Below are 140,707 nucleotides of genomic sequence, written 5' to 3'. Positions count from 1 at the left end.
CAGGTACTATGTTGTAACTGAGGTGTGAAGCGACCGTCATATTCCTCTAGTACTTCTGGGCGAAGAAGCTCGATGCTCGCGCGGTCCATCTGGGCGACGTGAATCAGTCTCTCGGAAAATTGGCTTCCACGGAGACGAAGTCTATTCGACTTTTTTCTTCCCGTCCTCCCTACTCCTCCCGGAGCTTTTCCCTCAGGACTCCCGGAGATCTGTGTAGCGTAATTTCGAGGACCATACCTTTACCTAGGAAACCGTGAAGGGCCCCTTACTCGGTCGGTCACGATTTTGGATCCGATGGCGGACCATGTGCTTCGATTAGAAATGCAGGATCGGCAATCCCCGCCGAGTGATTCGATTTCCACGACGCAAGACGACCCAGCGGAGTTCATCCGCGCAGTCAGTGCCTCCGATGGATCGCTGATTGAGTGCAGCGTTCGTCTCACCAGCGGTGCACGGCTGAGTTTTACTCAGAACGACGAGTCGACAAGGGGATCCAGATGACGGAGTGGCTTGCCGGAGCTGTTTCAATCAGAGTTTCCCTGGAAAAAGTCCGAGAGAAAAAGCAACATTCAGGAGCGCTGACCCCATACGTTTAAGCCGTAGAGAATGGAGCATGGGAAGAGCTCTCCACAATACGAACTGGCCTTGGGAGAAGGCGTCACGCGAGCAGCCAGGCTTCTTCCTCGGCAATTCTTCCACACAAGCTAGCATTACAATAATAGGAAACGTCTGTCGTAAAAACGTCCGCTTCCCATCCGCGTTCTCTCGAGTGGAAAGAGGAAACTCCGTGTCCGTATGCGGTAGAATTGTCCGCTGTTGGCCCGGCACGTTTTACCCGGCACTTCCCTTGCATCGAACGACCGCAGAGGTATTGAGACCTTGTACACTGCGCCTCGAGCGTTGCGTGATGACTTTCCTCGGACACTTCGCGAAAGCGACCGTCTAGCCAGCCGGAACATCGATTTGGCTCCACTAGAATAGACAGCCCACAGGAAATTTATCCTCGGAGGAATCCATGGATGAAGAATAAATAAACCGCTGCTGTTTTCTCATTCCCACGGGCCCTCTTTTTTCCCAAGCCAGAAGGCGAAGAGCCAGTCTGCATCTCGATCGAGCGGCCAATCTAGATCCAGAAGAGAAACTAATGATGTTTTCCAGAACACGGTGCCGGACGCGCACCGAAAAACTGCAAGGAATCGGCACTGCGTGGAGGTGGTCTCACGATTCCACGTCGTGACGCTCGAGGAGTATTCCTCGGTGGGGTCTCGGATTCGAATATCAATTAGCACAGAGATTCGGGCGAGAGATGGGCGTTTCGGTTGAGGCTTCCGCTGCGGTTTCCTTTGGACTGGAATGCCATCTCTGAAAGGAGCGAAATCTGTCCGAGGTCTTTGCATCTGCTGTATCCATCCTTGGGAGCTACCCCATAGGTTTGGCACCCGGGACCTTGGAAGATTGCTCTTTAGGAAGTTGGGAAGGTCCCACCGGGAAATCATCGGGAGCTTTCGATCAAACGAGCATGCCAGGAGATTTTCCGAACCTCCGAGAGGTGCTCATTTACCGCACAGTGTTCGTCTCCACTCCTGGCTCCCTCTGAGGCTGCGCGTCAATCAGAAATTCCCCGATTATCGCGTGCGGCCGCACAATTCAACATCGAGCCCAGAATTTTTTTCATCTTCCGTGTACCCGCGGTCTATGTGGATCCTGCCTGTAGAATTGACCACACGCGGATCCTCTTCGTAGCGTCGGCGTCGCCGCGCCGATATGTAGACGTATCAGTTCTCAGACCCTTTCTTCCATCATTGTTGATGATTGCTGAGGTCTTTCGGTCAGATCAGTGACCATGGAGCTGGACATGCAATACGAATAGACATCGTTCCTCGCTCCGCGAGGACTTACCCGTCTATCGGGAACTGGACGTTCGCTAGGACATTCACGGCACAAAGAAGTACCGAGCGAAGAATCCTCATGCCAGCATGTTTTTCCTGAGACGGGTCCTCCTCAGTCCGTGATGGTCATTTTCAGAATGACGTCATTACCAGCTGATGCGCTGTCCGGAATGAGTTCATCACGTGCGCACCGTGACGAAACACACAGATCCTGCACCAGACTTCATTCCCGGCCGAGTCAGAACCCGTAGCGGAAGGGAACAAGACGGAAGTCTGATTCGACTCTCCATTTTCGTCTCGGAGGATTGTTTTTATGGAAGAGGGAGTGGACCGAATTCGAGAGTCTGCTCCTAGGTGGAAGACAGACGCTGAGTCACCGTGGGAGCTCGACTCGGCAAACCGTTTCTAATATTTGACTTGCAGCTGGAAATTCTCCGGAGCACTGCCGGAAGGAACAGCAAGGAGTCGACGTGTGACAGGGTCCGCGTGATTTCTATTGGAATTTCTTTGCTGCGGCCTGTCGATCATAGGTAAGTTTCGAAAAACAGAGTCTACACTCCTACACACGAGGGAAGTGGTCTCGCTCCCGGAATAGGGAATCGGGTGTCTCATCGAACGAATTTTCCCATCCAGACCGTGACGGGAAGAAGTCTCACGCATGCGATTACGCTGACGTACCTATTCCGAATAGACAAGATCGAACATTTATTCCAAGAGGAGACTCAGTCGTCAAGCTGCGAGCCGCGAGCACTGAGTACGCCGTCATCGCCACTGGCCCTCAAAAGTTCTCCGCTTCCGTCGGTCGTCTTCATCCGCTTCTGCGATCTGTCTTTACTACGTTCCGTCTGAGGGCAAAAGTAATCGGCTCTACTCAATAATTCACTCGGTTCCGACAATCAAGGGCTCGAAATAGATTCCGACGGAATACGACGGAACGGAAACCTCCGGAATCGGCTCAATTCAGGAGAAGATCCCCTTCGGGACTAAACATAGTAGATTATCAATCTGTTTGGACGGCAGGCTCAGCGAGTCACGAATTAGAGCTGTCTGCTACGCAATCTCCGGAGTCTGAAGAATCTCTCGCGACCTCGCTGTGGACAGCTTGAAACCTTGTCACGATGAGGAACAACAGCGTCCAGCGTTTTTGGGTCGACCGGTATACGGTGACGTTCCCAATCCCAGAGGAGCACACCCGTCTGTCAGACTCTAATTGGTGACGAGAATTAACCGACATGGGAGGTGAGACACTTCCCGCTGTGTCTATATCCACATGTTGCCGCGAGAAGGTCAACAGCCTAGGATGGAAATTGCTTTCGACGATCGACACGAGTCGACTCGGCTGCAGACGAACTATTAAGGCCATACCCCTCCCGGCAGGACCTTCCTCATACGGATTCTCGATTTCGGTGTAATTGCTGGCGACCCAGCGTCTACTAACTATGCGTTGTGAGCCCTACCCGCGACTCAGATGTCCACGAAGACATCTCTCGGCGGGAGAGATTCAATGGGCTTCGGCCATATGACATTCGCCGCGCTCGTCCTAAGCTGTCGCTTTGTCTCCCGCTCAAGTTCCTCTCGACCCTCTTCCTTCAGTCTCACTACACAACTTGAGGCCCTCCTACCGACCGAGAGTGTGTCAAGGTTCGTCCGAAGATCATAATTAGGAGCTCTTATGACGGCGGATTCAAGGACGATGAACTCGCGGGATAACCCACCCTGTAAATGGGAAAATTTCCTCGGCCAAATCGAGCGACGAAAAGAGGGAGGATATCCTTACAAAACGACCGGTCATAGATCTCCAGAACAGCAGGGGAATTAGCAGACGGCCCGAAGCGTGCGCTGCAGCTCTCTGCTTGAGCGACTCGGGAACAAAAGCAGCCGCGAGCGAGTAATTCAACCATATTGGCCGTGGCTCTAATCGTCAGCAATACCATGTGCGCTCTCCTGTCTCCACGCGGCCCTCAATGTCGAGAGCTTTCCAATGGCTTTCAAAGATGCTTGACATCTACCTAATTACAGCCGACTGCTAATGAACTCGAACAAAAGCTCTGTATTTGCGATCGTCACGTGAATATCGGCGAGTTTGGAGCAGAGGTAATGAAGTCGAGAGCATTATTTTCGGGGGGCCGGGCTCTCTTCGTCTGGGAACCCAGTCATCCCTCCGGCGAGAAATCCTCTCATCACAATGTAGACGTGAGCTTGACAGCCAATCGCCTCGCTAATCCCTTCCTCAGGAGCAGGCGCGCCATGTTCATCCGAAATCAGGCGGCATCCGTCATAGCCGTAGGGGTGCGCGGAAAGACCACAATCGACTTATACAGCTATCTCTGGAGCACGAGTGCTTTCGTCCTGCGGCTTTTCGTTCTGCGATACCCGCGGGACAATCTAGGAGATGAAGGCTGGAAAATGAAATGGTCGAACGGCCCTCCGAGGACCGGTCGGGAAGCCGTCGTCATCATCATCATCATCGGTTTGATAAAGTGTTGTGTTAATTCGATAAGCTCTTCGCTCGCGTCCCTCGCAGACTCTGTTCATTCGAAGCTAGTTACGAAACTCGTCTCGAGCCTACGCTCTCCATTGAGATTTGTCCGACTGAGTTGAGGACTTGTCTGAGCTGCCAACTGGAGACTTCCATGCGGATCTTCTGCTTATCAGCGTAGCTTTCGATCAGATCAGATGAGCCCAATCTGGGCCGACGTCTTCGGGCTGTTTTCTCGAGTGTTTTCTGGCCGGTAAGACCAGGCTTGCCGCTCGAGCACCCATGAACGTCTATTTTTCGCGATTCATCTCCCGCCGCCGATGCGAATAAGCGTCCAGGGGCTTTGGAGAGATCCCCGAGGGAGTGATCTAGCGACATCCTCTGTCTGGACTTGCGGACCTTGCGAGTGGAAGCAGGGAAAGCTCCCCATCGAATACTGCCATACAGAGGGTTCAAGGTTTGAGGAGAAGCTCTGGAGCAGGACTGGAGCTAGATTTAGGGTCCACCTGCTTGAGATTGTACCTCCGCTGACTCATCTCAGGATCCATGGTTCCAGGACAAGGAGGATTACGGATTTCAAGATTCTATTCGCAAGATCCCTGAGGCGCCCAGCTAGAAAAGGGGAATCGCTCCTCGGCCAAACGCCTACGCCCTTCCAGTGAACGGTGGACAGCCCGACTCTGAACGCAGTCGAATCACCTGCTCCGCCCCTCAACTTTCGTTACCAGCCGTGATTAAGTCTTTCGGGAGCTCCTGATACCGGTGATCGGAGCTGGACGGAAGAAACATCTTGTCCAAGGAAAGAATCATATGGACTCGGCTTGTCAGATAGGCACGGCCTCCACGTATGTACGGGACTGGTGTGGGTCCTGAACCAGCATCGAAACATGCCCAGATTTAGCTCAATTTCTATATACCGCGGTCGCTCCGATGCCGAATGAGATGAGCTCCAGCAGCCGTCGGGGAGGCGACCTCCCCCTCCTCGAGGGTCTGGCTTCGGCCGTCAGACTTATCCTTCGGGAAGGCTCTCTTCCATGTGAGCATTGCAATCTTTGCTTTGGTTCTCGATAAGATCACGGGCGCAGTCAAACGATGTGTTGTTCGGTCTTCGGTTAAATGATGCTGAAAATCTCAGACGCCACCGGCATTCTGCTCTCGACGTCACGCGTCGCTGGGAATCAGGGACAACGCATTTAGTCGTTCCCGATGCGAGCTCTCCTCCTCCAGTGCTACGATCTGGATTTCGAGAACCAAACATCGGATTCCTCCAAGTTCTCGATGACTCCGACCGGGGACCTCGCATTCCTCGAGCGGAACGATGATGCTCCGCAGGGAAACACGATATCTAGTCTAGCTTGTCTGAATGAGATCACTCCCTCTCTCCGTATCTGACTTCTTTCAAGGGAGCATTGTCATCACGCATGTATCCAAGTGATTGTGTCTGCCGGGCTCGGACTCCCGCCCGAGACTTTGGAACTCCGGACTAGAAGCAGTGGATGAGTTCTCTCCCTGCAGCTCACTGTCTCTCTCATCGCTCAGCTAGAAGCTACCCCATCGAGGACGGCAATAGGTAGACTCGTCTGTTCCGTGTCTAGGCGCTGATGACTGGGAGCTATCAGCGGCAAGATATCATCTTGAGGCAGAGCCAGAGAGCCGACATTCCAGCATGTATCGATCCCCTTCCACATGCCGCGCGGAGCTCGGAGCCATGAGCTAGACAAGTCTCGGAATTCTCCGAACTTGTCACGATTGTTGTTTTGGGACCCCATGGAAAGTCGCAAACGACCCATCGGAATTGTTTCACACATTCCCGTGAGCCCAGCCGCTTCGTCCGAGAGTTCAAACCTGCGATGTAATAACGAAAGCGACTCGATCCAACATTTCCATGAATTTTCCGATCGAACAGGTACGGTATTGCTCTCGGAGATGCAAGTCATGACTGGTGGCTGTCAACTCTCTTCTTGCTCAGCATACCTGCGGCAAAATCTCGATATGAGATCTGGGGACTGAGCGGCCGAAATTGTCTACGATGCGCATTCGGACTCAGGTTGCGAGACTGGCAGCATTTCCACGCATAGTGCAAACCAAAGCAAAGAGAAAATCTGAGAACAGCTCGCAGCTTGCATCAAAATTGGGAAAAGCTGTCAGTCCGGAATTTCCATTGAGTTTGATCGTCTCGTTGCAGGCGGCTCGTCGAAGTGCTCTCCGCCAGTCTAATTATATGAAGCGTCGACAGGCGGGGCGGAGTCGAGAGGATTCCGTTTCGTTCGCATACACCAGCTCCGCATTAAGGTTTTGTAAGAAGATCGCTTTCTACTTCGTTTTCAGCCTCAGAGACACTTGACGACGCCGACGTCTCGCACCCGATTTCGTCACCTCCACTCCGGGAGCTCGGCGGTGCTCAACCAGCTCATTCTGGGAGGGCCCGAGAGTCTCTCTTCCGCAACCTCCTACCCGGAATACTGTGTGACTCGCCCCAGGAAGCGTCGTCGTATTCCTAGCCCCACAATCCGAGCTACCCATTTCCATGGTGCTCGCTTCCCCGACCCTCTTCCTGTGATTCGCGCGAGGATGCGGGAATTTTTCCCGAGCAAGTCATCATGTTCCGACTGCCGCGAGAGAATTTTACGGACGCGAATCCTACTCATTCGGACTGTCTCGCCAGAGCGGCGATTCTATGCGGAGAATGCGTATTAGGACTTTCGGCGCGCGTCCCCGGAAGAAGGGGCCGATAACGAGATCCACGACGGCTCCACCGATCCATGATGCAGCTACAAATAAAGAACCTTAATATCGCAGGGCGAGGCTGCGCGTGATGCTCGCAACTTAAATGCCAAGCTCCACAGCTGACGCCGAAAGAGTCGCTTGTTTCCGATTGTAAACGTTTATATCCCGCGGCTCGGGGACGACGCTCGAGACTTCCTCGTCAAACCGTTCTGAATTATCGCGGTCGCTTTTGGCATCGCCGCATGCGCCGCACTGAAAAAGGTCCACGCTGGACCGGGTGTAGGGGGATCAAGACTGAGCGGACAGTCAGTCCATGAGCTCGTACAGCGAATGCCAAACAAATTAGTATTCTTGAAGAGCAAGCGTGCGGGCTTATCGCTCTGGCATCCGCGAGCAACCGACGATGGGGCACTGAGCGCTCTCTTTAAACACCCGGACCATTCGAGGGAGCGATTAGCCCGCCCTTAGAGTCAATCAGGCCGGACCCCAAACGTCTGAGAGCCTCGAAGCAGCCTTAAGTTCTCTAAGAAAGTTTCTGTAATTTATCAGCCATCTGTTTCTTAGATGGCTCCCCGGTTAGCCCTGGAACCAGACGCTCTCCGAGGCTTGCAGCGGACGAAGCGAATTCTCACGGAGACAGGAGGTTCTCGCCCCTGAAGCGTCCGTCTGGACTCTTACAGAGTCTAGACTCTGGAGTCTAGAGTTCCTCGAGTTTTCCGAGAGTCCCGAGCCACCAATAGAGATTATACATCGGATTTCCGCGCTCTGGAACGCCGCGGAAAAGGAGTGAGCGCGCAGCGGTGTTCCCGTACCAATACGGCGCAGGTCCCAGACTCTGTTGGGATTCGGGGATCAAGGGCGCCAGGGTGCTCTCGTTTCATGGAGATTCTCGGCACCGAGCATAGCCTCGTCTGCACATGATGGTGACTAGAGCACTATCGGAACTCCCCATCCGCCGACGCGGAGGGTCTGGACCCGGTGTAGGTCATTCGGGAGATGGCCTCAGAGCTGACAAAATAATCATATCCTGCCTCGACGGGGGCGGGTCATCATCACCGCACCTAAATCTCCTGTTTCGCTTCCTGTAAAAACTCATTGTGAATGTTGATGCCGAGCAGATTGGGGGCATGTTCCCTAGGCTCGATGAGCGTCTTTCCGTCGAAAAGTGCTGAATTTTCGGACCTGGAGCATGAATCACCACACAGTCCAACTAATTGAGTCTGCTCAATTACCTCGCGATACGACCCTTCGGTTGATCTGGCGACGAAAATTCGAAAGTCCTATGGTCAATTTTCAGAATGAACTCGTGTTCATCGAGGAACGACCGGAAACACTCAACAGCTTCAAGTAGCGCAAGAGTTTCTTTCTCCGAAGTATTATAGTTCCTCTCGGCCGACGTCAAAGTGAGCGAGCGGCAACCCACCACAGTATCGGATTACTCGTCATCTGGAATTTCAACGCCTCAAAAACGCCCCGATGAGAAGGCGTCAACTCATATGGAACACCTTGAGCTGTCGATTCAGTCAAATGCTTCAAAATTCTCGCATAATACTTTGATGAGCGCGCGGAAATCACCACATGAACCAAAAAATGTTCCGGAGCTGACGAATATCCTCCGGCCTGCTTATTCTTCGCGCTCTCTCGGTCGAGTCCTCCTAAGTGTTCTTCGTAGTCCCTCCTGAGCAAAATGTTTTCGACTTCTTCAATTTGAACTTAAGCGAGGCTTCCTCTAAGGACCGAAGAACTTTTTCCAAGAGGCTGTTGCCAGTAGTCTTTCAGAAGGTCTATTGTCGAGACTACAGTGCAGCCTCCCGTCTCAGCAATTATTCCTTCAATTCGCGGAGGTGGCCTAGTTAATCAATCTGTCTTCGGGTACACCAAAGGGTAGTCGGCGACGAAACGCCAAGGACCATCCGCCCTCGGTACTATTGTGCAGGGGCTTCCGAAACTCGACGTTTACTCTCGAACGAGGTCATGCTCAATCATTTCTCGCAGCTGTTTCTCCATGAACTCTTGCCTCGCCGGAGATGAGACGTGAGATTTTTGTAATAAATTGGCGACGTGTCGATCAGCTTGAACGAAATTTTTTTCACCGGCTCCGGATAAGGAGCTTGAGAAATCACTCCCGGGAATTGTGTTTCCATATCCTTCATAGTTCCGATTTTGAAGGAATCGAAACTCCGCTTGCCTTCATGGTGATTTTACTGTCGTAAGCGTCAGCGAAAGATATCTTGTCATCATAATGTAACTTACGCTTGAGATCTTTCATGGCTTTCTTGGAGAGTGGCATGTCATACCTAGCACCCTGAACCATAAGGAAACGGTAACTTCTTGCCTGTCTGTCCACACGGACTGAGATATCACACCCTTCACCATATGTGCGGGGATTCCCGCAATAATCTCCAACCACCATACGACGTTGTTACTGTCCACAATCGTCTCATTCACAATTCACAATGCAGACTGAACCACCCGAATCCATCACGGCACACAGCAGTCGATCTCGTTCGGCTGCTACCGTCAAGGGTGGTAACGATGTGCCGCACCGGAGAATCGTCTCATTCTCCGACTTCGGGGTCGGGACGATACCCCTTTTAAAAAGTCAAATATTCGAGTTCCTCTGAGTCGCTCCCGTAACCTTTATTGGACACACAATAATTAACCCGTGCCTTCCCCTTTCCGGCCCCGTCCTGGATCTTCTTCCTGGATTTCACAGATATGACATCCGCATTCTGCACGAGATCCTCGATGGAATTGGGTCGCAACATCTTGTACTGTTGCCTGAAGTCAAACGGTAGGTCCACGGAGATGGCTCGGATCATAGTGCAATCAGTCATCGAAGGATCCGCTAAGCAACAGTATTTGTTTTTCAAAGAGATATTCCGGAAAGTTAGCCTGATCCTCCTCGAAATGATATTGTGTAGCAAATTCTGCATCTCGGAGATGGTCGGGAGCGAACGCTGATTTGAAACTCCCCTCCCATTTCGACAAAGTGCTCTCCATTCCGAGAGCGGCCATCGCGGAGCCATACCATGAAAGCGCGACTCCCGCTTCGAACTCACGAAGAAGCATTATTTCTTCAAAATCTTCCCGAGCTCCAACGAAGTCATCGAACTGAGAGACCCAGGTTTCTGGAGTGATCTTGGACAGGGAGTCCTTGAAAAGCGCTGGCTTCGGTTGAACTTGGGTAGACGAGCCAGTCCGTTCTTTCGCCGATACAGTAAAAGCTCGTTATAACGACCCCCATTACAACGAATTTCTCGGTACAACGAACAAGGAATTTCTCCTCCTTTGGCCAGCTCGCCATAGGGATAGTGTTGAGCGGCATTCGTTACAGCGAAAACTCGGTACAACGAACCAGTTTCGTCGGTCCCTCCGTGTTCGTAGTAACGAGCTTTTACTGTAGTCGAAGCATCCTGACAACAGCGTCCGATTCTGACTCATCCGGAAGGTCATCTAAAGCGTCTCCTCCACCTTGTTGCTGCATGAACCTTGTGAATTCGGCTCCTTCGATAATCTTTCGGAGTTCTCCGGCTTCTACCAGCTGTGGAATATTTTTCTTTGCGGATCTCTTCTTAATGAAGTATTTGAAATCCGTTCCAGGAGGAGGGATTTCGACCCAATCACTACCATCTCCCTTTACGGCTTTCACCAAAAAATCAGTTGGATTCTCCTCGCTGTTGGGGAGGATTCTGGCACTCATCTGGACCATTTTTGTTTCAATATCGACTGCGCCCGTAAAAGGCAGGAAGCCTGGCGGTGCTGTCGTTGTCTTCTATTATTTTTGATTGAAATCATCCCGCCTCAAATAGCCTCCTCACTGAATAAAATTGAGCTCATTGATTGAGATCAGAGATCGCTGTCGACGACGTTACCCAGCTCGGTGCCATGGAACATGATTTTCTCTATCTGCTCCGGAGGAATATCTCCCAACGTAAAACGCGACGGCGGAATCTCCGCATCGCTGCAATTCTCGCTGTTCGTCGAGTAGTTCGCTACCTCCATCCGCATAGTAACCTTGACAAAAAAAGGAAGTCCTTGAGCTCAGAATAGAACAAAAATTATTTTCCGGAGGGGTTGCTTTCCAGATCGCCGCCTTTTATTTACGTTGAGAACCCGAATACGATCGGTATGAGTGCTGGAGGTATCTTTGTTCTTCTGAATTCCAGTTGTCCCTCATCCATGGACTCGCTGATTGAAATGCTAGCTCTATCCTTATCGCATCAACAGCATTGTTATAAGAGTTCATTGATCCTTCTCCATCTGCTTCGCTTCTTCGTCTTCTCAGTACCCGAACCCCCCTCGATTTGAACCTCCTTCGCTGAGTGTTTTCGCTCGAGATCACTCTGCTCTCCGTCTAAGTGTTTTGTCTGGTGGATCTCCTGGTCTCGATCCGCATCGCGTATGTCTCGTATTTCGTGTCTGTTTGCCCCGTCGAATTCAGAAAAGAAGACTTTCCCAGAATAAATCCGCAGATGATGAGCAGCAGCGAGTAGATAAGAAGTGTCTTGTGCGGAACTTGCGATAGTGGACCGGACGATGATGAAGGCGGGTGGTACACACGATTGTTTCTCCGGCGGTTGGGGCTCTGTGGCGCGATGACGCAGTCCGTCCTCCTGCAAAGAGAACACTTTCTCAGGGTTGCAGGAAATGCAGGCGGAATATCTTCCGACTCCTTCGCGGATTCCAATGAGTATGGACCTCCGTGATGGGTGACGGTCATTATGGAGTCACCGACTCGGCTCAATACGACAATTAAGCCAAATTAGGGAATATCAGAGACCCTCTCCCTCCCGATCCTGCACTGTAAGGGAAGGAGGCGATCGAGGAATAGAACCAAATTCCTCCTTCACAGGGTGAACCAGCGACTGAAGCCCGATGTGATTCTTAGACCGAAACATCCTACCCCTCATTCGGTACATCCTTTCGCGTCCCAACCTGCCAAGAACCGCATCGAGAGTTCGCAGCGGCGATTTAGGTGAATAATATCAAGGATGCATTCAACGGATAATATCGAGTCTGAGCGCGGGGAGGTTGAAGTCTCAAAAAATTGTTTATCTTCTCTGCATGCTAGTAGGAAGTCTCACGATAGGGAATCCGACGCATCGATCGTAATTAGTGACCCAAGTGCCGATCATTCACACCCCACTTGTAGCGCAGCGATTTCTCGCCCCCTGCAATGAGGCTGTAGAGAGCTGATCGTCACGAGCGTCACAGCTACGCCGGGCGACATAACGTGCTTGTCCATAACGCGAGAAATCTATCAAAAAAGCCGATATCCTGTTGAAAGAGGATCACCGACGGAGCCGAAGACGATTTCCCGAAGCGCCAGCTTCATGACATGCAATTCTAGATATGATCGATGAGAGTTCCTTAATGTTCATGCGGCATCTCCCCTCTGATGAGTCAATCACGGTCCCGAATGATGCTCCGCACTACCTGCCCCTTTTTATGCTTTTTGCTCTGGTGGATATCACGGTATCACCTCACAGAAGAAGTCGTTTTCGGAAAAAAATCTAACCACTTACCTTATTACGCTCCGTCCGGTGGAGTCGTTGACGGTCTTTTATCCCCCGAGCCGAAGGCGTGAACTGGGAAGAAACTGTTGATCTGAATCTAAGAAGCTGATCCCATGAGAAGATGTAAAGTCAATTGGTTATCCTACGCGCTCCGGAATTAGTCACCTGGGCATTCTACGGGCTCCGCGATAATTCACGTGGGTGTCCGACGCGACGCGCTCCGCAATAAGTCACCTCGCAATTCTCATCGTCCTTTGATGGAAGAGAAATCACGAACCCTCAATTAGGGGTCACGACCGAAAAGTGTCAAGCCCACCGTGTTCATCCTCATAGAGGCCACTCCTCCGTTAAAAGGAAAATCGTTGGAAGCAAACAGGCACTGCCTAATTTACGGGTTCCCCCTACTAGCGTCAAGTTAGAGACGGTTGGGCAGGAGGCCTGGCTACCGGTAGCCAACCATTGGAAATGAACAACGACCCTTGACGTCCATCCGTCATCGAACATGCATTCATTCTTCTCCCTGCTCGAACGACCTTCCGGTAGTATCGCCAAGTTTGATTGAGAAAACTCACCCGCTGTCGAACGTATGCATTCGCTCGGGGCCACGGCTGCCTCTATCTGTGATGACACGGAGTCTCCTCCACGGCGAGAGGTTCGAACACTGGGGATCGGACCACCACGTATTCCTCATTCCCCCAGTTGTTGCCGGGAGGGGAGAAGACATCTCTCTCGAGAGAAACTGTGAACTCGCCCTCGCTGTCGAATCCCTTCAAGTAAGTGACATCGGGGTAATGCTGTCGAATCGCGTCGATGTGCAGAGTCCTGTCGTCGGCACGGGTGGCGACCCAGACAGCGTCTCGCGACGAGCTTCACTTTCACCGCGGTTGCCGGAGTTCCGTCCTGTGACATCGTCCTCACTTGGCGGCATCGTGATCTTTCTAGGAAGCGCGAGCTTTTGCCGACGGCTGGTCAGGACAATGCCTGGACAGATGCCTTCAGGAATCCCTCACTGAGTCTGCGATTCGAATCGACTTCAGGAAAACACCGACTGACGGAGAGAAGTTTTTGGATTTGGTGATTTAGTGTTCAAGTAACGGAAAAGCGCTCTCGGTGTTTGTCAATAGCAAGCGCGCGCGGCTTCTGTTCCATCGTCGTAGCTTTTCGAGGACCCGCGACGATTCAACTCGTGTGTGGGCTTCTTCGCTTGAAGGCAAGAGACGGGGCGAGCGAGGCGCCTCAGAGGATAGTATCTGAGAGTTCAGGAAATACATGGGGATAGCTCTGTCTTCAACGCATGTCCATATCTGCTTCGGTTAGAATCATCAACTCCAGCGAGTATTTCAGCAGCACGATCGACACATTATCAGGCGGAGGCAGCTCAGCCGCGAACGAACAACATCGGGGAGAACACTTCAAAGATTCGTTTCTCAGGGTATATAGGGCCAGGGATCTGGTAGATAAATCTTGCATTTTCTGCGGCGATTCTCATCCGAGCTCCCGACGCAAAGTCCCCTTGACGTATAAGGAGAGCACTGAGAAAATCCTTTAACTTAAGGTTGGTAGAATATGCCTGAAGAGGAACCAATTCGCGAAAAGCTGTCGGACTGTCGGGAAGGTCCGAAAGAGACCGCAACAAAAAAAAAATAGTGAAGACAAGAGTCGTCGAAGACATAAGGCGCTCACAAGAGCCATGAACTGTCTCTGAACGATTGCCTTCAACACGGCGAGAATCTCCTTCCAAACGTGCTCAAGGTCTTCTGCGCTCTCAGAACAGGTCGTTACGCAATCATGGCCGATATTGAAGAAGCGTTCTTACAGTTTGAAATTGCGGGGAGCAACAAGACGTTCCTACGTTTATTTGTTCACAGGCTTATCTGTTCACCATGGTTACACATCGAGGGGGTTGAATTCCATCTTAAAAGATGCAAGGATCCCGGAAGATGCTCATTTCACTTAGGAGATATCGGAGAATTTATTCGTGGACGATCTGGCATTTGAAGCATCTCCCTTTCGGATGCGCATAGGGAAATTGGATTACTTATAAGATTTTCGGTCTTTGTGAATTCCCTTTGAGAAAATGGTCTACCAGTGAATTGAAGATAGCTGGGATGATTCGCAATTCACCGCCCCTGGAAAACACAGAGGTTACTGCAGATAAGGACGATGCAAAATTTTTGGGAGTGAGATCGATTCAACATAAAGACGAAATCGGGGTATTCCTGGAGTCAACGTCGAAGCGGAGTTTGTAGAAGGGGCTCGCATCGGTTTTCAAACCCGTGGGATTATTAGCCTCAATTCTCGTTCGTGCGAAGGTCATCTTTCAGCAACTCTGGCGCTTGGGTGTTGATTGGGATGGAGCTCTGGCTCGTATATCCTGGATTCACAGCAATCCAGACCGATGGAACGCGTCTGTGGCCAATCGAGCTCGTGAAATTCTCAAATTATCAGAGGCTTCCGATTGGCGGTACGTGAATCAGCAGGCAGTCCCGCGGACACAGTGTCGAGAGGATTGGATGTCACTTCATCGGTGCATCGGCAGCTCTGGTTTCACGGACCAGAGTGGCTGGAGAGCATGGAATGGGAAGCCGATACAATTGTTCATGAGATAGAACATACTTCTGAGGAGACGAGGAAATATACGCCCCAATGTTTGGTGACGACGACAGGGATTGGCGATTCCGTAGAATCTTCGCTCAGTCAGCTTCAATCGGTTTTCGTCATGGAACAAATTAGTGAGAGCCCAAGGAGTCTGTAACAGACTCAAGAGTTTCGCTTTTGCACTCAAGGAGAGGCTTGCCTCGTCGAAGAGAAAGAATTGCAGTCGACAAACACGCCTTACTGTGGATGCCAGCAAATTCAGCTCACAGCCGTCGGAATACGAAGTGGCCGAGATCGACTTTTTGAAGCGAATTGAAAAGATAGATTTCGCTTGGTCATGACTCATGACGGATGCCCAAGGTTTGGACATACCCAAGTCAGACACATTACATCAGTTCACTCCATTCATCGATTCTCAGAGATTGATTAGATGCAGGTATTGTCCGGAGAAATCTGAGGAGCTTTCGTATGACGAAAAGTTCCCGATCATCTTGCCAGTTGATTGAGGTTGGGCGGAACTTCTGATACGCTCAATCCTTATATTCGAATTCTGGCACTGGGGTGGAATCGCTCTCACATTACAGAAGGTCAGAGGAAGAAACCTGATCCTCAAAAATAGGAAATAGACGAGTGAGGTTCTGAAGGTTTGTCCAGCATGCAAACATTTCAACGCGAAACCAGCTGAGGAGATAGCACCACCCTTACCGTCATTCGGAGTCGAGCAGACGCCACCTTTACAGTTTTGCGGAGTGGATTCTGCGGGACCGATTTACTTGCTCAGAGCTCGGTCATGAAGAGAAATCTAACATCATGCTGTATACATGCGCGGTCTCCCGTGGGTGTCACCTTGAACTAACGAAATATTTGTCAACGTACGAGGTGCTCTGTGCGCTCCCGAAATTTCCCGCAAGAAGGCCAAGGGCGAGGAATTTCTCCTCTGACATCGGAGCGTCATTCAGACGGGCTGATGAGGAGATCAGACTGCTGTACAAAAAGATAAAAAGCGGCGATTTGGCGAACTGGTTGGCGAATTCGCGAGTTACCTGGACCTTTACCGGCGGCTCCCTGGGTTCGTTATCAGTTATCACGGAGGTTGAATAAATATCGAGGATGCCCGCGAGGAGAGATGATGATGGAGAATCTATAGCGAATCAGAAATAGGGCCATTCTCCCTATCATGAGCCATCCCCCCGATAATGAGCCAATCTAGAAAGCATGAAAACCGTTCGCGCAAGAATCGCTCGCGCTCAAATCTGGAACGGAGCATCTGAGTGAGGTGGTGCGGGGATAAACACTGCGGGAAACTCGAATTCACTGACGTATCTGAGGTGAAGCGTGGGAGAGAGCATTAACTTGCACTCCGCGAGGTCATTCCGCGTCCATCGAGTTCAGTCTGCGGTCAAATGGCCCACGCGAAACGCTCGGAAAACGGCGAACCGACGGACGGACATGGCGATTTTATATCATAACGGGGATAGGGAGATTCATTGAATCGCTCGCAATTCTCAATCTGGTTCTATCCGCATTCGATTCTGTCACTGACCCTATTCGTTCTTCGACTCCTCATTCTGGGTTCCTTCGCAAAATAGAAATGGTCATTAATCAAAGAGACCGAGCGAGGGCTCGTAGCGAACTTCAATTCCACGGAGGTTTGAGAAGCGATGCAGAGGTTCCGGGCTTGCTTGATCGGGATACATGCAGAACGATAACGATGATTCTTCCCGATCATTGAGGGTTGCTCGAGGACTGATCGAGAGCCATTGCACAAGTAGCGCTCGAAAAACTCCTCGGTGCGTTACTCCGACGTAAAACCAGAGTTAGTCGGGGTAGCATCGTCCGTTAGATGCGTGAGGAATGATTATTTCCGCCCGGCTGAATTCGATTCAGTACTACTCGCGCCACCTGGATCGCTCAGGGAGAACTACGAAATTTCTTGATAAACGTTGCGGCCGCAAATGCAGAAAGCGCGAAAGCCGTTCGCGATATATTCGAGTTCAACCGTATTATGAGCGGAAATCGTAATTCTTCGGCAAAATGGTTGGGTATGGAGATCGGTAGTGAGTTTTATGGACCCCGATGAGACTTCTATCTGAATACCGACGTTCACTCGCAGCCTGTACATAAATTGAGCAGCCAAGTACAAAAGACTTCGGAACCTGGAGGAAAAATCGAAGCCGCTCAGACGGAGAGGCTTCAATCATAGGCATAAATCTTGGCATCGGGTTTCGAGAGCGTCGCTTGGAGTGATTTTACGGACTCGCGAACGACCGGAAATCGGAGCGTATTCGGTCATAGTCATAACGAAACCTCAGTCGATCTAAGAGAGAGGACGGAGCATTTCTGGCCCTCTCCTGAGTGGTTGAGTGTTGAAAGCAAAATGCACCCCCTTCGTGATAGCGAGTGAGACGAATCGAGAAACTTGACAGAGACCTCGTCATGATCGGAAGCGGCAACCCTCAGGAGAGGATCTGCGGAATTCAGAATCGACAATTGCTTCTTCTCTCTCGGAAGGAACTTGAGGAGGCCGCGGCCAGCTAAATCAATCTTATGTCGGACCCGCTACCATCAATTATTATCCCCCTTCTGATGAAGCGCGACTGTCCGTGATCGCAAAAGTCTTCAGAAACTCTCGAAATTCTCTTCAGAGCGTCGGTAGACGACGTTGAGTCAAAGCAGCGTGCTCAGATGGAGCATCTCATCCCGCATTCGCCGAAAGAACCCACCCGCGGGGATTCAACTCGCCTCTCGCGCTGCCGTCCAGTTGTATCACTTCGCCTGTCGCGGAGGCCCGCCCGGCATCCCCAAACGTTCCCGCGGTCGACGAGGTAGATTCGGAAGAAGCTCTTGTTGCTGGGAGCGAAGCTTCCCATTCAGGGGCGAAGGCGGGAGAGCTGTCCCGAGGCCCTTGAGAAGTTCATTCTCCCAGTATGCGGCATCCCGCTTTTGATCCAGAGGAAATCGGGACGCGTATCGGTGGGCGACCTGGACTCTCGGCGTGGAAAAACTCCTTGGAGTGAGACTTACCGAAAAGGCGCGCTGTCAGCGTGGTCTCTGTACCGGATTCTCGGGACGTTGTCTCGCGATCGCATGAACATCTCGCGAAAAATTCCATCGCTTTGCGTGAGTTTCCTCTCATCGCTGGATCCGAAAGGGAACGCGATGTCTCCATGGGAACTGAGTGAGTCGGCTTGTGCTCCAATGAAACGGCTGGTTCTCCGCCCGGAAGGCAGTTGTCCACGCTCTGTCTCTCTTCATCTTGAAAAGCTCTCTGTCCTCTCGATGTCTGTCAGAAGAGACACAATAGACGTCTGAGTCCTCTATTAGCTCCCAGCTAAGTTATCAAAGGTTGTCCCAGACAGCGTTCCGAAGGTTTGCTTTAGATTTCGAGGAGAATGGAGTTCACCCCTGAAGGACAAGGCTCCTTTCAGCAGTGCTACATGAGAACAGCTAAGAGGTCTGTCTCGCTCTGGTTTCCACGGGAACTCGATGACTACTGCTATCGGAGAATATTTGGTTTTCGAAGACGAACCTCACAGTAAACTCGAATCTTCGGTTCTGCGTGCCCTCCTTCATCTTGTGATTTCTCCGACCCTCATCTCGGAATTCCATCGGACGAAAGTGTCGTCTGCGGGAACCCAACGGGGATCCCGAATATCCGGGCGGATATCCTCACGCATATTCTGAAGGCAGCAAGCCTATCGAAAACTGAGACGGATACGCACCACCAAATGGTACTGATCGAGCGAACTGTGAGTGATGCTTCGAGGCCGCAATCTTCTCTACCGAAGCTTTGCCGATTTCCGCGAGTCCCATGGGGAACCGCAGCGTCGAGCGCGGTCCCATGTGGTTTCCGTCTTTCCTTCGTCGGGATCCCATGTCAAGAAAAATACGCGAATAGGCACGCTCATAAGCAATCGCGAGTATTCAAAGCCCCTCCGCAGACGCTGGCTCACAGTCCCACCTCGACGGGACCGTTTGATGTCCTAGAGCGAGAGTGAGCCCGAGCTCAAGCTCATTGAGAGATTAGGAACACTCAGGAGGATATCTGATTATCGCTAATCACCTCGAGGTTCGGGATGTATCTAACCCAATGGTCAAGGATCGGAGTGATGATCCAACCCGAATCGCTGTCCTTACTCTATGAGAGAGAGGTATGATGGCCGACCTGTGATCTGTGTCGCGGGAACGTGCTCTTCCTCAGGACGAACCGGGAGGGAATGCCCAGATACAAGGCTGCCCAGTCACAGTACCCTCAGAAAGGCCTGATCTGATAAGAACGTTCCGAGCCCATTCGAACTACGGCATTCCCCTATCACCACTCAACGAGTTTAGCTGGATACCGCGAAGGAGAAAATCGAAGGCGGTGCCTTCCCGTGCCCCGGAGAGGCTTCCGAGAACCGTATCGGATCCACTGAGACTCGCCATCAGGACGGAACTTCACGGAATTTACTCCAGCTTCATTTTCCCTGAAGTTCATTCTTCAGACAGCGACCGTTCGACCTGAGGGCGGCTCCTGTAGAGAAATATTGCCTTGAGACATACAGAGGACAGTCCGCCGACTCATGATCACACCCAGTCCGATAAGCACTCGCCTCGCACATTTCAAGGATTTATCAACCCTGACAAGCCAGGGCTTGTCCGGATCCTCTACAGAAAAAGTTGAGCTCTTCTGTACACTGATCATTCCACAGAGTCGATGCTCTACGGCAGTGTACACGCTCTGCCTTCCACGATAAGACTTCCAACCACATCATGGTCGAGGGGGGATCCTCGAGATAATGACTCGGCGACCCGGCGATCATGTTCAGGGACGCATTCCACCGCTATACGCGTATCTGAGCCTTGGGTATCCTTCGCAGCAGAGCCATCCACATCATCAACGAGGTGCAAGAAGTATTATCGAGTCGCACCATGAGCGCTCGGCAATGTCTATCAAGGGACTCCGTGTCTCAACCTCTCTGTGGTCACCGGAATGATCCATTATGATTGTCTGTGGAAGATTTTTAGGGTCTCCTCTTGGCGGAATCAGTTTTTCGGCTCCATCATGCGGTCAAGCCATTATAATTCATTTTCGAGATATCAAGTTTTGCGCATGAATTCGGTTTAGCTCGATGCTCAATCCCGCTAGAATAAATCCGGTTGTTCGGAAGCTGGAGGCTTGGCGCATAGTGGTGTCGCTCGTCTAAATCGTGTCTCCATTGAAAGGCGCCTCGGGACTGGATTCTCGCTCTCAAGCGGTACTTCATTCGGGGCGACTCGGGAGAGACTGTTCGAACCGTTTAGGCATGTCATCCCAATGCGCATATGAGTGGTTTGATGGGATAATTCACGGAGCAAGTAGGCGCCGGCGTGACATCAGGACTCCTTCATGGTCATGGATCTATAATAATTTCTAAATCCCTCATCACCGATTTTCTTGAAAATACGTCTTCCCAAAGTTGAGTTCAAAGAGGAGGATCGATGTCCAGCACTCGAATTCGATACCTCCAAGGTATTCCGTGGCATGTACCCATCAGTATATCTCGCCTGAGTTATCAGATCACTGCCTTAGGCTGAGACGTCTCACCTACACTCTCCTTCTGGAAGTCATTCCTGGTGGAGGAGTACTCCTGAAGGACGACCGCGAAGAGATGAAGGAATGGGAGCTGTTGTACGACGCAAGCTCTGATGTGCAAGTCGGCGCCATCGTTGCGGTAAAAATCCGAGGTGAATATTAGGCAGAAAAACAACTACTGCTTCCATAGAGAATTCTGCCGGACAGTTGTTTTCTCCTCACCTACCAGGATTTTTGATTGGGAGAGCTTGTCCGCGAAGATGTAAGCCGCGCTGGGAATTCAGAGATATGAAAGAAGAATTCGGTCTTGGAGATGCATCGCGCCGCCAGATGCCGCCGCCGCACCTCCGGGGACCTACATCTGCCTCTCACTGGCTCGCGTCCCGTTTTCTATTTTCTCGATCCCATGTGGAACTAAGCCTCTTGGAATGGAGTGAATTCAATCGAGTTGAATCTAAGGCTCAGTGCGGAAGCTAAGCCTCACCGAAAGAAAGACTAGTACCTCACAACAAAATCTCGTGCAGATACAGATTGTTTCATTCTCTTGCCATTTTGCCGATCTCTCCCGACTCTGCCCCATTACGTCCTGAGTCACACTGTTCTGCCGTTCCGTGTACCAACCTCATAGGCTTCGTATATTCCCGATGCTCATATCATATGTCCTCATTCTCCACGGAATCCCTGATGCATCCGTTCTCAGAGTGATTCCATTCTGGATGAGCTTGAGAGAGCATCCGATGATCGAAGTTTCTCAGAGCATGGGCGACACATGCCCGGTGCTGGGGAGGAAACTGTGCATTCTGACCCTCGTGCTGCTCATTCTGACCGACTTATTGGAGAGGGACCGACTCCACGATACCGACCGGGGCTGAAGGACGCTCGAGAGACATCTCGCCTCCATAACGGAGTATGCTGCTTGGAGACATACGTCGACTTTCGGGTCGAAATGCACGTTGTCTCCTCTCCTGGGCAAGGCTGAGGGGGCTCACGGTCCGAACTCGGAGCGTTGTCGAGTAGACTGGAGAATAACTCTTGCTTGCGGGAGTAGCTTCCCGAGCGACAACTTGAGCTGACACATGGCGGCTGCCTCATCAGAACTCGATCCGAGCCACTTGATCGGTATCTCAACGACGATCGTTGTGACGCGTGCTCCTACAGAAATTCCACAGGACTTTTTCAAAACTCACAATCAATGGAGGAACGTTCTCCCCTCTTGGAAATGGAGCCGAATCGATGCTCGAGACCGCCGACTGTTGAAGATCTCGATGTCGATGAATTCCTTCATTCAGGTCATCGACTCGATGATGAAACTTCTGCTTCTATTGACCACCATGGATTGCCCATTGCAAGAGTCCCATTGAGGCGGATACCCACGGAGCAACCTGATTGAAGGAAAGGGACACTCCCACAAAAGTTGTCAGGCCATGCTGTGATTTTTTCCGACGACAACGGCAATGAGAGCGACTACCAGAAGATGGAGAAGCTAATCTCCTCCAGTCTTCCGGCTTTCCGCATTCGAGTCGGAACGGATGTTTGAGAGACGATGGATTGGCCGAACGCGAAAACTTCCCCTTTGAATGAGACGCCGGCGGTGGTTTTATCGTCGTCAGGAGAGCTCCCGAGAACGCCTGTGACTCGGGATTGTGAACAGTCACTGTGACCTTGACTTTGTTTTTCTACGCGTTCCTGGAAACGAGAAATTCGGTGATCCACTCGTTCGGGATATCGCAGTTGTCTCGGTGGTGCTCATGATGTCAATTACATCGAGAATCAAGTTGTTCGTGGATGCATCCGATATTCGCGAACTTTATTCGATCTTTCTCAGCTGAGCGATTCACCCCACATGATCGCCAGAACAATTATTCCATCGCTTGCGAGCGGGTATGGTTCCAAAATTAAATCCCCATGTATCACTCGCTGCATGGCATCTCATTGCAGTTCACAGGAACCAGAAAACGAATGATTGGAGCAGACCACGTGAAGCCCGCCTCCGGTGGTATTGTCCTAAATACAGAATATCATGCGATTTTTCCCCTGATCCCGGAACTATGCTCCCGGATGCAAAAGGTGCAAGCAAAGGGAACGAAGTTACGCCGAGACTCGAGCTCGAATCCCTTCAAAGTCGAAACCACAGGGGTCGATGACTGACAGTTTTATTCTACAGTATGATAACAACCAGAGGACTCCAGTGCACTGGAGGGAGACCTCTATAGCGGCAGTAGCGGCGGCAGTAGCGGCGGCAGCAGCAATCGTGGCAGCGGCAGCTCAACCCGCAAGCAAGCGACCCAGCGCTACACACACACACACACACCAAGACACACACACACCGACTCGCACACACACAACTTCTAAGCCCGGCATAGTTCATCCGCGGCGGCCGCGATCTGCGGATATCCGCAACGACATGGCGCGGATGAATTGTCGCGCGCCGCTGCGGATCACCCGCGCGCGGCAGGGCCAGCCGAGCAGCCATCCAGCTAACCAGCCAGGCAGCCGGTCGGCCAAGTCGCTCGCTCGTTCGTCCGTCCGTCCAACCGCCAGCCAGCCATTCGAGCAAGCGCCTATGTACACTTATGGTACACCGTTGCCGCAGCCGCCGCTACCGCTGCCAGCAATGGGGAGAGATCGTGGTCTCCTCATTCGCCTGCCGATGGCGCTGCCTGCCGCCTGTCTGCCTGCCGGTCTGTCTGTCGGTCGGTCCCTCGTTCTGTTCGGTCGACCGTCGGCCCGTACGTCCTTCTCTGCCTGGTTGCTGGGCTGCCGATCATCATCATCACTCCCGATGGATGGAGGGCATCGGAGAGATTTTCCGCCGCCGCGGCCGCTGCCATACGTCGTCGAAAAAGTATCACATGCTACCACTGGTACCATCATCTTACTAACTAACCAATGAGCGTCGTCGTCGTCGACGACGACAAAAAGCAAGACTCGCGCCGGACACACAGACCGACACACAGATGGGCTCGCGGATGGACGGACCGACCGACCGGCAGTCGAACAGACAGACGGACCGAGCGAATGAACGAGCAAGAGAAGCCGGCCGGACGGTCGGGTCGGGGAGACCGATATGAACTGGCGTCAATGGATGGCATCAACCGAGACGGACCTACCGCGCATTCCCTTCGTTCTCGGAGTCATTCCAGCGACCATCAGCCGCAACGAGGATCACACTCACGCTCGCTCGCTCAGTAATTCATGATTGTCGACCGGCATTCGCTCGGGGATCCCCTAGCGATGCCCCGTGCAAAGTCGGCTCATCGATACGATCGAAGACCGACGTAGCCTTTCGAGAAATATAGCGGACGTGGTGCAAGCAAACAGAATCTGGACAGTATTCTAGCCATGAAGACGCTCGGATCGGGAGCCCCGATATCGTGCACCCGGGGACATGGAGTGCTGTTTGCGTTCTTCCCAAGCATCATGTAGATCGATCTTCCGCTCGTCGGCAACTCGAAATCCATTGAGATGATGCGTGTAAGTTTTCTCTAATCGTATGATGCCGTCGCTCCCACAGTCCGTTCCTCCAGCATCCGCTGACTGTGTGAGTTGGTATACCTTCCTCAAGGATTTGATATGATAGCACATTGCCGAAGCGCTGAGAGCTGAACGAATATGCAAGCAACGCCTCCCCTCACAGTCTCGGCTGCCATAAGCTGTCCCGTGTCGCTTGAAGACTCTCAGGGATCGATCCGCTCCCCTCGAAACACCGACCGCTCCGCTTGGGAACCTATAGAACCTCCTGTAGAGCTGAGATGACTTCACAGTCGACGGAGTCCGTTGCTCCGGATTCGATCGCGATATCTTCAGCTCGGTTACAACTGGCGTTTTTCCAGCGATCGAGGTTACAGTGCGCCTCCGGCACTCTAAGCGTATTATCTAGATCATCACCATCAGCGGATTTGAGGCATCAGTATCAGCGATCCGAAGTCAAGGAATCCGCAAGGTCACGGAGGCGGATCATCAGACGAAAAAATCCTGCGCCAGAGGTTGAGGAAGAGCTGATGCCATGCTCGAGTGCTTTGCACACCAGTTCCTCTTACGACCCTAAGCCTCCGCTCCGAAGCTGATGATGCACGCGAACTAGCTAAACATATAAGCAACGAATTCATCGTGACCAAAAAACAACGATAATTAATTGTCAGCTCTGGGATCTGAGAGTGAGTGGAAGCTGAAAACGCGCAAGTGCCTTGCTTATTGTGCCGTCCGCGGCCGATTCCAATACCTCGAATAATTTTCCTAACAAGTCACACAGAGTCCCACAATGACTCTCTGCTCGTCTCGATTAAATCGAGTAGATCACCGCGAGTAGCGGATTCCACGGTGGGGCAGGAGACCGTCTCTACGAAAATCGAGCTTTCTGTTGTAAGTGTTCTCGAGAGCACCGGATCCTACGTCTGTCGTAAGGGGGATGAGCTGTGATTCAAAGTCCTGTGACAGGACTCCTGAATCGAGGAAAGGCTGCCTGAACGACCCGATGAGCGTCTGGCGCATCTCAAATCGGGGCTCCATGACAGCTCCAAACAAGATGGCGATTTTCGTGTGGAATTTCCTATTTCCGCCACCTCGGTATCGCTCCGGACTCGAGTCCGAGTCATCTCTTATTATTAGAGTTTCCATTTAGGCGGACATCTCGCCTCTGAATGCATGCATCTCGTTCGCTGAAGGGCGAAGAATGAGTACCCCGTTGTTGTCCAGGGTTACGGGAAGATTTTCGCGTCTCACGAACCGTTGTGAGGCATCAATGCGGACAGCGTGAAATGGGTCTCTGCCGTGCCACTAGGATCGAGATGTTCGGTGGAATAGAAACTGGCCATCATATGTATGTGTGCCTGCTTCTAGCTGATGGTCGTATTCGACATCGGCCCGGGCCGGAATGATCTCAGAGACGGACTGATGAAACTCTAAAAAACTCTTGCTCTGAAATATCAGAAACAATAGCATGGCAAGCGAGCGACTTTCGGTAACCTGTGCTCGAAGGGAAATCAAGCGATCTAATAATTCTCATGTTGCCCGTCCGAAATGGAGTACTGTGGTTCGTCACCAATCCAATCGCATGAGGCGATTTATATAGGCTTCTTTGCCCTTGTCTCCTTGCGAGAGAAGACAGTCTTAGAATCAATCACTAATTCTCGCTCACTCTGATCGAGCCATACAGTTGTAATCTAAACGAACCGATCCCGTCGAATCCTTGAATTACGAGTAAATGAACATGGAGTAAACCCTATCTACAGGTTTTGTCGGAGTTGCCTTGACCTTCTTACCAAAGACTTAAGTATTCACGATCACGTCATCGATCTCGCTTCTCGATAGGGATTTCGCAAACGCCTGGCGATACTCCCGATTGGATTCGCTTATCTTTACAATCTCGAAATGACTTCGTGACAGTTGAATGAGTCAGAGAATTTTGTCCTCTATCGGAAGCCTCCAGGACTCTAGGTGGAACAGTCTTCGCCAGAGGGGGTCTGCCTTCGCTGAGGGCCTGCCGACGTTTCTCTCGGCCTACACGACGGTGACCGGAACTATTTCAAGAGCGAAACTCACGATACTCGGACACGAGAGCTAGAGCTTGCAGAGGAGTACGCGGCCGAAAATGCGGCTTTTTCCTCGATCGTAAGCGATCGCCGGATACGGTTCCCAGCGCGCTCGAGAAAGGAGATCTGACGCTCTTTCCCCGATGGCGGTCCCGATGAGACCGTAGCTCGGGACGGAGCATAGATTGAACCGAGGACACGGTGCGATGTTTTGATCCCGATTTATTCCAATAGGCCGTGCTCAAATCTCTTTGGATATTGGAATCGAATCCTTCGCGCTCGGAAATTGGGGCCGCGGCCTCCTTGAAGCAAGCATTGAATGTGGTGAAATCCGAGTCCGGGAATGATTTCTCGAGTCATATCTCGTTTCAACTGTTTTCGTCGAGCGCGATTCTTCTCGCTCAAATATCTACGGTACATATTGGGATATCACGCGCTCGGATTTTCCCGTATCCTACCCTCACCGTCTCGAGATTATCCTATCGAGCTTCGATGCAGACTGAAATGTACTCACTGCCGCTCCCGCGTGAAGCTTGAAAGCACGTCACTCTAACCGAGAGTCTCCTGACAGACGGCACGACATGGAGCTGCTTTTAAATCGAGGGAATCGACGCGTCATTACGGGAAATAATCCGTAGAAACTAACTCGTATTCTAGAGCTACGAGCATCGTGTAGGTAGTGAACTCGACCCGGCTCTATGTCGGTCCAAGAGGAAGTCATTCGGGGAGGAACTTCCTTATTGAACTCGATGGGGTCGGAGCGTCTTTCCAATATGGGGACTTGAGGCTGCTTCTACCGAACGCTCGGAGACGAGAGCTCTCAGAAGCGACGGTGGAACCGGCTCGGCCTGCGGATTTTGAACGCGAGACGAGCCCGTCACTCCTGCGCGTCGCCTCCTTCGTCTTTCAGGTGTGGAAGCTAGGCAGCTCGAGCAGAACCCTGAAGGAGGAGTCATCCGACGTCTAGAGTACCAACGGGAGACGGCCCTTCATCAACGTGATCGAATGTTTCATTCCACCCATAGCTCGGACCGGTTCGTTGAATCCGATGGAGTCGGAGGAACAAACTGTACGAATATCTCATTGATGAGACCTTACATCGATAGGAATGAGTGAGGACGGGACGTCTCCCCGCAATAGCGGCAGAGAAGACTCCTTCGCCCTGGGTCACTAAGCGTGAGATACCGCTTATACCCTAATGCGGAAGAACGTAATGCGCCGTTCAATCGAACTTGATTGGTCTTCCGCAAACCCCATTGTGAGTTGAGCAGATCTCTAAAAAAGTAGCTCGATCGAGCGCTCTGAGCTCGAAAATACAGGTTCCGACTTTGATCCTCTTGGAATCGACGCTGCCTATGAGAAGGTCCGATCGGAGGATATGCGCGTTGAAGCCGATGATCCTGCGAGCCGGACCGCGCCAGAACGCCGCCCGGGGCGGTGATTACGGTTTCCGCTTCTTTCAGAGTGCCGTCGCCGGAGAAGCAGCCCCCCCCCCTCCCGACCGCCGCCGTATTCTGTCTGCGAGAATCCATTACTTCCCGATTCTTCGAACTCCCGACCCGGGTAGCTTCGGGAAAAGAGCCATCGCGGCCTACCTGCCGAGTTTCTCGAGTTCATTCGGTCTAAGTCTTCCTTCCAGAATTTGAGTACCTCCTGCCGTTTTTCCGAGGATAATACCGAGGGTGACACGGGGTAATTCGAAAGTATCAGAAAACAACAAGAATCTCGATTCTGGAGTCCCCATCGTCGAATCCTAGTGTTCGTGGGCCACACCAATATGGATCGATGCAGTTGAAGAAATTATCCGGCCTCAAGCTTGCAAGGGTATCCGCGGATACCTTCCCGGCTCTCGTATGTGGCCGAAGGAATAAAACCTGAACTCTTCAGAGTGGAAGAGTATGAATCGAAGATATCACGATAATTTCGCATGTTTTTTACGCCGCCTCGGTCATCCCCTCGAGAGGGGTGACTCGGAAATTTGCCGGACTCCAGAGAAGCGATTGAATGAAAATGAGATCCAGAAATCGAAGATGTCATTAGGCTGACGCAGTGAACTGCAAAGGAGGACGACGACGCCGGGGACTCTTTACACAGAGAGAAGAGTTCGTCAAAATTATCGATCGAGCGTGAATGGATGTCCTGGTCTCGAATTCATTCCGAGATCCGATCGTGCCATCCACTCCAACGGAAACCCGTGAAAATATTTTCCCTTCAGATGAATTATTATCGGTTGGAAGTCCAATGATAATGAGTCAAATGACGCAACGAATGAACAGCTATTTCTTGTCTACATCGGGTCCGAGTGCTGAACACAGCATTCTTGTGATTTGATCGAAAAATACCGTGAATATTCTTATTGAAGGGCATGCCCGTCTATTTTTCGACCCCTCCAAAACCTGCCCGTCTATTAGGGACTGCCCGTCTATCGGAGACTGCCCGTCAATTTCTTCTATCCTCCGACAAGAGAATAGGACCAGGTTGCTCATGTAGCCGTAACAATACTCAAACCGTCAAATAAATGCCTAGACCATGCTAGATCTTCATATTCGCAAGCTTCGAGAGATGTTTCACTTTTTCCGCGACTTGGGCACCTGAATTCCTGCCCCCCAAGGTGTCCGTTTATTGGAGACTGCCCGTGTATTAGAGACTGCCCGTGTATTGGGGACTGCCCTTCAATTAGAATATTCACGGTAAGTTCGGTATGACCCTTTCGCCATCTCCGCCGTTGCCTTTCAATCAGTCCATTCTGGCGCATTGATGAAACTCTCCTGTTATCTGTGTGTTATCTGGAATCTGAACCACCTCGTAAATTCATAGACATTCGGTTATGTATGTGGAGGTGATCCTGTTTGTATTCTGAGATGGCAGGTTCAACTTGAACCTGGCTTGTTGACGGCTCCCCGGGAGCATTGCCTGCTCCGTGAACCAAATAATGAAGCCCGAATCGGCTACCGTGATTGTGAGGTCGAGCCGAAGAGTTGAATCCTCCCGGCCTCGGAGACCTCTAATGATCGATCGCTCTGCGAGCGAAAAAAATCACGAAGTGCAAGCTGCATGGATGAGATTACATGGGAGCGCTCAAGACAAAGAAAAATGATCTGGCCCGAAAAGAGTCTGCAAGAGAAACAGACGCGGACCTTGCAAGCTCCCGATCGGAGCTCCGAACCGCCAGGGATATGTCTCTCCATGATTGCAAGGCTCGAGATGATAATTTCCCTTCTGCGGGCAGCGATTTCGAGGTGAGGGATAAGTTCTCTGCGGCAGATGGCACCGCATGCGAAGGTGGTTCGAGTCTCTTTCGCAAGGAGAATGATGTCGGATCATTTCCTGGGTGTCTGACCTTGTACCCTCACATGCACACGAATACATAACTCTCAGGAGGACGGAGGCGAGGCGGCTCCAAGGGCTCGAAGAGAGGAGCCTCTCATGTTCGATCTGGGAGGGACATTCTCCATCGTTCTCATGTTATAGGCATCCGACTCGTGGATATCAAGGCTTGAGAAACGGAACAAGGGCGAGTTACTGTCATTCCCGTGAGCGATCATGCCCGGACGAGTTCCTCCCACGCTTCTCATGGGTCGAAATTGGACGAAAATCCCTATCGACAGACCCTTCGACCCGAAGCCAGTGCTTGAGTTGTCGAAGTCGGGGGAGGATACTCGCATGTTTCGCCAGCGTCCGGATTCGGGATTCTTCCACGAAAGCTCCCCGCGGGGACCTCACGGAACCTCCTTTGCTCTGCTCAAATAACACGATCACGGATTCCCGCGATTGGAGCTGAGCTCAAGGCCGCCAGTGTGACTCGATGTCGGTGTTCGGTATTTGGTATCTTTCCTCAGAACGAAGAATCTGGAATCTACATGACGACTGCCTCTTCCGTGGGACGAAGTTCTCTAGCATAGCCCCCGGACTCACGACCGTTCCGCGATATTTCATCGGAGATGTCTTCGATTCGCGATTGATCTTATAGCCATGCGGCCCTCGTGAGAGTCTTGAATTCAGCGAAACATGAGAGGACGTCGATTAATCCCGGCATCGACTCTTTTGGGGTGACTAAGAAGACATGGATGGTGACAAAATGACGTCTCAACGGTGATCGTCACAGAGGAGTGAGGGAAGCTGGGAAACCTGATAGGTGGAGTCGCGCTTCCCTTTCTTTCGAGAACCAGACTCAAGAACGCATGGTCTGCTTGAGACGATGAATTCTCCTTTTCTATCTCTAGTTTCTATCAATGTCTCGGGATTCGTCCACGACAGAAGCAACGCCAATATTTATCCCGCTCTAGGAGAGCTCTACAATCTCGAAAATCGTTACGATGGAGTACCGCGTATAGCCCATCCCTAAGTCGTTTCTCCCCTTGAAGACTCGTCATCCGAATAATGAATATATTGAAAGTTGAAGACTCATAAGTGGGAGGGCGCATGCACACGTTGGTCTCTGAAGATGGCGAGTGAGTCATACTTCGATCAAATCACAAGAATACTGTGATCAGCACTCGTAACTATGAAGACAAGAAATAGCTGTTCATTCGTTGCGTCATTTGACTCATTATCATTGGACTGCCAACCGATAATTCATCTGGAGGGGAAATATTTTCACGGGTTTCCTTTGGAGTAGATGGCACGATCGGATCTCGAGATGGATTCGGGACCAGGATATCCATTCACGCTCGATCGACAATTTTGACGAACTCATCTCTCTGGGTGAAGAGTCCCCGGCGTCGTCGTCCCCCACCAGTTCTCTGCGCCAGCCTAATGACGACTTCGATTTCTGGATCTCATTTTCATTCAATCGCTTCTCTCGAGTCCGGCACATTTCCGAGTCACCCCTCTTGGATTTTGCTCTTCGCGGAAGATCTCAGGGTACAAGCCGGAATCCTCGAACGATCCGGGCGAGGGAATTCCTCCGGCATCGAGCAGGTGAAGCTCGGGAGCTGCGCGGAGAGTGATCGAGAGCACTCGAAAGCTACGTTTCTAGAAGCACGGAGCTTCTGCAGGGTTCGTGTTTTCGAGCAGTTTCTGTCCGTAGATATCTCGTTCTCGACTTTCCATCGCCCAGCATTTGTATGCTGTGATACAGTGATTCGGTGATGTAGTGACTGCAGATACGGGACCGAATCTCTCAAAAGGTCCACGTCTGGAAACTTTCGACGCGAAGAGCTCGAACTCTACGCGGTAAGTTGAGCAACTCTCCATCTTGAAACAGCAGAGGATCCAAGAATTGCAGGGGAGCGGAGGGATTCGGTCGGGGAAGAAGGAATCGACGATGCGTCCGGCGATTCCTGTCAGAGATCAGAATTCTAACCGGAGAAAGGAAGCGCTGGTCCTCTGTAGAGTGATGAGGAAGCTTCAGATGCGGGGAGACCTACCATAATCTCATCGACTTCACTCCGACATTCGAGAGCATTCTTCCGAGAAGGAACTATGCCGACGTCAGATACTATCAGATCTCCTCCGAGATTGCAAGAACCAGCACGTCGCGCAATCAGGGGTGCGGAACGGAATAGCGATGGCGGAGAACACTGGTTTCTCTCGGCAAAGGGATTTTCCTCCTAGGGGATCCCGTCAGAGGGTGTGCTCGGCAAGAATGCGCCTTCCCACCATGTCCGATGGCATGGAAGGAGCATCTTTCCAGTATCGAATGTATCAGCTTGGCCATGCGGGAAGCGGTTGTCAAGTTTGACCGCGGTCCAGCGTTCTTCGACCCATAGTTCCCCGAGCTTGTTGAGCTGAGCGGTTGCCGATGCTGCTGTGCTCCTCGCGATAGAGGAGCTGCTGTGTCGTCGGTGTGAATGTCTTCCGACTTGTGCAGCCGTGCCGCCGCTGCTGCTGCTCTTGTGGATGTTGATGATGATGACGGCATCTCCCAGACACACACACGCACGCAGACTGGTGCCCTAAATTACTAGTGAAGAATAATACATCTGTCGATCGCATGAAGCTCACTGCAAGCGACGGAATCGGTGAGTTACAGAAATACGAGAGGGCGATCGCGTGCGTATACGCGCGACTCCTTGTTAGAACTCCTACGGATAATTAGAGGAAGGGATCTATGTATTTATCATCTGTCGGAAAGCCTCGCAATTTCACAAGAGATCACAGCAGCCAGCGGCGGCCACGCCGGCCGCTCTCGGTCGCACTCGATATCCGCCGCCCGTACACCGCGATCTTTCGGACGGTCGGCGGATTTTTGAATTTTCTGAATAGGAAGGGGATAATTGGAGAATTCCGGGAAACTTTTGGGGAGGGATCCCGAACGGTTGGATGGACCGAGGTTTCGACTCTGGAATGTTTCCGAGTAATTCCAATATTTCGATTCTGGAAGTTTCGTGCATTCCTTCCGGGCTGAAATAGCAAAATTACTCATTCGCCTTCATCTATCAGCTTGCATCAGACATGAGCTCGATCGAGAGTTTCCGAACTCGTCAGGCATGCATTCCATGCGAAAGCTGATGACGGGGCGAATAATTCAAGACCCCACACCCCCGGTGAGTTCCAAAGATCTCCATCGCGGCTGATGATCGAGAGTCTGCTTGACTTGGTACCGGCAGCCCTCGAGCCGGCAGTCGCCGACAAGTACGCCTCGCGAACCTGCGACAGAGAAACGGACAGACAGACACACAGACGGACGGACAGACGGACCGACTGACTGAGAGTCCAACAGGCTAGTGAGCAAGAAACCAAGGCAACCAAGCCAAGCTCTCAGGAGGCGGCTGGTGGGCAGGCTTCTCGTTCAGGTCTCTGTGACGTCTTTCTGCTCAACCAACGAGCTAGCGAGAGACGGATATATAACGAGCGAGCGGGAGAGGGAGAGAGAGATAGAGAGCTTAACGAAGGGACCAACGAGCAGCAGCAGCGGCGGCACTAGCGGTGAACTCATGGTGGAAGCGACTGCAGCGCCTCTTGCACTAGCAGACGACTTCAGCCTTAGCGGCGGCGGCGGCGACTACTGGTCGACCGACGACTGTTTTTCTGTCGGTCTGTGCAACGGCCCGTCGGTACATCTTTCTATTCGCAAGTGTGCGTCGTCGTCGTTCGCTGGTTTCTCCGTCCAGTCAGTCCCTCGGTCGGTCGGACGGTCCTTTGACTGCCGACTAGTTACATTGAGTGGCCGCTTGCTCGCTCGGACGACTGCTTACTTCGAGAATCGGTTCACCGCTCGGCGGACTGGTTGTTGTTGTTGTCGTCGGCAGCGGCGACTAGTACTAGTAGTAGGGTGGTCGTTGTTGTTGGCCGGCTCTCGTTGTCGTCGTCGTCGTCGTCACCGTGCTCTTCCAGGCGTCCGTCATTCGGATCTCCAGCAAGAGACCTCGGATTCAGAGGACGAAGCCGGTGAATCGTGGGACGTCCTCTGTTGTCCCGGGAGCGATCGCGAGTCGAAACCCGATCGATAGATCGAGTCTGAAGTCGGAGTGGAGTTGTAGTAGTTCAGCAGCACCGCCAACAACATCTGCAGCGGCATCAGCCGCCGCGGCCGCCATTGCTTTCTAGCAGTCGCTAGTGCTGCGATGACACAACAAACGACGACGAACGATCGAGCATCAAACACTTAATGTGCGTGAGAGTGTGCGCAAGCAAATCAGCAGCTGAGTTATCTCGGGGTCGTCGCACAGGAATTCTCGCCGATCGGGACCGCAGCCGAACAGTATTTCTGGTGTCGTGTGCTTTAAAGGCCTTCCATTCACCATCTACCCATCAATCCATCCATCCATTCATCCTTAGAGTGATTGACTGACGGACAGACACACACACGGCCATACACACAAACGAACGTTCCGAGGAAGCGACGGCCGGACGTAGGACTGACTGGGTATCTGACTACACTTTACCGATCTCCACAGTGACCGGAGTCTCGAAACGACCGACCGCGATCGGGGGTCAAGTTGTGCGGATAATCATCGCCGCAAGTCTCTCGGTGTCTGACAGTGTGTGAGCGACTGACCGATTTGGTGGCAGGATCACCCCGACTCCTACCCGTGCCTCATTCGCCAGGTCGGACGGACGGTCGGTCGTCCGGTCGAGAGGACCGACGAACGAACGCACGCACGGACAGTCAGCCAGTCGGTCGTTCGGACGGTCGGAAGTCGGTCGGTTGCTCGGTCTGTCGGTCAGTCAGTCAGTCAGTCGGTCTCTCTATCTTGGACGGACAGTTAGACCGGTCTGTGGATTTGTGTAACGGATTGCATCGGTTATCTACAAATTCAGTGGATGTGCGTTATTCCATCATCAACATCATCATCAACATATTCGTCGTTGTCGTTCAGTGTAGTGGCGGTTCTCCGAAAGTGATCACACCACCGACCAAAGGCTTCCCGAGGCCGTCGCATGTGAAAACAAGGTAGGTTACCTGACTGCAATCTGGGCCGTGTCGCCAGAACCCAACGCACACAGATTCCCTCCTATGAAGATTGGGTCATCGAGTCATCGACAGCGTGTTCGAGCTCGAGTCGACCGCTGTTCGCATCGTTCATACGTGAACCTCTAGCTCCATGGAGTGTTCTGGATGGGGCGCGATTTTCACGGACTCGAGCCCGTGGATTTAAACCCCCCCACGTCCGTTTTCTTGAGCCCGTTCGTTCACTCGCTCGTTCGCTTGCTGACAGTCGTCGTGCGATAACCGAAGCATGGCGGTGCTCGCGGCATGGCTGCCGCTGGAGCACCGGCTCCACATGCAGTGAACTTTGGCTCCATGTTGGATTACTTGGCAAAAACTCGTCATCGCTCGATCCGCCTCCGCTCATGTGCAATAGCTTTCCTTGTACCGGTGTGCGTGATTGCCCGCTCGGGTCGACGTCGAGCACTTTGACTCGCCGCTGACATGCATTCGCCGTACTGGCGGAGGAATTCCAGCGCGAGTTCCGATCGGGGTGGCGAATCACTCGGTGGAGCGACGAAGTTCCCGAGTTCTGGTAGAGCTCTTCGAGAAGTAATAGTTATTGTATTTTTTTCGGGTCGTGCTGCCGCGGCCGCCGCTGCCTGTCTGCGGCTGCTGCCGCCGGCCGACCGACACAACAACCATCTCTCCGGCAGAGTGGCTGGCTCTGCAGTTGCGGATAGACAGCGAGCTCTGGTTGGTATCCGCAGCATAACGGCGGATCGATCCGCCCGATACCCGCGGATACCAACCCCTAGCTGGGCTCCTAGCGAGGGAAGATTGCTGCTGCCGCTGCTGCAGCCGCTGCCGCCGCGGCTGCTACTACTGCTGCCGCTACCGCCGCCGCGGCCACCGCCAACAACAACGCAGAGAAGCAACGCTTGAACCGAAGAAGGTTCTGAGTTCTCAGTGAACGACGACGAGGAGTGAACGAACAACTGCAACGTCGACTCTCGTCCAGAAACGCCGTCGATGAAAGTCGATGTCGTTTGTGCTACGGCGGCGTCGGCTATTCGTTGAGGGCTACTACTTCTGGACTACGAGCAGCGACGACGATTCGTAGCCCGTGGTGCCATCGTCGCCCTCGTCGTCATCGCCCTCGTTTTTGTTATTGTTGTTCCGGACCCTCAAGTTATGCTGCAGCTCTTGTTCCATCGCGTTGTTGGTGTTGCTTCAGCTGAAATGCTTGTTGTTGTGCTGTTGGCGGGCCGATAGGACAGTCGTGCCGGCTGCCGGTCGTGTTCGCGTTTGCGAAGGGAAACCCGGGGGAAGCCGAGGAAAATCACGGGAAAAACCTCAGGGGAATTACGGTGCTTGTGAGCGTGGTATTGAGCGGAGTCAGCGCCAGCAGGACTGGAATAGTGTCAGGCAAGCGATCAGGCAAGTACCTTCCTGAGTGAGCAGCCAAGCAGACCCTGCGTGTCTTGCTACGGCATCGGTGTTCGCTGCTGCTGCTGCTGCTGCATCACCGGCGGCCGCTGCACTAGGGCTGCGGCATCGGCATGGATGCCAAACTCTCGTGAACAGATCATCGGGGAACGCTCTCATGTGCTGCTTGATGTTAGGTTCAGGTCATTCGCGCTTGTATTTGCTCGCTCCTTATCCCGACCGTTCACTCGGATAAGGGTCAGTCCCGACGACCCAAACACTCAACTTCTCAATAGAGGGCCTTCAATTGCGTATCTTTCCCCTATGCGTCGTTTTTTTGAATGGATCTCGCTATCTCAGAACCAGATTGTCCGACTCTCTTCAGCTGTATACGTAATTATTTTCGGAATCATGTCGTGGCGCACGCGAGCTCGAGTGCCGGCATCTGCTGCTTGGGTCCCGAGCCGTTGGCTGCTGGATTTCCTTCGAGGTTCTGGCACAGGGAGTGCCGAACTCGATTAAGGTATCTTCTTCTCCATGTTATTTCTCTCTGGGAAATCTACCTACCACTAGGGCAGCGATCGTTCTCCGCAGTATTTCATCTACCACGGGACGATTTCAACGAGTCCCTTTCCGTATGAATAGGCGAAGTACCTTTCGGTTGCCCCGGTTTTTCAGACAGGACTTTTGGATTATTCATTTTCTTCGTGCTTGGCTCTCGCGAGCTTTGTCGTGATTTCTGGGGAAGAGTCGACCGGCTCGGTCCCTCGTTTCTACCGCGGGGGTCCGGTGCCGTTTGTCCTCGTGTTGCTTGGGAAGATGTTCTGCCTGTCGGAGCCTGGTGTCACTGTTTGTGGAGTCGACGCTTCTGCCGCTGCTGATTCTGCAGTCGGAGTGTCTCGTCGACACGAGAAAAAGGTCCAACCAGACGGGAGCTATTGTCGTTAAAGTTTTCCTATCGACGTGGACGTCGATTTTTTTTCTCTCGTATGCGACTCCATTGCGCAGTTGCCGATGTGGAATGAAGTTGCGGAAATGTTTCCGCTGGCTTGCTTCTGATGGAGGAACTCCAGGCTGGGCTTTCGGCCGGACAGCGAATCAGTTTAAGCGTGGCGGCAGTGGCGGCGGTGGTGGTGGTGGTGGCGGCGGCAACACCGGCAACGTTGTACGCCAACTTTTCGTTGCGGGTGAATGTCCTGTTGCGGATCCGAGGACCGCTGAGCCTTTAGGGTCCGCTCAGAACGTTTGCTGCTCGTCGGCTGCCATGGTAATAATACTACTAAGAGCAGGGACTCATGCTGCTGCTGCTGCTTTCGATGTTGCCGATCATAGCAAGCCGTTGCGTTACGACTCGACTCAAATTCACGACTTCTAGCGCTGCGAGTGTGGGCTCCCTAGAAGATTGCTCCCTCTCGGCTTTCTGGGGAGGGGGCGTGTCGGGGGAGTTCCTCGGTCAGAGATCAGAACATTCGAAGATCCGGTCCGACATGTCATCTTTCCGGTGATCGATACAGATAACATGGGAAGTGTTGCATCTTGCATCTTCACGATTCTTGCAGCTTAGAGAAGGGGAACTGGGGATCTCCTGCCAGAATTGGCTGTTCGAGACGAGACCAAGCTCTAGATCTTTAATTTCTTTCACGATGAAGTAAATCGACAAGGACCGGAAACTTCGTCGAATTCGGAGTCGATCGGAGTGCCTCGTCAAAACTACGACGTCTTCCTCCATATACTCATATCCTGCTCGGTCACTCGCAATCCCGACAAGACCTTGACCCCGGAGACGAAGCTATGCTGACGTTGGCGTATTTTCGAATTTGCAGGTTCATCCGGGTAATGATTCCTGCTTGAAACAATAGAGTACCACGCCGACACCTCATCCGTACCAGACGGGAAAGGAAAATAATAATCATGGTGTCCTCAGCAACTGCACTAGAGCAAGCTGCTCTCAAGAACGGCCTGTCCTTAAAGAAAATGCCTACCGGCGAGAGTGATATCTCGCTAAAAAATGGTGAGTGTGCTCAGCGACTAATCATAATTCCTGGGAGATCATCTTCCCAAATCAACCTATGACGGCATGTATAATGATTCATGGCGGTGGGATATTGTTCGATCGATCATGAATGTTGGCCATCGTCTACTGATCGGCCACGAGCAGGCGGTAGGGATTCAAGCAGACTTCGATGGTGGAATCGGAAAACAAGATGGCGGAACGAGGCTGGTCGTGCCAGCGGCATTTGGTTCTGTAATGGCCGGCAGCAGCTACAAATGTGTAGGCACACACACACTCACACACACACACTCACACACACACACACGGACACACTCACACGGACACACTCACACTCATACAACGCGCACACACACACACAGTGACTTGAGGAGAGTGAGCGATCGTCGTTCGGCACTCTTTAACAGACTACTATCCACCCATTCGACTTCAAGCGGAACTAAACTGAGACATTGTCTGTCATGTGGCTCTCTCAGAAACGCCGAAGTATTCATGACGTTTTTTTCCTCGCGCTTCTCGGCGGGTATCATTCCGGCCGGTGCGCGCGAATATTTTCCATCTCAGACGACTACAGCAAAGCCGATATCTTCGATTCGTGTACGCTCGGGAAGTCTCGCTCGATTTCTGCGCCCCAGCTCTCGGAACCTACGTGATGACAGACTCGACCCCCAGAGTCCGGCAATGCGCTCCGGAGCTCCGTCGATACTTTCGAGACGAGAGGAACGAAATTGAGATGAAAATATTTTTTCGTTCCAGGTACAATGACGGATGAGAGTTCGCAGAATTCGATCACTTCGGATAAAGCTCAAAACGGCACCAATGGTGATCATAAAAAACCTGAATCTGTCGTCATCGAGGACGACGACGAAGATCTCGAGGTTCAAGAGTTTTCGGAACCCGAGGAATTGATAATCGACGAAGACGAGCCGGACGAAGACGATACGGCTGACGAAGAAGTCAAGGAGGAACCTATGGAGATAGACGAAACTAAGGATCCGAAGGAGGAATCGAAGGTAACGTTTCGCGAACACCAGATCACTCCACCGGTCGTGATGATGATGAGCCCGGCGCATGAAGCGATCCCGGTCCGGTGCCCGTCCTCTTTGGGAACGGATGCACTCGAGCATTTAAAGACTGGAATGTTCCCTAATTTTTCCAGGAATCGATCAAGGTGGAATCGCCCGAATGTTCGGCTTCAACTTCGAAAGTCGAACCCGCTGGTGCTGCCGTGGGTGAGAAGGCAAACGAGAAAAGCCAGGAGAACGACGAGAACCTGCCGAACATACCATACGTAAAAGATGTCCGGAAACTTGATAAAGGCCTTCCTAAGTTCATGAAACGTCGAGTGAAGATCGGTCGATGGACGCCGTGCGAAATGCCGAAGGGCTCGGGCGAATTCAAAATGCGTGACACCGAGGCGCTCGTCGACGTTCCCTCAATGACGTTCCCATTACTGATCAAAGAGAAGGACACGTTTGCGAGACGAATGAAAGATGGAAAGATTCTTCCCGCTAAGCCGAGGAAGGCCCCCGTGCCCCCGCAGGGCCAGTTTAAAATCGGTCAGACTTCCGTCGTCGACTTTTTTGCAAGTTCTGCTGGTGAGTTCCTCATGGAGCTCGGTCTCGATCGCGTTCAAGAAGCTTACAACAAAGATCAGATCAAACAAAAAGAACGGGAAATGAGAAGACACGGTAAGTCTGCCGAATTACTGGAAACTGCCAAAAAGCACGCCGAGGCATTTCAGTCGTACAAAGCGAAGAACGCCGCCTTTCACCATAAAATGAAACGCTGTCAAACGTGCGATTTCAAAACGGAGTCTCAACTGGTTCTCGAGGGCCATCTGTTGACGCCACACTTCACTCAGCGACGTGAACTACAGTGTTCGTTCTGCCCGTTCATAACGCGGGACGCGAAGGCTATCATATTTCACATGGAGGCACATCACAACAAGGTTCCGGTCATGGAGCCCCCACCTCAATTCTACGAGTGCCCCTTCTGTCCATTCGAAACAAACGTCAAGAATAAGGCTAGCACACACGTCAATCGTTGTCAGAGATACTTCAATAATAGCGTGAATCAGAGTCCGGGCAACGATTTCCAAGCGCCGGGAATGACGTCGAAACCAATCACAAACGACGACATCAAAATGTACGAGAAGTTCTTCATCGCTCTGACCCAGGCGAAGAACCAGGTGAGTTCTCCGAAAACAACACAGACCAAGAGGAATTCGGCCCCAACTCGGTGTGATCCCCGGCCCCCGGTCGTCCCGCTCGCCCCTCTAAGTCCATCCTTTTCCTCTCTAGGCGGCTGCCCATGCGGTTCAGGCCGCGAATACAGCTCAACAGCGTCAGATGATGATGAACGCTGCAGCTAGCCGTGGCCAGTCGAATATTCGCGGACAGTCGAACGCTCTCTACCAACAACTGCAGACGCTTGCGGCAGCCACAGCTGCTAACCGAGCCGCTCAAGCAGCCGTCGGTCGAGGAACTAACAGGAACAATTCTCAAGCAAATCTTATCCAACAAGCGCAAGCCCTCGCAGGAGTAAGTTCCATATCCGCGCGTGTCGGTGCACTTCCTATCGTTCAATATCTCGAGAGACTATGTCCGGTGCCATTCGATGATGGCACCCAAATGTTGGGGCACGATCGTCCTCCGTCTTCCCGGCAGGCAACAGGTCATTTACGGAGCGATTTGTTTTCTTTCCCGCGCAGTATTCATCTCAGGCTGCAAGTCTACTCAACGGGAACAACGGTCTCTCGGTGACAGCGCTAAATGCTCAAAACCGGGCAACGGCCTCCGCAAGTCTTGCGCGAATTCCGCAACCGGGTATGTCCAGCTTTTTTTCTATTATTCGGTCAGAGATAGCGAATCACTCCCGATACCCAAACGTAGTGTCCGTCTTCCTCTGTCGAACCCTCTGTTTTCAAATCCCTGTCTACGCGACTGCCGGTGCTCTCGGTGCCGTTGTCCTCGTGAAATTGGTCAATGTTTTTTTCTCGATGCTCGCGGTTCTAGAATCGCTCGTGAGTTTCCTGCACGATTTTTCCGTCTGCTGCGTTATCGATAATTGCGGGCGGGGAATCACAGAAGCAGCGAATAACATTAACGAATATTCTGTGACTAAACCTGCTCAGGTTCGATCGATCGTTTATCGTCGCTCGGCAGGGCAGGTAGGCAGACAGACAGACGTACAGAGGAACCCGGGACTTTATTTGCGTAGATCTAACATTGCCTAACAGGCGGTCGTTGGTCATGAGGAGTGGACATTTTATTGAGTGGGACCTCTGAGGTACCTCGGAGGGATTTTTATTCAGTTTTTCTTTCACGTTCACATTCTCGTGTGGGAGAGAATCTGATCAAATATATTGAGCGTCGCTCACCGATGCGAGCTGACTGAGAAAATTTCAACCATGAACTACCATTCACTCATGCCACCCTTGTGACCTTTCTGATTCATTTCCTCGTCGCTCATACTTATTTCGGTTGCCTCTTTCTGCAGCTTCATTGACACACGAATACTTCAAACGCTAATACCTAATAACTTCTATCCCACAACGTTGACGCTACACCGAATCGATCAATGCACGTCGGACGTTTTTTGGGTGGCATTCTTCCCGACAAACTTTTTCCATATGGCGCCTCGTTGGAACAACTTTGCATTCGACCTTGCAGCCTAATTATCTACTTTGATTGAATCAACATAATCTTCAAGGTGTTTCTCATACGCTCACTAGACAGAGACTAGATCCTGGAAAAGTTCGAGCTCCCACATTACGTGGATCAATCAAAAGTGGAGATTGGTTTATTTCTCCCGTCCCACCTCAAGGAGGAGACGGACCCTTTGTCGCTCGGGGAAAACTCGATCGTCCGAAAGATATCAGAAAAAAAAGTCGATCTGAAGCTCTTTCAAACTCTTTGAGCTGAGACCCTTAGCGAGGGGAATACATCGGAACGATGGCCCCAGCTTGTTCGATTCATGTCTTGAAAGGCTTTCTGTCACATGGTCCTTCCCTTCGTCCGAGACGTCCTGGCTTTTCCTGTTACTAGTCCACTTCCGTTGATCGATTCTCGAGGTCACTCTATGTAGCTTGGGTCTAATGTGATTGAATTCAGAGTTCTATATTCTCGTTCTCGTCTCCAAACCTCACCAAAGCGATAACGATTCTCCCCTAACGAATTGTAAATCGAAGCATCCCCCTTTCCGTTACGATAAGCAGCTAGAGATACTTAACCCTGTTTAGGAAAGACTTTTTTATTCTGTTGTACTGAGGTAGTGTTTTGTTGTTGTGCAGATACGGGTTTGGCTACTAGCAGCAGTGGGGCTCCGGCGAACGGCAGCAGCAGCAGTTCGGCGGGTCTTTCCGAAGGTCGTGCGCCGAAAGATCTCTATGTCGATGAGCACGACTACAAATACAAGTTCAAACAATACTGTCCCGACGGTTCATCGCGCTGGTGTTGTACAAATCGAAAGTGCAGGGCAGCGTTCGTCATCCCACGAGGAGAGACGAAACCCCGTTTCCCCGTGGGTCCGGACGCCCATAACCACAAGGCCTACAAGGTGGCCGAGCCGATGGACCCGGGATCTCACGCCGCTGCGCAATTGGCAGCGCAAGGAGTCAACATTCAGGCGTTGGCGGCGCTTACCAACGGCGGAACGAATCCTCATTCTTTGCTGACCGCCTTGACGGCCACAGCGCGGGGCGGTGGTCCTCAGAGCCAACAGGCCCAGGCGGTCCTCGCCGCATTAGGAAATAAAGACGCCGCTGCGAAACTTGCCCAAGTCGCGGCCGCGGCCACCGCTGTCGCGAACAACCCCGCCGCCGCTGCTGCCGCCGCTGCTGCTGTCGTAGGAGCCGCCGGCCAGATCGCACCCCCTTCATCCTCGAAGCCAACCTCGGGCGCCGACTTAGCAGATGGTGTTTTACCGGATAAGGGCGAACTCATGCCAGGTATTTGCTTGCTTCACAACACGACCGAACAGACCGGGTTGCTTCAGCCTTGCTTTCAACTGAGCTCTTCCAGCAGCGTGTTCTAACTTCGTCGTTGTTGTCAGAGCCACTGTTCCGATGACGACGTCGATGATCATGATGACTACTTCTTTCTATCTTTCTGTACTGATCGATGCTCTTGACCGTGGTGTTCTTCACTAACTGAAACACTAACTCACTCACTCGCTCTAATCCACTTTATCGTTGGTTTGTTGATGACAATGACGACGACGACGACGTCGATAAACCGTACGTGTGATACTTTTTCGAATGCGCCGAGGCCATCCGTCGATGGCTGGTTCCTCATGCTCAGCGAGTCATCCGCATCCTCTTGATCTTCGGCTCTTCCGAGATCGAACTTGAATCGATGGCGAAGCAATCAGCCAGGGCACGCAGCTTGATCGAGCACATTTCCAATCGACCGCCTGTCGAACACCTAGTGCCACAATCACGAGAACAGGAACTTCTGCTGCTTCTGCTCTCACCATTCATATCACTATTCATGCAAGCTTCACCACTCGTTGCCGAAACTCGAGGCCTCTGCCTTCAGTCGCTCGGAGCGATTCCTTGTTCCCGTCACCGCGTATTGTGGAACTCATGTCTCGGCGCTCGTGGGCGTCGTTGTCGCAACTTCTTTTTCGTTCTCTCGGCTGACGGGTCTCCGACGCGGCGACTTGGGCCAAAAGCCTCGGCTCACGCTTCGTCCTCAATCGACTCGTGGGATATATGCCGCATACGTGTTTACCGACTGTCGGTGAACTTCGCTTGGGGAACTGGGGTACCCAGAGCGAGTTGATCTCTCGAAAGTCGATCAATTGACCGATCGATTTTCCTCTGAGCCTTAGCGCGAATGTCAATGAACCGGAATGCTGTCTATCGGGGTCTCCTATCTGCCTGCCTGCCGTCTGTCTGTTTATCTCTCTCAATGCTCCCCTTTCATCTCTATCTCTGGATGTGCGCTCTCCGAGTACCGTCTGCCAGGTGCTTGATTCACTCAACTAACAGGATCTTCTTCCGGTGCTGGCTGTGGGGAAACTTTCGATGTCGGTGGCTTCGTCACAGCATCACTACCTTACGCCTGCAACACCCGTGCATTTATGATTCATGACTGATGATGATGATTGCTATGATATGGGCGCTCTCGGAAGCGAGTTCCGAGTTCGTTCCGCTCCGGAGTCGTCCGAGGGACTCAATCCGACCTGTTTCAGGGGTTCCTACAAGACTTTCGGCGCCCGGAACAGGTCGCGCTCCATACATACTCGAAAGTTCAGGTCAGGGTGGGGCGAACTCCCAGGGAGGCGCGGGAGCGTTCGTCATCTGTGAGATTTGCGACGGATACATCAAGGATCTCGACGAACTTCGCAGTCATATGCACTGGATCCACAAAGTAAGTTTACCTTACCGACTCGAGTATTTCCCAAACGGAAGGGATTCGACACTCGACGCTCCGGTGCCATTTTTTCTGCGAAAGAAGTCTTTGAAATCATTCCGATGCTGATTTTGATTGTATCCCCGCCAGGTTAAGATACATCCAAAGATGCTGGCAAGCAGACCTCCGTTGAATTGCCAGAAATGCAAATGGCGCTTCTTCACGGACCAGGGTCTCGAACGACATCTTCTAGGAGCCCACGGACTCGTAACCTCGAACATGCAGGAGTTGGCTCAGAACGGTCAGGACGGAGGTCGGTGCACGGTTTGCGGACGCATATACGCGAGCAAACTCGTTGCTCACATGAGCCAAGTGCATAGAGTGGCGGTGAAACCTGCCAGTCTCTCTTACAAGTGCACGGTAAGATTCTTGATTATTGGTCATTTTCGTGACGCGAGACGTCCGCGACCTTTTTGCCGAGTCGCGACAAGCGCTCGATCGTTAGAGTAACCCAATTCCGGAATTTCCAGGTGTGCACCGCCGTTTTTAATCTGTACAAGCTTTTTGAATCGCACGTATATTCGGTACATTCGGGCGCGATGAAACGCGGATCTTCTTCGGACCAGAGCGCTGCAAAGCGCAAGAAAGAGGATCGCAAAGACGAAACAGCGACGGCCGCGAGCGGAGGAAGTTCGAAACCTCGAGAGGAGACGAACTATCCAAAAACGTGCGCCCTTTGCGATAACCTGAAAGTTGACGACTGGTGTCAACATCTGGCCGAGAGTCACATGCCGAAGAGCGTCAAGGTCGGAGTCTGTCGGATTGAGAAATGCAGTTCCTGTCTGAACAACTTTGATGGAATGGTTGTCATGAACTCAGATCTAGGAGAGAGCTCGTCCTCGGAGGATGATGAAGATTGAGTTTCGCCTCCCATCAAGCGCTTGATTGATTGAACAATTGATCGATCGATCGTTCGTTCGATCGACCAATTAACACGTACATCCATCCGACAATGAGTCATTAATAATTGATTCATCCATCCACGCATACGATTATCTACAACGATCATTGTCTCATCTCTCCATGACAAGGAGAAAGCATCCATCCACCATCCATCCATCAATCAATCAATCAGTCGGTCGGTCCATCCACACATCCATCCACCAATCCATCGATCGGTCTAAGAATCTACCCTATGTATCGATGTGTCTAATGTTCGAGGCACTCGAGGCGAGCACCGAGAACGGAGCTGTTGGAGCGGCTGCCGATTGCAGCGGCATCGACGAGCGCCGTGGGAGGCTTTCCGTGGACAAGATGAGCGTGAGAAAAGCGCGCTAGAGAAGGTGTTGGTAACCATTGGAGAAGGATGAACAACAACATGGAAATAATTGTATCCCACACCCAGAACACAAGCTGCGGAGTTTATCCCGATACCCGCCGAGAAGGTCTCTGGAAAACCTTGAGTGTTTGAGAATAATATGTTCGAATTGCCCACGTTGAGACCGTGTCGAAGCTCATTATCATCCGCATCATCATCATTTTAATAAAGCGTCAAGTCGATATGTTTTATTTCTGCTTGTGTCTTACCAGTGCTGCCGCCTGATGACACCCACTCGCGCTCGTGCCTTGAGGAGGAGCATGAAAACTAGATTCGACAATTGTTCCCGTTTGTCGCTCCCCGTCGCCGGCTCTTCGGGCAGAATTCCTGCACCCGCGCTAACTCTTGAGGTAATTCCAGTCTTTTCCGATTCTTACTCAACATCGTATATGGTAGATTCATATTCTGCAGCTACTCGGCAATTGATCATAATTTCGGAGGCATCATGGTTCTTTGCGTTTTCCAGGAAAATTCTGCTCGACCCTGCGACACCTCCAAGACCACGACGGGCCAGCATCTACAACAGAGCGGCGGGCCACCTGCCGCGACTTGTCGGAAACACTTGTAGCATGCGAGAGAAATGGTTGCGGTAAGACATACCTAGCGAGCATTCGAGATGGCTCCTAACTGCTGCGAGCGAGAGATCCAGCGACGCTGCGGATAAATGATGATATACACATGAAATGATGAGGGATATAGCTGAGAGGATTCGCTCCTCGAGGATGTTATTCGATAGGGATGCGCGCGGATAATGAAAGATTTGATTGATCGTCGTCGGTTGAACAGCAGAGATTCGTCGTATCACTGGAGAAGTGCCTAGTGCGTAGTTGAACTCTCCCGGTGATGGCGAAAACGAATGGGGTGATGACGATGGAGATTAGTTGCGGAATTTGATTGATACTGGTCTCGCTCACCCCGGTGTCTTTTAACTCTGAACTCCGATAATGATGATGATGATGTCCTCATCGATTGACGATGTGTAAAAACTAGCCTTAGAGATTGAAGTTGAATTCGATGGAGCACGAGTGAATAAATACTTAGATATATCTTCGATTGGTTGAATACGATCATGATAAAGAAACCACAACTAATAAGCAAACAACAAATGTGAAGTATTTTTAAGGTTTCGCGGTCGTGGTACACACGCATACAATGGATTGGACGCGATGAATTATTAGAGGAAATAATTAAATCTTCCTTGACAATGACGGTAACAATTATGTTGATAACTTATCGAATTGTTTAATAAAAACAAACTGTATCCAATGAATGCGGGGATTGTCCTTCGGCTAAATATCTCGACTAGCTACGGAGCATCCCTAACCGCCCGCCCTCGATAGACCCTTCGGCGCACCGTCAAGTCCATTCGTGTAAAGCAGGCTTTGATGTCGCCGCTGCCGCGCTGCTCGAATAGGGGAGAGCTAGGCGCCGGTCCTTTGCCCTGTTCGACTCCGAGTGCTGGTTGCGATCAGCTGGTTCCGGCTAGAATTCAATATCAGTACCCACCATTTGTTTCAAATATCCATCCATGAAGGCTCAGTACTCGACACGCTTCTGAAGCGGATGTGTGGATTGTCGGGCGAGGATTGGATCCGAGCCAAATTAGTCGGAAGCTTCCGATTCCGGATCTGAGAGGGAGTCTAAAGAAAACCCGGTCTCTCATCCCAGAACCTTCAGGAGACCCCCGCCCCGCCTCTTCAGCTCTGACTGAGAGGTAAATGACAAGATCAATCATTCCTGGATTCAAGAGAAACCTTGGATGCTCTCTCAAGGAGTATACAGCTGCTCTCGGGGATCTCGGTGATTTTTCTCAGCGTGATGATCCCTCGAAGAGCCTTTACTCGCGTCATTCCTTGAATTCTCGCCTCGATCGTCCGAGAGACTGACCTCCTCAAGTACTCGATTATTCTCAGCCACGGCTTATCAATTTATCAACAACTCCGGATAAGCTCTGACGAACGGATTGCTCTAGCTCCGACTTCGATTCGCAGCGCACATCTCCCTCCGAAGATATCAACCATCCAGTGAGCTTTTCTCATTTTCCGACAGCTACGGAGAATTGTGATTTCTCTGGGACTCTCTTTTCTCGATCACGAAGCTCATCCCGGATAAGCTCCTTTTAGATCGTGGGTCGCCGCATTCCCCCCAGGCCGCTTTCGGATGACAACTGTGCACGTGAGCTTGTGTGCTCGATTATCGACCGATGATATACCATTCCATAAAGGATCCCGTGTTTGCCTTGATCCTCTGGAAAGATCCGAACTTCTCTTCCGAGAGGCCGCCGGGGTTCTTCCGTGACTCAACTAACAGTTGGGATCCCATGGAAGAAGCCGCCGATGGCTCGGCGGAATCGTTGGATTTGACTTCCAGCATCGAGAGCCCCGAGGATGGGCAGTGGGGGGCTTTGGTGGATGGGCTTCGGACAGGCATGGTGGGCATGATTCATAGAAACGTGACGATTTCCGAGTCATTCACCAGATATATCCATCGCTTAGAGTAGCAGAAACTCGATTCGAATGCAGCCCGAAATCACCGATCAGACTGCAGGTTTCGTTTCGGACTCCAGGGATCTGATAGGGCCCCGGAGCCACTCGCGCCCATAGAGAAACGAACAGTGGTCGAGGATTTTTCAGCCCAAGTGATCACCGATCATCTCACTCTCCTGTCCGGCTACGTCAGCCGGTCAGAGCAAATCAAACGTTTTCGGATCTCTGATGACTTCGATTGTACGGTGAGTCCTTCACATAATCGACCATCTCCCCCCCATCACCGAAGGATGAGATCTTCAGATACAATACCGGAATTCTAGGAACTACATGTCTCAAGATCCCCCGGAGGTTTGATTGACACTACTGGGCTCCCTCGCTGTCATAATTAGTTTGAGCTGGGTTTTCGAGGCGCTGGCTAGGCTTCAAGCTCAGGCTCAGGCTAGGAGTTGTTCTAAAACTGTCAATGTATCTCGCGATGTTTTTCCGAGCGAAATTCGCGAAATTGTAGCAAACGATGGGGAAACTCTATCGCTCATAATCACAGTATGCCCGCGCCATCCTTCAGGGAGATGAGAATTTTTTCGATGATTTTCTAGCTTGCGCATGATTACCTTCAGGAGTCCCCTGGAGTTTTGAATGAGCTTTGAGGTTGGGGATGATCGATGATCTTGTGAGCGCTTCCACTGGACACATGATGATGATGATGATGGTCGAACCCGAACCCGATAGGATCAATTCCATGGCGGATCCGGCCTATCTGGATATTCCAGTCTACGTTGGGAGAGGACGCGCTTACGGGTCTCTGCTCAGAGTAAGCCTCTCGGCTTCTCTGGAGTCGGCCCGATCTGATACCTACTCACATCGAACCCCAAAGCCTTCGCTCCTTTTAACTGATGATATCCACACAGATGGACTACTCAATCAGCTCGAATGATGCCACGTATAATTCGCAAATTCAAGTTTGATGCTCATCGAGATGAGCGTCGTGTTCGTTCTCCTTCTTCCGGATAATTCCACGCCGGAGCTCCTAGCCTCTACCTCCCGTCGGCGTCGACTGACCCAACCAGGATTGAAAGTCCGTGACGCAGTCCTTAGGTAGGATTGAGTTCATTAGAGAGGTGAAGCTCGATTGAATGAAAGATTGCCCCCACGCGGCGTGGTGCGCCGTCACCATGTGACAGAGGAGCTCTAGAACTCTACGGAGGCAAGACCGCTGGAATGAGCAACATATTGCAACGCGAAAAAAAAACACGTGGCAAGCCGCGAATCCCAAAGTTTCTCGAAGGAGAGAAAGTATTGAGAAAAACGTGGCTGTGTCTTCTATTCAAAACAATGGGCAATCAAATTGGATCATGATTAGATCGATCCTTTCGAATTGGAATCATGTCAATCGCTCCTTCTGGACTGTCGCCCACCGAAAGCCTCAATCTGTTCTCTCCTCTGTGGAAGATACAATGTAGACTTCCGCTCCTAGTAGAGATGTACGTTCTGCGCGGTTCGCCGGATGCCGGAGTGATATCTCCGCCAGATAAAAAACAGCGGTAAAACCGGTCACCTGACCAGGTCAGCCCATCGAGTGATTCCATCCATCCCCAAGTCCTGACTTTTCGGAGATATTCGTCGACGAAGAATTCAATCGGAGTTCACATCTCGGTCTACCAGCCATCCGAGTGGAAGCAGCTCTTGTCGTGAGTCATGATGGTCAGGCCCGACGGAGCTGTTGCACCGCGAGCCGCAGGTCTATGAAAATTTGTCGGAGTTTCGACACCGGTGGGTATCTCACGCGATGAGCTGCGGTGAATTCCATCGGCGGCTTCTGAAAGTCGTGGCTCTCCCACATCTGGAGATTTTGGGCGCCGTATTGAGACCTGGCCGAAGCTCTGAACCCCCGAAACGCATCGAGGAGAAGCTCATCAACATTCCAGCCGATCGAAGCCACCCCTCAGTCTAACCGACACCGTGTCTCATTCGAAACCGATCGGGAACATTGAATACCTATTGGACCCTTCTTGAGCGGGTCAATGAATCGAGTAAATAATTGATGCGCTTGATGCCAATTTATGGCCTCCTCGACCCCTTGGGGACTTGAGACTGGACCTCGTCGCCCCCCGAGATGAGAGGATTGGACCCCGGTCCCAATTACTCGCGCAAGAATGGATCGCTACAAGTTCTCGCTGAGGACTCCCCCGGAGGCTGAAACCCCTGCTGACATATCTGCTTAGAAATGTGGAGTGCAGGCCGACGACCATGGATGTTTTGGAATTCCCGGCTCCGAACTTTGAGATTGACGCGGAGCACTCGCGAATCTGCAGACTCAACTTCTCCATGGATATCTTCTCGATGATCGATTGCAACACTCTAACAGGATCCTTCAATCAATCTGAAATCGTCCTCATTCATGAGAGTCGGGTAGCATGAAACTTCTCGCAATAGCACCGAAAGCAAGCTCCGCTGGCTCAATTGACCAGCTGCTCCGCCCCTGTTGCTTGAGACGACATGCGCTGATTCCCGCTCGGGTCCCGCATCACAGGGGAATCAATAAAGTATAAGGGACCACAATCGAACCAGGAGCCAACCGGCGACTGATGATTTTGTCCCGATTTCAATCAGTTCCGATTTGTTTCAGTGGAATATGGGTAATGCGAAGGGGCTCTGCCGATTTCCGGACTCCCTCTAATTTCAAAATGCGTCGCTCCACAAAAATATGAAAGGGAGAATCTTCCCTTCTGTTTTCAATCAATGAAAATCTGCCGCCAAGCCACGGTTGGAACTGGATTAGTTCCCTCTTTAATTCGAGCCATTGCTCCGTCTGTGTCGCCGATGGTGCTCGGGGACTGCTGGTCCGCATGTTGCTCTTCTCTGACCAGGCCGTGTGAGCGGGCGCGCATGATGCTACCTGAAGACACAATTCTCACAGTCCTCTCCACTTGACGATATCCCTTTCCGCCGGTTCCGCTGGTAGAAAGGTAGCCGAGCTCTTCAGGCTTCAGACTTCTGCCCACGGATACGAGAGGCACGTCGTTTCAAACGGGACTCCTACGCAAGTCGTGGGGCATCTGGTGAATACAAAACGAAAGGAATACGTTCATTGACTCGTCAGCTGGATACCGATGTGGCTTCTGGTTCAGAATTGAAGCAACTACCTTAATTGTGGAAGAAATCGAGCCCACACGATGCAACGAGAAGTTTAGACATCTAAGATCAGTGCACCGATCTTAACTCCGTGAGGTGAGTGAAACTGGCCGATCATCTCCCGTTTCGAATCTACTTCTGTTCGAACTCAAATTTTCTGTGTACCGCTATTCGCCGTCGATCGTTGTCTCGGAGGCAGGATTCCGTTTTCTGGACAATTCCGTTCTCAAACCGACGGAATCGAATCGCGGGGAGAATCGGCGGTTCTCCTTCGGAAAATATCCATATCTACCAGAGCGGCTCCCTGAATAACGGACGGACGCTACCGCGGGGATGGCGGCTTTGAGTTCCAAAAATAGGAGTGTGGTATATTCCTCGGGAATTTGTGTGAAAACTCGTTAAAAGTCCCGGTCATAAACTCCGAATCTTCGCTTGAAAAGCGGTAAATTTCACTGTGACCGATCGGAAATCCGGAGTCCGAGAAACACACAGCGACGTCGACGCGGCGTCGACAACGCTCGAGTTGTCAGATCGAAACGCTCACAAATTGGTGGGTATTAAACCCAAGGAGCTCAGCCTGTCGGAATCGAATGACTTAATCCTCGAATCCACACTGATGTCGTAACAATCGAATCGATGTATCAGGGGTTCCGTGGAAGGCTGCAATCCGATTAGTGTCGCTCAATCCACACCGATCAGCACCATGTCCGAAGTCGTTGAATACGATCAATCATCCAACGGCCTCATAGGCGCTCATCCAACGTATTCACATCCGGAATCCGAAGACCGTGTCGCACTTATTCTCAATCGTTAGCTACCAAGCCAATATCGCTCACCTCTCTCGGGTAGGACTGGCAGAATGGAAAGAATAAAGTTTCTGGCTTGAGCGACATTCCAATCTTTGAACTTGCTCAACTCGCCCGCTTCCCCGAGAACCATCACAAAGTCATTTGAAAGATATCACTCTTTTCCAGAGTGAGTTTCCTCCACGTTCTTCCTTCTCTTTTCGCTGCCGCCGTTTCAAGAACGCACAGAACATCTGAAGTCGTTCGGTGCCATTTTTCAGAACGAAACTTCAGGAATGTCTCCAAACTTTGAATAGCCCTTTCGAAAACGACTCAGTTCCTTTAAATGTCCCTCGTGCTGGAAAATCTGTCCCCCGTCAACGAGCTGACACTGGGGTCGCGAAGAGGCACTGAAAAGCACCTGAAAAATGACCGTGTTGAAAATACAATCAAAAACACAATTACTCAGTCCTCCCAAGCTTGGAGTAAACAGCGATTACACCGAGAGGGATCATGCGAGAAGAATCTCTCCTTCAAAAATCACTCATGCTTCACCGAAAACGCTCGACTCGACAAATCTCCCCGACGTCGTTCAACTTTCGGTATTTGGAAAAGGAACAACGAGATAGGATTCGCCGCATACCTCTGATTCCGCTCCGAAGGCACGACTCGTCATCTGGGCGAAGATGGAAGCTTCCGATTGCTCTCCGACTTCTCAGCATACCGACGGAGGCGCCTAAAGCGAAATCCGTTCGAGCCTCTGAAGGGGGACCTGCGCTTCCGCTGTGTGCTTTCGACTCGCGGCTCCGACCCGGCGAATGCAAGTGGAGCAGAGCCGGGAAACATAAACTGTCACATTTGGTCACAAGTGACAAAATATGGCGAAAACCGTTCGCCGATATTTTTATCGACAGCGTCAAGATACGATTCCGATAAGGCCTGATACGCGCGACCGAAGTGGGTGGAGGAGAGTGATTTTCCTGTGTGACGTTTTCATGGGCAAAGATGCCAACAGTTACATACAGCTTTCGAAGATGTTACTCAAGAGCAAGGTCATCGGGAATTTCTCAGAAAACCGTCTGGGAGAAGTCTCGCCGGTCCTTGTTGAGAGAGAAGCTGGGAACTTCCCCGAAGTTATGCGAGATGGACGTTCGACGGTGAATTTCCAGAGCCGGCAGATTAATTCCCGGTACATCGTTTTCTACTTTCTTGCCCCGGAGTTTCCGAGGGGAGAGTGGACTAGATTCCGGCGCACGGAAGTCCGTCAGAAATCGGGTTCAGAAAGAAAGCTCCAAGGAGAATCGCTAGTACTCCATCAAGTATTTGCCTCGAGTTTGGTCTTGCTTCGAACTGTAGATCGTGTTCCGTACTGCTCTCCCATCGGGGAGCGTATTCGGGCTCCGGAATTCATTGTTCTGATGAGGGATCGACGGCAACAAATTGCTCCGGACCGCAAGCGATTTAGGTGTTCCAACGAAAACGATCATGATGAGAGGGCAGCGTTTGCAGAACAATGGATCGATAGTTCCGTTTCCGAGGGGACAGAAACAAGAAGAAACGTTCCGGGCGAGTCTCACGGGTAGGCATCGGTGGCTGAGCGGGGACCGCCAGAGCTCCTGCCGCCAGAAGATCACTCTGACCTATCGATACAGAAGCCCAATTTCTCCGCGAGCTGAAGCATTCCCTCCGGTCGGATTCCCGATGCCTGTTCGCGGGGAAGAACTCGGAGTCACGGCATGAGGCAAACCTATACGAGAAAGTCTCGTGTCGAGAACGCGAACAGAGCCTCGACTTCGACAGCGAGATAAGCAGATCCCCGAATGACCAAACTACTGTTAGTACGGAACGCGTCGCCAAAAAGCCCGAAAACATTCGATGACATCACGCGGCGTATTGCGGAGACTGAAACGCGGACTCAGTTTGGAAGATGTTCCACGAAATGATTTTTTTTGGCAGAAGCCCCAACGCTTCCGTCATACGTGAGAACGTCGTCATTCGAGTCTCTTCGCGGTGGACGAGCGATGTGTCGCGTAGTCGTCGCCGGCGCCACCGCCCATCGAACCCTCATTACTCATGTCCGAAGCTGGGCTGACAAGAGATATTGTACTTAATGATGGGACATAGAGTTCCGAGATTTAAATTTAAATCAAATTACAAAATACCGTTGCAACATAGATCATTCGTAACGTTTGCGATTTCCTTTTGCTTCGTTGTGACTCTATCGCGAAGCGAAGTGGACGCTTGTCAAAGCGCTGTAACGCATTTGCCGATTGGCAACACCACCGCAGCGACTTCATACTGTCCGACGGCCGGCTTATCCGTCGACTGGAGAACACCGATTTTCAATTCGTTGCGAAAGCTGCCATGAAATCGACATGGACCTCGTTCTGGAAGTTCGGAACAGAAAGGGAAAATGACTTCTTTCTCGATTCGATCTCTTTCTTCCCCGGAGCGACCTCTTTTCTTCTCGAGCATTGAGTACCAAGAATCAAGGTACTTCAAGACTCGACGCAGCTCGGTTTGCATAGGCGAGAAGGAAAGGATGACGTCTTGTCGTACTCAAATCCGGTGAGACAAATAACAAGTTCACCAGAAGCAGTGTCTCTGGCCCGACAGAGTGTTTGGAATGATGTTTGTTCCCGTAGGACCTGACACTGTGCGCCGCATCTTCCACCCGATCGGCAAACAGCGGTGGACGTAGACTCGGTAGTTGGTGATCGACAGTAAAAGTAATTCCTTTCGTGCGAAAATCCAATTGATTCCATCGACCGGCCATCGGGCCACCGAGACCCGGGACGGGGACCATGGAAATTCATTTTGTCGGCGCTCGACAACAGTCTCCGAGCCCTTTGCATCCTTTTCTCCATTTCACGACGCCGACGTCGCGATGTAGGAGCAGAAGTGATAATCCACATGGATCAAACTCGCCAGGAGAATTGATGCCGACCTGGAACGCAGAACGAGATCAAGCATTCGTCGGTCCTCAATAACTTTTCCTTCATTTGATTCAAGTCTCGAGATCCCATCGGTGAAGCGCCATGCATTACAACAACTTGGTCGTCCATGCCGCTCGCAATTAGGAGCGTCAGGATATCGATGAATTCGCAGAATCGCAATCATCTTGATCGAGTGTTTAACTGCGACTCAGTGACGCACTACCTCCAAAACAACGTCGGAAACAGAGGGAGAAGAAACGAGAAATTCTGCCAGAAGCTGAATGGAACGAACACAAGTTCAACGACCGACTGGATGATAATTCCGCCAAGGGCAGCCACGTTCATTCTAAACACAGTTTTTATGCTGCGCGTGTGTGTGATCTTCTGAAAGAAACATGACCTGGAATTCAGCGGAGAGCCGTTATTCAAAAAACACGAAATAGTGACGAGGAAGGGGCTCGATTACGAGGGAGCGTTGGAGCCTACTCAGGCTCTGAAAGGGATCATTGTCGGCGCGGCTATCGCCCGGCAAGCTACGCGAGTCTCCTTGTAGTCTCGCGTCTGTTCGAGAATTGGAACCGATCATTCTCCCGGGCGTCTATTCCGCAGTAGACAGTCTCAGTGCTGTTGTTGTACTTCTTGAATCTGTTGACCAGACAGCTGTGAGGAAGTGTGAGAAAAAAATGTTCACGAAGGTTCTTGGGTGGCGCTCGACGACTTGTGCGCAGCAGACTAAATCCTGGTTATTGACTTCATTCGAGTCCGATTTAAGGCCAGAAGATTTCCGACTACGTTGTCTGGTTTCTTTTGATGTAGGCTCACGAACTTATCGCGACTTTCTCGACTCGTCGAGACGGCAGGTTTTTTGAAAGGGAACTGGTACGACGCTGCGAACAAAAAAGATGTTTGATCGCTCGGTGCGCGGGTTGACCGGGGCACACATATCTTCAGGAAGATCTGACTAGCCCAAGTGCTCCTCCTTGGTATCGCTTCCCACGATATATTTGCACTCGGTCACGTGCATTTCTTCGATGAATCCTCATCCCGAATGAATTTTGCCGTATGACGTCAGCAGCTAGAGCTTGCCTCGGAAGATCAGCGAGTTGTTCTGCGATAATCTAATTCCATTCGGGTTTATTGCGAGGAGGCGTCCCTCTCGGAGCGAATAAATAATCAGGACTCACCCTCCAAGTATGGTGTGACGGTATTCCCGAATTCCAAAGATTTGATAGGAGCTAGACATTGTTTGCCCGTTCCTTTGAGGGAAATAAGCTAGCTGTGTGAATTGGATGATTGAAAGGATCGAGCGGAACAATTCCACATCTGGTCCAATTATCTGTCGTGGATCGATCTGTAATCATCCGACACTTTCGCGAAATTTCGCGGGCCGTAGGTCCGCCAGAATTTCAATCGATTTTTTCTCGTCGAACGAAAAGTGGAATATCCTTATTATATGGTGCAGCGAAATTAGATCTGGATATTACCGGGACTGCGCGGATTGAAGTGCTAAGAATCCAGGACTAGCTCTGCATATTTTCTGCAGGATATATCTTAAGCCGAGGTCTGGAAAGTTTCTCCACGATCGAGAGCGTCGTTTTCGAGGTTCTGATGCATACTCGTCCATCTTCCCATTCCTCAGAGACTTTCTGGTGTGGCGGGGAATCGGTCTCGGTCAGAGAATCCGAGGATTATTTCAGAATTCGGTCGCTCCGCGGCATGCGGCATCCATCCTTGCAATTGATCAGTGTGTTTTTTTCATCGAGCATCGCGAGAAAAACAGAGGCTAACGAACTTATGCGATCAATCATCACAGCGAAGAAAGTGCGGGGAGCCAGAAGAGAGGCGAACATGATCGGAAATATTACATGAATTCGAATCGAGAGAACTGACTTTCCAGAATATCGAGATTGATGGGTCTGATGGGCGCGTCAAGCTCGGCCCGTCGACGATTCGGCAAGGCGGCGATCGACAGTTGAGACGAAAGATGAGCTAAAAGATGCATCAGCAGCAGGGGCATCGTTGCGTCGAGTCCTCCGTCGTTTCGTCAATGTCTTGATTTTTCGTCGAAACAAGATCAGGGATGATTTCTGGCATTGCCTCCGCATCCTGCACACATCAATTTCCCAACAAAACAACAAGTCCCATTTACGGGCTGCGAATCCAAGAAGCGTCATACCTACTTTCATTCGAATGGTCTCCTCCTGAATAATGTTCCCGTGAAGCGAATGAATAAGCGAGCAGTCTTGTGGCGTGACGACACGTGGAGCGCTATTCAAGTTGCCGCTGAGAGATCATTGTTACGCAAATGCCCACGTACGTTCATGATACTGACAATCACAATCGCGCGGATGTCGATCTCCATCATTCTTAGAAAAAAAGCAGTGCCATCCCAGATTCAGCAGTCTCTTTGCTTTCCAATGCGAATCTCAAACTCGATAGGGATCTCGAACATTATCTGAATATTTTTATTGCATCGCCCGCTGTTTGGCGAAGTTCTCGGGAATGGGAGAACGGCCCGCGTACGTGTCTTCCCTTTCGGTTCTTTGTGTTATTGTTGCTCTCCCCTCCGAAGAAAGAGTTCTGGTTCGATGCATCTCGCGTGGAACGTTCCGATCAGGCACGAATCTCCCACCGAGTTGTACCGAGCTACAGCCTGGCTCCGCTCGATGTTAATCTGCAATTTCGATGAAACTGGAGAGTCCTCTTGACACATATCTAGAGTTCTGCAAATATGTATTTCGAATCGAATACAGTTTTCAGAGCCGCCTCGATGCGTACTCAGATAATTGTTCGGCCACAATTCCCGAAACTCCCGACTATGTAGATCCCTCGGCTCACATATAGGCGCCGCATCAAGCGGACGTCCTGCCGGACGGAATCGAGGGGCAGCGCGGTGATGGCGGCGGCTTCTGGACACTTTCACTTTTCTCTTGTCGTCCACTCTCTGCACGCATTTCGTTATCAACGATTTGTTTGACTTGCCTCAAGCACAGTTCGTGCGTGAGTGCATTCTCGGAGAAGGAGGGGTCCCTCGTGGAGCGATCAAGCAGCCGGTCATAAACCCAGATACAGCGGATTTGATTGGCGAAATCTTTCTCGTATGCACGTCGGCGTAATGCTTTCTCGTATCTTCTATGCACGGTCCCAAATGCGCGCGAGAGAGCCTTCTAGCCATGCTCCAGACCGTTTTGACTCATCTATACTATTACGCGGCTGTCGTGCATTCTGTACACCGAATGTATTCGGATCCCACCTCTCAATAGCCGGTCGCCTCGATTAAATGCATCAGAGAGTGAAGTAGACGATCGAAGCGGAGCCCGACTTTCGCGGAATTAGGATTCTACTCCCGTCATCAGGAACGACGGATCACGTCGCGGATATTGCTTATGTACGATGCAATGCCATCTAGATACAGCGTCTTCGATCTTGGTCGGATTGACTGTGACTCGAACGAGCCCGAATAACGTTCGCGGTCCGTCGTACGTCCTACCGAGTTTGGTCGTTCCGATCGAAAGGCGATTGCATCGATATCTCATAGCTCTGAATTTCTTCTCGTCATTCGCCACTCTGACCTGCAGAGTTCAGCTGTCGAGAACGGAGAGTTACAAGTCAATCCGTAATTTTTTTCCTGGATATCTGGCTCGGAATCGAATGAGCGAATTTTATTTAACGAATCGAAATTCGGAGAATCGGTTCGAGTTCTCGCCAGAATTGGAGTGGGCTCAGTCCAGCGAATCCTATCGAAGGGGATCTCCCTGATTTCGGAATAATCTCGGAGAGAATACCATAGATCAGAATGGCATAGAAAGGCGAAGCTTGAAGCCGGAATGACGACGGACACGGCGACCTTGCGTGTCTTGCGAGGTAGTCAGGATAGGCAAACAGCGAAGAGTGGATTTCGGGTTGCCAGAAGGGAACGCAGACGATGTCAGCCGTCCTACGTCAGAAGAACAGCCACAAGTGTCACAGCAAACACCCGACTTGTAGCAGGCCAGAAGGCATGACGTTTGCCGCGACATTCAATGCGTCGACAACATTTTGCTGAAGTTGCTCGACAACCTACATATGCATTTGCAAGCAGGGGACTCTATTAGACATTCATTTTTGTATCGAGCACAAAAATAAGAGTCTCGGGAAAATTATGCGGATGTCCGTTCGATCGCTATCGCGACAGTCTCGCTTCGTTTCGGCGCGCCTGCGACATGCGACATATCTCGTCAGTGTCGCCTCTACTGTGGTTGTGGCCGCTGTCCATGCTTTTATCGAGATCATTGCGACTGTTGATGTTTCCATCAAAGGAGCAGCCACTGCACCGATGATTATGAAGTTTCATGTCACTATCGACACCCGATATCAATCTCGTTCCCACGTCTACGGACCTTATCAATTGTGTTGGCCAGGTTTTGCGACGATCGATGCTCGTCTAAACCTGGAGCGAATGATCTCCGGCGCGTCCGCTTTCGGGAGAAGAGCTCAGTTTTCTGGAGGAAAAATCAATCATGGAAATACGGCGTGTCTTTGAAAGCAAATGCAAAAATGCGACAAGGTGGTGGCGGCACCAGCAGCCGCCGTTCAAGGCAACATAAAACGGGTCTTGATTTTTTCCGATTTTTTTTGTTTTGGTTTAGAAGTCTTCTCTCGGGGACGGGAGGAGTTGGGCCTCCTGACTTTCTCGGAGCAGCCAGCGTCGCCACCGGTATAAATATTAGCTCAGCTCTGGCACAAGAGCTCAGAAATGCGATGCAATCGGCTCTGCGCGAGACAAATCTGATAACGACATCTGTAGTCGGTAGAAGAGCAACAAATTGAGGCGGAACGACTTGAAAAGTCGTCTTAAATCTCTAGAGACGCAGTTTGTCACCGGGCGAATGAAGAACCCTGCCAAAAGCGGTAGGATACTTCTAGCTAGCTTTCTCCTTTTGTCAATCATTCAAATCTACAGAATCTCGAATCGGCTGCTCAATCCTGGAAAGCACAGGTTTCGGGGAGCTCCCGTCAGAGGAAAACTAATTGGTCAGGGCCAGCCCTGTCGGAGCACCCGAAGTGGAGGAGAGACTCCGAAGAACCTGCATCAGCGAACCTACGGGCTTCGTGGTTCTCCCCGGAGATCTTAGGCTCTCTTCATTTGGTTCACGACAATCTGAAGCCGAAGCGAAGCCTCAGTGAAAATGTTCAATTGACTCAGTTTCGACGTTTTCTTTCTGATCTCAGTCGCATCGTGGATAAGCCCCGCGATGCTGAAAGCGTTGGATCCGCGCCAGACCTCCCCCGCAGAGCAAGTCTATTTCTTAAGTCATTGTGTGATCAAGAGTTCGCTTGCTCTTCGATTTATCGTACAGCTGAAGTCTGCGAAAAATCTCCGAAACATCCAAATGCGACGTGGTCTCCTGTGTAGCCCAGAGCGCCGATGTTAATAATCGTTGACGTAAAATTCTTCGGAAATCCGATTTCCAGTCCCTCGAGTTCACAACGCGACGTACGACGCTCAGCCAAACGAATCGTTGAACCGAAACGGATAGGCGAATCTGCATTCTCACGCTGCATAACGAAGCCTTATTCCACTAATACCCGCAAGTTCATGAAGCGCTTTCTTGTGCTTCAAATTCCAAGAATATTCCTGGTCAACAGAGCGCAATCTTGATGTTCGTATGATTCTTCAATGACGAAAGTCTTCCCCGATGCCCCTGGCACGCATCCTATTTTTTGTTTAATTTACGACTTGCTTTTTTGCGCGAAAAAGGGAGCCGAACGCTTTCATTTACATCGCTCATGAGCGCAATCACCGGCTCGGCCGTCATCACCGTTATCTGTCCGAATCCTAATTGAGTTTAAATTTGGAATAATCACACGGCATTCCTCGAGCGGATGCGAGAATTCAGACTCCAAGAAACCTTCCAATTGAATCTCAGGCTGATTCTGAAAATGATGGTGTTCGAAGATTAGGAGTCTACAAAAGGACTTCCCGCGACTTATATTTCGTTTCTCAATCTTCTGCTATGCTAGTCCACCATGAGCCGCTTCCTAACCCGGGTTCCAGCGGCGAAAGCACGGATCGTGAACGGGAGCTATCACGGTAATAGATTCGTCCGCATTCAAAAAAGGAATAGAGGGAGAAAAAGCCACAGATGACGGAGCGCCGTTGGAGCAATGCGCTGTTGATATCTTAAGAAAGTTAAAAATAGCTTTCACAATTGTTGTAGCTCCGATGGATCAAGATTGGTGAATGTGAGCGTCAGTTCGCTTGGTCGGATACTCCGAATCCTCCTTCTATACATAGAACCTCCCCCTTGACAGCCTGAAGTCCCGAAAACGACGGTACAGGAAAATTGCTTCACATAACCACAACCTGACGGAGACATCGCCGAGCGAAATCCGTTTCAGTATGGGGTTTGCAGTCGTCCGAAGCGAATAAGTTCTGCGAGAAGCTCGGAGAATACGACGAAAAGTACAGCGTCTAGCTCGGAATCGCAGAACGAAAGGAGCTCGATGAGAGTTCTGCTCGTGGGACACATTCGGAGCAACTCGCTCGGACGTAGGTCTGGCCATAGAAATATTGAAAGCGAACCGCCTCAACATAGCTGATGCCAACGATCGGCCGGTCCGTTGACGTCGAACCGAGCCACAATCCACGGATGATTCCCCTGAGGTGCGTTCGATGACCGATCACCAAGACATCGGAAGTCCTCCTGGGTGTTTCGTGATCCATGCCTGAAGCCCTCAGCTCCTCGGGAGGATGAAGCCTGCAGCCGGATAGCGCCTTGAGCCACTTCGATAAGGCGAGACTTGTGCTCGAGCGTGATTATTTGGGCTATCCCCTATCGTGAATCAGGCGATCGTGATAGCAGCGCGTGTTTTGCTTAGTTATTCGATTCAAAGAAGTTCCGGTAATTGCAAACATTCTCGCACGAGCCGTCTTGGGGATTGTCTATGGTCCACGGAGCTTGGAATCGGAGCTCCATGCAGGGCGACTCGGATGCTCGCGATATCTCTTTGAGCTCCTGTTCTCAGGGATCGTACTCCTGACAACTCCCGCGCTGTAGCTCTGAAATCGAATCGGTCTTCCGTTATACTCTCCATTCTCGGACTGCTGTCTCTTCATAAATTTTCATTTTCTTCGCAGGTTGCCGGAAAGAGGTGATCCAGAGACTGAGAGAACGCCCGTGTTCATTCTCGCTACAGAGGACAATGTTCACTACAGACTCGATGAAACCGCCCAACGGGACATTGGTTCAACTGCTTAATGTTACGAATATGTGAGTCTTTCAATCAGAATTTCCGGAGCCGGAACAGGGTCCTCGCATAACTCTCGAGCTGGAGCGTTCAGCGGCGACGCGTGACCCTCGAGGATTGGAGCTTGAAGTTGTCATCCTCAATCCTCGTGATGCGAAAAGCATCGGTCATCGCACCGATACGCGGATCGTCGATTTCGGTCCGCGTCCGTCGACTCCGAGTGAAGGAGGACCTAATTCCGTACATGATATCGTGAGGGCAAGTCACGGAGTAAGGAGCAGCCCGTGGTCAAGGAACAGGAGTGTCTCCGCGTTCGCCACCCAATAGGGGCTCGGTTCCCGCACGTGCAACGGTCGTAGTAGTTCCACGCAGCTTCGTTCCGATGGAACCGATCGACCGTCGAATTCGCACACTCACTAGGTCTCCGAAACAACGGCCGGTTTCTGTGGGATTCTGCCATTCTCCGAAACAGACGTATCGTTTGGACTTGTGCCATTGATGCAGTGCAGGAGCATTCGACGGCAGCGGCAGGAACGACTCCAGCGGTCGGACTGCGGTAGGAGATTCCATGTCTAATGTGGCTCCAGAGCATCGAACACCGCATTGACACTCTGTTCAGAGGTGAACGTCCCGTTGACACAGCAAGGGTTGAAGACACCGTGCGCGCTGTTTTCTCCCCGAGCGAACTTTCGACCGCGGCCGTCATCGCTCGCGTCGTCGGCGTTGTTATTAGCGATTTATCTTCTCTGCGTGACGAGAATCTCTTGGAAACTACGGGAGCGATCAGATTTCTGTCATAGAGCCGGCGACGGATGAATATCCGTTTTCTGAGCATCTAATCTAATTCTCGCATCAGGAAGGGAGTTCTTCCTTGATGTTGCATAACCCCGACCCACTTCGTGGTAGAACGAACCTCGAAATTGTCGACGGGCCAAGCACGCGTCGAGAAATCGGTCGCTCTCCTTCGGCCCGCAGAACTGTCGCTCAACCTCGACTCGGAGGAAATCGCGTGAATTCCGAAGGGGGAAGAATCTCTCGCCGCAGAAATGCCTGGTCCCCACCATTCAGAAAGAGTCGTGCGACCTTTCTTTCATCCCCAGACCCCCGGGCCTTCGTCAGCGAAGAACTTTCCCGAACCACAACGGTTTCAGGCTTCTGGGTCATGCCGGCTGATCGCACCCTAGTCTCTGATAGAGGCACTGAGGGTATTCTTCCCAATCCTAAATCCTGATCCTCTCACTCAAAGACGGAATCTGTTTCTCTTTCTATGCTGATAACGATAATTATTCTCATTTTATTTCTTCACAGACAAGAGCATTTCCCAAGCTTCGCACCTCTCGCGCACACGATGGATCCAGCCCTCCAACACACGATTGACGTTCAGCAGGCCTCGTTGAGATCTGCGCACGCCCTGGCGTTTTGGATTGTGGGAGTCATTCTATTAGCTATCACCGTTTCTACTGGTCTGTTGGTGTGCCGGAGTCCTCGAGGGACAGGCAGGAGGACGACGGCGGCGACAAGGGACGGAACGCAACGAAGGTGAGTTTCGGCGACGCGAATGTGTGGTGACGAAGCCCCGATAGAAACTCTGAGATTCTGTGAGCGAGTTACGATGAACGCCGTAAATGACCATGAATGACGAAATAATGGGCTCTCAATCGAGAAGAGGCACTTGGTGAAAAATGATAGAGTTATGTGGAAGATCTGAGCGAACGATTTCGGAAAAATGTTGCCCGTGTGGACGCGCAGGTTTATCGAGTTCATGCGCGCCGATTCAGCCGCTCCCCGTGACCTCATCGGCGCAGTTCGTGAATTCGATTAAGTTGGCGTTGAAAAAAAGATGTCTATGTGTTATACGGGCGCTCCATCCGTACGCCTGCTCACGAATGTGATTATGATCCACAGGACGTATTCAACGAGAAAAGATCCTTTCTGTAGTTCAGTGACCGGATCGTGCTACTTGACAGACGAAGAAAAGTGCGCCGGCTGCAAGCACGTTGAAGATATCAAACAAGGCGGAGTTCCGAGGTCGCAATCCATGTCAATGATCTCTTACGGTAAGAATATTCGTGACTGAATCGCGAGAGCGATGATAACAATAATGACGATCGCAGCTCATCCACTCTCACATTCACAAAACTGCACATTCACGCAATAGGTCACGACCCGCGCTTGTTACTTCCTTGACGTGTTTTCGTCCCCTGCCCTTTATTGCCCCGAAGATCCTCTCGGTGCTTTATCTTTGGCATCTTACTGACACGTCCGAATCGCTTGGGTCCGCTCGGAATGCCGTAAAATGGGGTATCCCGACGAACATCGATAGGTTTTCGACGAAGCCGCCGGATGGTGGCTATGAGGGACTCACCAGTGAAAGTGACTTTCGCTACTACAACGACGCGCCTGCCAATCTGTGAAGATCTGGGTTAATACGGAATGCTCGGATGGCTTTCTGTGTCTCGCTCAACTGGGCTTCCTCGCGTATTTGAGCGACAGGATCGGACACACCTCGCGCCCTTGTGCGGAAGCGGATCCAGCTCGGACCGACTATTCATGGATCATGGATATGTGAACAGGTCCAACTATGTTTTCATGAGATCCTCTGGAACCCGATACTTCTGGACGCGAAACGACATGCAAAAGACCGGCAAGTCTGGTATTACCTGAAAGCGAAAGTTTCTGCTGGGCGGGCGGTCAACATCGGAGGTACAATGTACCTGGTCGTGATAGTCTCGGGACAGTTCCCCTTACCCAAGCGCGGCCGCAGCCCTCGACTGTGGACCCGAAATATCGGCCACCGCTTTGTTTTGATGAGACGGAGTGGTTCCGGCTGCTGCTCCGGATAGCCTGTTATTATATTCCTCTTCTTCCTCGTTATTCTTCCCTTCGACGATCATCGAATGAGAAAGCGAGCCTACAGGCGGACGGATGGATGGTTGCTTCTTCGGATTATTATCAAGATGATCAAAGTGGCGGATGCCCAGCCGCAACACGCACGCTCTATTGAATACCCAAATTCCCCGGAAGAGCTCGGACGCAGGCGCAGGCAGGTCTCGTCCGAGCTGCCGGAGCCAGCCATGAGTTTCCGGTAGTCGTTCGGGCTCCCTCGGACAGTTCGAAGATAGTTTGCACATCGTGCCAAGACACGCGGCCCGAGGATTCCATCGGACTTTTTCCGAAGATCGAAGGAGCGGAAGCTTGCGCTTCGATAGTCACAGTGACGAGACCCCGATCGGCCGGGGAGCTCACGCAAGATGTGGAACTTCACCCGAACTAAGCCTGAGTTTTTCCAGATGTTGACGACCCTCCTCCGCCGTACACCTCACTTGAAGAGTTCCAAGCCCCTCTGGAAGCTAGGAACCCAGTTCTACAAGCCGTGATTCAAATGCCCGAAGTCTTCCGACCACCTCGCTACGATAATTCGGCGTGTTAGCTATCGATTCATTCTCCGACCCCTCCTTTTAGCACAACACGCTCAGCGCTGTGAGAATTCAGGAATATGGACATTCGTGACGTTGAGCGTCGTCGAAAGAAAAAGAATGTTCAAAGCAGTATTTATGCTTTCGCAATATCTTGTCCATTTCTGTAACGAATTCGTGGTCGTGTCAATGTCCCTTCATAGTGAAAATTTCCATCCCGAGGAGTCGATGGAAAGCCGGAAGCTGGCGAAAAGGGGGGCATGCTACCTGGGATGAATTCCTACTCCAAAGATACCTTGATATAGTATGTTGTGCGCTGGACATTCTTCGTGTAAATAGTGTTTGGCTGAGTATATAGATAGCATGTAAATAAAACGAAATTTTCCGAGAAGACATATCGCGATCGTTGTATTCTTTCGTACCTAATCGATTACCTATTCCCTATTCCTGATAACCGACTCGCGAGGCATCAGTTGAGCAGACGGTCGAGCATCGATGAATCGTCCGATTAGTATCCCGGGAGCGGAAGTTGAAAGGAGCTCTGAGCATCGAGAGGGGTTCGATCGGCGAAGACGTCCATCATCACGATCATCATGCGTTGGCGCTGGAGAATAAGTCCATCCTGATGTGGACGAAGGACAGTGCTGCCCTGTGCAAGTTTAGAGCCCCTCTGGCCGCGAGTGCTTAAGATCGACTGAATACGGCCCTCGCCCCTTGGAGACGATGCCAAATCGTCCGATCAGAAATCGTCGACTCCTACGCTCCAGGAAGAGCCCCACATTGTATCGACTAGATTCTGTGTAGAACGAGAGGAGTCACAACACAGATGGGAGGTCCCGAGAGAGGTAGGTGCCAGATGAGTCTTGCTCCCGCGATGAACCGAAACAATGGCGAGCGCGAAACTCGGGAGGTCCCTCGATTCTCACCCGGCTGTGCTTGCATTCGGAACATCGTCGATTCGACGACGCGACGGGTTACGGTTCACTGACATTACCCCTTATGATGACAAATTACCGCAGACAGTGGGTCTCCTGAACGAGTATTCTGGAAAGTCAAGGCCGCGGAGACATTAAAACAAAGCGAATAGCCCACCAAGGTCTTTCACTTCTGGGTTATGCAATCAGCGTCCGCGATGCGCGCGTATCGTGAGTGCTCGTGTCTGCCAGCCGTTTTAAAGGTTTCTCGTTCGAACTTGTAAGTGGGGCACTGGGTCTGATCGGGTGTGTCAATCGAAAGCGAAGGATCCCCATAAATAGACAATCTTCTGAAGCCACAGAGATACGAAGAGATTCGACTCCAGTTTCTGGGAGAAAAAATCTTCTGTCTATCATCCCCGCTCTAAGATACGATATATATATATTTTTTTTCTTACTTTCATGAACGAGTCACAGACTGCGTGCGAGGCGCCGCTGATGTATAGCAGTTCTTGCTCAGGATCGGAGCGATAAGTCAACGCTTTGTTCGCAGAGAACGACGCATCTGCGATCTTCTCAGGGAGTACCGCGATTCTTAATTAATTTTCCGCTGAAAACCTCTTCCTAATAGTAAGCGCACCCCGCAGCGCGCTCATGACCCATGACCTCACGCGGAACTAGCGCGAACGTGTTCAGCGGAAGCTTGCCGTTCACAAAAGACCGCTCCCCGCCTCGACCCACAGAATAGGATCTGAATCGGGAGTTTTTTTCCATTCTCTCAACTTCTTGAATCAACTTAAGCAATTGGCCCACGCAGATGGGTTGAGCAATATCGGCTGGAAAATACGTGCCGGAGACCGACTTACGTCGGACGATGCAATGGCTTCCGATGACCATCGTTTCTCCATGACACACAATGTTCCTCAACCCTGGATGCGCTCGCTCCGCGTTTTTGGATTAGGGCCAACTCCGCGATCCCTTTTCTATTCATGTGAGTCCTCGCTCGGACGGAATTACGGCTGATGCTCTTCGCAACGTAAGAGAGTAAAGTTTCCTCGGAACATTCCACCATACATACTTGAAGCGAATCCTCACAGCTTTTCTTAAGGGAAGGCGGGATCGTTCAGTAACATAAGTGCTCGTAAACGGCGAGTTGGCTAACACAACAGAGAGCTGACTGCCCCGCGAAAGACAAGACGCCGTCGCAGCGATGACGGATCACGCCGCTGAAGCTCAAATGAGATTTTGTCGGGGTGTCCAACACGATACGGGATGTCCCTTCGCATAACGCTTGCGCTGCGAAGCTGCCGAGTAGACCCGTCCACGGTGTCGACAAATTGAGTCTGGCTCTCGCGAATCGTTCGGACAATTGGCTTCAGCCCAGTGTGTTTTTATGAAAGTCAGAAGGATACTGAACCGTATTGTGAAAAAAAGAGGTATTTCAAGGCAGGAATGGAGGCCATTTCGAACTCTCGGGGCTGCTTCGGATCTCCTTGCTCAGCGTTCTTACACGGAGGCGCAAAGCTTCCCGTGGAAACCTTTGGAAACTCGAGCACTTTTCTTATTCGAAGAAGTGAATGGTGACGATGCCGGGACAATGGAGCAGCTAGAAGTTCACTCGAACAATTCCAGATGAGGGCTGCAGAAAATGAAAGCGGGTCAACTTTCCGATTCCACTTGAGCTACAGAAGCCAAGTAGGACGCTGAAGGTAAGCAGGCTTCGGCAGCGGAAGACTTATGAGCGGAGAAATCGGTCGGTATACTCAGATATCCGAAACGCTCGACTTCTATAAAATGAGGCCTATAGCGCATAACTCGAAAATCAGAGACCATTTGGGGATTCCCGGGCGCGCGATCCTTATCAGGTCGATTTCAGGGGTTGAGAGTCCCGAAAAAACACTTGTCGTTATGCTGTTGGGAAATCCCGATTTCGGCTGATATGCGCTCAGGATCTTACTTGAGTCTGCCAGCTGACGCTCTGGTGGCTCGTTTACAGTTACGCTTTTTTTGAGCGTCGAAAAAACTCTGAATAAGGGAGGTCAGTCGTGCCCAGAAGAAGAAGCTATGAAAGTCATTCGCGAAAAGTTTGCCTTCACCTGAATTCTGACTCTCGACAGCGGCTCAAATATTTTTCCCGTCCATGTTAACTGAGACAAAAAAGTGGAACTTTCAGTATCTCGAAAGACTCTCGATCCGGTAACTGAAGTTTGGTTCAAGCCTAATAGATCCTTGGGCAGCTCGAGTTGTGGTAGACCAGACAGCCCCAACACGGATTCGAGATGCTTGATCTTCCTCTTAGTTCTCCCTCAGATTCCGACGATCGACACACTTCGGCCGCAGACTCAGACTTGATGGCGAATCCAGAATCTCGGCTTCTCTTTCCAACAGCTCGAATCATTCATAGGATCGATTGGAATATGCGCGAAATAAATGAGGAAATCTGTTTGTCGCGGCCGACACCGCAAGGCTTCTGGCTCGGAAAGACGGATTATACGATTCGAGAGTGTCAATTTCTTGAAAAGATCATCAGTCTGAGGACCAGGAGGGGCTAAGATGGGGGTCTGATTGGAGATGCTCGACCACAATGCTGAAAGTCGTTTTGATCGATTGAATGCGCGTTGAACAATCTCCAGAGCAAGCGAGATGAGCGGTCGGAGACGATTGGAACAGGAGTGAGATTCTCAGATGCGAAAGGCGGATTTTTTTTTCAGAATCCTAGATTTTCAGATGTCGGAATTCTCTGCGTGAAGTCCGGCCACATGCGGACCAAACATCGGTGGAGACGATGAGACAAACCACAAGATGGAATGACGACGGTGATGTCACTTGGCGATGTTCCTCCCATCACTTCGCAGCTGGGGCTCCAGAATTATTTTTTCGCTTTCGTCCGGCCCCTCCGCAAGAGGCTCCGAGAGTCTGCGGCACGGGGCGATTTTTTCAATCATGTAGTGGGGTGAAATTCTGAAACGCAGATTTAAGTCCGGGTGCTGTGGGACTTATCCCCGCAGATCATAACCGCTTTATCTCCCCTCCTTGAGCATACCGACAACCGGTATCACGACATCGCATCTGTCTCGGTCAATGCGGAATATGGCTCGTGGTACGGTTCCCGTTCGTTCTTCGCCTCGATTTCGAGAATTTGCGTTGTGAGAATTTGTATCTCAGTCTGATTTCATAGGTCGCAGAGCATACGTTCTACGATGTTGTGTAGCGTGAACTTCCCTCCAATCTGTGCTTTAATCAGGCTTCTGAGCTCTTCAATGTGGAGCTGCGGTGAATTACCGGAGCTCAGGCGGACATGGCCAGATTGACCGACGTTGCAATCCGCTCAAAGAGTATAGAAGTTCGAGATGGAAGCAGGGCCGTTCCGGAAGCCCCGAGGGAGCCCTAGGGAACCCGAAGAGAATCCTATAGGACCTTCTGAGACCCTCAGGGGATTTCATGGGGTCCCTAGGGGGTTTCGTGAGGGACAGCAGTCAATTCGAGCCTGCAGCTCCGCGCACCATACTCGTTGAGGTGTCGTTCTCACGAAAGGAAGGCTTAGTGAAGGCTCAGTCAGTGTGAGTCTGCAGATGGCGTGCAAACGTCTTCAAGTATCCATGTCCTGGGGAGCTCTCCAACATCACCTGACTGCTCGCAGATTCCAAGTTCGGCTCGGATTCAGCGACGGAAGGAAGAAACACTCGTCATTTTTGGCCGGTCGAAAGTGGTGCCAGCACCGGGTCCGTGGATCGGAAAATTTTCTGAAGGGGGAAAAGTCCGGAGTCAGTGCTTCCGAGGAATGAAGATTCTCTTTATGGAATATCATCGCCTCCTCTCGCCGGGGAGGAATACACCGTGTCCCACGGCGTTTGATGAATTCCGTTGTTCGAATTGAGCCATAGAGAAGAAGCCAAAGAGCGCTTTTGTGGGAACGGCCGCCGATTCGTGCGCTTACGACCCGTCAAATCATAACGAGCAGCGTCCGTGATGCATCGGATTCCTCACAGCGGTACCCATCGGGGAAGCACTTCCGGAGCTCAAATACACGGCTCAGAGCCGCAGAGCAAGATCGACGCATGTGCTTCATTAATGCTTGATGCTACGTGAAAATCTGGCGATCTTTTCCTGGACGTCAGATACTTTAGCTGAAGAGAAATTGAGTACCGCGACGAATGGAGCGCACGACTTTTGGACCGGACTGCTATTTCGATTTGAAAGCCGTATTTCTGCTTCAGATCATCTCGCGACCACGAGAGATTCTTAGCTCTCGATCCTCGAGTTGATTGTGTACGGAACTTCAGACATCGATGCCAGTCGAGATCGCACCTCCGCTCCGCGCAATAGAAACGTCTAGAGTCGTTCCGCATCGGACGAAAGCGATTCGCATTGACCCTTGAGGAACGAATGAACAAAAACGGTGCCAGAAAACTGTTTTCGCCATCTCGGCGTAACAATTCAATTTTTCCAACGTTCAAAGCATCACAATGACGTCGGCCGTGACAGAATATAAAAGGTAACGTTATCTTCTGGTCGCTATGGCTTACGTCACGGGGGAGACACCGTGTGGAAGAACTGTCCGGGGGCATATGGATCTTCAAACGGTCATGGAAATGATCAACCGTGGTTTCGATATCGACGACAGGTGCACTTGCCCAGAGATCGTTCTCGAAGACTTTTCACAAAACTCTTGGAACGAAGATGAGGTCTGTCGGTCTATATGTGGGGCGCTGCTGCCTGGAGCTAAATTTTTCGAGATGTTCCCCGGTGTGCCGAGGACTTCCGAAGGTGCACGGATATAATAATGCCGCCGCTTCAGTTGCCTCTCCGATCGCGTAGAGCTACCATTGCCGAATCGCTACTTCTGCCACACGCTCTTGACCCCGAAGACGGTTGCTGCCGCCGCTGCGGCGAGAGTTACTCAGGGAACGTTTAGGAGGCCCCGTGGTGGCATCTAAGAAAAATCGCAAACAACCGTTGTCTTGAGAAATGAGCTCATCGGTTAACGCGGCGGCTCCGAAATTTCAACTATCAAGAGCCAAGATGATCGAGAGCTCTCCACCGTTTGAAGTCCAAGAGCGAGTCAGAAGGTCCGACAGCATCTTAAGAGTGCTCGTCAAGCGCACAAAAGTTTTCTGCCGGATTTCTTGACAGCCTGAGCATATGCGATGAGTCCATAGCGTCGCAGACACCTCCACAGCCGCTCAATTCTCTGGATATTACCGGGCTCGAATTGATCAGGACGTCGGATCGGGGCGCAGATCGGAGCCCGTTCTAATATGAGGGAAGTCTTCTTTGTCAAACCGGGAATCCCTCTGATTAGACATTTTGCTCGAAATTTCCGAGAAAGTCCCGAGCCAGGTACTCCCTGGCGGAGGATATACTCGAAGACGCCTGATAATATTCTTTCCGAGTGAGTCAGGTATCGCCTGACGGAGGAAATCACGGGCATATTGTGGTCATTTTAAGTAGACGTCGTTTTCGGACGCAGTACTCGAGTCTTTCAAGATGCGACTTGTCCATGCGATTCCGAGGCTGTGGCGTGCAGATTCACCTGCGTTACAATTGCAGAAGTGTCTTCATGCGGATACTCTCGCCTTCATAGAATTATACATGGCAGAGGTTTCGATTCACGAGCAAAACACCGGACAATTGCGGGGGAATGATAAGCAGCGCGAAAAAGGGAATCTGTTCGGTTCCAAAGAAATCCAGATGATGACAGCGTTCCAGCGGCAGACTTGAGTTTCTGCGAAGATGCACGGAAGGCGGATTGAAACGCCACATCAAATGGTCAACAACACGCTATCCGATCGTAGACCATGAAGAATATCTGAGCTGGATGCGTGTGTGCCCATCCAGTGTAATAAACTCCGCATTCGAAACAAGAATCACGAGCAATCATCAATTATGATGGAGCGTCATCTATCATCACCATCAGCACAATCATCGTTCATTATCTTCATTCTATGCATCGATGGCGAGCGACACGCAGCCGACGCGGTCCGAGCTGATGATCAGAACTCGAATTCCCCGTACCGCACCAGCCACAGCGGCAACTCCGGCTTCAATCGCAGAGACTCAGTCTCAAGAGCGAATCGTGAATCCAGAAACATGCTCGCAAGAAATTGTCTTGACAACCTCGTCCCGAAGAGCCACCGAAACAATCGTTGACGCGGCCCCAAAGACGTCGCCGAAAGTATCTGGCTGTAAATAATGTGTAACCACTAGAGAGAATAGCGATCATCTCCGTGTAGAATTTCGGGGGCGGATCTTTCCAGGCGTTCGAGGGTCTCGTTTTCTTCGTTTCCCCCTATTCTTAGGATTCCCAGAAACATTTGAGAACTTTGTTCGTGCGACGTTTGAGTCGACCTTCGGAAAGCCAGTGACCTGAGCTGGTCCCTCAGAATAAGGAATCCTTATCGGCGAATTCGGTAGCCACAATTTCTGGAGAATCGTATCCGTACCGTATATACGAAAGTCGATCAAGGATCCACCCGGAACCCTCGCCTCGTGTTTCCGCCTCTGTCGGTACTCGTTCCCTGAAATCGCCCTGACTGGGACATCGAGAGGTAGACCCTGGATGCGAGGTCTTCGAACGTTCACTCGATGAGGCATGTTCGGCGCTTTGCCATCAGTCTTTTGAGCACTCAAGTATACACCGCAAAAGTGACTTCTATCAGCGAGGTTTCTAAATGGAAGCGAGGAGACGTGACGTCAATCGGTGGACGGCTCCCTCTTCATCTGATGTCGAATTTCGCTCGTGGGATCGCATCTAATTTCCCAGCCGCCGCATTCGTCGTTTCTTCTGATCTGGATCTTAATTCGCCGGGTCTCTTCTGAGCGACATGCTGAGGCTGCTGCTTTCTGATCCAAGTACGTTCCTTCAGCTTCCAGAGAGTTCGTCGAGCGACAGACTCTGTAGGGTGCTCCTGAATCCGGAACCAAATCCTTCGAAAGCGCTCGCAACTGACGCTGTCGGAGGCGGTAGCTCTCAGCTCTCGGCCTCGATGAGTTTGGCACGGCGAGGTCCATTCTGGGAATGCTCCCATCGAATAGGCTGAGGCTGGACTTTGTCCCCGGTTTGCGGGCTCGAATGTAACGTTATTCCCGCAGCTAGGAATTTACGAAGCTTCGGAACTCCATAAAACGCATTTTCGAAGCACAGCCCAGGGAAGAGCTACACCCATGTGACGCGCAATCATTTAGGACGACCTCGGCGCTTGACGCGGATTCTGGGAAGACTAGGGTCCAACCTTCGGAGCGAAGCATATCCAAAACTTTGGAAAGGGAAAATACAAACTCAGGCGGGATAAGGGATCGTCTTTCAAAATCGACAGTTTACACATCGGGGATGTTTTGACGTTTCGGAACTTCCCCGAAAAACACCGAGCTTCGACAACGACTATGATGTCTAGTGAGAAGAACGGCTTCAGGAATCCGGTCCGATTGCCGGAGTCTCGCCGGTCCCATGATAAGCACGGCGATCAGCAAAATCACTCCGTCGGTATTCGATCCCGGCTTTTCTAACGGGTCTTCCCCGAGGACGCGCTTCTACGCTCACGATTTTCTGTGCGATGTCCTTGGTGACATCATCACATCTTGGACTGGAAGGGGGGGGGCGGGGGGAGCTCGTCCTGAGCGGTTGAATTGCTCCGTCTGACGCGGAGCTCGGAGGAAAGGCCCGAGAGCGACTGCTCTCAGCCGATACCTTCAGCGATCAATTCGATTTCGTGAACAACAATGGTGGCGGCTGGGCTGGGTCCAAGTCATCATGAACATCCCGAATTTTCGAGCATGACCCAGAAATAATGACGATGAGACCTCTGTCCAGTGCTGCCGCCTCGGGAAACGGTCCGGGAGTTCACCTATCTGGAGTCCAATTCATCGAATCAAGAGGGCAGCCCCACAGAAAAACCGAGAACGCAATTAGAGTGGCGTCCCTGATAATTTATTCTGTGACGTGACCAGATCAGCTGATACCGTCTTTTTCCTCCCGAGATCATGTATACCCGCCCGGCAATCGACGGGAGATGGTCTCAAGGTACTGTCTCTGCCATAACAGTTTATATGTTACAACAATGGCCGCAGTCCGCCAGAAAATACAACAGATACTTTCCCCAATGATTTGTGGCTGTGCGAGGATCGACCGTGCCAAATGCCCTTACGATCGAGTCGTTGGCGATATATTTGACAAAGTTTTGACACAGGAATAAATCTGTGCTGAGGGAGATATTTATGGCATCGACGCAGAGTCGAATCGAATCGCGGAGCGCTCCCTCTACAACTTCGTGACTGGGAACAAGGAGTCATTCAATTCAGTCAGTGATCCTCTTCCGCACCGGAGTCAAACGCACAGACAAATGAACGGTATGCGAAGTCTGGCCCGAATCAAGGGCTCAGCCCGAAGACCTGAAACGGGCTTCACCCAGCATCGATAATCGGCAGAGTTCCTGTATCCAAGTTTCCCTCGAGCTGAAGAGAGACGACACCGATCAGACTGTTTACAAAAAGGCGGATTGACCAGACGAAGTGAGATCATGGCTGTTCCCCTGAATCAATGAATAGACGCTAAGGAATCATTCGCATATTCTTGTTGTACAACAAGGATCGAAGGGTGATTAACATGTTGAAGTGATGCCAGTTCCAACGTCTGTCAGAGCGCGGCTCGTTGAGTAGGTGCGTTTCTCCGGAACGAGTATTTGAATTAACGAATTCTATGGAGAGACGACTTTGATCAATGACCATCTGCCGTCCAACGACAGACTTTGATTTACCGTCTTCGATGAGGAGCGCGGAACCAATGAAGCGAAAAACTCGCACGCTTTGTGCCTCGACAAAGTTCTATTAGTTTGTATCTTTCGCGAAAACGTGTTTTTATTACGTAGATACCAAGATAGGATAATTGTACGGAATTAGACATCCTGCCCGCAATGTTGGACATGTAATCATCGAATACACTCAAGCTGGGATTGATTCAATTTCTCCTCCACCGAGATCAATCCCCCGACCTATAGCATGAGCGATCACAATACTTGACCGAGGAGCTTCGCAAAGCAGATCCTGATGAAGATACCCGATTTGTTCTTACGCTGTGGATCCTGCAAGGCTGATGGCGCAGTATGTGATTTTCCAGGAGAAAACGACATTTTCATGGGTGCGTTCCGTCACGAGAGCAAGTCTAGAGATGCTAATCGGAGCGTCGCGTCTCTTATCGTGCGGAGTCCGCCTTCCCCGGTGGAAGAGATCTCATGCTGCTCCGTGCTCCGTGTAGGCAAATCAGAAACTGAGACTTTGCCTTTCTATTCGGGAACATGGTCTCACGGTCTGAAGCCCGGTAAACTCGTATCACGTCGGAACCCTCAAGTCGAGGACAACATATTTCTTTCTCGTGTACGGCCCATATGCCTCGCCTATATTCATATCGTATCTTCAATAAACACGGAAGCTGGACACAGGGAAGTAGACCCTGTTCTGCCCTGATCGAGCAGCGTAGACGTCACGAGCGAACGCCTGTAGAGCGACATCCTTGATCGAAAACTCGCCATCTATGGGGGGACACGGAAATCATCGGGTATAGATTTTATTTCGCTATTTGGGCATCCGTGGGATATCGGGTTCAATGGGGACTGCTCTTGGTATGAGATCCGAGTGCGATGGCGGCATGTTGGCTCTCGAGAAGTTTCCCGAGGGAACTCGTCGCGGGAAGCCCCTTCAGACAGCGGCCGTAGAGATCCTCCGAATCATTCGCCAGAGCCCACATTCCTGATTCGAGGTAGACAGATGTAAATGATCGTTGAAGTGAATAAGCGCCGATGCCGATTTGCGACGAGGAAACTGACCTGTCAAGAAGAGTCCTGCTTCTGAGCGGTGATCCGTCTTGAGTAGAGAGGTCGCCTTCGATAAGAAGGTTTTGTCGATTTTCTTCTCCTCCATCAGAAATAGGAGCTTCGAGCAGACCTCCGAGGCTTTATTCGCTTTGCTAGGAGCGAATTTCGAGGGCCCACCTGGTATCGGCAGGAATGGCCATCGATGGAACAATTAGAAGCATATTCGAGGAGAGCATTCACAGGGATCATGGTGACCTGCGTGCTATCCTGGACGCCAGACTTCTCGAGTCTGGATCCTCCTTGTTGCAGCGTTTAATCATTCCATGTCAGGATAGTTCCCTCTAACCCGAGAGAAGTGGATTCCTATGACTCACCTTTGCTCAGAACGTTATCGAGATCCTTGACGTTGTCGTACAGATCAACCCAAAAACCTGTCGGTGAGTCTTGCATCATGATTATGACGTTCCGCTTCTCTATCGATAAACAAGCCCACTTGAAGAGCAGCCAGTGCTCTACTCTGTCGGGGAATTGTCTCACTAGTTTCGACGCTGCTCGATAAGCATTCCTTTTCCTGGAAAATCGAGGGTCAGAAAATAAGCATATCTCGTGCATTTCGTTCATTGAGCAGCGAGAGTCACCGGGAGAGAGAGGATCGCCAAGGTTCCGAAACTGTACGCGAGGACACTCAGGACTGACCTGCCGGCCATCAAGGCCGCCACTACGATGAGTCGGAGACTCTCCCGCTGATAAGAAGTTTTTATGAACTCTGTCAGCCGCAAGGACGTCTCAAATTTCCCTTCTCCCAAGAGGCACTCCGATAAGCGTCTCCAAGCATCGTCTTGTCGGGGATCTCTTCGCAGCTGTTTCTGCAAGCTTTTCTTCCTTCCCTGTGAAAACGTGGTCGTCGATGAGATCCTTGGCAAATACTGACCCAGCGCCCAGGACATCCATGATAAGTCCGGGCGAGTCGGAGATAGAGGAAGGGTCCGATGCTGATAATATACCGAGTCTTACCTGAAGCGTCTCAGATTTATATAGAACTTCCTTTAGTTTTGGTTCTAGCTCCACAGCTTCCTCACGTCGATGAGATTCTAGGGCGATGTAAGCTCTCAATCGTTGTTTTTCAGGGCCAGGTAGATCTCCAGAACAAATCGAAGAAGCTTCATCGATTCCGCCGTCTCTCAGGAGGGCCTGGGCGAACATAACTTTGCATTCGGGGTTCTGACACCGAGAGATAACCCGTCGCGCTTCGACCGTCAGTCCGTGAGAAAGGAGCACGTAGCCTGAACAGTCATTCGAGGATTAGTGATGACACATACGTACACTCTGATCCAGTTTTCGCCGAAGCGCGATCAATACTTCGTACACAAAAGACAGCTGGGAGGTCAGGAACTCAGGCTTACCTATAGCCGCGCAAGCCGGATGCTCCTTCTTGCAATGCAGGGCCCGTTCGCAAGCAAACAAGAGCTCCTCTGTAGCCTGACCTTGCATCGCGAGATTACATATTATTGCGTGGATAGTTGGTTTCACCACGTTAGAATGTCTGTATAAGTCGCAGGCGTCGAAATGGCCGACGGTAGCGGCCAGCGTAGCCTGACCGAGCCAACATTCTACGTAGAGTGGATCGGCGGCCTGGGCCTTCGAGAAACACTGATTGGCTTCTTTAAGGAGATTTTTCTTGATGTAGAGGAATCCAAGGTTGGCCCAGGAGGGCGCATGATCCGGATCGATGTTGAGGGCTCGAATGAAGGCCGATTGGCATACTTGCACTGAGCTCCCAGCTCGAATGGAGACGACGCCCAACGCGTTCCAAAGGTTTGGGTTCTTCGCGTCGAGCTTTATCGCACGTTTCAAGCAAGTAATCCTGCAGAGAGGTCAGGGAACTTTGTATCATTCCGGAATACCCAGCTAGCAGCCTCCCAAGTGAAGACATCTGCTCGTGATAATAGACCGTAGGCACGGGGGATGTGATGGACAGCGAAGGCAGCGACCATCGGTCTACTCATTCCTGGAGCCCGAATCATCCATTCGAAAACCTGCTTACGAATCCGGGCTGCGGGAATGTCAGCGAGCTTCGTCTGATCTGGGGTACTCGAACCGCAATCGGATTCCGATGAACTCACCCGCGATCGAACTGGTGCTTGTAGACGTATACCAATGCCAGGTTGTGCCACACACTGCCGAGATTGGGATTTAGGGAGATGCAACGCAGGTAAGTGTTTTCGGCGAGCGAAACAAGTTGCATATCTTTGATGTCAACGTCCCCCTCTGATAGACCGAACAAGGTGCGCGATTTCATGTCGACGGGGGCGCGAATCTGCATACCGATATATTCGCTCAGACACTAATCGAATACTTCCGAATAATTTTTTTTTCGTAAGAATTCATCCACGTCGAAATACCTTGAGGTTATGGACTCTCGCCGTAAGCAGAACGTCCCCGAGTAGGCTCCAAAGGCTAACGAGATCGCTGCGCCCGGAACAAATCGACGTGGCTGCACTCAGAAGAGCCTTATTGAGCAGAAGTGACGCTGGCTCCAAAAGAACCTCCCTCAGACGGATACCGGCTAGCAGTAGACAACATTGACCCAAATCGTGGGCGCTGATGATCAAATTCGGATCCATTTCCAGAGCGGATTCAAAGAGTGATATGGCCTCCTCGTATTGCTCCTGATCTCGAGTCACGCACGCCAATCTGGAGCAAAACATTCCGAATGCCACAAATGGTCCCGATGAGCCCCGTTAAGTCTATGGGGATTAGCCATCGTCGCGAAAAACTCACCGGTAAGTTATGAAAGCTTCTCGGACCGTTCCCGTCTCGATGCTTTTCCGATAACAGAGGACGGCGGCTGCTAAACTTTTGCGAGAGGCATAAGCCTCCGCTAGAAGTTCCCAATTGAAAGACGATGGTTTGAAGGAGGCGAGCTTCTGGAGGAGCGCAACAGCATTCGACGGGGTCCCTATCTCTAAATAATGGATGCCCAGCTCGGCGAACGCCCAATGATTCCCATCGTGGATGACCCCGTCAGATGTGACTGGAGGGAATTATCGTTTTACACTATGGGCGCGAGGAACGCGATCAGACGCAGAACGGAGAAATCGAAGAGGGGCCTGTCGAAGTACCCAGGTGATTGGAATGTGGCCTACTTACTTGATTCCAGTAGAACCCGATTCTCGTCGTGTCTCTTCAGAGCTCGCAGCGCGCGACTCAAGGCTTTCCCAGTCCGGGATGAGTTTCGGTTCAGGACGAAGCTCTGCTGTAAACATTTCGAAGCATTCTCTGGGTGTCCCGATTGCAAGTATATCTCTCCAAGGAGCGTCAGGACCTCCGTGTTTTTCGGGTTTTGGCCAAGAGCGGCCGAAGCGATTTTCAGCGCGTCATTGTGGCGTTTTTTGAACTGAAACATGAGAGTTATCTGCTTCACAAGCCTGATGCTGAAGGTAACGGCACATCGCTGCGGAGGCAACTTCGCCCCGGGAGAATCCATCAGGGAGCCATCGCTCGTGAGTCGAGTTCCCGAAGTCCTACCCACCAGCAGATAAGAAGCAGCAGTCGGCATTCCGACCTCGCTCAGCTCCGCATTGGAGAGGCTTAGATCTTCATTCAAAGCCATACGAGCTCTCAGAGCCCACATCTTGTCGTTGATTCCAAGCGACTCCTTCAGAGCATCAGCAGCCCGTCCGGACTCGATCAGGCTCCGAAGCCGTAATGAGTTGTCACGTGGAGCTCCCAAGGTTTCCGCCTTCGCGAACAGAATGAGAGCTTCCCGATGTCTGTCTTGCTCGTACAAAGCTCGAGCCAAGATGGTAAGAATATCTGGAAGAGGAAGTGCTCTCCAAACTCAAGAATATTACTCCGTAGATCAACGTAACATTGAGGCGAAAGAGGAATGCACTCGTACCCGCGGCGTTTGATTTACAGTTCTTCAAGGCCACTTTGCTGTGAGTCTCCACGTCCCGGAAGCGACCCGCCTCCAGGAGGCCGGTGAGAAGCATCTTCCAGACTTCGAAGTTCTGAGGATTCGTTTTGATTATTGTTTGGCAAGCTGCCTCCAACTTCGAAACGTCTCCACACAGCAGTGAAAGTTTAGCCTGGAAACAAATCAGTGAGGAGAATGTGAGAGTCGGATGTTCCTTTGAGGAAAGCGTGACTGGGATGAAATAGAGGATTGATGAGCGCTTGGTTGAAGTGAGGCACTCTTAGCCGACCTTGGCGGTTGCGAATTCCATCGAAGAGTTTGGGTTCGCATCGAATAGCTCCGCGAGATCCTTCAAAGCGATGACAGCCAGGCCGGATTTTATGAAGATGTGCACGCTCAGCTCGTTCTGATGCGCCTCCGAGATCAAAGTTCTCGCAACCGCGAATTCAGTTGCACACTCGGAAGCCTCCAGCCTAGCGAAATATTCGAGGAAGAGGTTTTTCTGCGGAAAAGTATGGGAGTCGAAAGTTCTTCCCCGAATCCTTGTGTCGATACCCCGCAACGATCCGTTTCCGATCGTAGTTAGGAACGCACCCTCGTATCATCTTCGATCCCCGGTAGGAACGAGATTTTCCTCAAAACCTCCAAGTCCGTTTTGAGGCAATCCCTCTGAACCAACGAAGCTGCCGCCCTTGCTGATCTCTGCTGAACCATGCTGTCGGTATCCGCTTCCTCCACACATTCGCCTGGAGTGAGACCATAGGGTAGTTGGGGGAAGCGCGGACGAATCTTGGAAGGGCGAAATTTCCAGGGAAAGTAAGGTAGATGGGGAGGAACAAATGAGGAAAATACATCGATTAGGTTGGTCTGATGAACTTCCGGCGAAGCCTCCAGCTTACGTAATAGGGTCCAGTCATTGGTCAATTCGGCTTTCTCTATATTCAGCAGGACACGATTCTTCGCGTTGAAGTTGAACTCTAAGGCTTTATCCAGCGCCTTCAGATATAGCTCGTCATCAAGACCAGGGTATTTCCGGAATAAGCGAAGCAGTCCCTGCCATGGAGCTTCTTGATCTGGTTTGACTTCAGCTGCGCGTACAAGTGCTTTCAACGCTTTCTTAGAGAGATCTGCAAAGTCTCGGGCTCGGTGAGTATTCAGGCCAAAAAATCGATGTCTATTCCGAAGATGACACGTCGATCTCTCTCAATCGTCTCTGGCGGGTATCGCGTAGAAGGAGTGTTATCCTCGGAGAGTTTATCCGAGTTCTCCAGTCAAAGCGCGCGTACTCCAGACTTCCTCACCTGCATGGGTAGCCGCTGTTGCGGCAGCACCCAGTATCAAGAGTGCCGTGAAGTGGTCTGGTTCTTCCCGGAGAACACTCTCGCATGATTCGATGGCCCTGTCGCTTTCCCCGAGATCGAGCGCCTGACGAGCCTCTTTGAGTAGAGCTTTGCTACCCATGTCTGCGTGCTGTATGTCGTGTCATCTGCCAGACGTAGAAAGTTACGATGGGTATTCCGGTGTATGATGCGCCCGTGTATTTCCAACTTCAGGGAAAGCTTCGAATCAAATTCCAGGACTCGAAAGTTTCCAGAGTCAATGATTGAAGAGGGTAGGGAAGCAGCCCCGGAACTCCGCGCCCAAATCGAGGAATTGAAAGTCTAAAACTCGCGAGAAGTAATGAGCGATCGTGAATTCTCTCATCAACCGGCCTGAGGTGAGAGATGGAATCTGCGACGACCGAGCCACTCGCTCCTCTAATTCTCTTCTTTCGACATCGATGGAAAAATCGTCAATGATCGACATGGAGTCCTATAGTTTCATAACTGCTAGAACATGAACACGGTGAGCTTACAAAAGAGGTTCCCTCAGACAACTCGAATAGAATCACGGGCGAAATTCTCTCGACAAGAACCCAAAAGTACTTCACTTTTCCTCTCCGTATCCCGTTTCTCCACTCTTTGGAACCGGCTGAATGTTGTTGACAAGCCATGTCAGTAGCGGAGCCGCCGACGAAGAACCGTGGCGCGTTCATAGGAGACCAAACTTACCGAATGATATAATCATATCGTACGGTACCAAAAAAAGCTGGGATGATTTCCGATCTGAATCAGGTCGCTTGACTCCCAAGTCCGGATTCGGGTATCTGCCAGCTTTCATTGTGTCGATGTCTGACTGAGTAGAAGTGGTCATTGCCACTGACAGAATTATTGCTCTCCATGTTTTGTGGGCATGTCATGGACGGTCACTCGGAATTTTTTCAATACCTCACTATCACTGAACTTTGCGGGATCCTCCTTCGTATGAGTATATTGGAAGGAGATTCAGTGGTCCCGAGTATATGTATGTACAATATGTAAATGCAAAATTTCTCTCAACCAGAGAGTGGGTTTATGGCTTTGCAGCCCTTGGCACGACGCGGAGGATGGAAACGACCGTCAAATGGGGTTCACACCTGACGTTGTTTTCTGTCGTTAATATCGCAGCCCTGTTCGTTATACTACGGAGGACCACAGCGCAGACACGGGTAGCTCTTTTGGGGAAATGTGGACGGTCACTCTACGATAGCCGGGCTAATCCTCATACATTGTCAGGATTCAACAGACGGGCTTGATTCGATGTAAGAGATGCGGGCCCCTTCTCGCCGGCTGAGACTCTGGTCGGGCTTGCCGTTTTCAATACCAACTTCGTCAGGTTCCAAGGGTCTTCTTTCGAATGACCTTATTTCTCATGGCTGCGCGAGGATTCTTCAGCGAACGCGAGAGGGAAACGAACCCGAAAGGATACGGTGGCCGAAATGGCAGGTTTGGGAATGAAACGTAGGCTTCAACCACCTTCCAGTTGATAAAGTAGAATCTCTGAGACCCGCCCCCATTGGAAATGAGGCGGATTCTGGGCAATCATATGTGCAATCCGAAGTGCCGAACATTGGGAGCTTCAGGGTCATAGGCAGCAATATGAAGGTTCTTTTCACATATGCGGAACAAGAGGGAACATTTATTAGATCTTACCTTCACGTCAAATAACTTCGCCTTGGGCCCCAGAATTTCGATGCATGAAAAGCAAGGCACCGTACAAATACGGGATCTCCATCCTCCATGTCCGGGGCAAGTACATTCGGGAACCGGAGAGACACAGGCCAACTGTTTCTCAGAGGGAGTTCGGAGACTGATCTTCCGAGAGAAGTATGATCGCGGGGCGCGCTTGGGGCGCACCACCGTGATGAGTTACCAAGTCCCTTGTCTGTTGATTCGGTATCGATATCGGGCGCAGGAGATACTTGCTTCATCCTCCTCGGAGAAAAATCCCAGGGTCCGGGAAAAAGTTAAATATGAAGCACGGGACGGACTAGAGAGCGTGACTTCCGTCTTGTTTCGACACCCGCCCCGTGAACTCTTCCTCAATATTGTACATACGAAAAAGAGGGAATGGATGATCCGAAATGATTTAAGATTTTTGGATTATCCTTCCCCGCTGTCTCGCCTCAGCCTGATTCGAGAAGAATCATGCGCTACGACTCCCTAGAGTCCGGGAAGTGCTCGACGCCGCGCTGTTTGGGCTCACGATTTCCCGACCGTTTTCGCCTGAAACCACCGCTTGGCTCGTTGCACGCGTTGGCGCGGCGCTCCGCGCGAAACATAGTCGCTGCTGAGGGTGGGAAAAGGGGCAGTTCATCCAAAGCCCCAAGATCTACGTGGACAGCTCGATCAGATTGAACCGCAAGCCGCGCGTTGGACTGAGGACTTGAGCCTCGGGAAACTTCATCAGTCCATCGGGGAAGCGCTGCAAGATCGACTGAGCCGTTGGCGGAGAGATAGACAACTATCGTACTCGCTTACAAGATTTCCCAATCAACGGCGGCAGGGATGACGAATCCACTGAAAAGCCGTATCTGTGCATCGCTCGTCGCGCAGTCTAATCTTCCATTTGAGACTCTGTCGCATCCCAGCCTCGAGCAAATATCCCCATGGGCCAAGCTTGGCGCCATGAATAAGTTGAAATCGCTCGGAATATCTTCGATGTCGAATGGGAGGGAGCCGCCACAGCCACAAGGACAGATCTCGGAACGCTCAAAGTGAAGGCGCGGTGTTCAAGCCGTTCGCCGACGAGTGGAGTTGGCTGCGAGAACGTTTCGTTTGCCTTACCCTGCGCTCAAGCATCCCGATCCCATCTCTCGCATCTCCTCACCAGGATCTAATGGCGAAATTCCGCGGTGAATCTGCGGCTAAGGTGCTCAAGAAAAACATACGGAATTCGCTCGAAGCGTTTGATCTAGAGCTGAGCGATATACGAGGCTTCACATCGGTCCTCTTGTACACAATGATGGAGAAAGGTGATAGCCAGCGAGCTGAAAAACCAGCCGTTTTATCATCAGACGTGTTTCGCTCATGGCATCTATCTGGCGCCGAATGCGACATTGATTGGGAAGGATTCTCGGAGGACGATGAAGGAGAGATCTTCGAGACTTATTACAAGAGGCGGCGGGCAGCGATGAGGGACGTCGTCCATGGGATGGAATGAGAAGCGTTAGGTCGATCTTCCTTAACTACTTCAGAAACCATCCGGAATACGATCAGCTCAAGCGGATCCCCTCCCGGAATGGAACGACATCTCTCCCAGACATCCCTGGTCGCTGGAGAGGCACTCTCAAGATGCTCGGAGATTTCAAGAAATCCCTTCCGGTGCCGCGTAGTTTCTACCAAGGACATTGCAAAGTCTTCTCGGTCTCGAGCGTCGAGATCGAGAACCTCGAGGTGATTCTCTCAGCACTGAAGCTCGCCAAGAGGAGCATAGAGATATCATCAGAGGACACGTCCACTCGGCGTCCAATCTCCGAGGTAGATGCGGTCTGCGATCGGCCCCTCCTTATCGAAGCCCTCGATCGCTTGCATCACCGAGCTGACACTCGGTGGATCAACATTGACGGGTACTCGTGTGCGAAGATTTCGATCGCGGGTCAACCAGCGATTCGGATGTTGCGCTGCGGCACACCATGACGAGACACAGTGTTCTGGAACCTTCGGATATTCACGTCACTCGCCGCGAAGCACGGGATACTCTCGACCCATGGAGCGCAGTGTCGGCGAAAGGAAGCTGAGTGTGCTTCCCGCCTCGAGGGAGACCCGAACCGGAACCCGAAGTCAACCGACCGTTGACAACATGAGCCTTTGCCATCAGTGGGGGAGTCTCTCGATTCGATGCGATTGCCCTGCAAACTTCAAGGATGGCTGCTTTCGTCGTGACTTTGCTCTCGTCGTGCATTGACGTATAATGTTAGCGTGATGCCAATTCGAGCTCGGTGGTCGCGCGCCACGACAGTCAGTTGGAGAGGCAAGTTGGAATCTAAAGCGTCGATCACACCGACTCTGAACAAGAAGAATCTTTCGACCACAGGGATGTCGGCCGCACACTATGACGATCTTCGCTCACTGGTACGGCGGAAAAAGCTCGCTCACGGCCTGAACTTCGCATCTGTGGCCGAATGGTTCTCTGACACAACAGCTGTGATGGTGCTATTCGGACGACGTCGGCTCCCTCGGCTCAGTCAACGACGATCATTGTCCGACGCATCCTCGGATCTCGCGGCCTCATCCAGGTACTCATTGTCATTCCAATTTCGTTTTTTCTCCGGAGAAACTCGATTCGCTTTTGCGCCTCAATCGCAGTCTTCTCCATTATCGGTATGGTCGGATCTCGGATCAGCTGAGTGAGACTACTCGGGGCTTGTTGATGTTGTGCCCGCCAGTTGTCTGCTTCGGCGGCGCAGTGCTGGCTGCTGCTGTTCTACCAAAACAAGTGAAGGCGTTGTTTTCACGGCGTGACAGTTATCCGTGAGACGCAGCCTAAAGACAGTCGGCATGAATTGGAGCTCGGCCGAGCCGAACGAAAACGGCTTGCTCTACGTGGGATTCAACCAGGACCAGGGATGTTTCGCATGCGGAACGGAATCCGGTTTCAGAGTGTACAACACCGACCCTCTGGACAAGAAGCAGAAAGAGGATTTCCTCGATGGCGGCATCGGCTACATCGAGATGCTCTTCAGGTGTAATTACCTGGCTCTTGTCGGCGGCGGAAAACGGCCGCGTTATCCACCCAACAAGGTTATGATCTGGGATGACGAACGCAAACAGATCGTCATAGAGTTGGCTTTCCAGACAAATGTGCGCGGAGTTCGCCTACGGCGCGACCGGATTGTGGTTGTGCTCGACACTGTGATCAAGGTTTATACATTCACCCAGACCCCTCAGCAGCTGCACGTCTTTGAAACGAGTCCCAACGAGCGAGGGCTCTGTGTGCTGTGTCCATCGTCTTCAAACTCGCTTTTAGCTTTTCCCGGCAGGAAGCAGGGACAAGTGCAACTCATAAATCTCGCACAGACCGAACAAGCCCCTCTCGACATACAGGCGCACGATTCACCGCTCAGCTGCATCGCTCTGAACACGCAGGGCACGCTACTTGCGTCCGCATCGGAAAAGGGAACTTTGATCCGCGTGTTCGATACGCAGAGCGGGACACTGCTACATGAAGTTCGTCGGGGAGCGAACAACGCGACTATCTACTGTATAAACTTCAATTATAACAGCTCGATGCTCTGCGTATCCAGTGATCATGGGACCGTGCATATCTTCTCATTGGAGAGCGTCGAACAGCAGCGGAAAACGAGCAAATCGTCCTTGACGTCTGCCGTACTCCCGAAATACTTCAGCTCGAAATGGAGCGACGCCAAATTTCAGGTATGCTCGGATACGTTTCACAAATTGAACACGTTTGAGCTATTAAAATAGGTCGCTCCCCTCTACCGGGACTAGGTCGGGCCCTGGATGAGTCCTGTCGCGGGACTGTCTGCAGACGATCTTGAAACGGATGGGACGGAGTTCGGACACGAAATGGCCGGCAGGGTGATCCGGAGCGATGCAAATGCATGTTTGTTGTTTCGGCAATCATTCACGTACAGTCGTTCTTTCAAACTAATGAATCCTTCCGGAAAGGGATCCCATTTGGTGGTCCACAAGTAGATACTAATCGTAGCGCGGAGTATCTCTCGTTGGGTAATCAAAGCCGTCCAAACACCATTTGAGTTACCGAAAACCGGCTTGCTATTGTTTACTCGAATCAGGGAGCGATTGTCCGCTCTCGACAGCTTGGTAAAGCCCCTAGACTCCTGATCGTCGTTCGAACGATCGGTTCTGGGCAGAGCCCGAGATTGGTAGTGATTATAGGTGCGCCGGGTCTTCCCGGCAAAGATTCCGTCACTCTCGGAATCAGCGTTGAGGGCATCCGGAGTAATCCGATATGAGTAGAGAATGGATGACTCCACACGTAGGGTGAAAGTCCGATATATCTCGGCGTGAGACACGTCGTTGAGTGTCCCCTCCGAAAAGTTGGGATTCCTCTCTTAACCCTCGCTTTTTCAACTTACAGGTGCCGGATGGCTCTCATAGCATTTGCTCATTCGGTGTGGATGGGAACTCTGTGATTGCCATCTGCGCAGATGGCTCGTACCACAAGTTTGCGCTGAACATCAAGCAGGAATGCAGTCGAGTGTTTTACACGCAGTTTCTTGATTTATAATGTGTAAACGAGTGTGTGATGTTTAGGATGAGCACAATAGCGCTCGAAACACTCTTTCGCAACGCAAGAATCGTTATGCAGGCATGTTTCGAGCCGGGTAATAGATTTTTTATAGACTCCGAACGAATTTCCACAAGCGGGAGGCGTCGGGGAGGGAGGGTCGTATAATTGGGACAACTGAAGAAATGGAATTTCGCAGAGATCCGAAAGAGTGCGATTGTATATACGAGGGAGCGAAACGGAACGAGGGCGAACGTTATTATATGCTAATAAACGTCTGAACTCGCTGAGAGGAATTTTAAAGGAACAATGTATCATGGGAGCAACTCGGACGGAACGTGAATTCGGTCGACCCAATAAATTATTAATTACCGTTTGTGGCTGAACGTCTGGCTAAACGCAACTCTTGACTTTCCAACACTAGTATCACCCTCACCCTACTCTTTTTCGAGATCGGCTCGCGATTCTCGGCCTCGATCCTTCGCTCAACTGTGGAGAACTTCCATACGCTCCTCCAGCTGATGGAGCGATCCAGGGGAACTAACACGGCGGAACCTGGGGTGAGAATCACCTCCAAAACGGGACTTCCTGACGTATCCATGGCATTTTCATCTGGACGCCGACCATTCGAGAACCTCGAAGGGACAATTCGATTTTTTTTCCGTATTTTCCGCGGGCGGTCCTATCAGGAAGGTGATTATCGTGGTTGGCGTCTCCTTAACACCGGAGGAATTCTAATCCTATGAGAGCTCGTATGAGCGAAATATATGCTCGATTTCATCCTGAGTTCTCCAGAGTCGAATATAAGATCTGCAGATTTTCAGATCATGCCATGACCTAGTGAAAACAGGATTTCTGTTTTCGAGAAGAAGCCTCCTTGGTTATCCGTGTATCACAATAGAACTCGATGCATATATTCCCGAGCTGGGGAAGATAACAATTATTTCTGAAGAGAAAACGAACTCGCCAGAATACGAAGTTCTGCGTGGAGTGAGCCGCCAAACCCTTCCATCAAGCAGGCTCTCGTCTCTCAGGAGAAATGCCTGAGTCCCATCGCCGAGGCGACAAGAAAGGCCGCCGGAGGAGTCATGATAAACAGCGGGCGGCAGCCGAAGTCAATCAGATATCGCAATCCTCTGAGGAGATCCAAGTTACCCCGTCAGCAGCCGCAGTATCCGCGGTGCCGGACTTGAAGGACATAATTAACGTTCCTCCGCCACCACAATTCACAGCGGTAAGGATTTCTTCCCCCACAATGTCTAGATTCGCTGAGAGCTAAGAATATGTCTCCACCGATTGAGTGACGCCTTCTGGGCACTATGTCAATAGGAATCGTTGGCCGCGAAGAGCTCGATGATCAGAGGAGCCCAACAACCGACACCTCGACTTTTGCGACCGTCCGCCGATGTATGTAATGACACTTACCAGGAACATTACCTGGGATCGACTCCTCATTTAGCTCCAACACCCGCAATGGATCCTAATCTGGTACCACCTCTGGGTCCAGCGCTCGCACCGGGGATGAATCCCATGATGGGTTCAGCGCCTGGAATGCCGCATCAGCAAATGTACAATCCGGGTCAATATTGGCCGCCTCAATGATATATTCCGACCCAACAAATACAATAATTAATTCCTTTCTTTGGTCCGGATGTGCGGTTCTTGGACATTTCGAGACCCTTATTCCATCTCGGATCGATCGATTTATCGAGCAAAGATCCGGCGGCTCTCAAGGAACTCTTTCCGGAGTGGAAAATTCATTATCCGACCGCGAACCGAGAAGCAGCGGGGACCCAACCGTCCCACCGGCTGACCGCTTCCATTCCCAGTCTGCGCGAGCATCCCAGTATTAGTATTGGTACCGTGTTCGTCAATAATCCGGCTCCGGTGCGCTCGACGAGGGGGACACCTGGAATGCGGTGAGGGGCTGGCGGATAGACGCAAGTCCTCCTTCGACACAGGGGGTGAGGGCAGTCGGCTCTCGCGACCCTCGGAGGGGGCGGGGCAATCGTCCCATCGTACGCATTCGCTGCTGCTACTCCTTGGGTCCTCGCCGTTTCCGACGTTTTTCGCAGGCGCCGAGCGCATGGGCGCTTGCCGGGCGTAGAATTGAGAGGGATTCTCCTGCGGACGCTCCTGTTCTCCAAATTGTTTTGAGCATGTTCTGGAACCGGAACATGGATAAAGTTCCGTGATCTGTGCTTAAGACGCGCATGAAGACATCTTTCCGCGGGAACTTCGTCATTTCACCCCCGCTCACCTAAACTCATTGGAGTCGCACCGATTGCCCGAGGTCGGCGTCAAGCTTAAGAGCGGGAGATCAACACGGTGTACCAGCGAAATTACCGACGTACACGGAGTCCCGCGTTGGGCGGATGAGTCGGTAGAGAACTTTCACGAGTCATGGGCGGACGAGTCGGCAGAGAACTTTCACGAGACATGGGCGGCTGCCGATCCTGAGAACCGCAGAGCATCCCCAGGATGCTCATCTGAGGCTAGAATGGTATTCTGGGTGAGATGACCGTAGATTCCGAAAGATTCGCCTCTCCCTATTGCAGCCCCTGGCGAAACCGCGGAGATATCCGATTGGGCCCCATTGAAGCGTGATTCAAAGTGGGCGTGCACATTTCCAGCAATGGGCCAAGCATTACGCGATACGCGAGACACCTAGGCCGTCTGGGGGACAATGAACCGCCGTGAATGACGGCTTCGCTTCGCACTCGGCAGTCCTTCAGGATACGACCCAGAAAAATCGGCAATCGGTCTTGAGCATATCAAATCATACCTAATTGTCTCGCTTCTCAGAATGCTGAGAGATCCTGGGACCAATTAGGTATCTCTGCGTCAGGTCGGAGCTCTTCTGAGTTCGAGGCGCTCTCTCAGGAGCTCGCTCTCATTCTCTGAACTATGCCGGTACTTAAGCAACATCCTCGGCTCAGAAATCCGCTCTTAGCCGCCGAAGTTGTTCTCGTCTTATTCTTTTTCTCTGGTTCTTGAGGGATCGACGCCCTCAGTCCCATAAAATCGGAATCCATCGACATCTAGCATTTTTCAATGTGTGTTTTAAACAAGCGTCCCGATGATCTCGAGCCCCGTGTAGTGGAGGGCGACGACGAAATCGACGACGAAATCGACGATGAGCCTCAGCCAGCTCCACGAGACAATGAAGCGGTCGGAGAAGAAGACGAAGGACTCCTTGCTGATCCCTCAGCCTCATACAGCGATTTCGAATGCGATGAGCCTGCAGTGGATGACATCGAATTCCCTTGCTATAGCGGATCTTATCAATTTCCCCGCCCTTCGCCCACGGAGGTCCCCAGATTCCCGTGCAATAGCGGAGAGCTTCAGTTGCCCTGCCGATCTTCGACGGATGACACCGAACTCCCGGGTCACAGCGGGGCGTTTCAGATGCCCTCCGGATCGTCGAGTTTGGAAGCAATGGAGAACAGCGACAGTGAAATCGAAGACCCGGACCCGGAGCATCCGAACCCGTTCAAGAAGAAACGCGTTCGGAGGCACTGCCCTCCCAATACCCTAGCGCCCGTGGATTCGCAGGACGCTCCAGGGGAAGCCGATCCAACACGACGGATTACGCTCAAACGCACGTGCACGAGATCTGACGACGCCGATCTTCCCCCGGTGAAACTTCTAGGAATGCGGGGAAAGGTTCCGAAAGAGGTCCGAGAAGAAAAACCGCGTATACCGTGGAGCGAGCTCAAGAAAAACATCGATTCCCTCGTAGGAAGAGTCAGTGCCTCGAACGTGAAAGAAACCGTAGCGGAACTCTACCAGGAGGACCTCGTACGTGGATGTTTCGTACTCGCCCGGTCCATCATGCAGTATCAGGCTTCCTCGATGGCGTCCACGCACGTGTACGCAGCGCTGATTGCCGTAATCAATTCAAAGTTCAAGGAAGTCGGAGCGTTGATCCAGAGAATGATAATTCTGCGCTTCAAGATCAGCTTGCGTGAGGCGGACAAGTTCATGTGCATCGCGACGGCGAAATTCATCGCTCATCTCGTGAATCAACAAGTCGCTGATATACTTTGCGCTTTCGAATTCCTGAGCTTGCTTCTGAAGAACCCGACTGACGACTCGATCGAGGTTGCGATCGTTTTGCTATCAGAGGCGGGACAAAAACTGATTGAATCATCTCCGAGATGCGTCGACGCAGTAATAGCGAAGCTGCGACACCTCATTTTCAGGGGCAACCTGGATATCATGAGCCAGCACCTGATTGAACTCGTGGTCATAGCTCACGAGAACGGCTTCAAGATCCATCCCACGATCATCCCGGAACTCGACCTCGTTAAGAATAAGCATCGATACACTCACGTGATCATACCGGGACAAGTCATAGACGACAATGAGCGTCTGAACAAGTTCATTCTGGACTCTCGATTCGAAGACGACGAGGGAACTTATCACGAAATTTACGAAATTATCCGCAGGAGCGCTCCGCAAATCGAGGAGGAATCTTCGTCCTGTGACTACGATTCGGATGAAGGAGAGCCCACACCGAGAGCTTTACCCAAGTGGTCGCACTTTGAAGAATGTTTGAGTAACTTGAGGACCTTACGAACCCCGGGGGAAGAACCGCGGTTCTCACGCTACATGAGGCGCCGTTGATGGTCTCCGTAGAGACCGTTCGAGGTGGCTCTCTGCATTGCTCGTTCGACACTTCCGCCTCATTCAAAGAAACTCCTAGAAGCCCCTCTGAGGCATGTATGTCAAGCCCGATGAAATTGTGTGTGGCTTGGAGACGAATAAATTCGACTGAAATAACGAAACTTCCCGAGAAGTGAATATCTTGAAGATCTTTAAGTCGGAACGATTACAATAGCGAGGATTTGGATCGAAAACGCAAGATTCATTTCGTACTGTGGGTCGGATGAGATCAGGTCTGAGATCCGTTTCCCCAGGGAGCTCTCGATGGGCAATCGTCGAGACTTCCATCCGGGAGCATGATATTCGCCTGGAATTGTGTATTGATGACGTAGAAGTCCATGGGAAGATTCTGGGGTCCGTCTTGAGGGCTAGAAAACACCGTGGCCAAGCCACCGCTCCCGCGTCCCGGGTCTCCCCTCTCACCGATGGTGGAGTGTACAGCTGAAAAAAACTTATCCTTTCCCACAAGAGCGTGAATCTTAAAGAGTTTCGAAGTTTACTCTCCTTGTCCTCCAAAATGACTGATACGTTCGACCAGTATGGGTGCATCTGACGGCTCGCAAGTTTGATGTGATTCGATGATTCGAGATTTCTCGTCATTCTCGGTCAGTCTCATGACATAGAATCGAAACCGATACTCGGAGAGGAAATTTCCGCGCTGGTCTAGTCACGAAGATGTGAATCCGATGCCTTCCTGTGGATGGACCATTTTCTTCCGAATATTTCAGAAGTAACACGCCGGAGGAGCCTCCTGGGGCGCCACGCAATCCGTCCCAATCTTTTCAGTCCCCGTTTCTGAGTGATGAACTGCGGGTTCGAAAGATGTCGTCACCCTCGACCTCGACACAGTCGTGGCCGAAATGAGCCGGCGGTTGACGGGGGCGGAAATCTTCATCGTTCTTCTAGAGGGCAGCAGCGCAGCGGTACTCAGAAGAGCAAACGAAAAAAAATCCGGAAGGTCTCGAGTCGAGCTGTTCGCTAGAGAAGAAACTCGGTCTCGACGACCTGGATATCTTTCTCTGTCTGTTCGGAACCGATGCGGCTCATAGTCCGTCGCACGAAAAATCGACTTCCGATAAATACGATGTCCCGGGAACTGTGCCCCCCACGAGCGGCTTTCTCTCCTCGATATTGATTTGGCAAGACAACGATCACCTCCCAGAAGCTTCTTGGAATACCGCGCTCGATCCGAGGCACGGTTGGCAGTTCTAGGAAACTACACGGAATTTTCTCTCGACGCTGAATGTATCATCGCCATTCACGTTCGAGAATCGAGAGCTGCTGTCGTGTACCGGGACGCTATTCGAAATAAACGGAGTCCATCAGTTAGCATCTCAAACGTCAAGGAGTGCCGGCGCTGGAGCGCGGAGCCAGGCGGGGTGAGGAGCTTGGTCTCAGATCACCGGATCCCCGATATAAGAAATTCTCCCGCTGCCCCTTCCCGAATGATTTTCGGAGCTTAGTTTCATGGAAACCTTTTGACGGATGGACAGAGAAAAGGAGGCTTAGTTAGCAGACAGAGCCACCGGAGAGGAGGAAGCGGCAAGAGGAGCGGGCTTTACTGGAAGTGACTAAAAGAAGGGAAGAGTTGTTTATATCGAACAGTTCATCCAGACGTCTTTGACGTCACTCCATAGAAGCTCTGAAGGATAGCGGGATAAACAGCTAGCGGCGCGGCGGTCATCAGGCGGTCCGCGACACCCGACGATGTGCCGCTCGGACAGGCTGTGGCGGCGGCCCGTCATCCCAATGAAATGTCACTCAACTTGTTTCGATACTATTTCTTCAGGGAAGGAGAGCGAAATAGCCTGAAACTTTCTGTCGGAATCCCCGGTAAAATCGAGAGAGGATTCATCTCGAGTTCTCACCTGTCCGTCAATCTGAATTCGCCCCGCGAGAGTTTCATATGTGACAAAAGGGAATGCCTCAGACGCTCACTTTTGCGAGAGGTTTCTAGGATAAACCGTCTAGGAGAGAACACCTCGGTCACTCAAAGGAACGCGGAAGTGTTGGCGTTATTTACAGCGCGGGAACGATTCGAGGAACTTGGGGAAATGAAGGAAGAACTATTTCCGTTGTATCAAATGAGTTCGACGGAACTTATCTGGCATTAACAATATCGGTCGTTTACATCTCCGGTGGCCTAATTCAGTGAAAAAGGTACGTATCAACCTAATGAATGATCTCATAAAAATCCTGTCCGTTAAACACGGGTCGTCGAGAGCGTCGAAGAACGGGCTGCGAGTCTTTGCGCCCGAATGAGGAATCTGGGCCACCTTGCCGTCCTGAGCAATGTACTGACAAGGGGAAAATAATGAGGACCTCTCCGTTGAGCACTCATACATTCACTCAGCCGGGATCTCGACTGGGATCGGCAGAATCCTGCGCAGACTCTCGCTCTTCATACAGTCCTTCCCGAAACGGGTACCGGACATTAGAGGTTACGAACAAGAGGAGCGACTCGGCAGTCGAACGGAGCCTCTGACACCGTGAACGATGTGTCTGAACGACATTCGTTCAAGCGTTCGTTCGAGAATTCATTCGAGCCAGTGGGCGGATGGATGCACGTTCGGAGCTCCCTCCGATACCGTGAGATGACATGCGATTATTTGCGCAACCCGATGCGCTGAGGTGACTCGCTTCTACGGATTCTCGCGCGGTCCCGGAGGTCAGCCCAGAGCCTCGGGTCTCTTCATCTTACTAGCTGGCGATATTTTAACATAAACATGGGTCTAAATACAGAAATCGAAGAAAAAGGAGGAGAACAAGCCAGCGTGAATACAAGCGAATATTTATATCTATATGTATATTAAGTCCGTGAGACATCAGACTGGGACGCCGCCCGCGCGCAAACGCTTCTCACGAAATGGATCCCCTGGAACAACGGAGAATCAGCAGCTGCCTCGCGTGCATAGAGCGAGTCTCTCTCAATCTCCCCGTGTCTGACTGCTGTCGGCCCAATAGACCCTTTCCCTGAAAGCTCGGGTTCCTTGTGAACTCTTCAGTCTCGCTGGTTTTCGTTTGTGAACTGAACTCGGCTTCGAACATGGAAATCTGTCGTTACAGTCCCGTGCGACGAAGCTGGTGCCGCCACCGAACGCGTGCCGCCGTTGTTTGCTAATTATAAGAGGAATCAACGCCGGAATGTACGTCGCATCCGCAACGGAAACATGAGCACAGCAGAGCACAGCCGTGGACCGGCCGGGCGCAGCGGTTCTCCGCTGAGACCAGCGTCTTTCATAAGAACTTCTTCCGGAACGTACGTTATCACCGGCTGCGAACGGAGTCCACGTTTCGTCGTTGTGAATCCGATGCATGTCATGACGCTGTCGAGGAGATCGTTGGGAGTCAAACTGGCTCAACGCTTCCAGCACGCGTCCCAGAAATGGTTCACGCACGTCATTCTGCTTTCGGTGTTGATGTGTTACTGTATGGCAGGCGCCGTCGTGTTCAAAATAATTGAGGGACCTTATGAAGGCTCAATCAAGAATAGCGTGGTCGAGGTCCGACAAACCATCATCGACCAAATCTACAGGTGAGGACGAGAGGAGCTCGCTTCGGGATCTTTCGAAGACACTTCCGTTCAGGTCGTCATATTTTCGGAGCTTGTTCTCATCTGATAGCGACCCGAGAATTCTGGGTATGCTCAGTGATGGCGAGGACGCCATTAGCTGGTCGAAGATATGAAAGACGGGAATATGATGACGGAAACTCTCTCCTTGACATATGTATTGGGCCTTCTTTCGACGAGATACGTCGCTCAATGCCGGCGGAGAATTCTATGACTGGGAATATGAATGAGATGTGATCTACGCTATCGTCATGAAACGGACCAGTCTGAAAACAACCAGGCGAAGACGGATTTAACCAATGGGAGCGCAGAAAGCCTCGAGCACCAGCCCGAGAATTCTGATGAATCAACTGGCCGTCTACGCCCAGTGTCCGCGATGATAAAGATTCGAATTTATGATTGTTATCAAACAGAGTCACTAGGCGGAGTTCAGGCTCGGAGCTCTGGAAGACTTAACTTACGAGGCACTCATTCTCCGTAGTCAGCGAATGGCAAGGTCAACCGATGAATGAGTGGTTGACAGACTCGCAGACTTTCGAAAATGCGAATCTTCGGCTCACTGTCTGCGCCGGAGCCATGAATAGAACTCGGATACCGACCTACATGAGGGTAGCTTAATTGAAACAAGTTCATCGCTTTCAGGAATCTCACGAGGACTTCTGGCTGTGCTTGTCCTGAGTCGCGAGCGTGGAAGGTGTTCGCGACAGAGCGGATGAAAGATTATCAAGAGCAGCTGCTAGCAATGTGGAAAGCCGGGGTCAAAAGCTCCCCGGAGAAGAGGATGTGGACTTTTTGGGGATCGATGTTCTACTGTGGCACTGTTTTCACCACGATAGGTCAGTGTGGGAATTGGTCAAAAAGCATGACAAACAAATTCCGATTATCAGTACTCCATGCAGAAGTCCTCCGGGCACGAGATTCCCCCCCGGGATCGAGCCTCTCAATGGAATGATTCATCAAGCAACGCCAAACGAAAGTGTTGACAAGCTCCTCTCCCATGATGGATAGCGAGTTGTTTTCCATACGTTGACCATCGATCATTATTCCCACGAAACGTGCCAGGCACTGATTCATTCTGCGGCCGGCGGAGGGAGTCTCCGGTGACTGCGCCGTTCGCGTCGGCTTGTCGCTCAAGTGACACTTGCTCAGGGTGTTCAGGGTTCTTCTGTATTTACTCAAAGTTCAAGCTGGGATGACGTCTACACTCGTCGGCTATCGAGATGACACACTGTCGCATTATCGGCTCTCTCCTTGATCGACCTTAACCGATTTCTTCCCAAGACCGACTGGAGGACCGCCAAAGATTGAAAGGCGTTTGCGCTGTCAGTGAGAGGGTTAGCTGGACACGGGAGACGAATCGAATGCTTCTCGGTAGGGTAATCGACGATAACTATTTTTGACATTGGGAAAGTATCACTTGTTAAGCTCTCGATCGGTTACAAGAAAAGAAGGAGGCCTATCACGCCTCAGAACCTTCACCGATTAGGGAATGTATTGCGTGGCAGCGCGGTATCATGCCAAAGTGGACCCGATTTTCTATTCTCAGTCGGAGTGATGGGAAGAACGCTCTTTTCCCCGATCCATGTAAGGGATCCAGGGTTCCTCCCTGCCTGGAGGAATCCCCGGGCAGACTCCACTCGGGGAGTCATTTCGTATGATTGAGGTGTCGCCTGGGAGGCCTGGGAACGATTCTTGAATGAATCTCGGATAACTCGATGGTGGAAATGCTATCGTGGAGTGAATTTCCATTGATCTTATCCATAATATCCGCAGATTTTCTCGAGACGATTCCCGATGAAAAGTTTCCTCCGTGGACTCCGCCCGGGTAGAGGTCTTCGGGTTGCCATATAGCTACATTGAGAAATTATCTTACTTGATCGATATTCTCCGGGAGTAGCGATTCCATCCCGAGTGCAATCATGACGTTCGGCTTGGTTGTGAGGAGAAATTATTGATACGGTGAAGAATCAGCGAGACGGCCGCGCCGAATACCTTCGGGTCGAACGTTGCGGAAAGATCGCGAACCCGGCATAGATGACTCCGTTCGATGTATTATTATGTATCTGGATCCTCAGATATCCGTATTTTTTCCGTCCGAATTCGTCGCCGGAGGGCATCTCCAATCATCCAGCTTGCTGTCACCGAAAATAGATAGAGCGGGATTTCGATTCCGTTTCGAAAAGTTGTGAGCTCAACGCGCAATCTCCCCTCTGTTTGTGGCGGGGGTTGCCTTCGATTCGATTTGTGTAACCGATCCTCGGAATTCCCGGAAAACCTGAGGGGAGGGTATCCCACGAATTGCTGTTCCCTCGTTCCTGGGTCCCATTCAATGAAGTCCCAGAGCTCACGGAGATTCGCCGGGTATATGCTGAAAGCATCGAATTTGACTGGGTAATATCATAGCTGTTCGAATGATGATAGGGCTGCGCCGGAAAGCCAACCGGCGTCGATCGGAAGAAGCGGAGACCTTCCCGTCCTGACAAGACGGTCTCGACGCTCGAGAACGATTTCCGGACGACATAGTAGCCTTTCAAAATATGAACACAATGCTCTCGTTGAGATGATAACAAAACTGTTGATCCAGCAACACGGGGCAGCCTGTGGAGGCTTACTACCGAGAGTCTCGCCCTCTTCCTCGGGAATCGCTATACATTTTAGGGAAAGGGAGCGTCGCCACGGGGAACTACAAAAGATGAGACCGTTTTAGGCAGAGATTATTTCTCGATCAGCGACCTGCTGGCAGCGAATGAGGAATACTTGCTTCGAGTACAAGTCACCCTTCAACGATGAAGGTCTTCGAACAAGACGAGCTGCCGCTCTTCCATGAAGACGTTTCGGGCAACTTCGGGCTCATCGTCAAGACGAAGCTGTCTTCTCATCGGACAGTTGACGAAGTCGTCGTGAAGAAATTCCCGAGCAAGGGAAACTTCAATGAAGTCCAATACGAGCTGGACAAACTGGACGTCGTGGATCACCCGAACATCCTGCGCGTTCACGGCCTGGTACAGTTCAAGGAAGAGTTCGGTCTGCTCGTCCAGCCTGTTCAAGGATTCAAACTGTCCGAGATACTCTACCAGCACCAGTCGGCCAGCATGTGCCGCAGACTCCGTTGGATCCAGGGCATCATATCAGGATTACATGCGCTGCACGACGCCCAGCTCGTGCACGGCAATCTCACCCCAGAGTGCATTTTCTTCCGCACGGAGCACGCCGTCGAGCCTGTTATTGCAGAATACGGGATGACCCGATTCTACGAGCGCTACATTCCCGGTTGGGAGCTCAACCGGCGGTACGCGGCTCCCGAGGTTTCGAGCGCCGAGACTTGCAGCGCGAAAACCGATATCTACTCATTGGGTCTGCTGCTGTGGCAAATCGTCTCCTTGCAGAGACTCCCCGAGTGCAAGCTGCCCTGTCTCAAATACGTATCCAATCCACGACAGAAAGCCATTCTGGAACTCTGCTGGAGCACATGTCCAGTCCAGAGGCCTGAGCTCGCGGAAATCGCTGACGCTTTCGGGACGTGTTGACTTTCGCCATAGCGATACGGGAACGTGCTTGTACATACATATTCGACTCGGGGATCTTCCACCTGATGTCGACTGTTGTTCATTGATAATAAAGTAAAAATGTTTATTTTGTAAAATATCCGAGTGCTTCAATCTCGACGATTCCTATCGTGGCTTGGGCACAAGTCGAATTTTCTGCTCATAACGGGTCTCGCCGGAAATATAGTTCTCTCCCGGCTCGCTGAGAATCCCGTTTCGCAGCTCGCAGATCTCAACGCGCCGACCACCGGACCGTCCGGGCTGGTTGCTCGATCGCGAATAGAATGTCGTCGGGAGGAAGCTTCACCTGCAAGAATGGCAGTCTAAACGGCTGTCAATTCGAACGGCTTGAGTCAGCCTCTCCAAAGAGCGAGTGTCAACATTACAAATAGGATGTGACGATCGATCGATGCGTGGCATTCGACGCAGCAAGAAAGCCATGGAAGGCTACGCTCGACATCTCGTCAACGCGTCGATTCGTCAATAGGTCATATTTACACCGAGGGACTTATGCATTGCATATGAAGCGATTCTGGGAAGTCTCGGCTGATCGGGTTGTATGGACTGAATATAAACTCGAGGGGGTTCCGATGCCGGTTCTCGACCGGAACCTTCCCCTCGGATTCTCGATGGCAGGTCAACTCGTGAATCGAAGGCTTCGACCTCACTGTGTTCCATTCCAGGTTATGGGAACATTGCACCGAGCACCGGGGCAGGCCGGATCGCAACGATCCTCTACGCTTCGATCGGCATCCCTCTTCTGCTGACGGTCTTGGCTGATCTGGGGAAACTTTTCACCAGAGTTATGAAGCTGGCCTTTCGATGGATTCAGAAGTTCTATGAAACAGACGAAGTTCGATACATCCGTCAGAAAAGCCAGGAAGCAGCCAAGACTCCCAAGCAGGTAGGTCGCACCGCATTTTTTTATCTCGATACGAATTCCCCCCGATGAGGGTCACTCAATACCCGCGGCTTATGATGGGCTACTGCCAGTAAGTCCGTTGCGAGCCCTTGCCTGAGTCACTGACGAAAATAGGAGTTTTCGAAGCTCATGGAATCAAGATCGCCCGAATCAGCGACCAACATGCAAGTCGGGACGCATCGCCAAAGAATTGATGAGAACCTGCTAATCATTCACGTACAGCGTTCCGTCACAGGCTTGCAATCGCTCAATCATGAGACCGTCAGTCATGAAAATTAGTCCAATAGAATACGCCCGGCCTCGCTCCCATCGAGGCACTTTCTCTTTGAGCCGCTTCCGCTGGCCGAGAGTATTGATCTCGCGAGCCCCTCAACTATTTCATAACTTGCAAAGGTCGACGTTGGCCAACGGCGCAGGTTGAAGAGGCCTCGTTAAGATGGTTAAGCTCTTCGGGGCAGAGTCTAAGCCGGCGGAAAGAACTCCACGAGGCAATTTCATTTCCCGCTCGAGCGTCCATGACGCTCTTCATTGGCTCTTCTCTCTTCCTCAAGCGATCATCCATGATTTCTCAGCATTCGAGACCTACGGTTCGAACAGTGTACCGGAGCGTTGCTCAGTAGTAGCATAACAATGCCAACATCAGCTGAACAGAGGCCGACGAGAAGGTCAACTCTGACGTCAGCGATCTTTCACTGAGCTTTTGGGGAGACTTTTAACGATTTTCTCTTCTTGAAACGTTTCCGAAGTCCGTCTGACACGGTTTCGCGGTTGTTTCGGTACGAAAAGGCAGCCACGAGTTTCTTTTCAAGAGAGTCGCGCAGTCCAGCAGAAGGTCCATAGTGCGCATTTCAAGCGCTCAACTGTCGTCGCCTTCTTCCCGTCGCTTGGAAAAATCCACTGATATGGAAAATGTCACGGCGGCATCCAAAACAGACGCTTCGAGGGCTCATGCTCTTATCTGTGATTCAGACGTCGGCGGGGAAGTTGGCGAAGCGCTTCTGCCGGAGCGAAATTCTCGGAAGCGAGACATCGTTATAATTCAAGTGAGACGCTCTCGCGGATCGAGTAGAAGATCAGCGGACGTTAAAAAACTTCGAGCTTGCGCTCAGGCATGATGAGTAAGAGCTGGGCTCCGATCTCAATCATTCGAGAAACCCAGGATCCGGATGACGACGCTGAGGGTTCCGGACCCTTGATGGTGGGCATGAGTACTCGGATTAGGAATTTCACATTCCCGCCGGACAGTCGACTCTAATGCAGTTTTTTTTTCGTATCGAATAAATTCCCCGATCACCTCCGTTCGTTTCCATGAGGGCAAACGCTAAGAGGAGCTCCCGTGACCCGCTCTTTCAGAACATATGTCGCATCGAAGGGTTGCATGGGTTCGGGCTTGATGCACCGATTTGGGAGATCCTTCTTTCCGTTCCTGGTGCGCTCTCCGAAACTCCGAACAGCGACTCTGATGCTATGATGATGGGCAGTGGTGCTGTCTGCCCGCCGCCGCAACTATTTTGCGCGTTGGTGTTTGTTCGTAGATACTGCTGCCTAAGCGGAGCAGAGCACCCATCGAATGAGCCGCAGCCAGGCGGCGCGTTTCCCCTCCGATTAGTCACGAACGGAACGAGACTCCACCATGAATTCCCCCGGGAAGTCAATGTCAGGGCGACTCGGATCGACGCTCGAATATTTTGTGCTCGATCCGTCGATTTCGGGGATCAGAATGGCCGTATGGTCGCTGGTGTATCGAGCTCTAGGGGGCATTTAGTCATCGTCTTCAATCCTCGTGAGTTGTTTTCATATCCAATCATAGTAGCCGTGCGTCGATGTTGTCGTCGTGCTTTTCCCGTCGATGGTCTCATCGCGACGAAAGATATTGATCTCGGTCTCGGAAGTACGTCACCTCAAAACGGATCCCGACCCGAAGCCGATCGACATCGAAGCAGACGCCGTTGCGCCGAGTTCGATGCGTTTCTAGCGAGAAGAATGAGGAGTTGATGTCATGTTCGCGAAAACGGAAACAGTTAGAGGAGGTGGAAATGTGCGTTCGCTACTGTAGACAACTCGGAAATGTTGTTGTGTTTACTTCGTGATCGCTGTCGAGCTGTCGTCGCAGCCCAACTAGACTACTTAATTCGCTGTCCGCGTTCCTATTTGTGAAGCGGCGCCTTTTTCGACTCCGTCCAAGATCCTCCGAACCCGCGACCGTTGGTAAGACCGCAGAGGGCGAGATTCCCGTTAGGATCATAAGCAAACGCGGTGAGCTCGAGCCTTCGCACAGGAGAAATCCCCGAGGGAAAATTGTTCCTCGACGCGGCTTCAAAACGCTCCGCGTACGACCCACTCGCAATCATGAACAACCGTCATCCTCACGAGAGTAGGACGTTTCTGACATCGGCGATCGACTTCACGAGCATGCCAACTTTGCAACCGCATTCGCAACTTTCTCGGAACATGACTCCGCAGCAGATAGCTCGAACAATGACGCAACACATGGCGCGGAACATTCATACCGTTGACATGACTTCGGTTGTCCGAAACCTCGCCGGACAGCAGGGAACGGTCGTCGATAGTCTCAAACACCCGACTCAGCTCCACCATCAGCAGCCCATAAGCTACCAACTGCATCAGACTGGTCAGCCGCAGCAGCAACAACAGCAGCAGCAGCAACAACAACAACAACAACAGCAGCAGCAGCAACAACAACAGCAGCAGCAGCAGCAACAACAACAGCAGCAGGTGCAGCAGCAACAACAACAGCAGCTGGTCAGCCAACAGGTGTTGCAGCAGATGACCGGTCATCTACAACCGCTACCTCAGCAGCAACAACAGCAACCCCAGCACAACCATGTTCAGCAACAACAGCAAGAGAGACCTCCGGAGTTAACGACCCTGCAGCCTGCGCGTCCTCCGGAGCTCATCACCTTGCAACCACCTAGTGCCCATCAGCAGCAGCAGCAACAACAGCAGCAGCAGCAGCAGCAACAACAACAGCAAGCACAGGTCCAGGTTCAAAATTCGGCACAACAAGCGGTACAACAGGCCGTCAAACTCGAGCTAGAGAATAATCACGGAGTTTATTCGCGATTCGAGCCGTCAGTCTGCGGGCTTGACGTCGCCTTTCGCTTGTCGAATTACGCAGAAGCTCGGAACGCGAGCAAAGTCGCTGTCGACGTTCTATCTTCGGTGATGCTGAATCTCGACATGCAAAACATGTCAACCTCTTACATGCACCTCGGAGTTCCTCGCATTGGGTCCGGCATGGAGGTGACGATCTCACCGACCAGGATTCCAGATAACGTTCTGGTTCAAGCCGTTTCCAGGAACGTGGTCACAGTCGACGACCCGTATGCGATGGGGAAGATCGCGTGCACGTCGGTCCTGTCACACCTGTACAAGTACGGGATAGTTGAGGTGGACTCGTTGAGTTTGGTGTTAAATATTAGCAACAAAATGACCGAGAAGGAGCAGGAGGTTACGGTGAATTACATGACCAAAGGATTCAAAGACCAGGCGTATGTGGCTGGAGCTATCGTGAACGGTTGTCAGGTGACGCTGAATCCGTGGATGACGTGCGGCGGCCTCGCTGCGACAGTCTGTTACAACGATGAGATTCTCGTTCCGGACAACGCCGTGGCCGGCGATGTGCTTGTGCTGACCAAGCCCTTGGGTAGCAGCGTCGCAGCGTCCATTTTCCAATGGATGGAGGCTCCGGAAAGATGGAACCGAGTGAAGTATTACCTCACCGAGGCCGATGTTCGAAAGGCGTACGCGCGTGCCAACGACCTCATGGTTCGTCTGAATAAAACGGCAGCCAAACTCATGATGAAGTACGGGGCACACGCTTGCACCGATCTTGGCGAAGTCGGTATCCTGAAAGCCGCGCAGGAATTGGCCTCGGTGCAGAAGAGCGATGTGGCGTTCGCGATCCACAACCTGCCAGTGATCGCGAAGCTTCCGATAATCGCGAAGAACTTAGCTGCTGAATTCCCTCTGTCGCAGGGCACCTGCGCCGAGCAGAGTGGGGGATTACTGATTGCGTTGCCGAGAGAAAAAGCAGCTACGTTTTGCAAGGAGATCGAGAAGCAAGAGGGTTATCCGGCGTGGATAATCGGCATCGTTGAAAAAGGACAGCGCACCGCTAGGGTAATAGATAAGCCTCGTCTCATCGAAGTTCCCGCTAAGGATAACCCGGAGTCGCTGTGGTAGGAATGGAGAAACTGTTCGGCTGCGTCTACTTTTTTTCCCTGAATTCTGTATTTTTTTTCATTCTTCCCGTTAATTGATTCTGATCTGACTCATGATACTGCGGAGCTGGAAATCGTTTTTCTCAGCTCCTCCATCGAACGCTGAAGGCTGGGAGGCGAGAGCGTGAACTGTTGGAGATAGGCGAACGCCATCTCCAGAGCGAAGTTATCAAAAGACGCTGGAAGACTCGTCGGAAGACCTGGATAGGGACGAGTAGCGATTCCGTCTTCCGGTCCGATATCGACCCGAAAATGCGGGCGGGTAGTTACATTATGTACACAGCAGCAGCGGTGAATTGCCACGCTCTCTTTGCTCAGCACCGAACCCATTGTATATTCGCGAGCGGCTTAGGTATTTCGAGAGAGGAAAACGCGAACTATGATACACAAAAGTGATCGAGCACGACGACTTCATGATGCTGATAATAATCGAGAGTAATCGACTCAATGTACGAATGAAAGTGTTTGGAGACCAACCTCGGTGAGGATGGGTGTTTGTGAGTTTCGAGGAACGCAAATCGAGTCTCTCTCGAGTGCTACAAGAGTCCTTGAGAGAGTCTGCCAAATGCATCGTCAGCCCCCTGAGGAGGGATTTTCCGAAAACATTCGACATCGATATGCAGAAATAAAAACGATTGACCGCGGAGGAAAACTTCGTTATGTTGCAACTACACGAGCGTATTCATTCGTTCAGAATTTGCTCTTCTTGAGGAGGGGAATCGATAAACGGATCTCCGGTCGTCCACATCACCCGTTAGTTCGAGCTCAATGGATGGCTCTGGAATTTTTCTCCATCTGATCCAGACTTCCGAGCGGTTCTTCTGAGAGGAGCGCTATCTCGGAGCTCGGTCTTGAATCCGAACGGTTTCGAACCTACCGATTCCCTGCGATCCTATACCAAGATCAACATTTCGCTTAGCTCCGTGATTCCTGAAAGCATGAAGTTTGAATTTTGGCGCGCTGCTCGCTGTGGATGTCAACAAACTTCACGCACGCATGTGCTTCGCCGACGTTGGGGGAAAGTTGACGTTCGAGAGCAGCATCGGTCCACCGATCAGCTGTCCACGGAAGCCGCTTCGCAGGGCTTTCCTTCGCGCGTGCTCAGCTCTCGTCGGGAAGGCTTCTGCCTTAGAGGATTTAATGTCCTCAGAACGCGCTCAAAATCCGGGCCCATCGAGCGCGGTTCCTGTCAGAGGAACGATCCCAAAACGGCCAGTGTATGAATTGGTCATCGAAGTAGCTTCGAATCGGTGTTGCATCGCGTCGTGTCCCGGACAAATTCTCTACGAGTTCCCGAAGGAGTCGGATCGCTTGCGGAAATGGTTGATATTCTGTGGATTCCCCAACTTGCCAGAGTTCGCCGTGAGACACTACCGGCTCTGTTCAGTGCATTTTGAGAGAACGCAGTTCGCGAATGCCAAAGGTCTTCCCGGCAAGCTGTTGGACACCGCAGTACCGTCGCGAAGTGGTGCTTCCTTGCCTTATGGCTTCAATCCAGACTGTCCCGAAGAGCCTGGCAAACCTCTGCACGACATTTTAGTGCAAGCACTGGCAGGTCGTAAAGGCGACGCTCCTGAGTATTACAACACAAGTCAATTCCTAGTCGACGACCACGGCGACGGTTGACAATATGGCTAGTCGCCAGGATTTCTGTCGATTGATTCTGCCCGTTGAGAAGATGCACAAACTGAACCGTCAGGGAAGAACGCGTCTCAAGGATCTAGACGAGCCAATACCACCCGCGCCCCATTTCACCTTGATATCTGCCTATGACATGCTCCAGAAAGAACAGATTGAACGCTTATATAAGGGACGATTGTATTTCGACATCGATTGTCCGGCCGAAGGAAGGGTGCTCAACTTCAATTGCAAACTATACTGTGATAACTGGCAGGAGTGCATCGCATGGTTGATCTGCACGAGCCGGGACCTGCAGCGCAAGAATGAATACGATATCGTTCATTTCAAAAATTGGAAGTTTCATCTTTATGCCCTGAATGTTGTGTTCGCCAAGAGGAAGAAAATCGACCTCAGAATAAGGGATCTCGCAGCGAAACTTGCGAGAGACGGCGATGTAATCGTGATTCTTAGCTGATCTTGGCTATATCCAAAAGGCGGAGGCCTACGAAGAATCACGTGTTTATATTGAGGAAAAATAAAAAATCGGCAGATGACGATCTTTCCACGCGTTGAATATTGGGCGACAAACGGGGTCTGGGAGGGGAGTGTTCTGTGAAGCCCGGGTCGGGCTTCCATGAGGAGCATTTCTCCTTAGAAGAGCCGAAAGGATTTATCCCTATGCGGTGGACTGATTCGGAGACCGAATACAGATGTCATGCACTTTAGAGAAAAGCGCTTAACATTCGGATATATCCCCAAGTTCCTCCTCCCATGGGTCGCGAGACTGCCGCGGTTCGACTTCGCGACACCGGAGGAAGAATACGAAGAGGAAGAGAAGCCACCGCCAGCTGACCATGATGATGCCGAGAAAGCAGCAGGGACGACAAAAGTTCAGCAACCGAGAGCTGTTCGTGGGAAGACCAGACGTCGCGCCCGAAGGGAACTGCCAGCTCCACCTATACCGGTTTCTCTGGTGGTAGCTTTCCTCCTCATCTACATGCTCTGTGGATCGGTGAGTCATTTATCGATCCCATCTGGGGCAAATCCTATCGTGAATTCACCTCTTCCTGGAGATACATCGCGCTTGGAGCTTCTCCTGCTGACCAACTTTCCTTCTTGCAGTTGGCCTTCTCCATATTCCATGAGTGGACAATGTTCGAATCCTTCTACTTCATCTTCGTGTCGATGTCGACCATCGGCTTCGGCGACTATGTTCCGGAGCATCCTTTGACCATGATGGCTACATTCGTCTATCTCCTATTCGGTCTCGCGTTGACGTCGATGTGCATCAACGTTATACAGGAGAAACTCAACGCCACCTTCCAGAAGGCTAAACTTCATATAGCACTATCGTTGGGTTTAGAGCCGGAAGCGTTTCAAGACGAAGGTCTGACTACGGTCTACGAAGACCTCAGAGAGGACTTCGTCGAAAGATTGGATGACATGAAGCGTGGTAGCATAGTTCAATTGTAGATTGCGTGTGGGATAAATAGATGTGCCTGATATTGTGTAAATAAAGAAAAAAAGTCGCTCGACTTGATTCTTCGTGGTGGAGGTTCGCCCGAGGATGAATTCCAAGCTAAGGGAAGTGGACGACTTTGAGGGCTTAGAGAGCAGCTTTTCAGAAATATCCGACGCAGCAACGTGGGCGAAACCCCTGCCCATGCGCGGAATCTGCAGGTCAAGAATAGACGGTGCTCGATAACACTTCGCGAGCCTTTCCCGGACTCAGCGTTTATTCTGAAGATCCTATATTTCACAGTGGGTCTACTCCGACACTCTTTCAATGGTGCTTCCCGTGGCCGTCTTCATGGCCCTCTCCGTGATGATGATCTTCCGTAGTATACTTCGAAAGAAGAGCTCCTACTGCACCGATGGCCGCCCCTATACCTATACACCTCCAACCGCCAGCCATTTCGAGCATGCGGGCAGCAGCGGACGCTTCTTGATGTTGGTAGCGCCAAACTTCATTCCTGAAAATTATTTCGAACCGGTTAGGAAATCAGGGATTCTTGGATAATCTATTGAGGCGACACCTATGATCGAATATCGAACGACGCATCCCAGAAAGATCAGACACGGAAACTTGCCCACATGTCAGGGGGAAGCCAGAACAGTTCGCGACAAATCCACGCAAGAGACTCAGACATCCAGATATCGAGAGTCCAGAGTAGATCCCACCAGGGAATACGCTCTAAAAGAAGCTCACCTCATCCAGGGGTCCTTGAGACCTTTTTTCGCCAAGCGCTCTTTCAGAGTATCTAACTGTCGGATTCCGTCAGGTTTGTAGATCGTGTGGTCTTTGGGAACGATCGCTTCAGGCTCGTGGTGCCCGTGCCCCATCTGAGAGTTTCGGACTCGATTAAGATTTCGGCATCGGAAGGAATGACTGACTTTGAAAGATGTAGGTTCCGAGAGCGAATTTCGATGGATGGAACGCATGTCAACATCACTCATTAGTTGGGAAGCTCCAAAGGCACCATTGTCCTCGGGAGGTCGGCAAGGCAATCACGACGATTCTCCCCGCTTATGAAACTCCATTCAGGTGCTTCCTGGCGTAGGCAAAGTTGAATTTATACACTATACAAACCTTGGAAAAATCTGTGATTCGGTCGCGAACAGCCGACCTTTCGTCTTCTTTCTGCTACAACATTCTGTTTTGGTGCCACAACAGTACCGCTTTGCCACCACTGAGTACCACAAGACGTTTTTGACCGAAAAAAACCCACGACAAGCTTTCCGGAAGTTCGGATTCTCAAGTTGGCGTAAGTTCGAGGCTCACCAGCGTCTCATGATATTTTCGGTCCTCATGTGGAATGCTCGGGATTTCGGAGCTCTCTCGCCTCCGGGAGTGTGGGTGAGTTGGTCGAAGCTCCGCGCATGTCCAACACTAAAGCAGGCAGCGGTGTGCGGACAGGAGTTCCAACTCTGCGTTAGCGATAGGCCACGGTGATCCGCATTCGGGAACAACCCCGGGACAGTGCAAATATCAAGGCTCCAAAATGCAGTGAACCTTCTCGAGGTGAGTTCGCAGTGCCAACATTAGCTGTCCCCACGGTATCCGGTGAGAACTCCCGGAGTAAAAAGCGCAAAATCTGGTAGCCCTGTGACGACTACTGACGACCGAAGAGAGAAGCGAGAGCAAACCAGGTGGTCGCTGGGGCCGGATCGGCTTCAGCTGACGGCTGTCAACCGAGCTCTTGACGTGAGCCAGCCGAGACGGATAGACTTGATGATAGACTGTGTTGGTGGGATCGCTTGTACCTAAGTTCTCCACCGGACCATCTGAGCTCATGGGCCTTCGAGATTCCACACGTATCCGAGTTATCGCTTTCGATCGCTTACGGTGCTCCCGATCGGTGGAACAGAACAGTGGAACAGAACAGCGGTTTTCGTCGACTTTATGATGTCGTTGTGAAATCATCATGGGATCGCTATGGCTGGTGAACTATCGTACACAATATTGTCAAGCAATCGACTCGACCGACCGCCGACGGATTAGTCCTGACGGACTGGACCTGACTCAAATGCACCTAACTGTCGTCGAGTCTAAGGTTAATTGAGCGTACGAGTTTTCTAAGTAGTGCCGCGCTCGAGGCAACTCACCATCCCGTGACTTCATCTCTGAAATCGTGCTCGGAATGACGATACCCCGATCCGGGAGGATCTTCTCCGGATCGCTTTTGTTTGTGTGCATGCCTGCGGCAACTCGGACGGCCGCATGGATAGATAAGGGGATCCGCGGGGGATTTCGCGGGAAGGCGAAGAACAATGTCGAGAGGAACACTTTCGGCAGAGAGGAATATTCGGCTTCAATAGTCGATAATTATTTTCGTCGAGGCCGCAGCGGCCTGGCGGCTCCAATGACGGGGACTCGTTTTTTTCTCTCGAAATGGAATTCTCGGAATTGGTTTTGAATGGACTTGTATTCTAAGAATCGAACTGTGCCCCCAGGGCGTGAAGGAGGCTCGTTTCCGAGTGGCGAGTCGCATATTCGCGAGCGAGTGGCCTCAATGTCGACAGCGGAAACGACACCGGGGTAATGGTGACGAGAAAGGGAAAAATAGAATCCTGATTCGATCTGAAGTCGAACTCCTTCGTCAGGATATTGCTTGTGCGTGTCTAAAATAAACTTTCGCGAATCGGCGATGCCGAATGCGGTGCGCGGAACGTGCCGCGTCGATGCTCCCCGATACCTCCGTAACAAGCCGCGCGAGTTCCAGCGAAGAGCGAAGCGTTATCCAGCTTCCTGTCCTAGTCCGCCCCTTTTTCCGAGCTCCGAATTTCCCTAGTGCTCTGTTTTCGGGAACGTTCCTCTCGAGTTCCCGAGCTGGCCGGAGAGCGACGGATTCCGTTCTTCGAGACCCTGATTCCACGTTTCAAACTTCATTCCCCGGACGTTACTCCCGTCGCTGCCTCTAGCGAAGAGCTCTGCTCGTCCAGAGCGCCAGGACAGTCGCGGCCATGCAGAGTACGATACGTGGGACGGCGACGTATATCAACTTTGCTGAGATGCCGCCCAAGTTCTTGGAGGTTCTCGGCTAAGAGCAACGTGCGATACGACCCCGCGAGCTCTATCTCGGACGGTGCGAAACAAAAGCCACCTCTATTCCGTCGAGCGTGCCAATGTCATTACCGTGCTCGTTAGCGTACAAACGTTGTTTGTCCGAGCGAGTATCGTCGTCGCCAAGTACCACTCCCGGTGCTCGGAGCGAGATGGAGATGGAACATTGGCTCTTCAGCCGCGAGCTATAAACCGCGCTGATAAGCTACAGCGGAGCAGGGGAAATTATGGAAAAATGTGCAGAGATATCGTGAGGCCTGCGTTTATTGCTGAACGCCGGTAGCTGGGTAGTTGCGGGTGGGGAACGAATTCCCATACCAATAGCTCGGTGACGAGCGTGGGATGCTTGCTCCGTCGGGTTGTCTCCCGTTGATCACCTTCTGCAAGTAGCGCTTCCGAATCCAATTGTCTCGTTCCCTTTGCGGAAGCTGGTGCGTCCACGGGTAGACCCAGTGGGACTTCTTTTCAGTGACCTCATCGAGTTGAGTCATATACCGACCAGCGGACAACAGGCACACTCATCGGGCTCTCGAAAACGGAGCACAGCGAGAGGTGGGCACGAAGACGCCGACGCCTCGAGGAATTTCCCTCCAACGTCGCTTCTGCAGTCAGTGTTTTTCCCTCGGCCCCGAACAGGTCGTGCGAGCGAATATATATCTCAAGCATTTCACCGTGTGCTGGAGGAAAAGGAAACATCGCACCCAGGTCTCGGAAGCAATACCTTCCGATCGGAGCTTCCTACCCCAAGTCGGAGAGTCGGCGCGTCATTGGCGTCGCTGACGTTATATGTACTCATCTTTGCTGTGCTTCCCAGAACTCTACGCAGTTTTACGCAGGACTTAGTCATGCGGCAATGCTCACCACGACATCAGGATGCTGCTGTCCTGGAACCTGCTCCGAGTAGCATCCTTCCCGTGGAATATCGATCCGTTCCCGAGTCGACGTGGGAAGATCTGCGGGAGAGCCTCTAAAAGAAGCGGGAAGACGAACGCGTTGGGAATCAGAGTTGTTCCGAGGGAGAATCGATGGACCTCCCCGACTCAAAACAACACGGAAAAGAAGGCTGACCCCGGCGAGAGTAATGGGAGAAAACAATCGATACCGTCCGATATCGAACAATATTTATGTCAAGGCTGATCGGTCGAGGCTCGAGACGAATCTTCCTCTCCGGAGTCGACTCGGGAAGTAGATGCGCCGATCGGCGAAGATATTATGTAAGGACTCCGAGCCTCGGCGCCGCTCTCGCCTTCCGCCTTTTCGATCTGACTTGGACTCCATCCGCCAGCATCCCGAACTGTGATTGAAGGCTTCTCTGGCTTTCTATTTCCGGTGACCCTCCATTTCTATCCAACGGGCAGGAAAGCCAGACCCCTGTCCCGGGAAACAACCTGAGTTCGACCGACGACGATTCATCGTTCTGGATGGACTGAGAGACCCCGTCTTATATTGGCAGACTGCTCTCGAGACTGTCTGACTGCAGGGAGAAATTGGAAAGGAACTTCGGTTCCGTCGGCTTCGCGAGAAACGCCCATCAGGATACGAGCTCCGAAGGATTCCGAATCTCTTCCTTTCCGAGCTTCTGTTGATGCTCTGCGATTCGTATAGAAACGAATCGGGGCGTATCCGAATACTAGTTGTACTTGTTTTTGTTCGGAGATGTGGCTGCTCTGGCTCTCGAGGGAACGAACCGCGTAGCAAATTAGCTCTACGACGAGATTTTTTCTCTCTCCGTTTCTGCGGGATGCCATGATGAATGCTTATCCCCCGGTTCTATCCTCGGAACTATCCGTCCACTGAGCTTGTTGTAGCTGTCGCTCTATACGCCGCCAGCGTCGTCTAGGATCTCGCCGTCCTCATGGACCCTGCTGCTGTCGCTGACACTGTTGATGTACTCGATTTTTTCGAAGCGTAATTTCCCCACGTGATGAGCCGGATCGCTTTGTTTTGCTTTCTCCATGAATCCATCGAATCGGCCTGGCGCTTAGCGTCTCCCCGACGGGGTTATCAGCTCGTTGAGAGAGCCGCTGGGCTTCTACCGCTTAGGGCTTTCAGACTCCGGAATGAGTCATGCTCCCGGGAACGTACATACGAGACTTCGGATGACCCCGCTGGTCGCCCACAGGCAACAAGTAACGCATCTCGACTCCCGGACATAGCAACGACGGGGTTGACGACAACAACAACAACAGACGGAGGATTACAGCTCCGGGGTCCGGCTGCGCATGTTTATCTCAACGAGTAAATCCAGCCGTCAGCTGCTCACCCAGTGGCCGCCCCGAATAGACTGAAGCGATCCTGTCGCCGCTCTATGAATTTCACCCTACGCCTCCGCCTAAAACTGAAGGTTTCTCGGAGCGAAAACTCCATTCGAGGTTCGTTCGTCGGCGTTCGGAAAAGGGAACCACGGCGGGCCATCGCATCCGGGGCCGTGCTCGGGCTGCCCGAGTCATCGAGCAGCATGCGAATATTTTCTGAATGCCCGCTCATAGGCACTCAACGAAAGAGCGGGGCTGACCACCGGACCCCTTTTTCCAAATGGGAAAACACAAAAGCCCTTATTCTCCGAGGGGTTCGGGGATCCAGCTGGGAAGCCCAAACGGACAACCCACCGAGGGAGCCCGACGATGAAAGCAGACGAGGGAATTCACGGGGGAAACTTAGTTAGAAAGTCTTGGCCGTGTGACGCGGGGAGCCGGCAGCTATCTCCAGCAGCCTCTCCTGCTTGAGGGGAGACGGTTGAGAGAGTTGGGGGTGGCTGAACGGGAACTCGAAGGAATAGTATGTACCTTGTAGGGATCTTGAGGGAGATTTCCGCGTTTGGTATTTAGACAGAACGCACTATTCATACGCCGCATGCCGGACGACTAATCACCCATCGCGAATCGAACATCACGCCTCGGTGAGCTGCATGATTGAAGTCACGCATTGAGTGTCCTCGCGAGCTCCGGGAGCTCCGTCCCGTTGACGTCGTATGCTCATCACAAGGGGGACCGCAAGAAGTGGAACCATCTCGAAGTCGATGAGCCGGAAAGCTTGAGCTCAAGTTTGTACCCTGGTTGACACCAGAGGCAGCGCAGACGAGACTTGCGTCAACTGACTACGTGATCCTATTTTGAATCCCGACGTTTCTCAATCAAGTTTCGGCGAGTCAATTCCAATTAAATGCATTCCTCATGTGGGCTCCGAGTTCGAAAATCGCTCCCGGTCGGTCTCTGACACTCGCGGAGCATGTCCTCGCGGAGTGTCTGGGGTATGTCAATTTGTTATTCTCAACGTGGGACGCACTTTAGCAAACTCGGCTGCTTCGCGGATCCTGATTATTTAGAGAAGGCTTGAGCGGCTGAACACTTTGAGAGTTTGAATCCTCTCGGGATTGAGCCCTCGAGACCAAGTCATCCCTTGAACTCTATGATAAGACCCGAGTCCCGCCCCTACCGCTAGTCAGCCACCGTATTTGCGGAGCAAAGGAGTGAGAGACACGATCACTCCACTCTGGAGTTGAAGTGACTATCTCTTCTTTGAGAACCAGTGCCTTGCCGGCGGCTTGTCGATGAAGCATTCCGATTAAGACTCGGAGCCATCTCAAACAAGTCGAACCTTAGTCGCGATTGTCCGATTTTTCGAGAGAGGGACCGATTCCTGCACGGAAGCGGACGGAATTCGTTCGCTCGATCTGAATTTTCTCCCCGTGCATCGGGGACGGAACAATTCCATATGAGGATATAGCCGAAGACCTTTAGGACTTTCTTTGCAACTCGAGGATCCAGGCTCCTCTTCTGGATAGCCGTTGCGAAATTCCGCGGAATTTCTCCCGAGGATCCCGTGCTCGGAGGGTGGGAGACGTGCTGTGGCGAAAAAAACGTTTTATTCTTCTTCTGGCAGCGTTCACGTTGCATCGGCAGCGACGACTCGCTGCTCGACTCATTGTCAGTCATCGACCGTATTTGGCTTCGGTTCGGAGAAATTCTCCCGGTGAGAAATACGACACCCGTCAGGCTCCGCTTTGAATCCGCTTTCGAACCGAAAGGACATCGGCTCTGCCGCTGCCGGTGGAACAAATTCAACAGCGTTCTACGTTCCCGCCTGAAGCGCCAAAGACACCGAAGCCCGGGATGAGGCTTGGAATTTGAATTAGGGAGGGTCAAACATATCATCGGCTTGTCTCCCCGCGGTTGTGAGCTGATTATCGGTGATGGCTCTATGAATGACTTCTGAATACCGTTTGTCTCGCGGGCTTGATCCTGGCCATGGAAAGTAACCGACACGTTCAAATCCGCAGACGTCTTCTGAGAGCTGGCCCGATACGGTCGAGCTGTTTTAAAAATCCATTCCGATCACTCACTTGCGGTGAAGAAAGCGAGAATGTGGAAGAGAAGAAATATTTCCTGCGGCACCGGTGATCCGCTGCCTGGGCTGTCCATCGCCCGCTTAGCCGGTCGGTCGGTCGGCCCGCTTGCCGAGCACACCACTGGGCTTTATAGGCCCCAAAAGCCTCAGCCACTAATAGAACTATAAAAGTCGCTTGGTCGTCCATTCCTCTTCCGAGTCTTCAAGTTGGACTCTGCGTTGCTGAATCCTCACTTCCTCGCAACGGTGACAGAGCGCGTTCCTCGACCGATACTTTGGTTCTGACGCCGCGCCGGCGCCGCCTCGGCGATCCTTCATGACCACCGGAAGGAATCAGGTGATTTCAGGGAATATCTTCTACAAGTGGAGGCTCAAATATCCGAACAGTCCCGCGAATTCGTTGCGAGCACCCCTCCGATGATTCAAATGTGATCTCCTTTCTCCCACACAGTCAGCGACATCGATCATCTTATTCACAACGGTCCCATGAGTGTGTGTCTACGTAATTCATCGGAGTATCGGTGGAGATGGGCCACTTGAAGTGGATTCGCCGGAGATCCACAAAATGTCCGTGAGGGTCCGATAGCGTTATCAAGAGGGTCGGGTCGAACGACACTCGTGAATTCGGTTGTTCGGACGGACGGATTCTGAGCAGACGGATTTTATGGCCTTGTCCAACAGAAAATGTGACGTCCGTTTCACGCTGGGACAAGAGTGTCGTTCGGGAGACGGGCGCCGAGGTTCGATCAGACTAATTTCATGGATGTTCTTCGTATGCGTGCCTCAGATTGGGAGAGCTATGCATAATAAAGAGACTCGAAGAGCTCGTTCGGCATCGTGTGGCACCGAAAAGCTCGTGTGAGGCTTTTAACGAAATCTCCTCTTTGCTCATGTTGTACCCGTCTGCTTCTATTTGTGGATTCGCTGTAGCTTGACTGCTCGGGCTGAATTCAACACGTCTTGAGCCCGTCAAGCAGCCTAAGATGGGTTCTAGCTCGTTCCCTCCACGAATAGGAAACCGCTTCCGTGGTTCGTTTATTCCGAATTCCTAGCTCTTTTTGACTTATCCGCGAAGTTCCTGACGACGTTTTCTCTCCCGCAACAGAAACCAACGAAACAACAAGCTGGCTGCACCCTCGAGGTCTTCCCTGGTTGTTTTTATCTCAACGGGCGTAGTTCAAAGTGGAAGAATTATGAAAGTATGTTTACGCTCCTCGCCGCGAAGTTTTTTTTCGGAAGCGGGAACAGAGGGCGGGGGGAGCAAGCGGTCTCGGCTTCACATTAATTTCAATATTCTCTCCCGGACTCTGTGGGCCCGCGCCATCCCGACCGCCCGAGCTTGCCAATAATTCTCTTGGGAGAAAATGAACGGAGCGCGTCCAGCAGCGTGAGCTACTTCCCCTAATCGTCGTGAGCGTTACTGTAGGAAGACTCCTCTTTTTGAGTGATGCCCTGTGCCCTCTTCGTATGTGTTCTCCCGCAATGAATGATCCTTTCTGCTGAACTCGGCCACAAGCTCCGCTAATACCGACAGAGCCACCGCAGAGACTAACCACGACCGTCGAGACCGCGGCATCGATTGACAGAGCTGTAGATCATGGGCGTGTGTGAGCGATGCGGCCGTACGGATTAAGTTCTCCTCGATTCCACGTACTCGGATGATCCGTCCCGAGTTGCTGAAATATCCATCCTGCCGAACGAGCCCACCGCGGTTTGAAGTTCCCAGAGAAAAATAACTTTCCCTCGTGGATACTATCCTACTCAGGCAATCGCATGCGTACAATTGTACCGAGGAACTAAAGTTCTTCTTTTTTCCGTCCGATTTCAGAAGGCTGAGCTGGCCGAGTTGTTGTGCTATGTTTGACCAGTCTTCCAAAAGCGCTAGGCTCCGAAACTCTGATCGCTTGCGCATCCTGTCGGCATCGAGCGCCGTGTTCGTAGTGAAATGAATTCTCTGGTGCATCACGACGTCCTTGCCTCAGGCCTCATCCGCAAGGAGACCGTGCTCGGAGGCTTGATTCAACCGAGCAGCCAGAACGACACTCCTCCACAGACTACGACAAGGAGCTCTTCAACCCAACCCAACAGACGAGATAGCAACAGTTCCGAGGATTCCGAGATCACGCGCCTATTTCCAAAGTGTAAGAAGTCGTCGATCCTCAGCAACGGGCAACTCAAACAAAGTAAGTGCATTCCTTGCCGTCACGCTCGTATCTGAAAAGGTCTGGAAGGATATTTTGGCTCGGATCCTAGTCAAGACGTCGCGGTCGAGGAATATTCTCACGGAGTGCCGCCCGTCGTGAAACTTCCCAGTCAGAGATATCGTCGAGCTCCCGTATCGCGTGCGTGTGTGCCTCGCACGCAGGAAGTCAGTCGCCAAACAGGAAAAACTTTGCATGACGGAGTTCGTTGTCGGAAGGCTGCGGGACGGGACGCCGATGCTGGCTGAGTATCGGGATCCCTCCTTGTTCCTCCGGCCGGCTCGAGGAGCTCCTCCTCCTCCAGCAGCGATCTCGCGAGACGCGGGACGACCCGTCCTGCGATCCGGGATGTTCTCCCTCTCGCGAAAGCCAGCGCACCAGAAACGCCAGCGGGCGAGTTGTCTGCCTGTCTGAGTGAGAGGCCCGAGTCGGCGTTCAGCTCGGAGGTGACTGGATTCTTGGGCAGTGGTATGCGAATGGAAGAGGGTTAGTGGCTCTCTAAGCTCTTAGTCTGGCGTTCCTAGAGTTCACTTTTCCTCCTTGGACTTCGGCTCCCGCGCCTCGGCTGTTACCACTGACTGCTGATATGATAATGCCTCCTGCTGCTCTTTCTCCACCGCTGGATGTGCGGCTGCTCCCTGCCTGTCGGCCCGCAGGCCGCTTGCTCCTGTCGGCCTGCCCTCGATGGCAGCTCGAGTCGGGATCCGCGGCGGCAGCAGCGGCGGCGGCCGCTTCCTGCTATTAAAGGGGCTTCCGTTCTGCGATTGGACCGTGCAGGATACTGCGACGCTCTGGATAAATAGATTGATGGATTAGTAGCAGATAAGACCGGACGAACAGATGGACATACGGATGGATTAGTGGTGGAAGGACATAGGGCATATCGCTACGAGGACATCCGAGGACAGCGAACACCTGGCTCCTTCCGGGACAATCGACGTTGTCTTCCTCCCGGACACAAACTTCTGAAAATTTGCTCTCCATCGAGAAATTGGATTTGAGTTCTTTTCACGCTCTATAGCGCTCCCTTCCCCTCCCCCTCGCCCCTCACCCCCGCCATTGTCACCATCCGGCTCCTCTGCAAACACTTAGGTACCTGGCTTGTGTGCTCTGAGCGAATCGCCGTCGATGATGGCTTCGTGGGTAGCGGAGCTGATGGTTCTGCGGACAGCCCGTGTACAGGCCCGGGAGAAGTCGTTCGTTATCCAATCGTTACCCACTCGTATTGGGACGGAATTCGAGAGTCGACTCTCACTCCCGAGAGTTTCCGCTCCGGCGCTGGGAGTGGGAAACGCAATGACGAATCTGGGAGCGAAATCGGAGAGCGTCGCGGCAGTTCTAGTCTGTTCCCCGGACGGAAAGCTCAGAGGTATGTACATGCCGCGTTCCGAGTGTTCGTCGCTAGTGTGATCATTCGCAGCTCGGTTCTTGGAGCGGGTACCTACCTACTATCTCTCGGAAGACCGGACAAGGTGTAATGCCATGTTCACTTAAACGCCCTGGAAACGCTAATTGATTGGCGAAACACCGAGAGCAATAAATTCCTTTACGTCTTGAGCAATGAAACTAGTCCTCGAGGCGATCTTACCGATGTCGCACAAGGACACTACCGGTGCAAGACTCACTCGGCGGACTGATATTTATCTCACCTCTACCTGGCCCTCAAGGGATAGGGTCAACCTCGAGCTGGAGCTCGGGTTTGCCATCTCGATGTCTAAACCCCGCGAAACCGAACAGCGGAGCGAGCTAGAAGAGAATAACTATTATCGCACCTGTCCGAATCTGATTCCGATTGGATCGCAAACAGGACCCCTCTGGAGGAATGGCAGGACGCTCGCGGGGAGGGTATATCGGCCTGGGAATGATCGTTGCTTGCGGCTCTGGATTAGATGCAGCTAGATTCCGTAGATTCCAAAGGAATGTGTTCCGGTTCGCCCGCGAGGCTCCCGGAAAAATCGGAGAGCTTCGAAATGGAACAATGCAGCTTATTTGAGATGGATCCGGGGCGGCGTCGTCCGGAGCCGTCGTGTGAGCACGCCATCAATGCGAATTCGGGTCGAGTTACTCTTCGGGTCAGAATCGAATCTTCATCTATCTCTGGAATCGAGTTGAAGTTCAGCTGGACGTTTTGAACGGCGGGTGATGGTCGCTCCATTTGTTCCTCGCTCCACGAGAACTGCTAAAACGATTGGGGATCGGCATAGGAATCATGTGTCCGACTTTGAGGGTTGATGACTAAAGCCAGACCAGAGCGGGCGTCGTCACGCTCGAGCTCCAGAACTGCTGACGTCGGGCAAAAGTCCACCGATAAGAGACTCGCTCGTGACTAATGGCGATTGAGTGTTCGATCGATCTGAAACTCAGTTACAGGCGGAGATCCTCACTCAATCACACACCCGCCTTGTGAATTCTGTTTCCTTTCTCATGTCCGATCCTGAATTCCATGAACGATCTAAGCATCGAGGTCTTCGTGATCGTAAATTAAGCCGAACCTCTTTCTTACAGCACTAGTCGGAAATAACGCATTGTCGCAAAAACTCCGAGGACGTGGAGGAACTCGTTTTGACGAAGAAGGAAATCGGACACTATCTTGTCGAGATCAGAATCAGAATCCTCAGACCGTTGGGGAGCAGCATCGTTTATCGCAAAATTTGAACCAACTGGCAAACACAGATAACACTCGGAGACCAATGGATCTCCACCGGGTCCACAACTCTGCACATAAGCCACATAAGGTACGTTTCTTTCTTCCTTTCTTTCTCTCCCAATCTCCTCTTACAGGTTGCTCTCTGACCTTTCGCTCCGATCTCGACGCTGATCGCTCAGGCACCGATCCGAGGACGTCGTCTGATGCAAGAAGCGACTCCGAGGGATATGCGCCTTTCCGAATCGAATCGATCGGGCTTTGATCTCGATTTCTCCCGCACTGTTCTATCTTCAGAGTTGCGCGTCAGCACCTGAAACGCGATCTAGATGTTTCGCTCGCTCTCAGGTGGAAAATTTTCGCATGCATGCATAAAGAGTCCCTCAGGATCTGCAAAAACGCGGCGAGTGAACGGAGCGATTGAAGAGGCGAGAAAACCCGGGTCTCGCGGCTCAGGCCCGTTCAAATCCGTGAGCGAAGCAGAGACAATAGTCTTTGTCCTAATGGACCAAGCAAAATATTTGTTCTGGCGCACCTCAGCCAGGACAGCTTGCCTATTGGACTCTTACGCTTGATTCCAAGCTCAACGCGGACTTCTTCTTCCACATAAAACTGAGCGAGGCGGTCAAGTCCACGGCACCGAGCTCGAATTCTCTTTGATCAACGAGTGGCGAGTCGCCGGTGATCACAAAAGGGAAACGTAGGAAAATTATTGAGCCTATGTATCCAAGCCTGGCGAGTGTTTGAACCCCCCGGCCCCGCGCGGAAGCCACCGTGGTCGGGTCAGGGGAAAACATACGCTCACCACGACTAGTACTCGGACAGACGGAGAGACCCTGACAGGGCCTTCCGAGTATATCGGCCGGAGTCTTCTCTACGACGATTCAATGCAGTCGGCCGCGCTCACTGGATCCGTCGTCGAGCGGGACGAATCGGGGTATGGTGAGGCGCGTTGCGACCGGCTTGGTGTGGTGGTGTCGTCGTCGTGTGATTTAGAGAGTGAGTAATAGACGGGGAAAAGGAAGACAGAACAAGCAAGCGGCTAAGTAAGCAAGCAAGCGAGCCGGCGAACACACCGGGAGAATTAGCAATCGCCCCCCCCGTCCGACGTGACTTGCCTTGGGATCAAGTTCTGCTCCACAATCCGATGTATTGGCAGCTCGCCCGTCCCTGGCTCAGACCCCATCGTTCGCACGACACTGTGGCGGCGCCAGTCGGCAGCTGTATCGGGAGGACTCGTTTCCCGAATCTGATCCCGCGCCTTTTTGACATTTCTAAACGTAAATGATCGAAAATAGATGGAACGCTCCCGATCCGTCGAGTAGGCATCGAAGGCAGGGGCCTCGTAGTTCTACGTCAAGTCGCTGCGTGATATCCCGCGAAAGCCCAGAGCAATGGACGTCGTACGAAGCTTTATTGAGACCCCGTTCCGTTTCTATTGACTCAGGCGAGCCCCCAAGGGAAAGAGTCGAGAACAAGCTCAGGCTACTGACGAGTTTCGCGGTGAGGAATCGGGTGAGATACCGAGCCCGTCGAGAGAAATACTCGGTCGAGGCATTGCTGAGCGACGCCTCGAACACAGGTTAAAGCCCTGTAGAGGGAAAGCAAACGGAAATATCAGCGACGCCAGCTGTACTGATGAATGGAAAGCGGATCGGAGAAGTCGCAGGGAGTGGGGAGTGGGGAGTGGGGAGAGATACTCCTAGGAGGAGCGCGACTCCGAAGCCATCAGAACTACCGCCAACACGACCACCATCGTTTAGAGAGGCAGTCACAAACGGAGGAGAATGAGAGGCAAGGTGCGGAGCGCTCCGACTGGACGAATACGATATGAATAGATGGGAGCTGACGGAAGGAGAGAGGCACTTGGAAGATAATGGCGTACAAAAAGGAATCATGAATGTCCAATGAGGAGGAAGACTTTCCTGCGGTGCTGCAACACGAACTTTTTCGCGAATGAAGACTGCGATGGAAGGAGAACAGATGAACGTAGGCTCACCTAAGTGAACCCGACCCTTCGGCGTTCTCCCTCGGTACCGCCCGTGGAATCCTGTTGGGGTTGCCGCCGCAGGCAGGGGGCGACGTTGAGCACTCGTGGAGTGGGAGACGGCTCCAAAAAAAATATGCGAATTCAACCTGTCGAAATATCCTGGCCTTTTTTTGACTGCCAGGATGGGGATTCCCCCGTGCAGCTCGATGTGCAGCTCTTCGTTGCGATGTCCGGAGTCGGAGGTGGAAATTGAAATTAGCTTCTCCACCTTCCCGGACGAAGCTCGATCTCTAGATTTCGAAATCTATCTCGACGAACAGCTGGCCACTCCCGGAAGCTTCGCCCAATCCTCTTGTGGCGCCGTGCGCCGAGACTTCTTAGGGTGCATTTGTCTTCCGGTGGAAATTGATATTCCATTCCGCTGAACCTGAGTACTTTGGTAAGATTCGGATTTCGATCCGAGGCGGAGATCATAGGCGTGTCGGCCACCCCGTATGCGATATGTGCATTCGAATGCGATAGACTCCTCTCCTGAGATGCCGCTTCCACCGTCATCTCGGGGCAGAGATTCTCTCCCTTCGTGGAGAGAGAGAGAGAGGCGCGAAAATTCTCGTGAAGATTTCAGCGGGGGTTGGCTGCCAGGGTTGCCGTGAGGCTGCCCGAGAGGGTTCTCCTGAGGAAGCTCCAATCGTTGCAACCGTCGAGATTTCCGCCATCCGGCTCTAATCGAATAAACACATCCGCTCTCTTGATTCTGGATTTGGGAGGAAGAACTTTCCTGGACGCTGGGGGGACTCAAGCTGGGGAATTGCCCCTCGGGTCTCCGGCGATCATCACCGGCTTCGGGCTCGAGAAACTCCGTGGCATCATGTACTTGCACGACAACTTGTTCTTGGCTGAGCTCCTGCGTGCTCTATGACTCAGGATCCCGCTCGTTGCCTCGAATCGTGTTCAGTCCCTCTGCAATTTTTAGCGCACCGGCGAAAAAAACGGCGACAGCAAGAAGTAAGTCAACGTCGCTATCCATCACTGTGGAATACGTCGTTAGCAACGCGTCGTCGTGGTCGTCGAAGAATACTGCGCTGAGGGGAGTTTCCCTTGAGTGCTCATTAAGGCTCCTTTGCTTAAATCGAGCGGGAAAACGACCGTGGGAAGACTTCCGTTTCTTCTCCCGAGCGTCGTCGGCGGCAGGAGCTTCATTAAAATAAACCAAAGAGTTGGCGCAAGGACGCAGCCCGCGTAAGGTATGCCCGAGTCGCTTCCTTCGAGATCGCCGCCGGTCTTGCGAGCTCCTACTGTTCCTAGTTCGCCTCAGCCTCTCGAGATGTAAGGGCAGATAAGCGCTTACTGATAAGGGCGTCTCCTCTGGTAGGGGCATCTCATGCAGGACCAGTGGCTGGAAGGTATTGCCATGTGGCTGAAAGATAAATGAAGGGAGGAATGAATGAGTGGATTGATGAATAGGTGGACGAACAACCAACAGATTAGATAGCTGCTGGGGGTATCACAAGTGGTGGAGGCTGCATCAGCAGCGGCCTCGGGCAAAAGTTCCGTGGCGTGAAGAACAATGGAGTCGGTCAAGAACTTGGCAGAAGGAAGATTGAAGAGACTCGTTCGCTCGCTCCTTGCGAGGTACCTAATTCGAACCGAGTGAATATATTAGTGCAATCGAGAAGGGAGGGGCGTTCACTTTGAGTAGTTGTAATAAGCGGATTCGAAGCTAGACGCAAAGTTTGAGCGCAAACGCGAGCGCGGAATCGGGTCCAATGGCGTGCGACAAAGCGAGCGCGGGACTCCACCTTTGAGCAGGGGCAGATCCGACCGCGAGACTGCGGTATTTGAACGTCGCTGAATTCGAAGAGCACACAATGATTATTCCTTCCGAATTCATGCGAGAGGATTCTGAGACCGATGACAGAGAACCTAGCGATCCCCCAATCATCCAGAGAGGCAGGACTTCTTCAAACCATAAAAACTCCGAAGTATCAATGTTTTTAAATATTTCCCCTCTCAATTTCAGCTTTTGCGGTCGTCTGACGCCCTCATCAGTTCGCCGACGGACAACGAAAGCTTTCTGATGGAACAGCAGCAGCAGCAACATCATCATCAGCAGCAGCAACAACAACAACATCTGCAGCAGCAACAGAGTCAACAACAAAACCAACAACACCATCACCACTACCATTTGCATCATCGAGAGAAATCTGATCGGAGCGGTGGTGGCGGTGGAAATAGTACTAATGAGCCACGAGAGGAAACTGTAAACATCACCGATAACCTCCTGAGCGAAGTGACGACGACACCCAGAGGTGGAGCTAGCCTCGACTCGGATCTTCCACCCCTGCCGAAGGAGAGCCGGAACTCTCTCGGAGTCACTTTCAAAGGTCAGTGAACAAGAGCGATACGAACGGACCGATACGCTGAGTCCTATAAAGGCCGCGATGAAAGCCTTCGCCCGTGTGACTGACAAGCGGACTAGCCCCCGAAACTAGTTACGACCGAAAAGCAATCGTTGCCTCGAGAGTCCGACGGCCACACCAATTTATTCAAGTAGCCTCTCACAAACAATTCTCCATGCTACGCTCAGCGTATCGTGGGCTGCGATCGCCGCAGAGCGCGACGGTGGCCAACGATCGCGGTCGGATGAGTCCCTCTGTACCGAGTGCTCAGTGATTCCCGGAATCGCGGTCGAGGACTTCGATCTCAGTCGTGATTGTTCCGAGAAGCTTCGCAGGGCTTTCCACACCCACAGGGAAATACAACTACGGCCTCAATAGACGCAGAAAACTAGGGGAAAATCCTCGATAGATCGAGATGTTCTCAGGAGCCGTTATCTGACAATTGTGAGAGCGCTTTTCCCTCCGTCTGAATGAGTGACTCAGGCGCTGGTCCGAGGATCTCGGTAACTTTCAATTTCGAGAAACCCACGGAACTCTGGTCATCTTCCTGGTACATGGAGTGTCTCGCACGATTCTTCCACCATCTCGTTGAGCGAGACCACCGCTAAAAATCGCGCTTTCCGAAATAATTCTCCTACCGACTTCATGGGTGCGCGTGACCTATCGACAGGTGCTCGACAACGGTTAGACTTGCAAAGCTGCAATGACGCCGCTCGTCGGGGAGGTAGCGGAGTTTCGATTCCGACTGCCGGCAAAATATCCTTTACGGAATCTCCTGTCAGGAGAGCGGGTACTCGGCCTCTATCCTCGTGGGTACATTTGCTTTCTGTGTCCGTTCCCGGAAGCTATGAGGGAGAAACAATGCCCGGGACGTTAAACCTTGGCTGTGTGGTCCAGCTCGGAAAAGTTATTTTCGGTGCACGTGACCAGAGCCTGGACTTTTCTCCCGGAATTTCCCTCTCTCAGCAATCGTCGGTCATGGGAAACTTTGCTACGGCACGATTCTGAGCGAGACCGAGCCGGAGGAAGAGCGGGTCAAGGCTCCAGGCATCTGGGCAGATTGCAGCAAAAGGCCGAGCGGCAATGTACAAAATGGTATGGAACAGAAGGACGGCGAGGAAGAGAGATGCGGGGAGGGAGCTCGAGGAGCCCATGCGATGACGCTCGGGGTCCGCTCCGTCGTGTGCTTGCGGCTCCCGCCGCTCTGAGTCTCACAGATACCGCCAGCCGGCATCTGTTCGTTTGTTCGGCGCAGGTAGCGGTTGCGGCTTGTTTCGCTGGGAATGATAAATTTGCGCTGTAGTCATTACCTCCGGGGCAACACGGAGCGTGGCCGAGAGGATCCCTTCCAACTTTCAGTGGAACAAATGAGAATCGAGGGCTTGCCATCCATACCGAGTAGATCGGTCGACTTCAACACGATGGCTCATGCGGTGGGAAATCTCTTTCTCCGGGTCACGACTCACTAGAGAGATTACTCTGAGAAATTCACAAGAGAATACCGCCTGGAGCGCGACAGGGGCCGCGAAAAAACTTTTCGTCTCTTGACGCGTATTCCTTCCTTTGGAAGGGAAGGTCCCGCTAATGAAATTATAATGATGATCACTGCGGGAAGTTTTTCGGCAATGCGGAGACCAGCCGGCCTTGTAGGCGTACGGAGAAGTCTGCGCATCTTGAGGCTCAAATGCCGACACTCGGTTCGCCTGAAGCTCGAGCGGGAATCCTGTACCCGTTTTCTCCGTTTCCCTGAATTTGCGGAAGTCATCATCGGGCTCATTCAGTTCGAGAAATCTCCCCGAGTCTGAAGCCAACCAACCAATATTTTACGTTTTTTTTCGGTAATGAACAGCTAGCGAAACTCGAGAACGCATAGAATTGGCCGGCGGACGCGAAATGCTTTCCGTGAAGAAGAGCTCTTCGGTCAGAGCAAAGAAACAACGGAAAGATCCGCCTAATCTGATGGATGAAAAAATTCTTTACGACAACGAAAGACCCGACCCAATCATGAGATCGCACCGGCAGCAAGAAGTGAACTTCGATGAAATCGGTGAGTTTCGAATTCTTTCCCCCACTCGTCCAATTTGTTATTCCTCTCGAGCAGGATGGGGAGCACTAATCTGGGTGAGGGTCGAGGGAAAAGATTCGCTCAATGAGCCCAATAAGTTTTCGACAAGGAAGAAACACGACCTCGCTCCCAACAAAATCAGCCCCGTAACCTCTGGCAGGAACGATCCCCTCGAGAAGGTGTACCGGTGGCCCCCCGGCAGCAAACTTCCGCCAGATCATCCCGAAGCTTCCATTCATCAGAGGGAATCCTAATCCTGTCTCAAATCCAATCCTATATGGAAGGATCCCTCAAGTTTTCAATCTGCGTGATCGATGTTTCTGAATATCGTCAGAGGGGAAATTGCGGGATAGGGGAGGGGCTTCCGCAAAAGATCCGTGACGCGTCAAGGCGTCGGTCGCTTGTGGGGTCAGATGCCTCGACGGCGCCAGAGGGGCTGTTAAGCCTTGCGACTTTTCGCTCCTCGATGGCGATTAACCCGAACGGTGATTTGTTGCAGACGAAGGACTTATGGCGCCTCCTTCACCCTCGCCGGCTCCTCCTCAGTTATCGGGAGGCTTGAACGAGATACAAGAAGAGGACAGCGAATGCTCAGAGCGTAGGGAGCATTCCCCGAGGATCGTGTCCGATCTCTTGGGCCCATCGCCGCCGCCCCCACCACCGACTCTGAATGGGCATTCGATCAATGGTAACCGTTCGATCACGTTCAGATCAAACGAAATCAACGAGTCTTCAAGCTGTTGTTCCCCTCGGCCTAGAGAGCTGGGCATTGCTTGAATCCATATAAAGTTTCGGAAGAGGCTCTCATGCGTATTACGATCGACATCCGCCCTAAAGTTTCGCATCGATCCTTCAGGGGGTTCCTCTATGAAAAGTCTGGACGAGCAGTCGTGTAGCTCCTCATGCGACACGTCCCAAGCCGAGGAGAACGTGGCTCGGGTCATCGGAAGTCTCCCAATCACGCAATACATGGGCTCGCCGAGGAAATTAGGTCGTAAGGGTCTCGGCTTGCCCGGCTATCCGCAGCGTGTACGCGTGGAGAAGGAGAAGAAGGATGAACTCGGGGATCCGAACGTCGAGTTTCACGCCGAGGAATATGAGCTCAAGAAAGAAGAAGAAGCGGTGCATCTGCTCAGCGAACTCTTGAACGGGAGCGCGAAAGACGAAGAGGACGGGGATCCGAACGAATTCAATGATCTCGAATACAGGTAAATGAACGGAGTAATTCACGGCGCCTGACCCCTATTCCCGGACAGGCCGAGCATTCCAAAGTGCTCGATCTCCTTCTTAGCCTCGCACAAATGGGAGCGCGGCTTCGAGTAGAATTGGAGGCTGAATGTCAATATTCTCGGAACGGATCGCGTCGTTCCAAAGCGGGCGCTTTAATTTCATCCGCTCGCGAATTCCAGATTATCGTATCGACCGATCGCGGTCCAAGAGGATCGCTCCGAGAAAACCGAAAAGAATTCCTGTGGGAATCAGAGATCGTCTGCTGTTTCGAAGGACGAGCAGCCAGCGAAGGCTTTGCAAAAATCGACGTCGATTCCAGCTTCAGTGAAAATCAATGGAGGGACCACGGCGTCTCAAGACGAGCCCGTGTATGCATCAGTGAGGAAAGTCAGCGACAAGGCGTCTCCTTTGGAATCTTCTGAGACTACGAGCAATAAGGAGATGGTGATGCTCCACGAGAGGGTGAGCCCCCGAATGTCCCGAAATCATCTTCTGCTAGATATAATTCTCGAAGGTATACTCAAACGACCAATCATTCTCTCGAATCTTCACCTTATCCTTACATGGCTCGTTTCTCCTCCAGGTACAGCAGCATTCGCTACAGGTGGACATGGTTGGAGAACTTGACGATTTCCTTGGCATGGACACTTCGATGCGGAATCTAACTGTGTCCCCATCTGTCTCGAACACAGACGACTGTGAGACAGTCGATTCGGACTGCACTGAGGGTGGGTTGGAGCTACGCCGCGAAATTCCCGGTGTTGGTTCCCGGGAAGAAATCTTGTCAGCATTCGATGAGGAACATCCGATCGATAAACTCCGAATGAACTCATCCGAAAAAACATTTTTACCCCGCAGATCCAGATGAGCTTTTGTCGATGGCAAACTCAGGTGGCTCTCGGCTTATGCCCGTATTAGAAGATGGATTGTCTTCGGGGCATGCTAGCGAAAACGAGGATGAAGATACAGGTACAGAAGGAAAAAATCTACTCAAGAGAAAGTCCTCCAGGGGTCGAAGGTCGACCTCTAGTCGGAATACCTCGGTGTCCAGGTCCTCTTTCCCGCTGCAGTCGAGACGAACTCGAATACAGTCTGGTAATGAAAAAGATCATTGGATCGGAAGTTTTGAAATGCGCTGCTCTTGAGGCACGACGCTGCTATTAGCACAGAGCTCACGGCTGCTAACAACAATCCGCACCAATGAATTGACACCGACTAACAGGACGCGAAACTTGGATTAGCTGAACGCAAACGATGATATCCGCCCCTTATAACCTCTATTCGGTCCTCTGTTGTGCCCTGGATTCACCCCACAAATTCCATGGAAAACTTAATGGAAGGGAACTTCGAGTAATTTTCTTTCTCTTCCTTCCTCCAGAATTGATGCCTTCCTCAGCTCCTCTGCTTATGGCTGGACACAAAGGTCCGGTATCAGATGCCATCCGTGAGATTAAGCAGGCGATGCAACATTCGAAGGCACAACAGCTGCAAAACAAAAAGTCGACCGGTGATAGTGGTTGCGTTAGTCCAACCGAAAAAAGTCAAAAAGACTTCCGGGACAGATCCTCGTCGCATCAGCAGCAACAACAACATTCGCAACCGGTTTGGGGTCAAAGGTTAGGCGGAGCCTCATTCTACAGCCTCTCTAGCATTGAGAATACGCTCCGAACCCCCGTTGCGTCAATTCAGCCACTGTCTCGTTGTCGTGGCGATCTCGATCTTCATTATTCTTGTTTCCAGGTTGAATAGCTCTGGGCAGACCGGGAACAACAGCACGGGCACCAATGACTCGACTCAACAGGAAGATGGTAAGACCGAAGCTCCTTGTCCGAGCAGTCGCCTTTCGGGGGGTTTTATCACTTGCTCATCTCTCCCCGCCTCGCGTGAAGCATACATATCATCGGGACTTATGCACAGTCTTCCTTGCTTCCTAGACTGCGACACCGATCAGGAGACGGACCGACTTCTAGGAGAGCAGAGATCAGAGGACAACGGCTTCTACGACGAGAAAAGTCAATCTTCTACGGGGAATGTTTCGTCTAACGGCAAGCAGAAGAAGGTTAATAGCAATTCAAACAGCAGTGCCAATTCGTCGAACACCACGTCCAAGGAAGGTGAGCATCGATATCACGCTATACCGTCGTGCGTATCGTAATCGAGTCATCTCGTAGGGCGAAAGGTCTTCGAATTTCGTTTTATCCAGATCTATCCGATCTGTCTGTGACTTAATACCTCGGAGATCCTACCAACACTTCATGAGCCCTCTCTCGCCCGTTATCACCCACAATCTCATGCAAAAAGCAGAGAATATGCTCCGAGCTTATCTATGTAGGTACATCGATGAGCGCGACGAGGTCGGAGTCCTCGAGGCTCTCGATCCGAGCGATTAGACTCGTTCATGTCAATGAGTCGAAAACACCATCCCATTCACCATGGCTTATTTTATACCTTCGTCTTTCCGTTGTGTATTCGACATGTTTTTCCAGCGGGTCTCTCTTCTCGAGTCCCGTGGGCGTCTCCGTACCATCCTTGGGGTAAGAGAAAAGCCTCGCCGTGATTTCTATGGGCTCGCAGTTTTTGGCCGCGGGGAGCGAAGTTGACTTTCGTAATAAGATCTCGAGGATGGATTTCTTCGGAGACATTTTATTTTGAGGGAGCTCCGATGGAGTCGATTCACGGCCCTGGTGGGGAGCGATCGGGAACTTATTGAACCTCGGCAGAATATTGTAAGGAGCATTGATCTGACAGGTCGCAGTCACTTGAATCAGTCAATTCATCCTTTCTTGGTCCTTCTTTTATACATATTTTGCTCCTCCTGAGGAGACTCGGTCTCGCCTCTCAGAATAATTTTCTCTCCAACGCCCCTCCCCCTTCCCCGAGATTTCTGCATCAGACTATTTCAATCTCCTTCAGCGCTCTGAGTGAAGAGCGGCTGGTCAATTGCTTTCCCGATGTTTCCTTGTCGCCCTTGCCCTTATTCGTGTGATTTATGTGCGTGGTTGGGGGTTTTCGTTGTTGCTCTCCATTGAGAGATACGAATACACAGAAGAGCTGACTCGTTGGGCAAGGAAGAAAAATGACGAGCGGATTGAGTTTTGCTTGTGGTAACACGTCTTGCTATTCTTTGTTGCACACTCGCGCACTCCACAACGCATCTGTTCATCGATGTGTCCCAATCAATGGTGAGTTTGCCTGACACTATGTTGCAGCAACTAGAATCGCACTGCTTTGCAAGGTTTTTTAGGTTCACTTCCTGCTGGCCATGACCTGTTTGGAGCCCCCGTAGCCTGACTGAATATAAGACACGCGGTATTGAGGGAAAACTCGAATCCGATAAGGCGTCTCTGTTCTCGAAAGCAAATGTAGGGAATTTCTGTCGACTCTTGCGTAGCTCTGGCTTATCGAGTAATCTCATCGGAGTCAATAGTTTAGGTTCTGATTGAATGAGCGAGTTCAGAGTTGAAGTGATCTACCTAATTCCTTATCATTGTGCCGGAGGTGAATTGCTCACCGAAAAACTGGCATCGGCACTTGCAGAAACTGTGTCAGAGCGAGTGTCCTTTCCAATGCTGTGCAGAGTTCGATTGGGTCGGCTTGATGTTCGTGCTCCACGGAATCGGTCCGATATGCTGGGAGCCGCTCTGCCGTGGAGTCGAATTGTTGTTCACTCATGCTGACAGTGATCCCCGTGATTTTTCAGTGATAATTCACGACCCCTCAGTGCTCATTGAGGGAGTTTTATTTCGCGCACGGTACCTTGGCTCTACTCAGCTGGTCTGTGAAGGTCAGCCTACGAAGGCAACGCGTATGATGCAGGCCGAAGAAGCCGTCGCTAGAATTAAGGTGAGTTCGAGAGAAGCATTCAAAGTACAGTCATGCTGTCCCCGATCCCAGGTTCCCCATGCATACGTAGTTCCTGGATATTATGCTAGAGCGGAAACATCGAAAATTGGTTGTCATCCTCTGACGCTGCATGACTCCGCAAACTTTCGTTCTCCGTTCGGACGAATCGGAAAGACAAAAACGCACAAATTGTGCATCCAGCACTTTTTTCTTTCCTTTTGACCTTTTCCCCCTCTCGGTTCTGGGGAACAAGAACCGACGACGAGTTTGAATTTCAACAGAACTCGTGACTAACTTTGTGCGTTCGCTTTCTTTTACGCTGCTGCGTGAAGTCACTGGTAAGAGTCTCTCACTCACGGTCGTATTGAAATCATTAGACTTCGGACGTTGATGAGGACAGCAATCCGAACAGAACGGATGAACTCCGATGCAGTTTCCTTGAAAATTCGTACGAGAATGACTGATTTTTTCGTAGGGCGACCAGCTAATCTGAAGCGATCGCCTCATAACCTTCATAATTGACGTTCCTTGTGGAGTTCCTAACCTCGTTATTGATTATTAGACTTGTGTAAATGTTTCACCCGGCTGAGAAACTTCCGCGAACTGAGCAGACTCCCCACAGCAGACATTCTAACCTTTCGTTTATTGGAACTTAGGCGCCGGAAGGAGAAACTCAGCCATCGACGGAAGTAGATCTATTTATTTCCACGGAGAAGATCATGGTGTTGAACACCGATCTGAAGGAGATCATGATGGACCATACGCTCCGAACCATTTCGTACATCGCCGATATCGGAGACCTCGTTGTTCTCATGGCACGTCGGAGGCCAGGTGAGATCGATGGTATGTTTCCACCAGGCGTTTTTGTTTCCTCCTCACCGCGAGATAATCCTTAAGACCCAGATCACTCGAACAGGTGATGTCTGTGGAGCCGGGGTCTATTTTCGTTTTTTTTTCAATTCTACTGACGCCTGCTCTCAGACGAATCCGAACTCAATCTCTTCCCTGCATATTCCACAGACCTTCCGGGAACGTCTCCTCCGCCGCACTGTTCTTCCCAACAGTTGGACCTGAAGAAAAAACCTAGAATGATCTGCCATGTCTTCGAGAGTGACGAAGCTCAATTCATCGCTCAGAGCATAGGCCAGGCATTCCAGGTGATTAGAATGATTTCCCTTACACAAGAGTCATGGAATACTGCAGTCAAAACATCCTTGATTCCGGATAATCAAGGAGTCAGGAGGCGAACACGGCAAAGTCCGATGTATCTCCGTGCGTGAAATTTCGAAGAGCCAATTTCTGGATGAATAACCCCCTCTATTGCAGGTCGCGTACATGGAGTTCCTGAAAGCAAATGGAATCGAAGACTCGTCCTTCATCAAGGAGATGGACTATCAGGAGGTGCTGAATTCGCAAGAGATATTCGGCAACGAGTTGGAGATGTTTGCGAAGAAGGATCGCCAGAAGGAGGTTGTCGTTCCCAAGCAGAAGGGGGAAATTTTGGGCATGGTGATCGTCGAGAGCGGCTGGGGCTCGATGTTGCCAACCGTCGTTATAGCCAATATGTCGGGGAATGGCCCAGCCGCGCGTTGTGGAAAGCTCAACATCGGCGATCAAATCATCGCCATAAACGGGACTTCCCTTGTTGGCTTGCCTCTGCCCACCTGCCAGACCTACATCAAGAATACGAAGCAGCAGACCGTTGTCAAGCTGACCGTAGTGCCTTGCGCGCCAGTAGTCGAGGTGAAGATTAAGCGGCCCGATACGAAATACCAGTTGGGATTTTCGGTTCAAAATGGCGTCATCTGTTCCCTACTCCGTGGAGGTATCGCCGAGCGTGGGGGTGTTCGCGTAGGACACCGAATAATTGAGATCAACGGCCAGAGCGTTGTGGCTGTTCCTCACGAGAAAATTGTTAACCTTCTTGCTACTTCTGTTGGCGAGGTGAGCTTCCAATACAGTGCAAAGTACCCCCGCTGCCCGTCTCCCCTCGCCCCCGGCCGGGGCCCATGAATTCCGAGAACCCTCTCACTTCGAAATCCCTTCGACCCTATGCCTCTGGTGAAGCCGATGGAGAGGAGTTCTAAATCGCACCGTTCTCGTTCGTTTCAGATTCATATGAAGACGATGCCGACCTCGATGTTCCGCCTCCTCACCGGTCAGGAGGCTCCAGTCTATATTTAATATGGTGTCGATGGTCGACACCGAGTCCCGAATCAATGGATCTAGTCAGCACTAACAGATTGAGAAGACTGTCTCGACAACGGAGATGCCGGCTCGCCGCATCTCTTATCGACGTGCATTGAGTGATGCGCTTCATCTCATAATTTATTCACCAACATTCCTTCATCAATCCTACTACTACATACTCGATGATCCTTTTGCCACTGTTGCAACGATGGCCCAAGCAGTGTATTGTGTGTATAAGGCGATGCGTGGATGAAGTATTTATTAACATATTCATCGTGGATAGAGTACAGCTGAGAATAGTCATCCTAGCGTCTGCGACAGAGGCACCCGACCACTCCCCCATTTATCCACCAGAGAGGAAACGCTCTAGTCATCCATACCCTAGGCATACATTTCTTTCTGGCACTAACATATCATGCTTAGGCTAAAGAAGGTAACACGGTGATTTGTACGGTCCCGGTCTCGATGATAATGACGACGGATTAACTGCGGAAACGATACCGGAGGCGATGAGAGTCCGCCGAATATTCCTCTCGACGGCTCGTTCTGCATTGTGCTATCGGTCGAGGTGGGGCACCACGGAAGCCGCTGTCTGACCTTTTAGTCAAGCACGCAACGGCACCTGTGGAACCTCACGTTCCCCCGCCTCTCCGGAATTTCGAGCCCGACCAATTGTCGTAAAATGGCTCGATGTACCGTTCTTCGTGTTGAGCTGTCGGCTCATGCTATGGAGCGACGATGAGGAGCTACTCCTTGGAGAGAGCGAGCGGGGGAAGACGAACGGCTCGATTGCCGACCTCGACCCGATGTAAGCCGACGGATGTTCGAGTTATTCTCTTTTTCAAAATCTTTCCGCATTGAATCGATGGGAATCGAGACTTGAGGGCCCGATAGGTTGGTAACTCCGAGCCTAAACCTTCGAAGAGCACGGAAAACCAACCATTCATTATAAATCCACAAAAAGAAGATCTCAACAGAAAAAGAATGACGACCTTGATGAGGATGGTCACTTTGATCAGCTCGATGAAGAACATCGCTGCTACTATACAGTTTGAAATTCTTATAGCATCTTCATCAATACAAGTACTCCAACCATCATTGAACGCTCTATTACATTCATTATGGAAACGCTGATACTTCTACCACAAACTACTACTACGATGATGATGCCCTGAGTGCCTGTACTTCGTATCTCCGTTGAGTGGTGATCGACGGACGTATAAAAAGTCTCATCTAATTGTCTTGTCGGTTTAGCACGAATTTTATCCTGATATATATTGTAACTACCATAATTTCCCTATGGAAGACTATCCTTTGTTTTCGTCATCCGAATCTGTATTATCTTGAGCGGTGAGAGGGAAGCATCTTCCAAGTTCGGAATGAATCGTGTTACTCCCTGCCGTCTTTTATCCTTAGCCTTTTATCCTCGTTTGTATTCCCCTGGCCTTAGGGGCCGAGAAGTCGGAGTTCCCCATGAGTTTGTGATACTTTATACTTGCTCCTCGACGTCGAGCCGCTCCCATTTCCAATGATTGACACTTCGCGGAAGAGTCACCTGAACTCGTCTCTTTTCGGCTTTTGCATCTGTTTGGCTGTCCTTCTTTTCAACAAGCGGCCTCCTCTGTTTCCGCATCCGTTTCTCTGTTTCTCCCGGTTAGCCATTTGAACCCAGGAGAGTGATCGCCACGGGAATGATAACGATCATCGATCACGAGTCTTGATGATGATCGAGCTCTATGGCGATGTCTGTGGACGGCACGCATCACACCTACTAGCAGCTTCCAACTCCGAAGCTTGGGGGATCGTATGTTGTTCTCGACGGTATAGCATTAATGACCAAAAAACCCTTAGATTCGGGAATGTTTACCCTCAGGTCTGAAATGCTGGGAATTTCGCTTTATCACTTGATAAGCGTAAATCACCTCGCGAATCACCCTGGACCGTGATCGTCTGACGATAGTCGTTGTTCTGCCTGAAGCGACGAACTGGATCGCCTTGTATTCGGAGTTGAATCTTTCCGCGTCTAGTGACTCATTTGAATCTATGCATGGACTGAAGCGAGTTCCCACTCACAGAGCGAGAGGAAGACATCGGGATCACTCGATTCCCCAACCATGGCGGGCGCAGAAAATGAAAAAGTTTGAATTCTGCTCTCTAGAGCGCCTTCCGTACCCCGAGGAGGAAACATTCGATTTGCGTGCACGGGAAAATTTGGATTGGAAAAAATTATGTGAAAATTGCGAAAAATTGACGCGACGAGGCCGACGACAGACTCGCCTAGGAACAAACAGTTTTATAGACGAGAAGACGCGGAATCCGCGAAAATGTGCATAAAATCCGAGTGCGAGAGTCTGCTGCTTGTGAACCGAGTGAATGATCAAACGAGCGAGCGAGAGATCGAGCAGGCAGGGGCGGAGACAGCTAGTGCTGGGTATGTTTGCAATGTGACTGTAAGTTATCATCATGCTTGGCCTGGGTTGACTTTGCTCGGGCATTTTGTACGGGAACCGGATCTCAAACCCTAGTCCAGCACCGAGGAAAGAAGGAAAGCTGGGAGTCGCAGATTTCGGATCGAGAAGAACCCAAGCAGCACTTTCCCGATGAGATGAGTCATATGAGGCAACATAGCGAACTTGAGAAACGAGGAGCAGAGACTGCGATAGACGAGCGATGAGAGGATTGAGAAGCTGTCGACCGAATATAGAATAAAACCTAATGATGATGACGACGATAATACCTATAACAATAATAACAATTACACGACGATGCCTAATAAGTTAAACTTGTTTTGAATCAGAGTACTGTAACACTGATGGATTTGAATAAATAGTATTTCATATAAAAAAAAGTCTCGGCCTCTCCATCAATTGAGATCCTCTATCGAAGCGAGCATTTCTTGGGCAGAATCACGGGGTGATGCGGAGCGAGCCCGCACCGTACTCGAAACAAGATATATCTGGCGGGACTAATAGGTTGCCATTTTGAAGGGGCACGGTACGAGGAGGAACGCCCGTTCGACACAATAAATTGTTTATGATTCTCGCTGATATCCGACTAATGGGAGAAGCTTCTAACCTACAATGTGTGCGGGCTGTGTGGACAGATAGGGCGGACTTTCTCGCTTGTCTGAGTGAGTGATGCCTTCTCCATCAACGACGTCCGACGATCCAGGACAAATCGTCGACGCTTTCGCACCTAGGCCCATGGATTTCCTCCGCAGGCGTTCGCGTCCACACTCACAGACTATAGTGGAGGCTCTGTCGAGAGTTGAAACTGGCAGCAACTCACTCTGTATCTTTTGAGCCAACCTTCGCAGCATTGAGATACCAAGGAGGTCGACGACAATGAGATCGCGCAAGAAAAGTCCAGTGCGAGGCATTCGTTCGCAGAGGACGAAAATTCTGTCGGGATTTGAGCCACCTGCGTGGTCTCACGAGGGACCCGCTCGGGCCTGGAGTGCCCATCAACTCCCGAGGTTGACGAGCGCTCGACTGAGCCAGCTCTCGAGGGTCCGACCATTGAATGAGAGCAATTATAATCCGTGCGAACGTCCAAGGATCGAACGGTTCCTCCGATCAGCTACATCTCAATCCCAATGTGCATATCCCAGGTCCATATCGATCATCGCCAACCTCGTATCCACAGGCCCGGGGAGCCTTCCGCGATATCCGGGTCCTGAGTTGGCAGCCGACGCGATGTTCCTAGGCTGAAGCTGGTCGAGCATTCCCCTCCGCGCGACGATGCGGCTCGGGTCCTTGGTGGGGCGTCGGCGTCAATTCTGCAACGACACCTTCCGGGGTCCTGTATAGAGCAGAATCCGATCCCGGTCACCGACCTCAAAATCACTGACCTTATTGTCCCGGGTCCTTCCAAAATTGAGCGGTGGAGAGAGCCAGACGTTGTTGCTTGCGGGTCTGGCGGTCCCTTCTGGCCGACACACCCTCAAGGAACGATAGCTGAGATAATATCTGCACAAGCTCTCCCTGAACGATATTTCCACGAATAAATTTTGGAGCTACACCGATAGCCCAGATTCCGGGCCCTTTGAGGGAATCTCGGAACGATATCGGAAACAAGTATCGCTCAGGAAGGGGAACATCAAAGAAGATCTTTCCCGATGGGAATTTCAAGATACCGCACGTAGCTCTCCTCTAGAGGATCTCAAACCCCCGGGCAGCCAGCCCCGACTCACCGGCTACAGGTAGAAAAAACCAACGGTCAATGTGCTTTCGATCAGCCGCTTGGGACGAGTCGGGTTCTGGACCAGAAATCAGCGACAAGAGCTGCGATTCCCTCAGTCCTTCGTCTGGTTTTCCTCTTGTCTGCCGGGAGGCCTGCGCAAACGATCTTGAGCTTCCGCCGAGTACGAAAAAAGCTCGCGTTCAATACGTAGGATGCCTCCGAGACCGCTTCCGACGCGGCCCGATTTAATATTCATCACAGTCACAGGCAGGCTCATCCGTCAAGCGAAGATACTCCGGAAGAAATTGCTGTAACTTTACAAGGAGCAATATGCCGGAGCCTCATCCAACTCGCGGCGGGGCTCTGAGCTGTCTCAGGGCAAAGTAAACACCGAGGGATTCAAAATAGATGCATAGAGTTATTTCGGGTACGACGATCTCTGTTTACACGGTTCCCGGACTTAACCCCTCTCGAGACCTCCTCCGAATCATGAGACCGACTTACCTGCCGTACCTCACCATTGATTGCTGATATTCCAATTACGATCGTGTACGAATGTTGATACTCAGAACTTTTTGTCGCTTTTTGGATCCACAGGCTCATGTTGACAGCGTGCCCATGTTGAATCATCCGATGTCAATTATCATCCGGCGTCCTCGAGACCTCCTGGTACACTTCTTGCGACCCCCGGTAGCCAACCTCTGCTCTAATCGGAAGGTATTTGCTTCCGTATTCGTTCCCGATCGAGAGCCTCCCGATTGTGTCCAGCGACGTTTGCTAAGAAATCTGACTCGAGCGTTGATGTCTCGACGTGAGACCTTTCTAGTTCTTATACCGTGAGAGAAGCTTCAGGATTCCCTTGCGCGAAACCCAGGTCCAATGTTCGGCCGGTCATCGTCCACGTGATCTGCTCCGGTACTCCGCACTGAAGCGAAGAATCCTCGCTCGAAACACCGCAAACGTAGACACCCGTCTCAGCCTATGACGCTCAGGACCCTCAATCTCGCGGCTATCGCCGCTGAACGCTCGCCAATCTTCCGAGATGACGGCTCATAATCAGAGAGATGTCGTCATTCAATGGTGATGCCTATCGTCGTATGGTATTTATTGATCTTCTCGTGTCCTATATGTACATATAGTCATGAGACCCTGTTTCAGGGGCGATTTCTCAGCAGATCCTTCGGGTTTCCCTTTTTCCGTGTAGCCTATGAGATTCGATTTCGAAATGGGTTCTCTATCGACGAATCGCGCAGTGACAGTCTGAATCACGGATGAATCATGCGATGAATAACACAAGTCCACCGGCTGAAGTGCCTCTCCATCGATCCGCGCTCCAGTATCCGCTCCTCCTTCCAGGCGAAGGGAAACGGACACTCGGCAGCTCGGACGGCGGCCACGTCGTCGGTGTCGACAATGCCCTCCGAAAGGTTCTTATCAGTCACTCACAACAACAATGGATGTGGTCGGTTCTCTTATTGTGTCCGCACTAATATTCTCCATGATAAAAAGTCGTTCACTAATTGAGTTCTTTGCGATCTTTTCAATGGAGCTAATGAATAAAAAACACCAACTCATGACTTGCAGCCGCCTTTCAATGAACATCCGCCGCTGACATCGTTCTCTAAGGCGTCACCGCCACGCCGTCGATCAGCAACTCCGTCTAATCTCGCCCGCTGAGTCTTATCATCGATTTCGACCGGGAATATCTGATCGGTCGGCGTTCACGCACAAAAACACAGCTCGGCGCTCGACGGGGCAGGGGGAAGGGACGGGTACTGGTTCGTTGTTCACGCCTCCATTAATTTTCCCTTACCGTGCATTGCTGAGTGAGTCGCTTGAGCTTTTTTCTTTGTTCTCTGACCAAGTAGAAGGGTAATAGGGGATCCTTTCTCATTTTGCGAACTATGGTGATCCGTTTCCCTCGCCCGGCTCTCACGAACTTGCGCTCCGAAATGGAAGCACGTGCCCGAGGGGTTATCAGGGATGAAGCGAGGAAAAACTTTGCGGACCGAGAACCACTTTTCTTTGATTCCAGCCGACCGGCGCCAACAACTCTAGAAATTAATCGGCCGAGCGAATAGTGTTTGGGAACAACCGTCTGGGTAAGAACACTAGTCCTGTGGAACACTAGATCACCTTCAAGAGCGAGAAAACTTTCGCTTCGATCAGAACTCCTGCTCGAATCGACCCGGCCCGTTGGACTCTCGAGCAAATGAATTCAAATCAAGACGGTCAATCGACTTTTCGTCCCGAATGAGAGCGATTCGAAAAGATTGTGCGCAGACTGAATCTACATATTAGACCCTGAAAATCGTATCTCTATGCGCACTGTTTATGTTGAAATCCCAGAGCACTGTAAGGGATCGTAAAGGTCGCGCCTTCCCCTTAAAGAGCGAATGGATATCTCCCCACCGAGTCGAGCTGATGCGAGAAGCCTTCTGGCCGTTTTATGCTCTCGGCAAATGATCTGATCCCCTGATCGTCATACTCTTCGCG

At 51.6% G+C, this 140,707-nt stretch overlaps 9 protein-coding genes and 1 pseudogene across 10 annotated transcripts; 8 read left to right on the top strand and 2 right to left on the bottom strand.

The window, feature by feature from the left end:
• The first annotated feature begins 35,784 nt into the window (after positions 1-35,784).
• MEP-1 (zinc finger protein MEP-1) lies at positions 35,785-45,329 on the top strand. Its single transcript, XM_029112853.1, has 10 exons — positions 35,785-36,051; positions 37,863-38,050; positions 38,807-39,096; positions 39,210-40,241; positions 40,354-40,593; positions 40,776-40,878; positions 42,345-43,001; positions 44,249-44,427; positions 44,560-44,829; positions 44,940-45,329. The coding sequence occupies exons 2-10, from the start codon at positions 37,951-37,953 to the stop codon at positions 45,327-45,329; spliced, it is 3,261 nt and encodes a 1,086-aa protein (XP_028968686.1). The 5' UTR covers positions 35,785-36,051; positions 37,863-37,950.
• Positions 45,330-47,990: 2,661 nt separating this feature from the next.
• LOC114828496 (uncharacterized) lies at positions 47,991-49,241 on the top strand. Its single transcript, XM_029112852.1, has 5 exons — positions 47,991-48,239; positions 48,354-48,518; positions 48,563-48,624; positions 48,925-49,087; positions 49,185-49,241. Exons 1-5 carry the CDS (start codon positions 47,991-47,993, stop codon positions 49,239-49,241), a joined length of 696 nt encoding a protein of 231 aa, XP_028968685.1.
• A 2,870-nt stretch (positions 49,242-52,111) lies between these two features.
• Positions 52,112-65,789, top strand: LOC114828495 (uncharacterized; annotated as a pseudogene).
• Positions 65,790-76,284: 10,495 nt separating this feature from the next.
• LOC100901707 (tetratricopeptide repeat protein 37) lies at positions 76,285-81,875 on the bottom strand. Its single transcript, XM_003748359.1, has 16 exons — positions 81,716-81,875; positions 81,314-81,541; positions 81,009-81,160; positions 80,704-80,916; positions 80,397-80,586; positions 80,028-80,311; positions 79,646-79,892; positions 79,277-79,529; positions 78,898-79,189; positions 78,619-78,812; positions 77,899-78,359; positions 77,510-77,778; positions 77,192-77,421; positions 76,870-77,066; positions 76,508-76,672; positions 76,285-76,430 (listed from the first exon to the last, which is right to left on the bottom strand). Exons 1-16 carry the CDS (start codon positions 81,873-81,875, stop codon positions 76,285-76,287), a joined length of 3,681 nt encoding a protein of 1,226 aa, XP_003748407.1.
• Positions 81,876-86,247: 4,372 nt separating this feature from the next.
• Positions 86,248-87,986, top strand: LOC100901230 (WD repeat domain phosphoinositide-interacting protein 3). Its single transcript, XM_003748275.1, has 2 exons — positions 86,248-87,148; positions 87,837-87,986. Exons 1-2 carry the CDS (start codon positions 86,273-86,275, stop codon positions 87,984-87,986), a joined length of 1,026 nt encoding a protein of 341 aa, XP_003748323.1. The 5' UTR covers positions 86,248-86,272.
• Positions 87,987-91,424: 3,438 nt separating this feature from the next.
• Positions 91,425-92,615, top strand: LOC100901566 (pre-mRNA-splicing factor CWC22 homolog). Its single transcript, XM_003748358.1, has one exon. It carries the CDS (start codon positions 91,425-91,427, stop codon positions 92,613-92,615), a length of 1,191 nt encoding a protein of 396 aa, XP_003748406.1.
• A 3,209-nt stretch (positions 92,616-95,824) lies between these two features.
• On the top strand, positions 95,825-108,046 carry LOC100900799 (TWiK family of potassium channels protein 18). Its single transcript, XM_003748272.2, has 5 exons — positions 95,825-96,189; positions 96,868-97,061; positions 100,454-100,674; positions 107,317-107,568; positions 107,679-108,046. Exons 1-5 carry the CDS (start codon positions 95,825-95,827, stop codon positions 108,027-108,029), a joined length of 1,383 nt encoding a protein of 460 aa, XP_003748320.2. The 3' UTR covers positions 108,030-108,046.
• LOC114828501 (uncharacterized) lies at positions 105,984-107,079 on the top strand. Its single transcript, XM_029112879.1, has one exon. It carries the CDS (start codon positions 106,077-106,079, stop codon positions 106,560-106,562), a length of 486 nt encoding a protein of 161 aa, XP_028968712.1. The 5' UTR covers positions 105,984-106,076; the 3' UTR covers positions 106,563-107,079.
• Positions 108,047-108,264: 218 nt separating the features above from the next.
• On the bottom strand, positions 108,265-109,193 carry ND-B12 (NADH dehydrogenase [ubiquinone] 1 beta subcomplex subunit 3). Of its 2 annotated transcripts, XM_003748271.2 has the most exons (3): positions 109,147-109,193; positions 108,766-108,899; positions 108,265-108,529 (listed from the first exon to the last, which is right to left on the bottom strand). In XM_003748271.2, exons 2-3 carry the CDS (start codon positions 108,897-108,899, stop codon positions 108,340-108,342), a joined length of 324 nt encoding a protein of 107 aa, XP_003748319.1. In that variant the 5' UTR covers positions 109,147-109,193; the 3' UTR covers positions 108,265-108,339. The 2 variants fall into 2 exon arrangements, with proteins under 2 accessions (XP_003748319.1, XP_018496923.1); XM_018641407.1 differs by having other exon boundaries at positions 108,766-109,166.
• A 17,401-nt stretch (positions 109,194-126,594) lies between these two features.
• Positions 126,595-134,129, top strand: LOC100901279 (amyloid-beta A4 precursor protein-binding family A member 1). The gene is made up of 15 exons (XM_029112851.1): positions 126,595-126,748; positions 127,266-127,454; positions 127,623-127,974; positions 128,176-128,458; positions 128,580-128,724; positions 128,855-128,965; positions 129,375-129,612; positions 129,737-129,804; positions 129,931-130,110; positions 131,718-131,839; positions 132,172-132,177; positions 132,496-132,670; positions 132,860-132,996; positions 133,166-133,783; positions 133,952-134,129. The coding sequence occupies exons 1-15, from the start codon at positions 126,595-126,597 to the stop codon at positions 134,021-134,023; spliced, it is 2,850 nt and encodes a 949-aa protein (XP_028968684.1). The 3' UTR covers positions 134,024-134,129.
• Positions 134,130-140,707: the final 6,578 nt, after the last annotated feature.

This window comes from Galendromus occidentalis, unplaced genomic scaffold (genome assembly GCF_000255335.2).
Source record: "Galendromus occidentalis unplaced genomic scaffold, Mocc_1.1 scf7180000077530, whole genome shotgun sequence".
Lineage (NCBI taxonomy): Eukaryota > Metazoa > Arthropoda > Arachnida > Mesostigmata > Phytoseiidae > Galendromus > Galendromus occidentalis.
The sequence above is the reverse complement of the archived record's forward strand: the minus strand, read 5'-3'. Positions and strand labels throughout refer to the sequence as shown.

What these genes read in the sequence shown, in the direction of transcription:
- MEP-1 (XM_029112853.1), top strand. Translation starts at nt 37,951, where the DNA reads ATGGTGTCCTCAGCAACTGCACTAGAGCAAGCTGCTCTCAAGAACGGC. An exon ending in TGATATCTCGCTAAAAAATG is followed by an intron (nt 38,051 to 38,806) that starts GTGAGTGTGCTC and finishes TTTTCGTTCCAG; the next exon opens with GTACAATGACGGATGAGAGT. An exon ending in AACACCAGATCACTCCACCG is followed by an intron (nt 39,097 to 39,209) that starts GTCGTGATGATG and finishes TAATTTTTCCAG; the next exon opens with GAATCGATCAAGGTGGAATC.
- LOC114828496 (XM_029112852.1), top strand. Translation starts at nt 47,991, where the DNA reads ATGATATACCATTCCATAAAGGATCCCGTGTTTGCCTTGATCCTCTGG. An exon ending in CTGATGACTTCGATTGTACG is followed by an intron (nt 48,519 to 48,562) that starts GTGAGTCCTTCA and finishes CCATCACCGAAG; the next exon opens with GATGAGATCTTCAGATACAA. An exon ending in CTTACGGGTCTCTGCTCAGA is followed by an intron (nt 49,088 to 49,184) that starts GTAAGCCTCTCG and finishes ATATCCACACAG; the next exon opens with ATGGACTACTCAATCAGCTC.
- LOC100901707 (XM_003748359.1), bottom strand. Translation starts at nt 81,875, where the DNA reads ATGGGTAGCAAAGCTCTACTCAAAGAGGCTCGTCAGGCGCTCGATCTC. An exon ending in CTGCTGCTTCTTATCTGCTG is followed by an intron (nt 79,893 to 80,027) that starts GTGGGTAGGACT and finishes CTCATGTTTCAG; the next exon opens with TTCAAAAAACGCCACAATGA. An exon ending in TCCGGCTTGCGCGGCTATAG is followed by an intron (nt 77,779 to 77,898) that starts GTAAGCCTGAGT and finishes ATGACTGTTCAG; the next exon opens with GCTACGTGCTCCTTTCTCAC.
- LOC100901230 (XM_003748275.1), top strand. Translation starts at nt 86,273, where the DNA reads ATGAATTGGAGCTCGGCCGAGCCGAACGAAAACGGCTTGCTCTACGTG. An exon ending in GGAGCGACGCCAAATTTCAG is followed by an intron (nt 87,149 to 87,836) that starts GTATGCTCGGAT and finishes TTCAACTTACAG; the next exon opens with GTGCCGGATGGCTCTCATAG.
- LOC100901566 (XM_003748358.1), top strand. Translation starts at nt 91,425, where the DNA reads ATGGAGAACAGCGACAGTGAAATCGAAGACCCGGACCCGGAGCATCCG.
- LOC100900799 (XM_003748272.2), top strand. Translation starts at nt 95,825, where the DNA reads ATGAGCACAGCAGAGCACAGCCGTGGACCGGCCGGGCGCAGCGGTTCT. An exon ending in CACTGTTTTCACCACGATAG is followed by an intron (nt 97,062 to 100,453) that starts GTCAGTGTGGGA and finishes GTTCCATTCCAG; the next exon opens with GTTATGGGAACATTGCACCG. An exon ending in CAGCCAAGACTCCCAAGCAG is followed by an intron (nt 100,675 to 107,316) that starts GTAGGTCGCACC and finishes TATATCCCCAAG; the next exon opens with TTCCTCCTCCCATGGGTCGC.
- LOC114828501 (XM_029112879.1), top strand. Translation starts at nt 106,077, where the DNA reads ATGTCCTCAGAACGCGCTCAAAATCCGGGCCCATCGAGCGCGGTTCCT.
- ND-B12 (XM_018641407.1), bottom strand. Translation starts at nt 109,013, where the DNA reads ATGAGTGATGTTGACATGCGTTCCATCCATCGAAATTCGCTCTCGGAA. An exon ending in CTCAAGGACCCCTGGATGAG is followed by an intron (nt 108,530 to 108,765) that starts GTGAGCTTCTTT and finishes AATAATTTTCAG; the next exon opens with GAATGAAGTTTGGCGCTACC.
- LOC100901279 (XM_029112851.1), top strand. Translation starts at nt 126,595, where the DNA reads ATGCTTTCCGTGAAGAAGAGCTCTTCGGTCAGAGCAAAGAAACAACGG. An exon ending in GAATGGGCATTCGATCAATG is followed by an intron (nt 127,455 to 127,622) that starts GTAACCGTTCGA and finishes TCGATCCTTCAG; the next exon opens with GGGGTTCCTCTATGAAAAGT. An exon ending in CATGGCACGTCGGAGGCCAG is followed by an intron (nt 132,671 to 132,859) that starts GTGAGATCGATG and finishes CATATTCCACAG; the next exon opens with ACCTTCCGGGAACGTCTCCT.